Below are 139,658 nucleotides of genomic sequence, written 5' to 3'. Positions count from 1 at the left end.
GAGTTACTGGATGGCTGATTCCAGCAGAAAGTCCGATGGTGGCATTATGCCAATGAGAGCACGCTCTGCAAGCGAGATCTCACTTGAAGTTTGACAGGGAACCAGGGATAGGTCTTGGGCATGAGAGAAAGCTCCAGGGTTCATTCTGATCTCATTTCATGCCTTCATAGCTCCATAGCCCTGATTTACACTGATATCACTGAGACTCTGCTCAGGCCTTGGAAATTTAATTGTATATACAGCTTTTCCTAAAGCTGTGGAGCACTTCTGTGGACTGTGCCTGTTCCACCAATGAAGACGGATGAGATATCTAGGCACTGATAGCATCTTTTGGCTGTCTTGATTGCTTCTTTGTGTAAATTGTATTATGAGGTTTTTTTGAACCACGAGTCCTAAGTTTGATGTGTTATGCTGAGGTGTGGGGGCTTTTTGGGGGTGAAAAGGGGATGTCTAGTCCATGCTTCTGAGAGATGGGCTTGGATGCCTTATGTGGTTCTTTCTCTCCTACGTTGCAGGTGCCTTCCTACTGCTCCTACTTCCTACAGTGAGCACAAGGGTTTCTTGGCATGCAGGGTTCTCCCTGTCTGCAAACCCACTCATTTCTTTGTATTTCTGCATCTGCTGCTGGAGTGTCTTGAGGTACTTTAAAAATACGAATTTCTAATGTGAAATCCAAGCTGGTGGATCTCCCTTTTTGCACAGCAAGAGGTACCTCAGCTTGCTGAGATGAAATGTGTGGCTGAGGTTGCACACCAAAACCAAGAATGAGGGAATGACGCCGCTGGCTTTAGCTGCAGCTCCTGTACAGGAGGCCACAGAGAACCAGGGAGGAAACCAGCATCCTCAGTCCGGGATCTTGCCTGAATCAGCAAATGCAGACACACTCAGAGCCCCTTGTGCTCCTAGGCGTGGTTTCGTCCTTGTCACAACGAAAGATTTGCTGTTATCCACCAAATAAGGGAAAATAACAATTCTCTCCAGTGATATTATTAACTATGTTCTTTGAGTTTTGCCAAACACAGGGGTTAATAAGACAACTAAAGAAAATAAGCCTGATGAAGATCTTGAAATGTCATTTCATTCTTCTGTCAGAGGAGGGCTTATCTGTAACTACCTGTTTCTGAGAGATCTTTGTCTATGCTGCCCTCCAAAATCCTTGGTGATGGGGCTTCCACAGCCACCCCAGGCAATCCTCCATGCCCAGAAATCCTCAACATTAGATACTTTTCCTAAACTTTAACTTCCAGCCTCCTCTCTGCAGTTTACACCTATTACGTCTTGTCCTATCTGCCCTGCACACAGGGCGCATATTCCACCCTTTCTCTTTCTGGTAGCCCTTTGTGCATTGGAAATTGTTTCTGTGTCTTCCCTCAACCTTCTCATTTTTAGATATCTCAGCCCATGGTCCCTCTTGTTCTCTTCTGTGCTCTTTCCCATCAGCTCGTATCTTTGCTGAATTGCAGAACTACCTTTTTTTGCAGCAGTATAACATTACTGCCACATGTTCAGTTTGCAAACTATTACCATCTCATGTGTTTTGTAGAACCACCCAGATGTTCTTCTTCCTGTATCTGTATGATTATTCTTACCCTATGTGCCAAACTTTGCATTAATCTTTACCAGACAGCATTACATTTCTTTGGGATATTTTTCCAACTGGCCAAGGTCATTTTGACCTTAACCCTCAGCTCAACATGCTTGCAGCTTCTTCCAGGTGTCATTGCATGTGCAGCAGGCATACTGCCTTGCCTTCTCTTCTCTTCTCTTCTCTTCTCTTCTCTTCTCTTCTCTTCTCTTCTCTTCTCTTCTCTTCTCTTCTCTTCTCTTCTCTTCTCTTCTCTTCTCTTCTCTTCTCTTCTCTTCTCTTCTTCTCTTCTCTTCTCTTCTCTTCTCTTCTCTTCTCTTCTCTTCTCTTCTCTTCTCTTCTCTTCTCTTCTCTTCTCTTCTCTTCTCTTTTCCCTTCCCTTCCCTTCCCTTCCCTTCCCTTCCCTTCCCTTCCCTTCCCTTCCCTTCCCTTCCCTTCCCTTCCCTTCCCTTCCCTTCCCTTCCCTTCCCTTCCCTTCCCTTCCCTTCCCTTCCCTTCCCTTCCCTTCCCTTCCCTTCCTTTCTCTTCTATGCTCTGCTCTGCTCTGCTCTTTTCTCTTCCCCAGCTATTAAGAAAAACAGTGAACAGTGCTGAGCTGCTCCATGTGCAGTGCCAGTAATACCAGTCTGGCAGTGAGCCCTGAATCTCTCTCTCCAATATGGTTTTCCAACAAATTTTGTACTTTCCAGTATTTATCCTTAGACCTTATTTCCAGAGCTGACTTAGGAAAATGCCATATGAGGCAATACAAAAGCCTTCCTAAGTTCAAGATAAATGACTTTTTACTGCTCCTCCTTATCTCTTTACTCTCTCTTGCTCTGTCAAAGAGGAAATTAGATCAGTTTGGTATGATCTAAATGAATTTGTGGCAGCTGTGAGTCACAGTACATCTCAGGACTATCCTTCCTTATCAGACTAGTAGTTACACAACCACAAAGGTTGATATCTTCAAACTTAATTTCAGTAATACTAGACACTGTTTATTACCCAGAAAATTAGTAAATCTCACAGAATGCTAGAGATTCCTCCATGTTCAGAGTAGCCTTCTACAAGCCCTTGGACCCCAGACATCCTGAGCTGTGATATTGGTCTCTACAATCAAAGCTGTCTTTCAAATGTATTGTAGATTGGAAGTTAGTAGTTGATAATTTACCAGTCACACAATCAGTGCTAATTGCTATGCTTCCCTTGTGGAACAAAAAGACTGAAAAAAAAATGGACAAAAAGACTTCTTTAGGAGAACAGTAGCTAATTCACAGATTTCTGTTATTAGCATTTTCCTTATTTGGAAATGTAAATGTTCCAAAAACACGTTCTTATCAGCAGAGTATGAACAAGAAATTGTGAACTCCTTTAATTCCTTGTGTGTCCTTAACTGGGATATATGATAATATGGATATAAACAGCTCAAGAATTTTTCATCTGACTACGTAGGATGGACTTTTTTTTGTTTCATTCATGGAGAAGCTGTACTATCTCGTATTTTTTTATATCTCATGGGATCTATTTACTTTTATATCTCATGGGATCTATTTATTTATTTTTATCCAGGCAGGTAAAATATTTCCCAGAAACTTCCGGTGGCCATTTAAGACCAGTAAGCAGAAGATGTTCATTTGAGTCAGCAACCCTCTTAAAGGAAGCTCTGTAGAATTTTTGGAATACCGGCAAAGAATTTCTGCCAAGAGTTTACATAAAATGAACATGAAAGACCTTGGAAGTTGGGTGTTTCTTCACCTTTTCCTTCACACTTCAAAGGAGTTGTAAGGGCAGAAAGCTTGGTATTGGGAACAGAGGTGGTGATCCTTGGTTTCCATTTCCAGAGATTCAATGTCAAAATGCTGCCTGAAAACATTTGGGTTTGTTTTTTTTTTTTTCATCAAATGCAAAAGTTGTGGTTTAATGTAATGAAAAATGATGTCTTTGTTCACTCATTTTGAGTGCTCTTCCTGCATGATGGAAGCTTCACCGCAAGTATTGGTAAAGCTAAAACACCATCCACATCAAACCAGGTGTGGTTTTTGGCAGCTCTGGTTTCTTCTCGTAGGGTAGCCTCGCCCATGGACATGTTGAACTATTGTTCAGAACTGGATTTACATCCATCACAGGTTGTTTACAGACTGAACAGCAGTGATGACATCCTTGAAATTTCCATACGTTCCCATTATCATTAATCATCTCCCGATAATCTGAAACAATTGAGTTGACAAGTCATTGGGAAATGTCCTTTGCCAGCTAATCGTAGATAGGGCTAAGATGCTGCCCTGCTAGTTGCGAAGTTCTCTTTCCTTTCCTAGATGCTTGCAGGAAAATGCAGGTGTATTTAGCTTTGGGGGCTGAGGGAAGGCTTGGGAGCATCTTCACCCAGTGTATCAATAACACCCCACCCAGCTACCTGCCTGATAGTTTCAAGACACAAATCTCGTATTTAAGATCTCACAGTCTTTAAAGTACCTGAAAATATGAGAGTTCAGTCACCTTGGGAATCCAACCCTTATTTCACAGCATCCATGCCTGGCTGGGCACTTCAGGTAGGGACTTTCTGGCCCTGAGGACAGCGAGTTATGAGTCGAGCATCCGTGTGTGCGCAGCTTCTTCCTTGTAACTGGAAGAAAATCAAACCTTATTGTCTTTAAAAAATAACATAGGGATCAGCTTTCTGGACTGTCATTTTCCTAAGAATGAGAACAGCTGAATTTTGAAACTTTCTTGCATCCTCAGCATTGCCATATTAAATTCAGTTATCTTCACTCACGGTTTAAAAATACCTCTAAGGAACTGCAGGAAAACTGCAGAGGAGTTAGAGAGCCAAGTTCTCTTAGAGGTACTTTCTCCCAAGTGACAAGACCGCCTCGTGTCTGGCTCATTCCTGAGTCAATCCTTCCCATAACCACCACTCTGGATGGTTTTCAGAGCTAAATAGAAGATAACAATGTCAGCAGATAAATTAGGAGGTGCAGTGAGGGAGAAATTTTTAGGAGATTTAGAAAGGCAAAACGGTGAGTCAGATGGAAAGTCACAGAGAAGCTGACCCATGAAGCAAAGGTTGTGTATGAGAAAGATCCCAAAACAGCATCAACAGGAGAGCAAAGATGTTGAAGCAACAGAGACATGAGGAAAAGGAAGGGGAACAGGATGGGACAAAGTCCTGCGTCTTCGCAGCGACAAGCCCAGCAAGGTGGGCATTTCTGATGAAAAGGAAAGCAAAGAACACACCGTTAACGTATGCAACCTGTGAGTTACAGCCCAGGTTCAAATGGCAGGTGCTTCCAAGTGACCACCCAACTTAGGTGATCTGCTTTCTTTTTTTTCACTCTGTTGCCACCTGCTGATGATGGGCCTGGATCTGAGGAAAATTTCCCACATCATCCAAAATCCCAAAGAAAGGAAACAGAGTTGTGTTGGTTGGTTGCACTGACGGGACACACCACCAAGAGTAGTCCAAGAAGACCTGATGTTTGACTGGGGATCTGGACCTCCTGAGAAGCTTCACTGGCCCCAGACATAGGCTAAAGTAGGAAATGAAAGGCATGGAGCTGGCAAAATCAGAAAAGCAAACTTTACCTGTGTCATGCCATCTCTCTGATGAGTTGTACAGTGTTTATGGATTTATTGTTCTTCCCCTTCCCTGTCATTCACGCTCTGTGGGCTGGACAGCCACCTCATAAGACTACGCTGTTGCAAGCAACATAATAAATAAATAAATACAAAACAATAATTCACATTAACATAGACAGTTACTGTTCTAATTTTATCCCTGTGTCCCTAGGCCAGCAAGGGGACAGGAGATCTTGTTTTTCTATGTACTAACCAGGCCAGGTTGTAAAGTTTTGGTGTCCCAGAACAAAGAGAGGCAATGTAGCAACTGGGCGGAGTGATTGAAAAATTTGCTTAATTTGTTCATTTTACATGAGAGACTTATTTAGCAGCTTTGCAAAATTCAATCAAAACAGCTTCTAGCAAATACAGATCAGGAATAGACCTCAAGCAGTCACCAGTTCAGCTCTTTGTTTGGGGAAGGTAAACAGAAAAAATTACATCATTCTCTCTTTTAGAAGATACATCATTCATCCTGTTGGACGAAGCTCTGTTGTAAATCCAGGGACATAAAAAATCAGAGTTTCCCTTGCTGCAATCCCCATTATATTCACAAGTGAGTAAGTGCTAGTCCACCAGAGCTATTCTGCTTTATACAAGCACAAACTCTGGCTTCACATAAGGAAAGCCCTTCTTATCCTGCCAGCTAGTTGGTTTGGGTCCAGGTCTCGGGGAACAAGCCTGGCACCTTCACTTAGTCCCCATGTGAAAAAACAGTGCATTGCTCTGCTCCTACAACAGCCGCGCACACAGGTACGTGGAGCTTGCCTCCAAAAACACAGGGAACATGCTTGTGCAGAGCTCTGTTCCTGAAGTGTGTGTCCAAAGCCTTTCCAAGAGGACTGCCAAAGCACATTTTCTTTTCCCAAGTTAGAGGCTGAGCATGCAGCAATGCATCTCGGATAAATGTGTCAGCATCACCCCAGCCAGGGGACTGCCCTCCTGGGACTGAGCACAGCAGAGCAAGCAAATTACTTTTCATTAATTCTTGTATTAGGAAGTTGCGCCATGATGTGCATGAGGCCACAGAGGAGATCCAACATGCACAGAGCTCCTGACTGCTTTCTTCCCTGGAAATCGCAGCGGCTGAGGAAAAGCAAACAGGAAGCCCTTCCACCCCTCTACACCCGACGGAAGAGGAACTTGAGTCTTAAGGTAACAAGAAGGGTCTTCTGAAGTCACAGCAAGTTTCTATTTGCAATCTGGGAAATGGCATTCCCAAAAGATAAAGCAGTTCCCAAAAGGCAAAACAGGAAGACACTGAGTTCTGGAAGTGTCCTCCACTAACCCCTTTAGGCTCCTTCCTCTGCGCTCACCAGTGCCCGGGCCCAAGGACACATGCTTTCAATTTGATGTCTTTCACTGTTGTTCCCCTGCCCTTGTTCCTCTCCATTCCTTTTCTTTTGGATTGGTTTGCTTGCTTATTCTGCAAATGGGGTGTGCGGGGCATTATGCAGAAGTTTATTACTTCTTAAATTGGCCTGTCCTGCCTGGCTCACTCTGAACATATCACATGGGAGTTGAGTGGTGTTTGGCTTGTTGGTGACTCTCAGGTTTATCCCAGGATTGTCCCATGCCTATGTCATGTTCAGCCCATACATTCCTGGCACATACTAGTGTAGCAGAGCTTTACTTCATCTCCTATCACCTTATCAGCCACGGTGTTCTGCAAAGCATACAGATTAATAGTCTCATGGAAATGAGATGGTTCCTATTGTACAAAGAGACAAACACACACATACAACAGGGCATGGACTTAACACCCCTTGGGCAGCTCTGAGGACTCTGATGCTCCTCACGTGGCCAAAGGCACATCAGTCTCCCCAGCATCAGGACAGGGCTGAGGACTCTGCAACACTCTCAGATCCAGGTCTTCCAAGCAACTTCTAGGCAACTTCTCCAGAACAACTCATTTCCTTCCAGGAAAAGATTTCTGGGACAACCCAGCAGCTGCATTTGTCCAGGGAGGGGTAGAGTTCAATTACATACTTTGCTTTTTTTCTGATTGCTGCAAACTTTGTTTATGATTGAGATTACTTGGAATTAGTAGTCCTAGAAAAACAATGGCTCAGATTGACCACCTTCTTCCAGGGCCTCTAATCTTTTGCTTTCTGCCTAGTATCTTTTGGCTTGAGTTTCATTGCGAAGTTTCAATATAAGCAGCTTCCAAAGCATAGGAAACAAGTTGCCATCCAAAAAAGCGCAGCTATAACTACAGACAGGCATCCAGTAAATAACACTGCGAAGGCAGCAACTTGCATTCCTGGGGCCAAAAGCAACCCTGGAGTAAATGCCACTGAGTCAAATAAAGCCCTGCTGTTTCCACTGAGGGTGGCTTTGGCCCTGTATCGCAGCAGATGACAGAGATTATTCTGATGCACAGTGTCACGCGGGCACAACAGATTCACATTACAGGGGTCAAGCTAATACCAGTGCAGTTTTGGTTGGAGTCGACTCTCTGCTGCTCCCGACTTTATACTGAATGTCAAATTCAAATAGACTTTGTCGGTCTGCAGGCAGGGTCCCAGCAGCCCCTGGGAATGGGCTCTCCAATAATTTAGAGGTGTAGCCTCCTCCTGCCCACCAGTGAAGCTCTGGGCTTTCTGACCCCCTGCTTCTGATGGGGAATTTGTGGCAAGGTTTAGCAGCTTGCAGTGACCCTGGAAATAAGTTGTTTGGAGTTAAACCTGGAGCCACCCAGCCTCCCTGTGCCTCAAGTAAGACCTTCCTGTCCCAGAGAGGATCCAAATGAAAAGCTGTCACTCTGCTGAGCTTCAGCTGGGGGATCTCCCCAGTTTTCCCCCATGTTTTTCTCCTGCAGGGTTGGGATTTGTTCCTGCCGTGTGGAGAGCAGATTTCCATGCTTGAGCTCTTCTCATCCCCCCTCGCCACACCAGTACCAGTGTATGGACCCATGGGGCAGGGAAACCCCCAGATCCCACCATCTCTGCACTTCCCCCATCTAATACCCTGCCAAGGATGTTCCGTGCATGCAGAGAGCCATTGACACAGCCCCCTGCTCCCTGCCAAGGGATCCCCAGGCCTTTGACCATCAGATGGGCTGTATGATGGAGCTGATGGAGCTGAAAGGGCAGTTCACGCTGCTGAGACATGGGGGTACCCTCTCTGTAGCAGTGTCACGGAGAAAGCACAACTGCAAATATCCTCCGGATCAAATTGCACCAGTGGAGGCAGCCCCTTCCTCCCCTGTGGGACTTGGGGGATCTGGAGGCACCGTCATAGCAAGGACCGTGGTGTCACGTGTCACCCAAAACACTCCAAGAGCAGCCCCCAGTCTCACAGCAGGGAAGTGCCTGCGCTCGCCTCCATTCCCCCTGCCCAGGGTGATTCAGCCCTGCCCACCGCTGCGTCCCAGACACCTTTCCAGGAACTGCTCACCACCTCCATCCTCGGAGGGTTTTGTGGTCTCAGCTCAGAGAGAAACATGCAGCTACCCAGGCTACATAATACCATAGCATTAAGGCAAATAATAATGAGACACCCTAGCAAAACTGCCTTTTCCAAGGCTGCCGAAGGGCTCCTGCACCTCTAGTGCTGGGAGGCAGCATCAGAGACACAGGCGAGGAAAGCGTGAGCTTGTCTTATGCACCTTGATTCATATTTAATCCCTTCTCCTCCCTCCACAATGGGTGCGATGCTTCTGTGCATCTTAGAGAAGAAAAGCTCTCCATCACATTGAAATGCGAAGCTTCCTCATTAGAATTTAATTTTCACCGATATAGAGGAAATTATCATGTCAGTGCAGAGAAAAGAAACAGTGATTCATGAGAGAAGCTTTCTGATAAATTGTACCAAGTACTTTTATCACCATAGGCTTAAATGAAGATTTGGCTCACGGAGGTTGGTTCACGGCTTTATAACGACCCTCCACGGAAGGGACAGATGGCCCCAGTGACAGTGTGAGCCCTTCCTATTTTGTTCCAAGTAGCTGTAGCAGTTGTCATGGCAACCCCCATTGCAACAAAACCCACAAATGTCTTTTCAATTAATTCCTGAAAAATCTAAGAAGTGGGACACATTTCTCACAAGAGGCAGTGACACCTGCATTGGTATTTTCATGGTGGTTATTGTTCTCCTGCCAGACGCTCCACGTGCAGTGGGTGGAAGCTATCCCTAGTTCAAACGCCTCAGAAATGGGAAATTTGTCAGCTGGGAGTGATGTTAACCCTCTTCCAGCCCTCCCAGTAAAGCTATTGAGGAAGCTGTCAGAGATATCCATTATGCAGTGCACAAGCACCCCGAAGTGGAAAGTCTCCATCCCCATCACTTCTCCATAAGGGATGGAGGCAGCACTTTCTTAGCAGAGGTGCCGAGACTCAGTGAGACTAAACACCAAATCGAGAAGGTATTTCGGTGCCTCGTTCCCATCTGAAAGCACTGGAGTTGCACAGTAAAACACCCTTTGGCTATAAGTGGCGCAGAGCCAGAAGGAAGGCCACCCCCACAGGCAGCCTGAACTAGGGCTGGAGCCTTGATTCATTCCCCCAGGTGTGGGAAACCATCTCCCCTAAGCTGGCTTGGGCTGTTCTGTCTTTCCCGCCTTGCTTTCTGCAGTACCATGTCCAGACCTGATCTTTTTGCTCAATGCAACTGCATTTTTTTTTTACTTCTAGTCACTTCCTTCTCTTTTTCAAATCATCTGCCATCATTGAACATCTGAGTCCTCATTTGGAAAGACAGATGTTTAGTAATCGCTCCATGTCTCCCCAAAGTGTTCCTCCCCTCGCATTGCTCGTTGCCACATCTTTCTGGAGAAGGAATTTTTCTTGTTCTCTCTGAGCCTGCCTCGCAGAGAGATCACGAATTACAGAGTTCCCTCACTTTGATGTCTCTAGTGCTTTGGGCTAAGTTTCCCCATTCCCCCATTGCTTGTTGCACTGGGAAAAGATTGTCTTGTTCAAGGCATGGGGATATGGAGATCTGGGAAAGAAACATAGGACTCCTTGAAGAAAAAATGCAATTACCAGTGAAAGGCCTCTCCCCAGGGTGAATCAGAGCACTTTGATGCTCATTGCTGTCCACACCAGGCAGCTTCCCAGCTTCTGGCTCCGGATGCTTGGCTTCCCATATCCTGACTGCATGCCGGGATGGGACCGAGGCATGTCCCCCTCACTCCACACCCGCATCTCCATGGGCCAGGAGGAGCTGCAGCTCACCTTGACCTCCAGCAGGCCTCGGGCAGCCTGGGTTATCCGGGCCTGGGAAAGGGGTGGTGCAGGTAGCCCGGAGATGCTCCATCCTGCCACCAAGAAGCAGGCTTAGTGCCATCATTCCTGAAGAAGGACTCACAGCCCTGGGGCCATGGCAGCAGAAGGACAGCTAAAAGCCTGGCAGAAGTTCAGCATTGCTTATGCTAAACTACCCCAGCACCACGAGCAACCACCCGAAACACTGCTCAGGGAGGCTATGGACATGAGGGTGTTTTTGTGGGAAAGACTGATAGGCTTGAAGCTCAGCCTCAAATGAAACTAAGTGAATGGAGAAAGGCTGAAGGAGGCAGGAGAGCCTCGCTGGTGGTGGCACAGGGTGAGGGTGGCACAGCCTTTAACCAGTGCTTTGCAGCTGAAGGGCTTTTGCTTTCAGAGATAGTCCAGGCTCACTGGCTCAAAGCTCTACCTGCTGCCACCTTCCAGCCATCATTTCAAAGTGCTTTCCTCTATTATTCACTTTTCTTAATAACAATATATTAAAAAAATCCCGTACAGAAAAAATTGCTTGCCCTGTTCAGGCCTATTCGTTCCCAACGGTTTTGTCCCAGAATAAACACAGACATGTTTTGAAGCTTGTTGTGAAAGGAGATTAACTCTAAAATCTGCTTCCTGGCTTTGAAGGCTGCAGACCAGCATGGCTTTTATTATTAACTAGTCATTAGACTGAGTGACATATAGAAGGAATAATTGCTTGGCGTGTTTGAGGGTTGAAGGATGTTAATTAAGAAGTAAAATGTTTGTTTTTTCTTGCTCCGAACAAAGCAATCCGAAGGCTTGTGTTGTGCCGGCGTTTTCCTCCCAAGAGGCAGGTCTGAGCTCACACTCCCAGGGGTTTGGGAATGTGAGTGTCTGCAGCAGCTCCGCTCCCACCACTGCGGTCACGTCCCTGGGGTGAGCTGCTGTCCCCCATGAGGTGATATGAATCAGGGAGGAATGCCACGGGAGCAGCCAGCGCTTGTGGCTGGGTGAGCTCAGAGCCGCGCGGGCAATCATGCACGGGCAGTACTCGAGCATAGCTGGCGCTCCTCTCCCTGGAGAAGTCTGAGCAGCTCCAGACGGGTGTTGGGTGGGACCCACCTCGCCCAGCATCGATGGCCAAGGTTCTGCTGGAGTCAGAGAAAGAAAGGCAGCACTGAGGACTGGCTGCAAACACATGAAGTGGTTTCCATTTCTCTGCTGTCTGCCCTGCCGTGCTGGGCCCTTTCTTTAACACTTGCACCTGGTTCTTCCAGGCATATTCATCGCCTACAATCCACCTGGCTGATCTGGTTTCTAGAGCCACAAAGAGCATCGCTGCTTTCACAAGGCTGCTCTGGGAGGAAAGAGAGCAGATCCCTGACTTTAGGGCAAAATTCTCAGCTGCGCAAATCAACAGAATTATTTCAGGAATAAATTTAGTCCCTGTCCCCCAGTCCAGCTTTTGTTTGTGGGATGGGTAAAAGTGTCTGTTCTGGGAGCCTGGAGGAGAAAGACTCTGCCATGAAGTGGACAGGGAGAAGATCAGGCTGGGGAGCTCGGAAGACCAAGAAGAGACCCAAGGCAGGTGTGACATGACGATGAACACAAGTGGTGCAATGGCAGCATATGATGCAGAGCTGCATCCTGCAGTGTGACTCACTCCCACCTCTGTGCCCATCACCTTGGGGGACTTTGGGCACCGAGCTCAGCACATCAGTTCCCCTCCCTGGGCTATTCCCCTAGCTGTGTTGCTTGCTGAAGACTTTGCAGCTTCATGGCCAGACGTTGCTATATTGCCTATCATTAGTTATTTGCTTGCTCCCTGCTCTGCCATCGTGCTGCCTCTCCTGGCATGCCTGGCTTTTCTTTTTGCAGCTCTCCAGGTTCAAGGTTTGATGTCAACAGCTGTCAGAAAAGGAAAATACAGAAGAGAGGATTGGCCTTGTGGGAGCACGGCAGCAGCAGCCGAGCCATGGAGAAGATGGAGAGCAATCAAGCAGCAGCATCATCTCTGCGGCGGGCTCAGCTACATGCCAGCCCCGTGGCACGGAGGGTTTCCGAGGGCGCTGCAAAGCACTGAGGCTGTTTGTTTGCAGGAAATAATAATCGGAGGTATGGCTGCCCTGCCAAGTACAAAAAGATCCTGACAAGGCTAGGTTATATAATGCGGCCCGCTCCCTCGGGCGCCGCGCCAGCGGGGTAAGGAGAGATGCGGTGACCTTTCGGCAGTGACACATCGGGAGAGCTATGTGACTAAATTCAGCTCTGCCACGCTCCCGCCTGCCGATGTTACATATGAGAAAAGCCATGGTTGGCGCTTGCAGATTTCTTGGAAAATACATCCTACAAGAAGGGACAGGAACATCACATTACGGCCCGCTGGGTAGGCTGTCCCCGTGTGTCACCTGTGCGGGAAGATGTGCCACTCAGGGAGATAACCATGGTTTGGGAGACAGAGCGATTCAGCTTAGCATCTCACTGCTCCTTGCGGGCCCCCTCGTGGTCCGGGCACTGGAGAAAATCCCTGTGCAATGTAGTCAGTGTGGCCATGCTAGTGGAACTGGGGGGTTGTTTTGGTGTGGGGGGTCCTCTTCCATGCTTCACGATGCAGAAGGAGGTGAGGGTGATGCCTCAGATCTGTCCTTCTCAATGTGTCCTTCCTCTCCCATCCTTGCAGCCCTGCTGTCACTGGTCTCCATCCCTGTGACACCTACCGGTGCCTGGGCTGGGCAGTGGGGCAAGGAGGAAAAACCCAACAGGGCCAAACAGGGCAAAATGGAGCAGGCAGGACCAGCACAGCGGTTCAGGGTATGGAACAAGAGTAGCATCATGGATATCACTGCAGCACATGGATCATCATTTTGGTGGCACATACACAGAGGTGGTATCGGTATGGCACCAGCAGCATACTTCGATAGTACAGGTATGACCCGTGGCTCTGATATAGCACCCTTCTGCAATGCAATGACCTCGGAGCTCCTATGCTGCTTTATGAGCACAGTATGCTGACCTGATCGCTGGGGTGTTTATTGTATATCCAAGATGGGAAACAAAGAGGGAGGGAGGAAAAATGATAAGGTGTCCTGCAGCAAAGCTTGGTGGTTACTGCAGGACAACGGGAACTCCTTTGGCCTGCAGGCACCCCACTTGGAGCCTACCAGATGGGCTGCAGAGCCAAAAAGCTCACGGCCCAGGAGATCAAAGTGCTCTAGCTGGGTGAGAAGTGGCTGTTTCTCTCTTGAAGGGGAACATGAGGGGAAAAAAAGCACCAACTTCAGGGCAGTTGCTGCCGTGAAGCTGTTCCAGTTGGCACATCCAGAAACCCACTCATGTGCCTGAAGAAATTAGACCTTCATGAGGATGGTGAGCTCCCAGGTAAGATAGACTTCAATATCCATGGTTTGCTGCTTGCTTTTGTACTGAGCCTTAGTCTTACTATTAAGATTCAGCCATAGTTTGGGGTAAGAAGCTGTCAGTCTACTCTGTTCTCCACTAAGGAGACTCAAGGAAAGATCAAACCTTGCAGGACCCTTTAAGAAAGTGCTGTTGATTTCCAGGATCCTCTGGATCTAGCAGGGCTCTAGAAACCCCAGTGTCCCAAATACTGCACAAAAATATAGCAACCTGCCCTGGTAAAGCTCTGCCGAGTCAGACAAAGCAGACACACAGGATGGAGGTGAAATGTCTTCGCAACACCACTCAAGTTCATACCAGAGTCAGACCTGCACTATGTTCTCCCAAACCCCAGGTCCCACTTTTGTGCAGAGAAGTCATGGCTTAACATCTGGGGAAAAAGATATAGCATTTCCCCTACCTACTCCTCTTCTGAATCCACTGGGAGAAGTAAATGAAGAATACCTGCTTCCTGAGTCACGTCTGTCTCTGAATTTTGAACTTCTATTCAGCTCAGCTTGGGGCTGCATTAATATAGCACTTTTCTTCTACGGCACCCTAAACATGTGGGTGACGGGCCAGGCTCTGCCCTGGACAACGATCACCCATCCAGCAGGGCAGTGCAGGCACATGGTCTGGCTGCTCACAAGCCACATCGGGGACTTGCACTGGCAAAACGAAATGCCAGCAGTGATTTTCAAAACAAACTTCTTGGATGATACTTTCCAGCTTGTAAAACTCTTCTGATGATGTGACAGCTCAGACTCTACATCTACGCTGCTGCCCTACAGCTTGTGGATGATGATTAGTACTTATATAGGGTTTATAGGCCAAATATTTTGCTGTCTCCATTCACAACAAGTTTTTGGGTCCCGATATTTAAGGTATTTCACTTACACTACCTCGGCAACCCTCACAATGTCTGATAAGGAGGCAGGAGAGAAGGTTTTGGTATTTCTTGTGTGCGCTGACCACAGGGACCATCCCCAAAGCCACAATCAAGATGAGGTGCAAAGAAGTTAGTGGGAAAAGCAGTGCTTCGAGGAAGCTGGAAACAGCCCAAAAACTCAACACCCGAACAACCTGTGGGAGCCAAGTGCCTCCACGAGCACAGCATCTCCACGAGCCCAGCCTCTGCCACCCTGCTAGCCTGCTCTCTGCACGGGGAGGACAGAGCGGCCGTTGTCACTGTATTGTCACTGTCACACACTGGATTGCTGCTCACTGAGCCCACAATGTCTGAGCATCCAGGGCATGTCCTTCCCCAAAACTTCAGTGGAGCAAGGGAGTGGGAAAACCAGCTGGGAACACTGTGAGATAAGGAAAGAAAACTGTTCCCAATGCTGCTGGTGGATCTTTATAGATGCTATAAGTTTTCCCTTAAAAAATTAAGCTTCAAATTGAAGCCATTCTCAACACAAAGAGCAGAAATAGCCTTCACTTAAGACAAACAGGAGGAAATAAAAAATAAACTAGTATTAAGATGGACCTAGTCCTTTTCTGGAGGGAACTGTACACCACCTCTCCCCCTGAGAATACGGAACGGGACGTGACAATCAAAGAGGACCATTTTCAGGCCGGTGAGATACTTTCCCAGGCTGCAGCACATGCTTTCCCAGAGGTTTAACCCTGTGCACTCCTGCCTTTTTTCTTTTTAACTCATCTAAAAATCCCTTGGTGAACTGTAGGTTCATCAGAGTTATTACACTCCTTAATGAGAAAAAACTTATAAAATAAAACCAAGACATAATATTTACTGACCCAACAAAACAAATTGCTCACACCATGCTGGAAAATTTTTGCAAGCATGGTCAGGTCCTGACCCGTGGAATGCAGATTTTGCAGTGGACACCTGTTTTCCCTTTCAGCTGCGGTTACTGAGCAATTGATAGCAGTTTCTGCAGTCCTTACAACTGCATTCATGGTTACTGGTGTCACTCGCCAGGTATTGCATGACTCTAAATGTATTAAGGTGCTCAAATATGTAGGAATTTTAAATCATTTTAGTAAGTAAAAAAAAATGGCTAAGGGAGGAGAGGTAAAGGTCAGGGCGTGATCCTGGAGCTAATCTCAGAGAGGCAGCTGTACCCGGAGCAGGCTGGGCATGGATTAGCCGGCAGTGGAAACTCTGAGCCTACTGCCTGATTTATCCAGGAGGAATTTGCTGCAGTTGGGGTAGGACTGCGTTGCCTTTTCTAACTGCACCACGTACTAGTAGCTTTGATGCTCAAATCAGCTTGCAGAAATATAGAAAAAGATCAGCCAGGAAGAGACCTTGAGGAGTTTTCTGGTGTAGCTTTCTCCTGATACCTGTTTTTCCAGCCTGCTTGCTGTTCACGTTTGTCCTAAAGTGGGTCTGAATCTTCTTCTGGCTGCAGTTTGAGCTCATAACTGTGCTCTTCACTGTGGGCTGCAGGTTGCTCCTCCCTCCCTTCAGCAGATACTTGATGTGTTTGAAGACTGCTGGGCATCCCATCTGCGTTGGGGCATCAGCAGCTCCAGTCCCCCACTCCCTCCCTGTAGGTCATGTTCTCTACACTTCTGTTTTTCTCTCGTTGTTCACATCCTCTCTCTCTTTGGATTATTTTTCTCTTGAATCACATTGCTACTTGTGTTCAGCTTACAATCCACCAGCTCCCACTTTTCTTTTTTTCCTTTTCCTCTGCATTTGCTGCCCAAACAGTTCTTTCTATGCCTTATTGGTGCAACCGCACATCTATGGTGCCTGGCGCTTGTCCCTACTGAATTGAGGTCTATTTTTTCAGACCATTTCTCCAACTTGTCAAAATCATTTTGAATTCAAATCCTGTGCTTCAACATGTTTGTGGTTTCTCCCAGCGGGTGTCATCCCCAGATTCAGTGAACAAACTCCTCTGTCATGCCAGTCACGCTAATCTGTTCATGCAAGCATGGCCCATAGCTGTAATATAATCACGCGCTTGAAAAGGACCATGTCTTGAGCACAGTATGGCAGCGTTCCTGTTCCCAGGCTGCAAGTAGATGCTCAGAAAAACAGTACAGAATCGTAAATCTTTCGGTGATTTCTGAAGTCAATTCTCTTTGACCATACCACTGATGCTTGCAGCTCATTGTACATGTACATCTGTGGAAGCGGGGAGGGGGGTTATTCGTAGGAATATGACTGTCCTTTGCAGAAAGCAAATACCTGCATAAGGATGCCAAAATGTCATGCCAAAAATGCCTGTATAGCTAATTTTGGGATGCTCCCAAAAATCAGAAATAGTGTCATTGATTTCAGCAAACTGGTTACACATCTTGCCTGACACACACCTTGTGAATAATCATGGAAAAATTTTGTGGGTGACACAAGAGCCAAGTTTTGTTTGCACTTGCCAAATAAACAAAGAGTGAAGAAAGTCACATGAACTCCTCTGTGTTTACAGTACGGAAACAGGAAAAAAGGGTTTCGGTTTTGTAATAAGCCGCACGTAGCAAATTATTTGCCTGACTAAAATTCATAGGAGTAAAAATGCGTGTGGAACCGTGATGGTCTAGAAGAATGGCCAAGCCCTTCATTCAGCAGAGCAGTTATTGTAACTGCATTAAAGATCGCAGAAAGGAAATATACGGTGATAACCATATAACTCATCTGAAAATAAGTCAGTCCTTTTATTGCCTTTTAAAGTCACTTTTTGGTCCTCCATTAAGTTCCCATTCAAAAAACCTCTGCAAGTTTTTCTGACACATCTTTTTAGACTTTCTAAGACCCAGCCTAGATTTTCATTTGCCTAGATTCATCCCAAGAAGTTTTACCACTGCAAACCATCCAAATTGTTGTTCCCCCTTCAAGGTAGTTAACATTTCTACCTGACAGACAGCATGTTGTCATTTAACCGAGTCCTTTTGTAACTCCTAAGCACATTTAGTCCTTTTAGCCTCCTTTGCAAAGCTGTGTCTCAAAAACCCCTGGAGGAACTTGCTCCAACTTATCAGCATCACTTTGATAATGAAGCGTCTATAAACAGATACACAACCTTCTCTGCAGCCAGTGTGATCTGCAAAACAACACAAACATTGCAGCTCAGAGCTCTGGCTCAAATGCTGATATTACCTCTTGCCATTCAGACACTAATATAACTCCCCCTGGTCAAAGGTTCAGCATACCTACCCTCTTGGACTGACAGACGTTCCTGTATGCTTTCTACATGGACAAGGATGCAAATAGTCTCATACGTGGCCACCTTCGTTTGCTGGCCCCAGAGGTGAGTATCCATTCACTGCCACATCCAACAGGGACAGCCTGTCCCCTGGATCTGGATACAAGCTCCCATCAGGCTCCTCTGGCTCCATGAGGTGACACCTTGAGCCATATCTGTTTTGCAATGTATGTCCTGATACTGGAATGACACTGATACGGTTGCCATGACAGCTTGTTCTCCATCCAAGGACGGCACGTTGAATGGACCCTTTTGTTTCTCCCATAGCAGCCTCTAAATCACAGTAGCAGACTGCACTGTGGGGTCCCATCACCGCAACGCGTGTGTCTACCCAGGTTCCTAAATCTGATGGACATATCCTCCTTGAAGGACCGTGGCACAAGTGTTTAAGTGATGGGGCTGGTCAAAACCCCAACATTTTCCACCTGAAAGCCTCCCCTTTCCCACCAGGTGCTGTTGTGGTCTATTTTGGAGGGAGAAGCAAGAAGCCTGCCCTGGCCCTTGATTGCAGTATGCTGCATTGCTACCTGGTGCTGTTTCACTGCAATGATGTAATGCTGTAGAGAGCACATGTACTGACAGAGACATCTGCATCTGCATCACTCGAACACGTGCAGGGATAGCGGGGGGTGAACTGCCTTGTAAAGTGCTCATTGCTCAGACACCTTCACCTTGCCTATTTCTGCAGCCCCCACCCCGGGGGACTGCGGATCTCACAGTCTGTCTGTAATGCACTGAAATCAGTAGGACTTGGGAGCCTGGAAACCGTTAAAAATGGGCCTTTTTGCAAGTCCTCAAAGCTGAAGCAGTGTCTCATGTTGGGTAAGCTGGTTAAACTCTCAGACCATGGTTTGGCTCAACCCTGCTAACAGCATTCACCCCGTTTGGCAGGGCTTCCTCAAAGGCCCTGCCACCGCTGTCCTCCCTCCCTCCCCAGTCCCTGACTGACCGGGGAGGAGTGGTGGGGCCTGGGCTTGGGCTGCAGGAGGAACTGCTTCTCCCAACCTCAGGGTGTCACCCCTTCTCTCCTGTCCCACCCCACCAGTGGGCTGAGGGAGGTCTGTTCCTCCTTCACTGTGGCTTTGGTGTCCATTCTCTGCCATTCCCTCTTCTCCCCTCTCAAGGTCAGGTCCCCACCATTCCTTCCTCTCCTTCTCTACCTTCATCTTCCTCAGTGTTTTGGAGTCTCTCCCTGTCTCAGACCCTCTCCACCCCATTCAGATATCGGCCTGACCCTTTGCAGCACACCTTGTCTCTTCCCATCCTTTTCATCACCTTCCCTCCCCTGTATGGCTGCTCCTCCGGGACAGCCGCCCCCCCGGTTTCATCCCTTCCCCCCCATCCTGCCTCCCTCCTGCACAGCGTAGGGATGCTGCCATGGCAGGAGGGCTGGGAGGGAAGGACTCAAGGGTGGATCAACTTCAGCCACAGAGGCGGGGGACTAGCAGGCAGGCAGGCATTTCTGCAGCACCCTTCAAATCTCTCCTGCAAACGGGCAGTTGCTTTATGTCAAGAAAGACTGTGTGCCTGGTAGTGTCTGATCTGCATGAATACAGCCTACAAGAGAGATGTAGCTAGGAGTTTTGTTGCCACTCCAGTAAATAAAAAGCAGGCCCTTTTATCATTTTAAGTGGCTTGTTTTTCATCCAGAGGTATGTGGAATTCAAACAGGGCAATAAACTTCAGTCTCTCCTCTTTAACGGGCTTTGCCCTGTAAAAAGCAGCCAGACCTACCATGCCAAGACTCATGTGATGTGAGGGTCAGGCAGGGATCACTCTTCATTAGCAGCAGTAAAAAGCCAGCCCTGCCTCGCTCTTCCAGGCAGTTCCCAGCTCTGGTGTGGCCAAAGGGAGACCATTAACTGGGAAGGCACAGTCCTACCCCCGGGGCAGCAGCTTTCCGCAAGACACGGAGGGGAAATTCCTCTTCGTGCATCCCTGAACGCTGCTTTGCACTCATTCTCCCGACACTTTGGTCACCCAAGTGCAACCCAGCCTTCAGGGGTGGGTTTAAGCTCATGCACCAAAAATCCTGGAGCTGCTGGGACACAGACGCACGGCCCCGTGTCCCCACCAGTCACCTCTGCTAGACGCGGTGAAACCCAACGGCGGGCCAGAAGGCATCACGGGGGTTGTTAATGACTCGGCTGCCACTGCTTGATTTGCTGGGGCTTGCTTGCTTTTTTAGGCAAGCGTTAGAGAAACTGTGGGCCAGATCCAGCTTGCTCTGCAAGGGGCGAGACGCCTTTTGCAGACATCAGTAAGACAAGGAGCCGTCCCACTCAGAAACCACTACGTGTGCAAGTGGCACAGCAGGGTTTTATAGACTCAGCTGCGGGAGTGCAGACTTTAGCCTGTCCCATCTCCTTCCCTGCATGATTTATTTTCAACAAAGCTTTGAACCAAAAGTCTGCTGCGATTTCAAGAGAAGAATCCATGAAAATAATTTAAAGCCGGAGGAGGGCACTGTTAATTTGAGGTGTGCTTATTTATAGTTTGGTATCAACAATTATAAAACGTGGACAGTCGCAGAATACAGAACGGCTTTTGCAAGCGGGTATTGGAAGCGATATCCCTCTGCCTCAGCACCGCGACTGGTCCTGCTGCTTTCTCAGGCTGAGGAGGTTTGCATGCAGGTCCTCTGGGAATCGGTGCGGGATGGGAGCTCCAGCTCTCGGCTCCGAATCGCAGCGTGTCCATGCTGATGAAGCCACGGCTTTCAGCGGAAAACACAAAGATGACAACCTCCTTCCCTGTAACCCTCCAATGTTATCTGCTCTCTCTCTGTTTCCCTGCCCTCATCCCATGGCTTTTACTTCTTGGATCACATATTAACATTGCTGTAAAGCCAGGTTACTGCTTTAGCCTTTTGTAATTAACCAGCATGACTTTTTAATCTATTAATTTATAATTGAAAACTAATAATAGCATACACTGGGGTTTGTCTGGTATTTTGGATCAGACCTTTTAGCTAGCAGAGGGAAGACAGTAAAATAGGATCACCTCCTAATCCCATGCAGTTCACTCCCATCCCCGGCACCCCTGGGGATATCAGCAGTGCTGTGGATACTGTGTGAAAAGTTACCTTTAAATTGCAGGATTGATCCCTCCAAAATCTCTAGCAGTCACGACGGTGAAGGGCAGCTTTGTCCACCAGGCAGGACACAGGTTTGGGACCCTTAATTAGAAAAAGTCTATTTACCCAGCTCCAAGTATTTTAACAAACTGTTTCTTCATTTAGCTTCCTAATATCAGAGGACAATTATATGTTGGCTGAGAGGGGAAGGAGAGCTACTTGGTGTGGGGAGGAGGGGATGAGTGTGCTGGAGAAGCTCCGGGAGAAGGAAAAACCACATCAAGGCTGTCTGCCTTTCCTATCCTAAATTATAGCACCCAGAGAGGAATATGCCAGGGGTTGGGTAAGAGCAATGCAGGAGGCCGCCTCGTGTTGGAATATTTTTCTTTGCCTTGGGTGAGTAAATAATAATCTGTTTTGGAAAATGTGTTTAGAGACACTGTCTAGCGCAGAGGCTGCAGGAGGAAAGCTAAGCGCATTTGCCAAGACGGACGCACGGACAGAGTCATTGAGCTCAGCTTCAAGGAGGTCTGAGGTTGGGAGAGCTGCTGGGAATGGAGAGCTTGTGGGGATGGAGAGCCGGGGGCACCTCCAAGGGAGCCTCCAGCCATGTGGTTCAGAGTGTAGCCCCCAGGGACCTGCTGAGGGTCCTTCATCTGATGGGAACGGTGGCAGGCAGAGATTTGCTGGAGCATTTTCAGTCTGCAGAGCAAATCTCAGGTGGGCCTATCGCTCACCTCAGTCTCCATCCACCAATGCTGCCATGTCCTCTGCACTCGCAGGAGCAAACCTGTGGCTGATGAAGACATGCCTTCACCCACCAGAAGAGGTGGTGGCATTGCTAGAAGAGAGATCCCACATGGGCACAATCGCACAGGGGCAGCTCTGAGTGAAGGGGAGGTGAAAGAGTGAATTTAAGGGTAAAGGTTAGTGAGGCCAGCAAACGAGAAGAGGAACGACCTGAAACTGCATCTATGGCGGGTGTGGTTGTCAGTGTGTAGCAGAAACTGTGGTCAGGAAGATGAAATTAAGTAGGAAATGGAAGGGGGCACACATCAAGGAGCGCAGGGTAGGATTGCACTATTGATTTTAGACATCTCAAAGCTGGATGCCTACGTTGGAGCCAGCCCCTCTCAGCTCCCTCTATGTCAAGGCAAAAGCCCGAGTGGTCCATCGGGCGATTTGCTTGCCATGCTTTGGGTGGGAGGAAAGGCTCCCTGGGTGTCCCTGTTTCTCTCCCTTGGCTACAGGTACAGTCTAAGGATGAAGCATCTAAGGTGGGTGTTGCATTTTTGCTCTTTCCCTCACAGTGCAAAGCCTCATCCAACGAGACAGATAGTTTTGCAGCCACAGTCCAGCTGACACTTGAACGTGGACAAGCTGAGAGCACATCAGAGTCTGAGCATGTGTCTAGGGGCTCCTTGGACTTCAAAGGACAGGAGACACAGACCACCCTCCTTCCAGCAAAGCAAGCTCTCCAAACAGCTGTAGAGTGGAGAGAGGCCAAATCGGAAACCCTGCCAGCCCCTGACAATATGTGATGTATGTGCAGTTTAATGTTTGATGGCTGATGTCAAAGAGAATTCAGCTAAAGGCAGGAAGAGAAACACAAGGAAAACAAGGGTAGCCATGCAGGGAGCCAGCTTTATGACTAATGCTACCTTCTGAGTAATGCTTAAACTGAAACATAAATAACAATAAATCCAGTTCCACTCCATCTGGAGGACAGAGCAGAGCCCACTTTGCTTGGCCAAAACAGGCCTCAGTGTTTAACCACAAGAAAATCCTCCTGAAGTTTTATTACTTACTGTAAGGACTGTAAAAGCCCCTCAGTTAGGAAATACAGCTTCTAGTGGATTTACAGCATGAGCGCTTGGACGGACCGTTTCCGTTCGGTTGCATTTTGGGAGGTGGGACAAGATGAGATGCTGTTTAGTACTAGGGGATGTGTTTCCACCTCAGCTCGTGCCCAGTCCTGTCCCACTAGTCTTCCCTGAAGCTCTTTGGACAAGTGGCAAAGCTGAGACCCCCCAGTTCTTGTGTCATTTTAAGCTCCCAAACCAGGGGCCAAACAGCAGCTCATTCAGCTCATGCTACTTTGCTGCTGGACACAGGTCTGGACGGGCATGCTCTTCTCCCACCTTTGCAACTGCTCCTTCATGAAGCCTGGACCTCCCTGGGCATTTGGTTCTGAGATCGGCACATCCCTCTCTCCTCAAAAAGTTGTGACACCTGCTCAAAAAGTACTCAATGCATGTGGCTATCTGCTGCTGAGCGTTGCATCTTCTGCATTGGGTTTATTGACACCTTTGGGACACTCTGGGGTTTTTTGGATCACAGATTGCTTTGCCTGCTTAAAAAAGGATGACTTTTTGCTAAAGAAAGAGTGACATCTCTGATGGCTCAGGGTAGATGGAGACTCCTCCATGGTGGAACAGCATTGTCAGCTGAAGGCAGGCTGTGGGGTGTCCTGGGGGATGGGATTTGGCTCAAGAACGGAGAGCAAGGTCCAGAAAGATGCACGAGACATGGCAGAGCATTTCTGGAATAAAAAAAAAAAAAGGAAGGAAAAAACCCCTATTGGTTTTCAGCCCAGAATTCTCAGAATTTTTATTTTCTATGAGAAAAACGTTAAGTTTCTCCTGATCTTCTCCCAAGGGATGGGAGTTGTATTCTTTTCTGCCTAGCTCTATTATCTGTCCATTTGTAATCTCTCAGCACTGCGTGCTGGGGTAGGTCATGGGGCTTCCAGCCTTCCCAGGCACAGGGAACACCAGAACAGGTCAACCCAGCGGTTCCTGAGACACCAGAATTAGGAAGAAAATGCCTGAAATGCTATGTCTTGTGATTCTTGGATATTGGAGGCCTGATTTGTGAGGCAGTATCATAAATGGGTGATAAGTGGAACTGCTAAGGAGAGGTTGGCTTTCTCCCCTCTCCCCTCCCCTGAGAAGTATAAATCCAAATGCTGTCCAGAAGAAATGCAAAATAATCCTTCTGCTTCGCGTACATAGCCAGACAATTGCATCCAGCGGGCACCGCCTTTAAAGAGAGATGATGATCAGCAGGAGACAGTCCAGAGGCGATCAGCGAACGTGATCAGAGGTCTCAAAAACATGACCTGTGGGGAAAGGCTGCGAGATCTGGGCTTGTTTAGTCTAGAAGCGATGGAGGGGAGACGTGATAAAAGCCCTCAGCTATGCGAGAAGTTGCTGCAGAGAGAAGGGAATAAACTGTTCTCCATGTCCCTGGGTACCAGGGAAGGGCAATTTAGTTTAATTTAGGAAGAACACCCTGATGGGAGAGTAAGGAAGTCCCAGATTTAGCAGTGGAGGAGGTTTGGGGTCTTACCTGTGGTTGGGGAGCCCAGCCAGGCTGGTGCCCAACAGGGACATGGGGTGGCATGATCTGGCAGGGGATGGCTGATGCCACCTCCTGGGGTCTCTCCAGCCCTGTGCTCTCGGATGGAAATCTTTCAGCTCACAGTTCCTCTTCAGAAAGGTTGGTAGGTGAACCCCACTAGGTACCACTGTGATGTCCGTGAACACCAGACCACCGACATGGATCCCTGAGCTCCTCCTATGAACAGGTTTATAGGGACCGAGAGGAGGAGCAGGGACCGGGCACCTGCTGAGCCCCAGCCCCACCACATGTCCTGACAGAGGAAAGGCAGCAGGAGCTGCAGAGGAAGAGCATGTCACAATGCATGTCCTGGCAGGCACGGCTGAAGCCATGCTGGCTGTCTATGCAGACTGCCGTGCACTGCAGAATACTGGCAAGAAAAGACCTCAAAAATTGCTGGAAAGGGGAGAGGCTGGCATTTCTAATTCCTGCTTCGTCTCTCTTGGTGCCAGCCATGGCAGGGCACCTCCGGGGGTCGACACTTGCTCTCAGCCCTCACTGGGAGAAAGCATCAGTGTCTGGCGCCAGCATGGAGAACCCGTGTTCAGAGGCGTGGGGAGAGCATGGGGTTTTGACGTGGAGGCCAAGTGCTTTGGAAGCAAATACTTCAACTGGGTGGTCCTTAAAAAAAAAAATGAGGGAGAGCGAGAGATAACACATCCAGTTGGAGCACACGCCATGGTTATACAACTGAAGTTCTTATTGCTCGTCAGGAACACAGGCAGACCTGCACGGGGGTTATGTTGCTTGTCACGGCCACCCATGGATCTGTGGCTCTGGGTGACAAAGTGCGTTGGGTCACCAACAGCTTTGTGGCATCTCAATTTAAGAGCTGTAATCCCAGCGGGATCAGAGTAACCTTGCCAAGAGAGCAAAGTCCAGCAAGCCCGACTGCAGACAAGTCCTGGGTATTGCTCCTTCCTTGAGCTTTTGTTCTCAAACCCCTGACTCAAAGCAGCAAGTTTGAGTGCATTTCTTTCAGATCTGCGTCAGTGCTTTTCCCAACAGCTTGGCAAGCAGCATAAACATCCATCTGCAGTTGTCACTGGTAGCAGTGCGCATCATCTGGAGAGAAACTGGCTGCTCTCAGACACCCAATCACACAAGGAGCAAACAGTTGCTTTATTTCTGAGTGGGGCTACACAAACCATTAGGCACCTCATTAATCTTGTGTTTAATTCTCTGCATGAGGCTCACTGGAAGAAGGAATAAATTCTACATTTTAATTATTGGGGGAATAACTAGAGTAGCCTTCCTAACTCCTTTTCATCCCTTGCTGTTGTACTATAAAACGTGGAAGATGTTGTCAAAGTTGTCCCTGATGTCCCTCGGTGTTTCCCCCCACCTCTGAGCACTGCACAGCCCGTGGGTGGCAGGGAGCAAAGACTGACACTCGCTCCACCAAGTCCTCAAACCAGTCGCTCTTGCATCACTGGAGAGGCCCAGGCAAAGTAGCCGGACACGAGCTCCACTGCCTCCACCTCCTCACCACCACCATGCACCCTTGGGGCTGTAAATGCACCAAAACCCCGGCTCTCCCCTCTCCCCCTGCATGGGGCATTGGGAACGGGTTCGAGGAGCTCAGACTGGAGCAAATCGCTGTGCTCTGACAGATGTCTTCAGACTGTCACAGCTCTTAGCTCTGGAAAGGGCACTGGCAGGGTATGAGCAAAGGTCACAGCTCTGGCTTTCCTGGGCTCCACCCCAGCTTTTGTCCCTTCCTAGACCTACAGGCACATTTGAAGTCGGCTCTGGATAGAGTCAAACTGCCCCAAGACAGTTTTGGCACTTGCCACGTTCTGCCCAGCATCCCTGGCCCCAGGCAGGGCTGCAAGCATCCCAGACCTGCTGGGACAGCACACTACCAGTGCAGCATCAGGGGACTGCCTGGGCAGTGCCCACATCCCATCTCCATCAGCAGGGATTTTTTCCCTTCGAGGCCTTTCTTTCTCTTCCTCTCCTTGTCTCTTTTGCTGCTCTGGTTTAATAACCGATTTTTAACTGGCAAAAGCAAAATGCAGCCACCTGCTGAAATGGAACTGAGCCCGACGCAGTCTGTCCTGCCTGGGCATCCCTGCTCGGAGAAGGAGAACAGCCTGCAAACTGTACACCATGACCGTGCCTCCTCTCGCGGTTCACGGTCGCAGCTGCCTGTCACAGGATGACTGTATCGTGGTGGGGGACACTGGCACAGGCTGCCAAACCATGCTTCACGGGGCTAATTAGATCAATACAGCCGTGGCTGCTGGCGCTCACAAGCATGCAGCAGTTATTTCTTCTGCACAAACACAAAACGTCGGCTTTGCGAGTAAAGACGCACGACCCAACGGGCACGGAGAAGCCCCGTCCCCAGCACGGAGCTACTTCTCTGATTAGCATGTGGGACTGTTCATTAGCATAGAACTACATCCCCCGTGTCCTCACAGCACCCCCAGCAAACAGCTCAGCTCTGGGAGCCCTCGTGCCCCAGAGCTGGCTCAGGCGATTTTTGTTATCAAGGAAGTTTTTGTTAATAATGAAGTTTTTGTTAATTATCCTCAGCCTGCCTCCAGAAGAGACATCTTGGGGGGAGCTTTCTGCTGCCGATCAGGGCCATGGGAGCACCCAGAAATATTTTAATGTGGCTTTGTGGTTGTTTGGCTGGCAATGAGGACCAGCAGGGCTGGATGTTCAGGACTTCCACATGAGCCCAGCTCTGCTGATGACCGTGGACTTGTGCTGATTTACACCAGTGGCAGATGTGAGGCTTAGTAATTTCCTTGACACCTTTTCTTTCTTCCTCTTGCTTCTGCTTTTCAGAGGCTCCTAATAGACTTGGAGCTCTGCAGTAGGCAAGAATGGGATCGGTTCATCTGAAAAATGAAGAAATATTCTCCACCATCCCTGGCTCAAAGGCTGTCAGAAGCAACCTGAAGAGGTTTAGTTAGGGTTTAACGCTAAAACACTACTAACTTAACCCTCTGTGATTATTATCTGCATCTGCTGTGATGCCTCCCCTCCTCACACCCTCATCCACGGGCAGGACAATGCCCACCAGCATGGCCAGTAAAATGCTGCCTCAAGGTAGACTTGGCCACAGCCCTCTAGCTCAGCTTTGTACCAGCTCTGTATCCCAGGGCATCTCCACCCCCAAAGCCCTGGGGTCAGTTTGGGCATGGTGGGGAGTGCAGCCTTAGGCTGCCTTGGCCTGGGAAGGACACGGTGGAGCAGGGAGGATGGTGGCTGCTCATGACCAGGAGCTGCAGTGTAAATCATTCACCCTCCCTGTCTCCAGAAATAAGACGAGCTGCTTGGTCAGTCACCTGCTGCCAAGTCAGACATGTTACAGCCCCAATTCACCTGCATCTACCCCCGTGGCAGCATCAGCTTGAGTCTCTCTCCTCTGCCTCCCTGCTGATTCCTAAGGACCTCTCAGGACCTTCATTATTTGTGAGGCGCTGCTCAGCTGACCCACAGGTGCAGAAGGGAAAGGGGCTGATCAGCTATGCTACCCCCTTCCCTCAGAGCAGATTTACATTGTGGGGAAGATGACCCTGTTAAATACAGTTTACTAGACTCAAAATAGGGATAGCTGGGTGAAGGATTAGCCCAGTAACACTGAAGACCTTCCTGGGAAACTGAATATTCTGATGTGTGAATATAAGAAAAATCACTTTTCTGGGCATACATCGGCTCCCTGCCTTTCTGCAAGGTGTTTATAGGGGCAAGGATGTGTTAAAATCATCTTTGGGCAGAGAGCTTGAGGGATGCATGCAGCAAGCATCTCACATGCTATTGAGCAGGACAGGACCTGCCGAGACAGAGACATGGAATTAACGCCTCCCCAAGAGCCTCCTCCACAGCCACAGGAACAGGCTGCCGGAGAGAGGAACCGAGACGGCAATGGAGATGCTAAAAAGGAAAGAAACAAAAAAGCCAGTCTGTTCCTCCTGCTGCTGCTGCAGGACTTGGACAGTATGGCCTGAGCTCTCTACTCCCAGGGCAGCTGCCATCTGTCCTCCCACCACAATGCTGGTCTGGCTTAAGAGGTCCCACCTGGCTCGCTTACTGCCAAGCTCCCCTTCCTCTCCCTTCTCTGAGATAGCTGAGATCTACCCAGCAGCCCTGTGTCAAAAAGGCTCCCTCTGACCACCCTGTCCAGCCCCCTGTGGGAAAACCCTCCCCAACCTTATAACACCCAAAACTCAATTTCATGGGGAAAACTCTAAAAAGCTGCCCCTGGCTGCATGTGTCTTAATGCAACCTCTTTTTCCACTGTCCCGTTTGTCATGCATGCCCGCTCCGTGTGTGTGTGCAGAATGATCTGTTGGTCTTTAAATATGATTTACAGGAAAATGAAGCAGCAGAATCTCCCAGCAGCTGTGCCTGATAAAGGGGAGCCCCTCACCAGGCAGCAGCCGATGCTGCCTGCTGCTCCCAGCACCTCTGAGATGAAAGGAGAAAACACTCGCCTTGAAGACAATCAGCACCCAAAAATGCTGGCATCTCCCAGGAAGGAGAATTTACTACCAGTGAACAGCAAGGCTGAGTTTTCTCCCCTCTCTCTCACCATGTGGCCTTCAGGCACACATGATGCTTTCCAAGCCAGCATTATCTGTGTGGAGATTACTCCCGAAATGTGAACAGGAGCATGACCAAGGCATAGCAGTGAAATCACTGGAGTTTATTTCCCCTTCTGCAGCACATGGGAGATGCACAAGCCAGAGGTGTAATAAAAGGCATATGTTTTGGCATGCAAAGGGATAACATTTTTTTTTTTCAGGGGCTTTTTTTATTTCTCTGGATCCGCTACATTAATTACGAGGCTATATGGCAGGTCTCCGCAATTGCAAGTCTCGGGAGAGAGAGGAAAGGTTCATTGGTTCTCACACACATCTAGAAATGGGGAGGTCGGAGTTTTCCTTCTCTGTGTGTCCAGAGACACCTCATTTCTGAGCACCGCTGGGTTTTCTGGCTGTGCTGGGGATTGTGCCATTGCCTCCTAGCCTCACCTCTAGGAAGCAGGTGATTATGTGATAATCTCAAGCTTCATTGAAAAAGCCAATTATTTGTTTTGGAGAAAATGTGGAAAACTTGAGCCCTACAGACTCAAAACCCAATGGGCAAACAAAAGGAGAAAATAAAACAGATGGTTGTTTTTCCCATATTTTCTTGCATAATCACTGTTTGCTCCCAGATTGTGCTTACAAAACTTGGTTGCTGCCGTTGTACATGTCACTTCTAAACTTCCCGATGATCTGAGACTTGGCGGTGGCTGGCAGCGTGCTCACACAGGAGAGCCAGCCTCTGAGCAAATACTGTCACTTCATTAGCTATTTTTAACAGCAACAAAGATCTTGACTTTTAAGTTGATCCTACTATATTTAAGGAGGAGGGGGGTACCTCACTCATTAGATCTGAATTTTTGGCATTAAAAATTGAATTTTTGCTTCTTTCTGCCTCAAAAAGGCAAGAGGAGGATAATTTTCATAACTTCTATCCTGGTGTGAATTTATTGCAGGGTTAAATACTTCGATGTTTTGTAGAGAGTTTTAAGAAAGTCAGCAAGAGCACCAAGCATTGTATTTCACAAGAGTATTATGTGCTGTGATGAAAAGGAGGGGATGATGCCTGGCTCGCCATTGCCAGCCACACCGTGGACATTAGCAGAGCCTGGCACTGCTGACTCGAAGCCGTGCAGCAACGTTACGCATGCTAAACGCATGCAGAAATCCTGCAGTGGGGCATAGCCACGCTACCCTCCCCAGCTAAGTCCAGAGGATGTGGCCCCTTTCCAAACCAGGTCATTCTTCATCCTAAAAGATGTCTGCATGAGTTGAGATGTTCCCATTCTCACCTGGGGAAAGCAAACCCAGCAGGACTGGAAAACCTGAGATTGAATCTTTTCTCTGTCTGGTTTGAAGCTTGGACTGTTTTTACCTCTTTCTCTAAGCAGAAGGCAGCGAGGTTTGTTGTTGTCGTCCTTGCTCTGTCCCATTAAAGCCATCCCTCTCTGTAGACAAGCTCCACAGCCAGTCTCTGTGCTGGGGGGTTGTGTAACGCAGGTGAAAACCCTGTCTCAATTTATATTTAATCATTTATACAACAAGGAAATAAAAACCGAGGAGCCTGTCCCTCTCTTTGGCATTTCCTTCCAGCTGTGCATCGAATGAGGATCCGGGCAACCAGCTCACAGGCGTGAATTGTGCTGGCTGGAGGTGGCGGTCGGTGTCTGTGTGCTGCTGTAGATCTCTGCAACAGTGATCATGGGTGATCCATAATTTGGTCCCAGCGGGTCAAGCTGGATCCATCGACCGCAGGGCTCTGCTCCCAGCCTTGTGCTCACTGCATGGGCCCCAGCAGCAGTTTGCAGCTAGGACTGACCAGGCTGACCGTGCATGAGGAGGGGACAAGCACAGGACATGGATGATCCAAATCCGTGGCTTTGTGGGGCAACAGCAGCACCATCACCACAGGAGTCAGGAATAGTAAAGGATGGATTTGTAGGGATAGGTGTCTCTTGCTGCTATTCCCTTCTTGAGGATGTTCCAGGATTTCTTCCCTCCCCTGTTGATTTCTCAAGATGTTTTCAGGAGCTTAAAACCCTTGGCCTTCACCGCCCAGACTGTCTCCTGGGGTCCCGCGCTGCAGAAGGGCTAGCAAAAAGCAGATGGCCAGAGAGCAAGAGCCTCTTGTCCTTAGGTTACAAGCTAAAAAGGGGTTATTTTCATCCTCACTAGAACAGAGAGGAGGCAGAACCCTGGGCAAGAAGCAGCCTTTTACAGAGCAGGCCTGAAGTCCCTCTTGCTGACTAGCACCAGCGAATATCCCAGGTGATGGTGACACCAGAGCACACCTTTCCTGCTGCTCTGCGTCTGCTTTCCCCCAGCTCCATCCCTGTGAGCACCGCTGGCTCCTGCATCTCCCCACCCTGCCAGCCTGCGGAGTGGAGGCAGGGGTTTAACTTGGGCTGGGACATCAAGCCGGATTCATCCCACAAGGATACAGAGCTGCAGGTCCTCAACCTCTCCCCGACAGCTGATGTCCCCCTGCGAGTTTTGTAATTCAACAAAGCACATGAGCTCTCCCCTCACAGATGGGTCTACCAGGCTTTCCACAACTCATTATTCACTCACTGAACAAGAAAAATTAATGAATGTACACACGGAGGTCAGAGATTATTATTTGATAGTGCTGGAGGGGGCTCAAAGGGGTGCTACCCCAAGGTCAACACTCTGGAGGTGTTTGCAAGATGGGGATGCGATGAGCTTCGCTGCAGCAATTTGGTGGCTCACTAGCTCCAAGGCAGTGCATGTGTGCAAACCCCACCAGGCATTTCAGCATCAGCTCTACCCCCTCTGCCCAATTTCCTGGCCTCTGAGATAAAGCAAGGCAGTTCATGGCCCAAGTCTTCATGTGTTGGCCAAGATGGTGGTTTTCCTTGGGTGTCTGTAGGTAAATGGATCCAGGCATCTCCAAATCCAGATGTCGACTTCAAGATATGCATTTTAAATCTTTCCTCCTCCCCTTCATTTCCCACGTGCTTGTTTGTCATCTTCTTTAGAAGGTGCAAAAAAAGTCTCATTTTTATGTAATGCAATTTTGATGGAAAAAAATTTTCTTAAGGCACATTCAGCTTCCCAGTTGCCAAGACTGCCATATAAATTTGCCGATGACATGCCGTTGTTATCTAACACCTGCTAAGAAAGTGGCACAAAGTAAAAAAACCACCTTCATAAGAAATACCCAAATTGTTTGTCTTCTGGTAATGGATTAAATACAGATGTGGATTTTGGACCCAAAGGAAGCAAAAGGAGAAGAAAAACAGCCATACCTGCTTTTTTTGCTCTTCTTTCTGCTTGTATGTGCTCAGGGAAGGGTTTAGAGAGAAGCAGGTACCATCCCTAATACACAGTGAAATATTCATTTTTTGATGGGACACTTCCCATCTGCCTTAATCCCATCTCTCTGCATGTGAAACAAGTGAAGTCCTTTGCTTCCCAGAGCTAAACGGACCACAGCAAGGACATTATGCCTGTTCTTTAACTGAAACAAAAATCTCATTTTTAAACTGTCCAGTATTACCTTCTTTTTCTTCATCAAGGATACAAGGGAGAGAAAAGGTCCTGGAGGACGCATATAATTGTAACTCTTACAATTATTAAAAAAAACCCAACACGTTATTAAAAAAAACCCTTCCAAACTGGAAGAAATCAGCAATTATCCCAGGGCTGCCTTATTTTTCATTTTCAGTGGGGAAGAGGTTCCTTTGTCTCCATGGTTAGGGTTAAACTAATTGTGCCCTTGGCTCTTCAAAAAAAAAAAAAGATAAATGCAAGAGGAGGGTGGCAGGAAATCACTAATTCCTCAGAGCAGTCCTAAACTGGTGTAAATCTGCTTAGGTCTGTTGGTTTCTGTGTGCTGCACCAATTAGTGCTGGCTGAGGATCTGGCCCAGAGTTTATACCCTTTCTGATTTTTACTTTAATTGCTGTTTCTGGATATAATTGTGCAAAGAGGCCTATTAATATTATCCAGTAAAAAGGAGTGATTCACTAGCCCCATCTATAGCAGCATTGCCTATTAAGGCTGTCTGAAACTCCCCTTGTAGGACTCTGCTTGGAGTTATAATTTTAATTTAAATCATTTGTGCTGAAATTTTCTATAATGGAGCACCCACCTCAGGCTGATTTTCTTTTTAAGGGGCAAGAGGAGGGGAGGGAGTGAACTTCAGCCAAAACAATTCAGCAGTTTCTAAGAGCAACATTAGGGGAAAAAACATATTGTTTTCCCCAGCCTGCTAATTCTGGCCAACTTTTTGTTTGAAAAGTTGTGACCTCCCCATGCTTCGCAATGGGGGCCTGCAGGGTGATTTCTGGGTGAAGTCTATGCCATTTGTTACCACTTAGAAAAACAAGGTTGTAACTGTATGGAAAAAAAATTGCTCCAAGGGCTTGGTCCAGCAAAGCAGCTTGGTGCAGTTTTGTTTAATCAACTGAATTGGTAGGATGCTGCAGGCAGAGGGAGACCTTTTCTCTATGCCACGTCCTGGCCGCGTGTCCCTGCCACTTCCCTGGGCTCCCCATGCCCCCAGCTCCCACCCCCACCATGCTGGGCTCACCCATCGTGGGGCTGGGGTTAGTCCTCCACCGGATCAGTGGCCTGACCTGACTTGCTGCACGGTGATACATGACCAGAGCAATGCGAGGAAGGGGCACACGTGTGCTGCTGGGGTTTGGAGGGGGGAAGCAGGCTGCCAGCAGCCCACACTGATGTTGGCTTGTGTTTAACATTAAACCTCATCTGTATATTATAGGGATACAGCCCCTGTAGCTCCAACCGCACGGGCCACAGCTGGTCCACATGTACCATGGTACCTCAAGGGTACTGAAGGAGCTGGCGGAAGTGCTCACCAAGCCACTTTCCATCTTTTATCAGCAGTCCTGGCTAACCAGGGAGGTCCCAATTGACTGGAGGTTAGCAAATGTGATGCCCATCTACAAGAAGGGCCAGAAGGAGGATCCGGGGAACTACAGGCCTGTCAGCCTGACCTCAGTGCCGGGGAAGATTATGGAGCGGTTCATCCTGAGTGCCATCACGCAGCATGTACAGGACAACCAGGTGATCAGGCCCTGTCAGCATGGGTTTGTGAAAGGCAGGTCCTGCTTGACCAACCTGATCTCCTTCTATGACCAGGTGACCCGCCTAGTGGATGAGGGAAAGGCTGTGGATGTGGTCTACCTGGACTTCAGTAAGGCCTTTGACACCATTTCCCTCAGTATTCTCCTGGAGAAGCTGGCGGCTCATGGCTTAGACAGGTGGACTCTGCGCTGGGTCAAAAACTGGCTGGACGGCCGGGCCCAGAGAGTTGTGGTGAATGGAGTTACATCCAGTTGGCGGCCGGTCACGAGCGGTGTTCCCCAGGGCTCAGTTTTGGGGCCGGTCTTGTTCAATATCTTTATCGATGATCTGGATGAGGGGATTGAGTGCACCCTCAGTCAGTTTGCAGATGACACCAAGTTGGGTGGGAGTGTTGATCTGCTCGAGGGTAGGAAGGCTCTGCAGAGGGACCTGGACAGGCTGGATCGATGGGCCCAGGCCAACTGTATGAGGTTCAACAAGGCCAAGTGCCGGGTCCTGCACTTCAGCCACAACAACCCCATGCAGCGCTACAGGCTTGGGGAAGAGTGGCTGGAAAGCTGCCCAGCAGAAAAGGACCTGGGGGTGCTGGTCGACAGCCGGCTGAACATGAGCCAGCAGTGTGCCCAGGCGGCCAAGAAGGCCAATGGCATCCTGGCCTGTATCAGAAATGGTGTGGCCAGCAGGAGTAGGGAAGTGATCGTGCCCCTGTACTCGGCCCTGGTGAGGCCGCACCTCGAATACTGTGTTCAGTTTTGGGCCCCTCACTACAAGAAGGACGTTGAGGTGCTGGAGCGTGTCCAGAGAAGGGCAACGAGGCTGGTGAGGGGTCTGGAGAACAAGTCTGATGAGGAGCGGCTGAGGGAACTGGGGTTGTTTAGCCTGGAGAAGAGGAGGCTGAGGGGAGACCTCATTGCTCTCTACAACCACCTGAAAGGAGGTTGTAGCGAGGTGGGGGTCGGTCTCTTCTCCCAAGTAACAAGCGATAGGACGAGAGGAAATGGCCTCAAGTTGTGCCAGGGGAGGTTTAGATTGGATGTAAGGAAAAATGTCTTCACTGAAAGGCTTGTCAAGCATTGGACCAGGCTGCCCAGGGAAGTGGTTGAGTCACCATCCCTGGAGGTATTTAAAAGACGTGTAGATGCGGTGCTTAGGGACGTGGTTTAGTGGTGGACTTGGCAGTGCTAGGTTAAGGGTTGGACTTGGTGATCTTATAGGTCTTTTCCAACCTAAATGAGTCTATGATTCTATAATTCTATGAGCAGGACCCTCTGCATCTGCATCGCTCTGCTCCAGTGGCACTTGCTGAAGCTGCAGCCCACAGCAAAGCCGTGGCTTCCTCCGGCTCTCAAAGATTCACCAGTTTGAGGTCTTGCAGGTGAAAACTTCTTGAGTCCGATCCAGGGGAGACAAGAGCCAGGGGTAGGGGTAGGCTGGAGCATGGAAACTTGGAACAGAGCTAAAGATACAGGAAAAGCCAAAGGGATTTGAAATTGGGGTAGGAGCAGGGGATGGACAGGGAACTGGTGGGGAGGAACGGGCAACCCAGAGATTCACGGGATGCCCGGGATCAGCTGCGCAAAGGGATGGAGACAGATGAGGCGGTGCACCGGGAGAAGCTCTGGGAGTGGGAGCCACGGCACGGGGAGAGCATGCCTGAGGAAAGCGGACCACCTTGAAGGGTGCGAATGGTGCCAGGGATTGTAGCGGCTGCTCCAGCATCAAGGGGAGAGGACAGGGCAGGTATCACGCGGCAGAGGTGGGCAGGAGGGGCTGTAGCTTCACGGGATCATTTAGTGGGAAACTGGGTGGGCTTCCCCAAGTGATGCTACAGGGAACCAAGCCAGGACCAGGAAAGGTCCGAGCCCTATCCTTTTCTCGATCTGAGGGCAGTGGACGCTGTCAACATGCAGCATTTCCACTCTTGTTAGGGGCAGCACTACTCAAACACCATGTCGGGAGAGAGGCTGGATGCTGCTTCTGTGATTCTGTGACTGTGCACGCTATTAATCTGCATTTTACTTGGTTCGTTATCAGCGATGACATGTTGATAAACTACTTTGTTAACAGTTGGGGTTTGTTAGGAAAAACACTTAAAAGTAATAAAAATAACTATGGGAAAAAATCCTCATAAAATATGAAGCAATATTTGAAAATTCCAAACTCAAATATTAATGTTTTCCAACAACAAATATGCTCTAAAAGTATTTTTCCACTAGATGCTGCAATTCATATCTTGGCATTAAAAAAAGTGTTCCAGCAACAAAGTCCTTGTGAGCTCTAGCCGATATTATCCTCATATTATAAATGGGAAACTGAGGCCCAGAGATGGGGAGTTTCCCATAGTCCATTAGTAAGTTAGCAATGGAGCCCAGAAATCTCTTCTGTTAACCCAGTGTCCCTGGGTAAGACTATCCGGCAGAGATGAGCCTTTAATTTTCCATCATATGCTAAATGTCCTCTTTCGGTTTAGATCGGTACCTCACCCAATTCATTACATGCTCTTATTTCACTTGAGGAGATATGGGAATTCTCACTGGTCTTGGAGGAAATTGCTTTTCCTTTTGTTAGGAATAATTAGGAATGCAATTTATCTCCTCTTAATTATGAGTGCAGGAGGATAAATTTGCCTTGTTAAATATTTATTGTTCAAAACCAGAGAGTAAGAAGCAAAGCCCTGGAACTGCAGCCTAGGAAATATATCCCCTGATTTCCAGTGTAACAATTTAATCTGCTATTCTGCTCCTCAGATCAGTTTTCCAATTCAATGTGCAGCACAAATTCACCAGGGATGATATAAACTTTTACTGCTACTGGCTTTGGGGCTACGAAAACCTGGAGTTTCAGTGTCTTGGCTTGGACATCAATACTGAAACTTAAGTGGCTAACATCCCCATACAAGGCTACAATTTATTTTCTGTGGTTGTCTATAAATCAATGACAATATAATGTCCATTCTGCTCATGCCTGCCTGTAGTTTATGGTGAGTAGCCATCCAGAATTTGACTAATATGTGAAACTATTTCTGTCCATCTGGTCCAACAGGCCAGGCAGGCATGTCAGAAAAGAGTAACTCTTCCAAAAGCTGCCTTTGTTCATAATAAATCTCTGATTAAAACCAAACAGATGTGGAGGGTGGATGTTTCACGCAGACCTTCAGCCGCGTCCTGTATTGTTAGCCCGGGACCGAGACGTCGAACTCGACTCTGCGGAAGATTCCTGGCATTCTTGGATTGCTTCAAATCGAAGCCTACTGAGAAAACATCTCTGTACTTTCAGGCCATTTGACCCATTGGGTCATGAAAATAAACATTTGAAGGAAAGGCATATTTCTGTTAAATTTATATTTACAAAATCCAAGGGCTTGTTTCTTGCTCTTGTTCACAAGATGGCAAGTGCCCGTGGCATGGTTCATCCTATGGCAGAGGCAGGGACTTGGTGACAGGACCACTTACGACTTTTTGGGCAATTCCTGCTCCTCAGCAAGAGGAGCTCCAGGGGAGAGAGATGCCAGTGGGGTTACCCCGGGGAGGTTATTAGGAGTAAGGAGAAGGAGGGACTTGCAGAGGTAAAGCACTGATTTCTGCTGATGCAGGACCTGACCTGTATCTACCTCACAGCGATGGGACCCCACAAAAACAACTATTTCTGTAGGGTTGATTTCTGTTTACAGAGATAGATCCTGTTGGCAGAGTCTGGAGAGCAGAGGAGTTCTGCTTGGCCATCCCGAGGGCGTAGTGCTGCCCATCCAAGGGGTCTCTGCTTGCATGGTTAAACACAAAGTGCAAAGGGATCTTTTCTGAAGATCATTTCCAAATTCCCCTTATCCTCATCTCTGGCAGTGGCAGTTAATTGCCAATAAACTTAAAGTATCAGGAAATAATTCTGCACACAGCATGGATCCAGCATTTGAAATTCATTGTCAGCGGAAACCAGGGACAAACACCGTTGATAGGGAAGGGGCTGGCCAAGACGGTGACCAGTGTTGCTCTTTCTGGTTATACACTAAGGGAAAGGCAGCTTTTTCTCCGGATGCGTAACATGGGATGGTCATGTCCAAAGAGGCTCTCTCTGGACACAGCATTGCACAGCTGGCGTATGGATCTCTGTCCACTATGGTGTTCAAGGTTGGATGCTGTGCATGACACCACCCTGGAGGTGTGAACTTCAGGGCTGGAGAGGACCATTGGCTCATCTCGTCTGGTCTCAGGCAGAAAACAGAGGCTATAAAATTTCAGCCAGTTACCTCTGTTTGACTAAAGCATCTCGACCAGAAAAATATCCAGACTCGACCTGGAGATTGTGAGGAACAAGGACTCAGCTCCATATGGTCACTGGCTCCAGTGTTGATCAATCTCGGCGTCAGAAGCAGGAACTGTGTGCCCAAGGGACCGATGCCTGGCCCTGAGTCCACCTTCTGGCTGGGGAGGGCTGAGGAGCCATGGCAGAATGGCAATTTCTCTGCTCCCTCATCAGTCCCGAGGGAGCGTTATGACATGGCATGAACACACTCCACTCCGTGGCTTTCTTAAGAACTGCTTTAATTACAGGAGCAGCTGGAGGGCCCAGCAAGGATGGGAGCTTTGTCCTGATGGATACTGTGTGCACAGTGAGAAATGCTCCATTCTGATGGACTTACAGGCTCTGTGGACGAGAGACTCAAAGGGTGGGAGGAGGACAAGAGAAAACCTCTTCCCCGAGGATGACACGCTGGAGCAGAGCACAGGCTGAGGCCATCCGATCGGCTGGAACAGGCATGGGCGTAGCTGCACATGGGTGTGAAACTGGGAATGCTCAGAAACATGGGAGTCATTGGTTATCTGCTCTTTCCATGGACCACATGAGACAGGACAGGCAGGACCAGTTTACAAACCGTCCATCTCCCAGAGCTCAGGGCTACCTCTCAAAGCATCCATCCACAAGCATAGTGCACGCCTGAGCCTTCCTTCGGTCAGTGCTCCAACATGGCCAGAATTAAGGTGCAGCGTGCCACACATTTCACACATCTGGAAAGTAAAAGTCCTCTCATTGCTTTGTTTCCTCTGGCAGCGAGTGGAGAACCCTTACAAACCTGAAACTCTTTTTTCCGTCAGTGAATGGGGGATGTTCTCCTGGGGTTGCCGTTAGTGTTTGGCAGGTGTGATGGATAGAAAAAGGGAAAGGAAACCACTTCTCTCTTGACAGTCTTGGGTTTAGCTTTTCCAAGATTTCCTTTCCAAATCTGCTCTCTGCAAACAACACTCACATTTATTACATCAATCTCACAACACTCGAGCAAGCTGGGACTAGACATCCCAAGCTGGGACATCATGGGCCTCCGCTTCTTCAGCTATCGCAGAATCTGCGATTCCAGCTAAGGCTAGCATCATGTTGCTTGCGAGACTCTGGTTACGGGCAGGATCACACGCTGCTCACTCACCCGCACAAAGCCAGCGTATTGTTTATGTTGGTGCAGCACAGAGCTGGTGTGCCACACTTACAGGTGTCAAGTTTGTTCTGTGCTGTCTACCCAAGTAACGTTTCCTGTTGAGTTGAGGGTTTAACACAGAAGTTAAAAACTGCTATTAGCTTTGCTGTCTACCAGCGATTTGTGCATGTGGAAGCTTCCTTGCCAGCTCCCTTAACCTCTGTGGATATAGGCTGCTGTGTGGCCCTTTGGCCAAGACTGTGAGGCTGAGAATCACTTGGGAGGATGGTTGTCTTGAAATTGCTATAACAGCCTGATTTGGGCTGCCTGGAAAAAGTTAGAGAACAAGATTGTCTTTCTGCTTCCATTTGAGAAAAAAGGTAAATGACCCTGTTTGGGTCTGTTGTGCCAGTTCCCTTTGGATAGGCAGGAATTCAGCATCGCAGGGGTGAGTATCTGGAGATGTCTTCAGCAGTGTGGGCAGATCTGCAGTGTGACTGCAAAAAGCACTCCAAATCCCAGATTCCTGAAGGAGCTCCAGCCACTCAGACTCTCCATTGTCCCTCCAGTCATTGTCACAGCCCCGGTGTAGGGCACGTGTTTGCTTTATGGCCTGGGTCATCCTCACAAGCCCTGCAACCTCACACAGCCTTCACCCCCAAAGATGTGGCCTTGTGTCTGCAGCACATGTTGGGGTTCCAGATGGACCCAGTATGTCCTGCATGGCAGTACATGCCAGCCGCAGCATCCCATGCCATCCATTCCCAAATTGCACCTCCGTCATCTGGGCAACGGGGAGCTTGAACGTGGAAGCAGAATTACCTGCCGGTTCTCCAGCCACTGCAGAGAAACCATATGCATTTTTCTGGCATGTGTTTACTTGTGTGTGGAGGACAGTTTCCTCCTGTACCCACCTGGCTTGACCAGGATGGGGGCACCCAGCGGTGCTGGTCCAAGCGTCGAAGCTTCCCCAATGCCCAGTTCCTTCTGCCTGAGCTGACAGATATGATCCAAGCACCTGAGTCAAAACAAAAGGGTTAAATGAAGGCATAACTGGCCCTGGGAATGTAACTGCTAGCACATGCATTGAAAACACAGATAAAAGGACTGGCAAGACCATATGTGTCTCTTGAAACCTGCCTGCGTGCTTTTTTATGCCTCCAAGGGCTGCTTCCTTCTCCCTGGCTGGGTGACAATTTCCTTTAGGACCTGTTGCTGGGTGAAAAAGCAAGATATTATCACCCTCCTGCATTCCCCAAGTTCACACTCCACTTCCCAGGTGTTGCAGTTACAGCTGTTTTGTTTCTGCACCTCAGCTAACACTTTCTAAGGACACTTAATTTAATTTTTCAACAGTTGTTATCTCTCATCTACAAACACCTCCAGTTTGACACATTATATCCTCTGGGTGCTGGTGAGCAGTAGAGAAATCAACATTACTAAAGTGAAAGTGCCCTGGTAGACCTGCAAATAAAGCTGCATCCATAATCCTTGCTGTTGTCCTGATGTGACTCACAGATACTGAATACTTTTGCTAACTTGCAAAACTGTTGAAAGCACAAAACTCCAAGAGATGTTCCTCCTTCAGGTGACCACTTCCAGCTGTAGCATCCAAGTCCCCACTGTCTCCAGGTCTTGCTGCTTTTCCTTGTGACAGATAGCAGCTGACTGAGGTCTTTCACATCTTCATGGGGGCTGTTTTCAGCTCACGCTACTGGAATATGCTCATTTGCTGAAATTTTTTAGATGAGTTTTGCTCTGATGACCGTGTCCAACACTAGTTCACCTTCCCTTTATTATCCATGCTGCCTCCTGTTGCACAGACTGTTTATTTGTCTGAATACAAAGTCTTCCACTGGTTTGACTCATGGAAAACATCCTCACCAAACAGGTTCAGCCTGGCTTCACTGAGCACCAGGCTTTTATTCCAGGCACTTGTTCTCTTGACTCTCCAGGAGTATCTTCCAGGCTGGTCCCAGTGAGCTTTATACTCCCTGCGTCTCTCCCAAGGAAATGTCCTCCAAGAAACCGCTGCTCCATGTTCTCCCAGCTCTCCTGCATCTGCCCACATTTGGTACATCACGTGGTGGATGCACTGGCACTAGATTTTCTGTAATCATGAAAAGAGCCAACAGTTAGCTCATCAGCTCCAGTATCTTCTTTAGAGCCATTTTTTGCTCTCTGATATGGATGTTTTTCAGGACACTCTGGCAAGGACGTGGGAGTAACTGCCAGATCTCTGCTCCTCCTTCCCTCTCCTTTGGGTCACTGAGACAACAGAGGCTGGAAAACACAGGATTCTTGTGCTAAATCCTGTAACTGAGAAACCCTGAAAGTGAGAGTCCTCTGACCTAGCTTTAAGCTTTAAATGTCACCTTAAACTCCCCAAATAGCCTGTAGAGACCAGCAGGCACCTCCAGATGGGGAGTCATCTACCCTGCCTTAGAAGGCCACCATGAGGAGATGAATTGCTCTTTAGAGGAGCTCCACTGCCTTCAGAGGAAGCCAAGGGGACTGAGTAACATTTGATAGTCTAATTTTTAAGCACTAAATTAGGGCAAATGACTGTCCCTGCAGATGTCACGGGATATGGGAATCCCTGTTCTTCCTTTAAAGATGTGGGATCATTTCAACCCAATGCCATCACAGCGACCAGCCAGCTGTGGTCGGGGAAGGCTGGGGTCATCTGGAGGAGCACGTGCTGGTGTGCTGAGTTTGGGGTTGCCTGGTTTTGCTGATGGTCTCTTTCTCAGCAAAAAAAAGAATGTGAAAAGTACCTATTTCCAGCAGCTGTCTCAGGAAAAGCTGTGAGACATGCGCTCACACTGCTGGGTTTTGCTACCTTACATGGAACACACTGTGCAAGACAGATCCTGATGGGACTGAGGTTCACACATTTCCAAATCCGTCTAAAAAAGTTTTGATAGAAAATTCAAGTGAGATGACACTTTAACTGGAAATAACAGCAGCAGAGAAATCAACAAACTTCAGGCCTTGGAGTCTGTTCCTTCATTTTCGTCAAATCCAGCATATTCGTCTCAAACCGTCTGGAGCAGACGTTCTGCGCAATTTTTTTTATCCCAGAAGATACCACAAACAGTTTCTGTTTCAAATTATGAAGTAATAAAAGAAACCTCACCACATCGATGTTTGTTACTAATTATGTTACTTATGTTTTTATATCAGCAACTCCAAGCTTAAATCCACTTGCAGTAATAATCAAAAAGCAATTCAGGTCAGATTTTACAACCCTTTAAACATATTATCTCTGTGCTTCCAATCAAATAATCAGTCCCATATTATATTCCTATAAGACATGGTCAGCATGTTCTGCAGATGTTTCTGAGCATGAGCATAGCTGTCTTCTCTGCTAATGTATGGACTGCTGTGATCATATGATTACTGTAATCCCATGTCTAGGGGTGTAATTCAAGCTTGGCATGCCAGGATGGCAGCAGAAGATGGACCCAGCAGCCTATTTAGACAAGATGCAAGAAGTGGTTCATCTTACAGGTGGGGAGCTGAGGCAATGGATGTTTTTGAGGATAAAATGCAATAGAGCCCTTAGGCACCTGACGTGGCATTAGGAGGGGTTTACAGGGCCCACAGCCCTGCTGGACCACCGAACATGGGTCCGAGGGAGCAGGCTCTGATGTGTTTAAGTGAATCATTGCTGTCCCTGGTATCTGCAAGCGCTCAGAGAGGACAGGGCAGCTGAGACCCCCCTCAAGGACCCTTATATCTCAGGAGAGAAAAATTATTTTGAAAAACTTATTCTTACTTGTGCTCCACAGTCTTGTTGCTTCTGTGGTTTGTGTATGCAAAGGGAAACCACCAAAGCTTCATGCTCTGGGGAAGCCTCCTGCATCCACGTGGGTATCGTTCAAATCCCTGTGACCCCGAGCCCGCTCTCTCCCCACTGATGGTTGGGCATCCCTCTCACCTCCCACAAATGCATCCCTCTGCAGCACTTTGCCCTGCTGTAGGACTTCTGGGCTTGCCAAAGTGGAGCTGCCTGACCTGCCTGCCACAGCCCGGTAATTTCCAATCCTCCTCGGATCATTCAGGAGTAAAGATGTGATCTCCCTGCGTTTCACCAAGCCCGAGCTGTTCTGCACTCTCTATCACTTACAGCCTTGGTTTTCTCCCCTCCCAAGTGGTACCTGGGGAAAAGGGATAACTCAGGAATTTAAATGCTGTGATACCATGGAAATTAAGCACAATTCCTACAGAAATGGGGCAAGTAAGAGAAACCATTTTTCCAAATACTCTCAGATATGGATGCCTGTCTTGGAAAGTCCTCTGCCAGGTCCTCATCCAGCACAGACCAGCGCTAAGGTGCAAGGAGCAGCTGTTTCACGCCAGCTCAGAGGCTGGCTGGTAGCACCACGATCTGCATGCCCTGCTCCACTACAGCTCCCAGCTGCGGTCAGGGCCATCTCTGCTTTTTGCTTAAGCTGCTTTCAAAGTAAAAAACCTAACTGGAAAAAGCCCCAGTCCCTCCCCAGAGTCCCAGCGGTATGAGTACATCTCCTTGTCTCTGAGCTCACCTCAGTGTGGCTGAAGCAGGTGTCTGACACTGCCGGAGGGAACACGTCCACCACGTCCTACTCTTAGCTCAACGTGCTGCCACACATCTGAGAGACACGCTTTTCCCCATTTGTGGGGAGCACTCATCTACCCCATTCCTGTAGTCAGGTTCTTCTTCGCAAATTCATCCCTGAAGCTCACTTATAGCTTTTCCCCTTCAAACACTGCCAGTAAATGCATCTATCAAGTGCATCACAGTCGGTGTGTTAGGAAAAAAAGGTTACCTGGCTCCAGTTAAGAGAAAAATGAGTGGGCACTTTTACACTCTGGACAACCACAGATGCAAAGGTTTGTGCAGATGGATTTAGGGTTGAGGGCTTGGTTTGCCTTTGAAGAGCCCATCAGGGAGTGCAGAAACCCCTATGTTGTCCCTGGTGTTTGTGGCAGGTCACAGACCTCCTGCCGAGAGGATTTGGGTCTGCAGGATAAGGCATCTGAAATGGCAGCCTTAGCACTGCTGTGCTCATGCTGGGATTTACCAGCCAAGCTAAGGGAGTCTGGGGACAGTCGGGCTGGGGAAAGTATTGGGCAAAATGTGTTAGAAATGGTCCTTGCCGTCATGCCACACTGGGAAGTTTTAGCAATATGAACTTCCCTGATGCATCCACAGAAAACAACCTATGAATGCTGCCAGGGCTTGTGCTGTGAAAGCGGTGGCCAGCTTTCACACCTCAGCCATCCCTCCTTGGACGGCCCCAGTTGCTTCGTAAGCCCCATGGCAGCTCCTCAGGGGATTTTTCAAGGCATTTGTTGGGACAGGAACAGTCTTCCTGGAAATCTTCCAGTCCTTGTGACTGTAGGCAAAAATGAGGCAATGCAGGCAGGCACTGAAGGAGCAGATATCCATCTGCAAGGGAAACCCCTCCAGCTGCTCCCGGCCCCAGGAGACCCCCGGCTCAAAGGCCAGGGGCACAAGAAGCGTCTGAAGGTGGGTATAGCAGGGGAGCAAATGCAAAGGGAAGGCTCTCGAGGTTTCATCTTCCAGGTTTATCTTCTACATTGATGGTAGCCCTCAGCACCGCAACAAGACACTGACCCTCCCTTCATTTGGCCTGGAAGAGGCTCCTTTGCCGCCAGCTTAGCACTGAAGCCAGGCTAGGATTTGTTGCCAAGCCCTGTGCAAGGGCAGTTGGTCCTGCCTGCCGGGACGAGCTGCTCTAGCAGAGGAGAGAGATGAAGCATCACTGCCCTCTACCTCTGCTCTGCACCCCAGTGCTGGAAGGGGAAGGGGCCGAGATGCCCACATGTTTGCTATTAAGCAGCAACAGCGTTTCCAAGGATGGGTCCGCAAAGCCCAGGGAAGCAGAGCTGCCAACAGCATCATCAGAAGTGCGTTCAGCATTCAACCATCTCTGGCAGCCAAGTCTTGCTGGCTGGGTCTGATGGGTTCGTTGGCTTTCCTTCTTAGTGTTGGTGGTTTTAAGAAGTTGAGCAGCTCTGCAGGAAGCTGATGTGCTGCTGGCTCCCAGCCTTCATCTGGGGGGTTTGGAAACTCGGGGGATGGGCCCCTCAGGACAGATAATGGGGAAGCTTATTTGCAAAAAAAAAGGCTTTTGATTAAAAATATTCATTGGTGCTCAGTGAGCAGGATAAAGTCCCTCTTTTCTGGAAGCTGAGGACTCAAGGTTTTTATTTGTTGAGTGAGCAGTCATTTTCTATGGAAATAGTGTTTTCTGCTGGAAAGATAAGAAGTGATTTTAGGTCAGGAAAGTGTTTAGGTGGAAAATTCCTCACTGACTGGAAAGGTTCCCCCAGTCTCCCTGGAGGATGTGGGGAGTCGGGAAGGGAAAAGGAGCAGCAAAGATTTTAACCCAGCTATCGAAGAGGCTCTCGGCATGCTCATAAACTAGAACAGCTCCCTCACCATCGCCCCAGGGACTTCATGGAAACCTAGATAGCATGCAGAGTGGCAGATTGCATGTGGGTAGATCAGTATGGGGAGAGAAAGATATATATGGAGATCGACAGTATAGAGAGACGTCAAGCTTTTGGTTCATCTTTTGGCAAAATAGCTGTGTACTGTCTTCCTTGTCCCTTCCACAGGGAAAATTTGGCCCAGAGTGACTGAAACGAGGGTGCCTGTGGCACGTGCCAGAGCAAAATCACATTTATAGGAACTCCTTGCATATCCCAGGTTGTTTTCTGCCATGTGGAAACCTGCTAATCTAGGGCTGCTAGCAGGGAATGGGGAGGTCAAGCAAGTCACTCAAATGCATGATTTCTCCCCATTTACTGGGCAGGAACAGTGTCTGCTGCAGAGCTCTTAGCTCTGAGCCATGGCAGGGAGGAATCATTTCCACCCACCCACTCTTTCCTACTGACCTGGGGAGAAAGAAACTTATTTAGAAAGATTTACCCTGCTTTTAGGCATGAAGACAAAGTGTTTGCAAAGGTGCCGGGTGGCCCTGTGACCTCCGACTCACCGCACTGTGACAGCTCAGTTCAAGGCAGGGAACCAGGGACTCCACGATTTTCCTTGCACCACGAGTGGTTAGGAGAAGATCCTCTGCAGGTCTCTTGGAGAGGGTTTGCAGGAGGGCAGAGAAATACCCCTTTTTTCTCCCAGAACAACCTGAGTTAGATAAGATTGAAAAGTATATTGCTGGGGGAGATGTTTTTTTCCAGGTCTGGCCAGGGAATTAGGGGACTTGGGCTGTCCCCCGCTCTGCAGCTGCCTTCCCCAAGTCGGTAGTTACCCTACAGCAGGGCAAAAGAGTCTCTCAAGGGGCAGAAAAAGCGGGAAGAAGAGTATCATGGGGCAAAGTAACTGCTTTTCAAATAACTTGTTAAAAACAGTGGGTTCTGCTTAATTTCCTCTCTGGCGATGGTGTGGTGTTGGCACGACTGCCTCTGAGGTCTGGTCGCTCACTGAAAGCCCAGCTCCCGCCAGAAAAGCCAAGAATAACCCCAAATGGGAGTCATTAATAGCTTAAAAACATGCCAGTGACAAAAAAACAGAGTAAACTGGAGGGAAATTAGGATGCCATTTGTAAGGACTAATTAGGCATTGCATGGGGTATGGCAGCCTCCCGGGGGGATACGAGGGGGACATCTGCGTCACGCTGCGATGGAGGTCATGGGCAGCAGGACCGAGGAGGAGGAAGGATGAGGAGGGACGAGGAGGTGGTTGTTAACCCTGCGAAGCAGAGTGGTTTGTGTGCCTTGGGCAGAGCTGAGGCAGGGGCGAGGGCAGGGTTCAGGGCAGGGCTTGCCCTGGCTGAGCTGCCTGCCGGCAGGAAAACAAGCAGCAAGGAAGGATGCTTCCTCGCAGGCCACCTCCTTCCTCCAGCTACCTCTCCACATGTCACCGCTTCGATGGGGCTGGCTGCCCTTTGCATGGCGGCAGGAGCAAAGACACTGGCCTGGACACGCTGGGCTGAGCAGAGTGCTTACAAAGGGTGCTGGGAGCTTTGGATGGTCCCAAATCCAACCTATTTCCCAAGCCATGCGCAGAGTGATGCCAGGCAAGGAGGAGAAAATCCCTCTGCCTGGGTGCAGACAACCTCCAGTCAAGAGCCTCCCACCTTCTCCGAGACTCCAAAGCCTTTTCGCACCTCTGAACAGCAGTGGAGACTCCAGAACCACTTCCCAAAATTGTCTGAGAAACAATGGATTGATTTTTTCTGTTTTATAGACAAGTATTGGGCTTGTTCGTCTTATCCTTACATCCAGCTGTGCTACAGCTGGGACAACCCGGGCGTCACCCTCACCAGAAAGCTGGCAAGCTGCTGAGGGAAGCGTGAGAGCCTGGGAGAAGAGATGTCTGGAGAACTTGGGAAGCCATGAAGATGGGGGGTGAAAAGGAGATTTCCTGGAGCAACCCCATAGCTTGGAAGGTAGGAGGAGGCCTGGAAAGGACACACATGGCCCTGAAAGGAACCATGGCACTGACAACACAAACATCTGTGTCTCAACACGTTTTGTTCTGAGGTCATGCACAACATCACGTCCCTGAGTCCTGACAGCTCCCAAAAATGCACCGAACTAGGACCTTGGTTGTGCCCCCCCTCACCATCTGCAGGCCCTCCCCATATCCATCACCCTTCCTGGATGGGGGAGCACAGGGGTGGGTCACTGAGCCCTCGCCAATGTCCAGGTTTGAGGCTGCTGGAAGAAAGTTCCTGGTGAAGTGTGTGCTCACTGAGCAGGTTATTTGCTTTATATGCATATACAACTATATACATATCCGTATATATGTGTGTGTGTATATATATATTTATGGGTGTGTGTTTGTACCAGTGACTGCACGGTCCCCTGTGGTACAGCTCCTCCTTCCCTTCTGCCCAACACTCTTCAGCAGTGAAAAGATCTGCTCAAATTTTAAAGCTCCAAGTGAAAGTTGCCCACCCAGAAGACAACCCATAAGCCCAAGTACGCAGGGCTGTGCAGTACCCCGTGCTCTACCAGGTCGGGAGGACAAGTGCGACAAACATCATCCCAGGGTGCGATGCCTGCCTGGTACCAGAGAGGTCCTGCCCACCTCCCCGGCCATGTCCACCACTCCCAGTATTGTCCAAGACCTGCTGCTGGACAGGTTGGTCTCCCTTCAAGTACAGGCGATTTCTAGGGACTCTGTGGCCTCAGCCTGGCTCCGGTGCTGGGTAGGAAGGTGTGGTCCTGCTCTAGGCTATGGCTTTTGGTGGATTTCGGTGGCCATGGGCCAAACAGTCACTCTTCAGCGCTTCCCCTCCTTGCATGTCCATCACTGCTCTGCACACACACAACCACATTGGATTTCGGTTCTTCCAGAGGAAAACCAAAAATCCTGCAGGAGCCTGGCTGAGGACTTGGAGCCACCAGGAGACACTCCTATGTGGGAGCCATTTCCTTCCCTCTCCTTACTACTCCTTCCACCGTGTCCTGCGGTGGTGGGAAGGGGGAGTCTTTGCAAGGGCTCTGTCTAGATCATTTCCTATCAAGAGCTCCCCAAAGTGAGTGAAAGGCTTTTAAATTAGCTGAAAGGAAAAATGAAAAAAAAAAAAAAAATCTTTTTACATGCAAAACAAATATCTTTGCTTTGAAATACAGAAAGCACAGAGCAGCTTAGTCCGATGAAGCAGAGACAAAGGTTCATGCACAACTTTGTCCCCAGGATGTTGCACATCACAGCAAGCTCTGGCCAGCCCCACCAGCCCCAGCACATCCCTCCTCAACCCTTGCAGCCCCACTGGTGGCTCCTGCTGTGCCAGCCTTCAGCCTCCTCCCCTACTCAAGGGGTCCAGGGGACCTCTATTTTTCAGATGGGCATGGCTCAGACTGGAGAACTCAAGCAACTTCTGCCATGGTTTCTGTCCTCACCTCACAGCAAGACACACCAGGGTGTTGTCCCTTCAGCATTGCCACTGGGTGAGGTTCAGGTCCCTGGGTTTCCTCCTGGTAGAATCGCAGAGGGCTTGGTTGGGAGGGACGTTGGAGATCTCCAGTCCCTCCTCCCCCTTGGAGCAGAACTATCACCATCCTTAGAGCAGGTTGGCCATGGCTTTGTCTGGCAAGCCTTGAAAACCTCCAAGGATGGAGATGCCCCCACCAGTCTACCCCAGGGCTGCAGCACCCTCCCAGTGAAGGACCTCATGTACCTCCCAAGTCACGACTATGTCCACTGCTCCTTGTTTTACCATCTGCCGGTACCAAGAAGAATTTGGCTCTGTCATCCATCATTTCTATCTGCCCTTCAAAGAGTTGTAGGCTGCTGTTAGGTCCCATCTTGGCCTCCTCTTCACTCGACTAAATAAGCTCCAGAGCCTTCCCTCAGCAGTTGGAGTGGGGAGCTGCCAAAGACCTCAGCAGGCTCCCAAATGTTTGCTGTCACTCTCTTTCCTTGGGGGGGATCTCTGCTCTCTCCAGAGGGTCCCCATGACCTCTTCTTCCAAGGAACATAACACAGGCTTGCATAGATTTTGTCTGCCACCCCCCTGCCCCCAGGGGACGCAGACATTGTTCGCTCCTCCAGATGTTTCCAATACAAATGTTGTGTTCCCTCAATTTGCAAGCACAGCTTTCTTTGGGTTTGTTTTTAACTTGTCCCAAGCGACAGTCATGCAAATGGGGTCTGGCCCATGCAGCTGGCCCCAGTGTGCCAGCAGAGCATCTCCCATCTGTCCGTACGAGATATCAGGAGATCTCCAGGCTGCTCTTTCCCTGCTCCCTAACAGGTGTCCACGGTAAATCCCTGCTCTGTCAAGCCTGCTGGCCACCAGGCTTACACCTAATACATTGCTGTAGTTTCAGTTCATATTCCAGTCAGTTTTCAAAGACACTTCAGTCATTTTCTTGGCTCTGCTAAACATTCATGGCTGTGTGTCCTCTACGCTTCACATGAGCTTCAAAACAGCGGGGGCAAATTACAGATGTATTCAGGGATGTGAGGGCAGGGATACTGGGTAGTTATTAAATTACTGCACGTCTTAGAGTCCCATAAGCTGTGGTAGGACACAATATTTGCCCTATCAGCCACCTGGCTGATGCCAAGGTCTGCAGAGTGCAGTCTGGGTCCCTGTGGACGTAGCAGGTAACCATGGGCTTGCCTCAGTTTCCCAAAGTAAAGCACCGTGCATGTGATTCAGCTCTGCGTGAGCAAGTGCACTCAGGCACATCTCCATGCAGCCAAGCCTGGGCTAGTCCTGCAAGAGCATGTCACACCTTGGCCATGTAGCACTCGTGTCCTGGCACATCTGTGCATTGTTTGCAGCACCCGGTGCGGAACGCAGGATAGAATCATAGAATCATAGAATAGTTTGGGTTGGAAGGGACCTCTAAAGGTCATCTAGTCCAACTCCCCTGCCATGGGCAGGAACATCTTCAACTAGACCAGGATGTGTCCACTTTCCTTGGCGGGCTCACATCAGCCAGCAGCTAGTGCTAGGAAGAGAACCAGGCGCTATGTGGAGAGAGCCAGCATGTCCCCAGCTCGCTGCAGCAGTCACGGATGTCCGTGCTACTAACAACTGGTGGAAGAAATAAGTCAGGGAGAGAAATCTGGTTTTAAGTCAGAGCATCCCTGCAGAAATGACAAGGCACCTTTAGCCATTTCTCCCTATTTTCTTTCTTTTCTGCTTTTCTCCATCCCTGCGTAGAGCCTGAAGTAGTTGTGGATCCAGTGCCCATGACTCCAGGGATTTAGGGGAAGCTACAGAGTGTTTTAGTCTCTTCCTGGCTCAGGCTTCATTCAGGACTGTGACCCTCTCCTATGATCTAGGAGGGGGTCCTGAAACTGTGAGCTGTGTCACCAATATCCTCCTTCCCCGCCTGACTTCTTCCTCCTCCACAGGCCCACGGAGGAGAGAGGGGCCAGGCATGACCCCTGGGCACAACTCATCTGGGTCAAAAAAAGGAGTATTCAGTATAAAATGGGAAAATGAATGAAAAACCAGGTTCTGCCCATCAGAGCATCGTGCAGAAGGGTCTCCCACAGACATGATCCCCAGCGCCCGGCTCCCAGGGGCTGGCTCTCACAGCCTGGACTTAGCAATGCTGAGCCCTGCATCCGACAGACAAGCACTGCAGAAAGTTTTCTGACTTATAAGGCCAGCTCTCCAAACTGCTTTTTATTGCCTAAAAAGGATTGTGACATTTAGTGGAGAAAAGCCCACCAAAGCGCACGTCGTGCGAGATACCAGCAGAGCCCCAGCTGCTGGCTGCAGGGACCACCCGACTCTTTCCTGGTCTCCTGGAACTGAGGAGTTAGCAGAAAAATGACCAGATGAAGGTGGGATATGCAGCAAGGAAACATAACATTTTTTTTCCCTGTGTCTAGACCTGTTCCAAAAATCATTTAACAAATTCATCCACCTGGCAGATGAGAACATGACTTTTATTGTCCTGGTGTAACAGTGCTGTGACAGCTCTGCCTGCGTGAGGATGGAAGGGAAGCAAGTCTGCAGGGGTGAGTCACAACCGTCATTAGATTAAATAACATATAGAGAAAAAAATGGACATTCTGTTGTCCATGCACATACTCTGATTTGTGGTTAAAAGCTGGTCCTTATTTTTCAGCTATATCATTTGATTTAATAAAAAACCTTATTTCTTCCCACAAACATTGCCTCTTTCATTATGTTTTCCTCAATAAAGCACTCCTTGGTGGAGTTTAAGGGTAATTATTGGCTGCTTTATTTCTTCTAACCACTGCTCAATCACAGAAGTCACACAATCGATGACAAACACATTCTTAAGTATGGAAGGAGTTTTATTTAAAGCAAAAATATGATTCACCCTCAAATTTTACATTCAAAGTGCTTTAGAACATGAAAATACATGGTGAACAAAGGAGATCTTGCAGCCATATTTCCTAGGAAGCAAAAAAAACCATAATACTGAAATTATTTTGATTGCAACCCGAGACAGACCTATGAGCTGCCCATAAGAAAGCCTGGCAGGTTCAATTGCACCCCAGCTTTCATAAAGTCACCCCACCACGAGGTGTGCGCTCATGTTAGAGGAGAGCGTTGCTGGGTTGACCCATCACGCTGGATCCAGCCTGCTGCTTCTCTCAGCAGTCCCTGTACACAGAAAACCCCTTTATTATTCTAAGAAGGGGCGATTTCTATATTGCTTCAGCTCATTTAACAACACTTGGACTTTATGAAGCTTTTCTAAGCAGCGTCTTTATGGTCTTTTCCACTGTCTTTTTTAACGAAGCCCTTTCTTTGATGAGCCCAACTATCGACTATGCAAATCCTCAAGGATTTCTTCCCACGTACCTCCCAGTCCCTCCTGCATCTCATTTTCCACTCAGCTTCCTTTGCTCTCAAGACCTTGCTTGTCTTTCTCCCCTCAGGCTGGACAGCCCAGCCAAGGGACTTCTGCTGAGGGATGCACGGTGTCCCTGGAAAGGAGAACAGCTTTGCTACGGCCACACTCATGCTCCTTTCACAACGTCCCAGGGGCACAGCGCCGTTGCAAATAAGATCCGGCAATCCTGCCTGCCAGCTTGCATCATTTTTCAAAACCATATTAAGGCCTATCTCACCCCTCTTAAAAATAACGCATATCAGGAATATTGCAGACTGGGAACTGGCAGTCTGTGGCTGTTGCTCTCAGCCCCAAGAGTTTGTTTCTGGGGCCAAACCTCTGCGATTTAGTTCACTGAGACCATGGCTCACACCTGCTTAGGAAAATGGAAAGCTGCAATTCAGCACAGATCAAGCTGCTCGATTCATAAAAATCAGGGAAAAATTAACAAGCACATGTCCACCCTGAATGTGCCTGGTTACCAAAGCACGGGGCAGAGCGTAGAGCAAATTCTGGAAAACAAACAGTCATTAAACCATCTTCACCTGGAACCTTTTCTGCGTCAGGCAGCAATGCTGGTGAGCGTTTCTCTTCGGTGAACTCTGTTAGTCTGGTTTCATAAAGAAAATGGGTTTACGCAGCTATTTGGTGGGGGGATGCCAGAAGAAGACCCCCAGGCTCAGACAATGGCTGCGTTTTGTTTGGCTTCTGGTCCCGCCTGTGGCCAAGAAGTGCAACGTGGGAAGGAGAAGAGGCAGCAGAGCGCTGAGAGGGCAGCGTGCAAGAGAGGGCAGAGCATCGGTCTGGGACCAAAACAGCCTGTTTCCTGCTCTACACGGGCTTCCTTGATGTCCTTGAGAAAGTCATCATGCCTCAGTGTCTCCAAGTGTAAATCATGACAAAGGAAAGATAAAGGCCAATATCTTCATTAAATAATGCTCATTAGTGCTCTTCATTTAATAGTGCCGCTCAGCGCTCCCGTTCACGACTATAGGCTCTGAACAGAGAAGGGATATATTCATTTTCCAGGTTGCACCAAAGCAGTCCCACCAACACAATGGAGGACAGGGCTGGCGTTCACAGCGCTCTTGCAAATTCGGAGAGGTTGATGTGAAAAACCGGGCAGCCCCACACGAGGAACAAGCACAAGCCCCCATGCCCAGGCTGAGCTGCTCAGCGGGACAAACACGGGATGGCACAAGGGGCTGGTGGGAGCTCAGCGAGAAGAAAAGATGGGGGTTAGAGCCGATCACAAGCTGAGCATGAGTCAGCCGTGTCAAGCTGTCACAACCGTTAAACAGCGCTTTGGGACATGTAAACAGGAAAAAAACTGCAAGACACATGAAGGTGCCAGGCTGCTCGATGATAGGTGTAAGGGGGGCACAGGCACGCAGTGCTGCCTGCCTGCAGAGGTGCACGGGGAGCACGGGAACAGCCGCTGCAGCGAGGGACCTGCGGGGCACAGCTCAACCACGGCCAGCGCCGGAGGTGTTTGCCTGGGGAGGATGCAGCATCCCCAGGGCTGGAGGGATTTAGCTTTCCTCCAAGGGATTTGAGGCCCAGAGAGAGAAACATCTGTCAGGAATGATGTATTTAGGGTTGATCACGGGTTCACACGGGTTTACAGATGCACCCCTGACCTCCTGGAGTAAACACTAGGTAATGTCCCAGGACAGCTGAGCACGAGCAGGATGGGACCCTGCATGCCCATGGTGCTCCCATGCCTGCTGCAGCCACGGGCAGCCCTGACGTGACACAGGGCATGATCCAGGACCAGCTCTGGGTGCAGAACCTTCTGCCCCAGGGGTGTGGGTGTGCTCAGGGTGCTCCATCAAGAGCAGTCGGATGCTCCCACGCTGGCTGTGCTGGACCAGCCTCACAGCTAGCTGGAGAGATGGAGCGCGACCATGGCCACATCCAGCCATGGAGGCTGCAACTCCCCAGGCGAGAGCCTGAGCTGCTCATTTATTTTTGATATCCTCATGACAACCACAGCGCAAGACTGTGAGAAAGGGAGAGGCTGCCTGAGCAGCTGCCGTCCCCGAGGAGATGTGGGGACAGGCAGCCGGGCGCTCTGTGCAGGGAAGAGGCTCTTCCAGCGGATTTCTTTCCCTGTTCAGGTTCCTCTCTGGAGAAACCAGTTCAATAAAGCACCTTCCCTTACCTCCTCCTTAGCCCTTATCTCCTGGAAAAAACACGCCTGCTCATTTCCTAGCCCCAGCTACCCCCAGCAGCATCACTGGAAGCGGGGGCCGCAGAGACGAGCCGTCCTCGCCCCGGTCCCTGCGCCCACAGTCGCTGGAAGCGTTACTCGCTATCAGCTGAGCCTCACTCATTGCAGCCCCAGATGGTTTGCCGTGGGTGTGGAGGCACCCCCCCCCACTACCCCAGCCTCCCACTGCTGCCCGCACCGTGCCCAGGGCTGGCAGCAGGGGAGAGAGGGGGGTGGCAGAGGCTGAGGTGCTGCTGCTGCCCCTGGGGCACTGTGTGTGTCACTCCCCTGGGACCTCAGCTCCCACAGCAACTGTTTTCCTTGGGCGACAGCTTGCTCATGCATCCATTCGACTGGGTCCCAGCGGCAGAGATTTGGGGGTTTTCGTGGTCTCTAGCACACAAATATGTGTTTGCAGGTTTTTAAGCAATTTGGCAAAAAGTCCTCCTCCCCCAAAATCCAGGAGGCAAAGCGATCTGGCACAGAGGAAGAGCAATGCAAAGGCAACGCCACCCAGCAGCCAGGTCTGGGCTCCTTTCGCAGCACTCAGAAAGGACCGTGGACATCGCTGCAGCTGCAGCACACAGCCAGAGAGCAGGAGCTCAGGGTATTGCTGCGAGGGGAGGCCTCACCCCTCCTCACTTCCCAGCTGTTTCCACTAGAAGCAACAAAATGACAGTGGCAAATTGCATGTAAATCCTCCAGCCCAGACCTTCAAAGGCACTTTGGTGCCTGAGCAGTGGAAGCTAAGCCCTTAAATCCTTCTGCAAATCCAGGCTGCAATCTTGTAGGAGCGGGCACTGCAGTCGCACCAAGATTCATCCTCCCTGCACACCGGAGAGCGCAGCCTGGAGCTTCGCCCTCTCCAGAGCACCAGTAAAGACTTCAGTGCAGAAAAAGACATTTACTGGCACAGATGCACAGGGATCTAACTATGCTCTTGTAACACCCTACTGCATTTGCCCCCAAAACCTTTTGCACATTTAGTGTCACTGCATTGCACTGGGATACATCCATGCTTTTATGTGAACCTCCAACCTGACCTGTTTCAACTCCCACCTTTGTACCCCCTGCCCATTCCCCTGCCTGACCTCCTGCAAACCATATAAATCACAGAAAAGGCACAGAGCTGAGCAGAAATTGGTCCCTGCCTCTGGGCACGTGTGTTCTCCCTTCCTGCCCCTAGCAAACCTCCAGTACTAATACACCTCTCTCATACAGCAGCCACCCCAGCTCCATCATGCATCAATATCCCCATGACAGAGTAGTTCTCCACCAGCTGCCAACCTCCCTCTGTTTGAACAGCCCTGCTGCCTGCACTGGGTTTTGCCCTGCAGGTGATACCACCAGCCTTTGGGAGAAGGTGGATGCGAGGCTGTGTGTGCTCAGCTGCTCCTTTGCATGGATTAGTGGCATTGCCTTACTCAGCCCAAGCAACAAATTGTGCTAATTAAGTGCAAGCTCAGGTTGTGTCTGATTGCAAGTGTGAGCAGCACCAAGCAGCCTGGGGGATTCCCACTCCTGGAGGTCCACGTGGTGATGGAGAGCAGTGGGATGGCGAGATGCCACCAGCCCATGCTCGGTCCCTTCCCTCCCTTGCATGGGGGAGCTGGGAGGCCTCGCTGGCAGGAGCTCTGCATATGGAGTGATTCCTTTCAGCTGAAAGGCCATTTTGTTTATTTAATCAAATTTCCTCCAACTTAGTGGAACTGCAACAATTCCCTTTGAATCTGATTTTTCAGCACGAAAAGCTGTTTGCAGCAGCGTGAAGAAATGGTGCTGCAGATGTTCCCCTGAGCACGACATGAGCTGTTTGCTGGCCACGAGTGTTCCTGCAACAGTCCCGCTAGTTGTGTTATTACCTTATTTATTACTGACCCAAATCATGCTGATTATTAACATCCCACTGGCATTTGGAGGCCGGGATGGGACTGAAGCACCGTGGAGCAATGGACCCATGTGTATTCAATGCAGAATTCAGCGTGTTCCCGCTGCCACGGCTCCAGGGTGAGCAACGTCACAGCAAGGGATGTCCCGTGCGGTCTTGGGTGTCACAAATACCAGTTTATAACCCCAGCACTGGCCTGGCTTCCTCTGCAACGCTGGCCACTTCTCCAGGCCGTTTAACCCCCTTTAATGGGGTATGAACTCCCCTTAATTGGGCTAGTGGGTCTGGGCTGGTGTGGGGTGCTGGGATTAGATGTGTGGTTGGGGTGTGATGCTCGAAGAGGAGTCAGTAACTGGGTTTGGGGATCGCTGCATCCTTTATAGCCAAGGGGAGGTGGACGGAAGGGGCTGGGGGCAGGAGGGGTTTTGTTCCCTGCCGTTTTGCTCAACAGCAGCTGGAGGGCCCTGGGGATGGAAAAAGGACCTGCAGCCTTCAGGTGTTTTTATTTTGTCACTAGCACCGGTGTGGGGAAAGGATGAAGCACGTGGCTGCTATGTGACAGCACTTGCCAGTGAGGTCAGGCTGCCATTTTGGGGACAAACACCAGGGCTGATGGAGCCATCTCCAGCACTCCAAGTATCAGCAGCCAACACCCCCCCCACCCCCAGCCCAGCAGGGACAGTGGGACCCCAGGTAACCCACCCCACACCCTCCCCAGCCATCAGCGGGACTCTAACGGGGATGGCACAGGACAGTACCACAGCCTGGAGCAGCAGGCTGGCTTGGCGGCCAGACTCTCGCCAGCCTGTCCTCACGCTGCCGCATCTCCCAGCTGCATTAATGCTCCATGAAAGGCGCCTCTGCTGCCGGGGCGGGGGGATTTCTGCTTATGAACATCTTTGAGATGAGCAAGTTGTTTATTTCTTGCATTGAAATTCACTGCTAGAATTAGTACAAAAGGGAAGAAAATGTTCACTTTGTTGCATTAAGAAGTCCCTCGTTGTCCCTCGCCCCGGGATTGCCCCTCCTGGGCTGCATTGTCAGTGTTGCTGCTGCGGACCACCCGGCCGGAGGGAGAGTACTGCTGCGGGACGTGGGGAGCTGCACATCCCCGGCTGCAAGGGCAGAAGGGAATGAGTCAGAGAGGAAAAGAGGGGGAGGGAGGTGGCTTGTGAAAAGTCCTAGTTGTTACAGGGAGATGGGGGAAAAAAAAGAAGGGGAAAAAAAAATGAAAGGGAAAAAAAAAGAAAAGGAAAAAACAAAACAAAACCGCCCCGGTGCTCCTGAGAAGACCCCGTGGAGGAGGGTGACGTAAGGGCAGCCTGTGCTTCCCACACCGCTGCCTTCATCGCTGACACATGCACCAGCTCCGAGGGTCCCCAGCGCCTCCCGCACGGGGCGGCGCGGACATCTGCGGCAGCCCTACGTGACGGGCAGCAGCGGGCCGGGTAGGAGGATGCTCTCCGGGACGGGGTTTCTCCAGGACCTGGAGCAAGCTGAGTCCTTGCAAAGCCGGGACATGACGTGTCGCCTCGCCGGCATTTTGGGAGGAGGGAAGCCAGAAAAAAAGTGGAAATGGGACCCAGCTAAAAGAGCCAAAGGTGCAAGAGTCTGTCAGAGCAAATGTTTCTACTCCTTGCTCAGCCCCCTGGGATCTTCTGAGGTTGGGGGTTCAGCCCCCCACCCCTCCCCGAGCCAAATGACGCTGCGCTTGAGGGGATGCTTGGGGGCTTATGGCCCCAATCCTAGCACAGATAACATAGATGATGCTAGGAAAAAAGCACAACAGCGGTGCTGCGTGGCTTGGAGAAACGGCCTCCTGAGAGCGGCCTGGTGGGGCCACCCCATGGAGTGTCACAGGGAGCTGGGCAGCCCCAGAACAGGCAGTGCGACCACGGGGTTTAGCTGGAAGAGGGTAGTTTTGCTGGAGGTGGGAAAGGAGGCACCCTATAACCTCTTGAAGTGCATGTGTTTGCAGGCTCCTACTATCAAGGAGGGATGAAGGATGGGATTTACTTTATGGGGGACTGAGCAATGTGGGATGACCCTGTGGCTGTTGCCTGGAGGAGCTCTGGGGTGCCCCGTGGGTACCCCGCTCTCCCAACCAGCTGCATGGGCAATGGGGAGGACTGCAGAGTCCAAGCAAAGTCATCTTCCCCTTTGCTGACTCCATGTGATCTGAACAAGGATTTGGGGGTGTTCAGAGCTGGCTCCATGTCTCTGGGCCCAGTGTTAATTCTAGTTTGGGATATGGAAAACCTCAACATGGTATGTTCCTCACCAGTGGAAACCCACCACCTGCCACAGCACCAGCAAGAGCTTGCAGGGACCTCTTTGCAGCTGAGGCTTCAGCAATTCCCACACCAGGGAAAGGTGCCTGTCTCGTTCCCTTTCCTGCAGCAGCAGACATGGCTCTTGGGCAGCAGGAGGTCACGTACACGTCTGGAAAGGTCTCAGACCTCTGGGAGCTGCTGAACGTTGTACGGTGTGAGCTGTACGGGGGGTGGGAAACACCTGTCTTAAGAGCACTTCTGATGGGAAATCCCACCCAATGCAGGTGGCAGCGGTGGTGGCCTCCAACAACCCCCTCCTGTTCCTTGCTGGACATTGAAGGACATGGCCCCGGTGGGAGCAACCTGGAGCAGTGATGGTCAGCACTTGCAGAGCAAAACTCTGCTGAGAAAGTTCTTCGTCACTGGCATGTCCGTGGGCCAGCTCGAGCCCACGGGGGGCTGTGTCCTCCCAGCCACCGTCCCATCCTGCCTGCCCCAGGGCTGGGTTCCTGCAGAGAGTCAGGGCAGGGATGGATCCATCCAGGAGCTCAGCAGTTTCCCATCTGGGTAAGCGTGCCCCTGCCCCAGGGCCGCCGTGGCTGCAGGAGGGTTTGTGCGTGGTGAAGAAGCAAGTCTGCACTTGATACGGGTTTCTCTGAGCATACGTGAGCCAGGCTGGTGGGATGGAGAAGGTCACTGAAAGGGGTGAAGTAGGGTGGGGACCAGCAGCAGGACATCGTGTCCCAGCGAGAAGCAGTGGGACAGCCCTGCTGCAGCCCAGAGAGCCGGTCACATCCCCCAGGGCCACAGCTCACCCTCCCTGAGACCAAGCTGCAAACAAAAAGACAACACTCATTTATTTCTCTTTTTTAAAGACCAGTTTTGGGTATTTTTATCCCCCAAAAAACGCCTGCAAAGCTGCAGCGACTTGTGTGTGTTACAGGAGCATGTGTTGGAATGAGGTTAGCCGGGGCGAGGCTGCTCCGCTGCCTGAGGGAACTGCTGGAGATACAGTCTGTTCCCACTCACATCGGCGGATATTTATAGATACAGATGTTTCTCTAGCAGCAGGGTTCAAGCTTGATTTTTTTTATTTTATTTTTTTTTACTCCCTGTCTTCCTTTGCATCCCTCCTTTGCTCTTCAAAGCAATGCTGAAGGTAGAGAAAGCAGCTCCAGAAAGCAGTGGAGGGGCAGCGGAGTCGCTTCCCACTCCGGGGTTTTAGAAATAAAGTGTTTGAGTGGGTTGAGGTGCCCCTGTGTCCCCGTGCAAGGCCGGGGGCACCTTCTCAGAAACCCACACACCGTCCCCCCGGACCACAGCTGGCAGCCAGCCCGGGTCAGAGCGGGCTCTGCCTCTGGGCGCTGCAGCTGGAGAGCGCCCAAGGGATCGGTATCAGCCCTGTTTCACGGGGTGGAAACCACGGGGGGTGATTCTCCGAGGGCAGGGAGGGGGCTGAGCGTGGGGGACCTGGCCGGGAGCACCCCCCGTGCCTCCCCCAGCAGCAAACCTCCCCATGCATCGGACCAGGGGAAGCTTGGTCCATGCCTCTGCAAAACAAAATGGGGATATTTGGGGCTAATTGGTGCTGGGCCGTTTGCTCGCTGCTGTAGTGGGATTTTTCCCTCCGTAGGGTCCCTCTTGCCCCCTCCTTGGGGCAGGGCTCAGCCCTGACGCCTGCCCATCGCCGTGGGGCTCTGCTGGGCTCAAACACACACCGAGGAGTCCTTGCAGATGGTGCTTGCCCACAAGCCCAGCCAAGCAGCCGTGATTTCGCAGCCCAGCTCGGCTTATTCCTCCTGCTGCTTTAACCCCACCAATTCCCCAGCATCTTCCTACCCCAAGAAAGGTTGGTTGAACTTCTTGGGGAAGAGAAAAGACCTACTGAAATAAATCCATGCCTCAGGGGGGGACAGCACTGGGAGATGCTGCCTCTGCCTCTGAGCGTTATCTTCAGAGGCTAGGCAATGGCTTTGCTCCACAATTAATTATACATGCTCTGTGGTCCGTCTGGGAGGCATTAATGGCTCCAGATGCGGATCATGGGACTCTGCGTGGCACTGTAAATATGCTGGAAGTCCAATTTGGATTTCCCCGGGTGCCTCATTTAAATGAATTATGTAAACGCTTTCCCCTCCTCTTTTGAGCAAAAGCCAGTCCGGCTGCTGCCCAATGTGTTAATCCCATGAATAAAATAAAAAACAAGAGAGACTGTGCATTAAAGAGAATAAAATGATGCTGCAGAGCCCCTGGCAGTGCTGGCATCGCCTGCAGACCAGGGCGGGCAGGGGAGCGGTTTGGGACTGCAGCTGCCCCCCATCACCCTGGACCTGGGTGTTGCTGGGGGTCCCTCCTCTGCACGGTCCTAAACCCCTTGAGCAGCTCCAGGAGGGTACCGTCCCCATCCCTGGGTTTAAATTCAGTTTAATTTGGCAACGCAGTGATCACAGTTACCTTTTGCAAATCAAACTGCCGAGTGACTTCGCCCGGGTTCCCCCATTTCCCACGTTACCCTTATTTCCCCTGTATCCATCATTCTGAGGTGCCTCCCCAGGGAGAGCAAATTAGAGCAATTAAAGCCACATCGGTAGATAGCGACGGTGCCGGCATGTGGAATTCCTGGCACGTGCATGGTCTGGTCCTGCTCTCCAGGCTGGGGCTGCGACTCGGGTGCACGATGGGGAGGAGGGGACCCAGCCCAGGGCTGTGTTTTCTGCTGAGCGAAAGATGGCAGATGTTTGCTGATGAATTATTCACCCAGAAAATTAGAATGAAAAGGGCCACTCCACTTCTGAGACAAGGTGGCTGCGAGTGCCACGGGCTGTCCCATGCCCTCAAATGGACTGTTTACTGAAGCCACCAGGGTCTGGAGGCCAAAGATGCTGTCTAAACCGGGCACGCTTTGGAGAAAGCCTGTAGCTCATCATCACTAGCAGAGCTGGAGCAACCAGACCCTGCCATATATTTCTTAAATACCCAACTATCTTTCCAAAAGTATAGCTGATGCTGCAGGGCATATGCACAGCATGGGGACATTTCCCTTCAGAAGCGACAATCGCCATAAAAAGGAAGTTTTTAGACCCTCACTGACTCTATGCCAGTTGTGCACCCCCCGTATATGCGAGTTCTCCTTGGTGCGTCCCTTTTCCATCAGACCTGTGAAGCAAAGCCATGGCTGGGGAATCCCAGGCGTAATTCGGGGCTGTCCGGCAGCGTGTGCCTCTTAGGTTGTCACTCTGTCCTGAGCTGGAGGGTGACAGCCTCCACGGGATCCTCCCTGCAGCCTCTCCCACGGACGCAGGTGAGCTCAGCGGTGATGCCCAGCTGGCAGGGGGCTGCTTCCCATCCTCCCTGCCTGCAGATGACAGCACATTTGGACTCAAAACTGGACCTCACTTGCTAACAAGCAAATGCAGAACAGCCACAGCTCTCCGTTCCCATGACAAGCACCGGGAGGGGATTGAACTTGGCATCTCTGCCCGCGAGCCTCACTTGCATCACGCTCAGGCCTTGGGGTTTTTTTGCCATCAATACATCTTTTTTTTTTTTTTAAATTGCATTAAAATATACAGCCAGGGCTTGCAATAGCAGCCAGGCTTCCCCGTGGCTTGAACTGCTTGGGATGCTCCACAGCTGGACGAACGTGGATCGATAAATACAGTCAGATGGGACAGTCACATCATACAGGCAATAACCCGCCATGGGGAGGTTTTTCTCCACTGAAACCCAAAATCAAAGGATGCCGGAGGCGGCGTGGCTTGGCAGCCATAGCAGCACAGCCAGAGTCACCCCGACTCACCCTGCCTCAGTTTCCCTAGTCGTTTTGGGGGTGCGATGATCATTACATTGAGGTGTATTTGCTAGTGGCTTGAAACATCTCCTAAAGAAAACAGTGAGCAAAGATTATTCTTCTTTAAATAAATAATGAATGGGAGGCATGACGTGAAAAAAAATCTTGTAGCGGACCCTTGTGCAATCCAGACCTTCCCAAGTCAAGGCAGGGGAAGGAGCACATCGGTGCTTGCCCTTGGGTTAGTCCAGCAGCGTCACGCTGGAGCTGTTTGGGTACAGCTGGAGAGCCAAAAGAAAGAACAGGGTTTTCTTGTTTCAGAGAAAGTCCCAGGGACGAGGCATTTTGGTGGTAGCCAGAGACTTGCTGCTGGCTCAGCTGGAGACTTGTCCTGAGTGGGACACCTTGTCACTGTGTCACCTCCAGCTGCTGCTATGTCATTGCTGGAAACAGAATGGGTGCTGCCAGCTCTGTGGAGCCATCCTCATCCTCGCAGAGGCTCCCCGGCTGGGGATGGCATTCGGGAGCCAAGGGCACATTTCATGCAGCCAGTGCCTGGGGTTTATCTCCCATTGACTTGCTCTGGTTGGGCATTTCATGAGGAGCTGCCCGCAGATGAGGCCAGCAGTTACAGCACAGGGAGGGACCGGCCGGCTGCAGCAGGCGCAGTGTTTTTCTGCTCTCCTGAAAGGTGGGAAATGCAAAAGGCAAAGCTTATCATGGGAAAGGTTTGAGCAAGTCCCTGCAGGCTGTGGGGACCATGTTGCATTGGCAAGTGTCACTTGCCCAAGGTGCAGACGGGGACATACAAGTTACCCAGGTGCCAGTCAGCTCCCCAGTGCGTTGCTGCTCTGCACAGCTGGTCTGCAGTGGGGGCTCCTGCAGCCCCCCACCTACATGGCCTGGACTGGAGCGGCAAAGGGGGACGGACATCTACAAGCATGCTGCTGGGAGTGCATCTGCCCCCCAGTTTCTGCCCAGGCCACACACCCCAGCAGTGCTCACGCACCCCAGCACTGCTCACGCACCCCAGCCAAGGTTGCCCACCCCAGCACTGCCTGTACAACCTAGCACAGGTTACCTGCAGGATGCACGGTGCAGGGTGCAGAATGAAGGGTGAAGGGTGCAGGGTGCAGAATGAAGGGTGAAGGGTGCAGGGTGTAGGGTACAGAATGCAGGGTGAAGAGTGCAAGGTACACAATGCAGGGCACAGGACACAATGCAGGGTACAGGGTGCACAATGAAGAGTGCAGGATACAGGACAGAGAGGTGCAGGACGCAGAGTGTAGGATGCATGATGCAGAGCACAGGATGCAGGGCACAGGCAGCAGGGTGCAGGGCGCAGGCTGAGGGATGCAGGAGGCAGGGTGCAGGGTGAAGGGTGCAGGATGCAGAGTGCAGGCTGAGGGGTGCAGGGTGCAGGCTGAGGGGTGCAGGGTACAGGGTGCAGGCTGAGGGGTGCTGGGTGCAGGCTGAGGGGTGCAGGGTGCTGGGTGCAGGCTGAGGGGTGCAGGGTGCAGGCTGAGGGATGCAGAGTGCAGGCTGAGGGGTGCAGGGTGCAGGGTGCAGGCTGAGGGGTGCAGGGTGCAGGCTGAGGGTTGCACAGTGCAGGCTGAGGGGTGCAGGGTGCAGGCTGAGGGGTGCAGGGTACAGGGTGCAGGCTGAGGGGTGCAGGGTGCAGGCTGAGGGTTGCACAGTGCAGGCTGAGGGGTGCAGGGTGCAGGCTGAGGGGTGCAGGGTACAGGGTGCAGGCTGAGGGGTGTAGGGTGCAGGCTGAGGGGTGCAGGGTGCAGGCTGAGGGGTGCAGGGTGCAGGGTCGGTGCCGCAGCGCGGGCTGCCAGCACCACCTCGTGGCTGAGAGCCGGCCCCGGCTGAGCCGCCCAGCACCTCCCGGCCCGGCCCTGCCGGCTCCTGCCCGCTCCCCGCTGCCTGCGGGCGGGCCCCCCGCGGGTCCAGTGCCCGCTCCCAGTCCCCCTCCTGCCGCACAAAGCGAGCCTGGCCACGGTGATGGGCTGAATCGCTGCTCCAGCACAGGGCTGAGCCGGGAGGCCCTTTCCCGGGGAGCCCTGACTGGGGTGGGCGACGGGCACCTCTCGCCTCCCACGGCCGCTGCAGGACAGGGAGCCCCTGCCACAGTGTGCACCCACCTGGGGGCACCACACACCCCCCCCCCCAGGGTGCACCCCTGCATGGGATACACCCCAGCATGCGCTGCACCCCATCCCAGCACGGTGTGTACCCCACTGTGGTGCTCACCCCATCCCCGTGTGCCCCTGGGCACGGTGTGCACCCCTATACTGTGTGCACCCCCCCATGTTGTGCATCCCATGTTGCACACCCCACGTGCTTACCACCACTGCCCAGCCTGCAGGCAACGTGCCCCCCCTTCCAGCAGCGACTCTCGGGGTGCCACAGGCTGGCAGCAGGGTCCAGGGTTCCAAGCCGCCATGCCCCAAAGCGATGCCACCCCTGCCTGCACCCACGGAGGAGCCAGCTGTGCCCTCACCCCGGCGTTAGGGCTGTTTAATACATCTCCCTTCCTCCACCTCCCGCGCACCCAGCACACACATCAGGAAAGACCCCAGAAGGATAAATCTGCCAGGTTTAGTCCAAACGAGACTTTATTAACGAGGCAAGGTGCTGGGGCCAGGCCAGCACAGCCAGGAGCAAACCCAACCCGTGCTCCAGCAAGAACCAGGGACCTGTCCTCCCTCAGGGACGGCTGGGCAGGAGAGCCCTCAAGGAGCTGGGGCCACCGTTGAGGCTGGGGGGATGCAGTGAGATGTCTGCCTCCAGCCACAAATCCCCAAGATTCATTTTCCTCCAGGCTGTTTGGGGAGGCAACACCAGCCAGTGCCCAGCTCCCAGTACACGGCCAGTCCCCAGAGCCCCTCCAAAAGGCACCACGGTCCTGGGGCACGAAGCGAGAAGACGGCAGCTGATGAAAAACAAACCCTCCCAAGGCAAGACGGTGGACTCCGCTAGAAGAAGAGGGTATGGAGGCACTGCCAAAGGCACTAGACAAACACAGAGATGATGAGAGCTTTAAAAACATCCTCAAGTCTTTCTCAGCCCTTGCTGATTTTCCCTGCTTGGCACTTCATCCCTTTCAGATTAAAACAGAAGACCTGCAAGAAGGCACAACCCAGCATAGCTGCTCCTGTGGCAAAACCCGAGGCTAAGGCAGAGCTGAGGCTGTCCCCGGCCTCGAGGGACAAGGCCGTGGTGGCTCTGACCCGGCAGCGGGATGCCCGGGGCCACCTCAGCTGAAGTCCCGGTCCGGCAGCACCAGTGGAGCCACCAATGTCCAGAGGTAGAGCAGGAGCCCAGCCCAGCTGGAGCAGATCTTCACCCACACGGCCGTCCAGGGGCTCGTCAGCACCCGCAAGCTCTCATCCGGCCTGAAACAGCAAACAAGCGGGTGGCACCCATCACTGTCCTGTGCCGGCAGGGTGGCATCCCCCTGCCCGTCCCGAGCATGGCGAGCAGCAACTGCGCTGGGGAGGGATGGAGGCTGCAAGCACCGAGCCATGGATGCAATGCAAAGAGCATGGAGGAGAGCGGAGGAGCCCCGTGCCTGCAGCCATGCAGCTCCCCACAGCTCGCCCAGGGGATGCAACGCAGTGCTGCAGCCTACAGCACCCCAGGGCTGGGTCCCTGCTCCCCCCACGTCCCAAGGGATCCCGAGCTGCAGCAGAGGATGCTGCAGCAGGGAGCTGGCAGCCTTATGCTACCTAAAAATAACTAACGCTGATTAGGGTGCATGTTAAGTGGGCTTGCACATGGATGCATCACGGCAAACATCTGTGCCCAGGGCAAGAGCAGCGAGGACACCAGGAGAAGGGGATGCAGAGGAAGGGGGACAGTCCCCAGTCCCCGCAGGAGCTCTGCCCACCTGTACCAGTTGGTGAGGGTCATCATGATGTAGAGGGCAGCAAGGAGAAGGCAGAGGTGGAAAAAGGTGTAGTTGTAGGACACGCCGTCTTGCTCGTTGTCGTAGGCGTGGTGCAGCCCACTCTCCACGGCCGCCGCCTCGCTGCCCACTCCGGCCGCGCTTTCCTCCGTCAGCATCAGCTTGTTGACCTGTGGGTGGTCCGAGGAGCGGACGCTGCGGGCAGAGGGACAGCAGGCTCAGGGCTGCCTGCCTGCTGCCTCCTCGGCTGCCCCCCAGCCCAAGCTCACCCCCCCCGGGATGGGCAGGGCAGTTTGGGGGATGCAGCTTGTGTGGAAACCCTAAAAGCTGTGACCACGACCCCACAGAGCATCCTGCCTGTGTCCCTGGGGACAGCTTTGCAAGAGGCACTTAGTGACAAAAACCCTGGACCAAGCTGCGACGTCCCCTCCAGCATCGCCTTTCCCTAAAAGCCACCCGATGCCTCTCTGCTCCGGGCAGGCAGAGGGACGGTGCAGTCCCCGGGGGCACAAGCCAAGTCCTCACCTGATGAAGAGAGTGCAGAGGATGAAGATTATCAGCCCCACGATGCTCGGAGCGTCCCACCAGGTTGTCAGCGGCTGGGTGGCCGTCGCTGAGCCGGTGCTGTTCCTGACCAGCAGTGTGGGGTTACAGGTCTGGGCTGGGGGGGGACACGCAGGGCGTTCAGCACCTTTCCCCAGCCCCCAGAGACCCTGGGGGGCAAAGCACCCACCCCAGTGTGTGGTTCTGCCCCATGCAACCCCCTCCTGAGCCTGAGGCCGCAGCCTGCTTACTTGGTACATTGGCCAGGGCAGACCAGGTGACGTAGATGGTGTAGAGGGTGATGAGGGACGCCTGCAGCAGCCCCGAGTGCGGCTGAGCATCCTGCAAACACAACGGTGGGTGCTCAGGGCTTGCCCCGTACCCCCCGGGTGGCCCCGCAGTGACTCGTCACCGGCCTCCCAGGTGCCCCCCGCCACCTCACCTGGATCTTGGGCAGGATGGACACGGCAGAGACGATGAGGCAGAGGATGAGGTTGATGCTGATGAGGACCTTGCCCTCCGTGCAACCCTCGGGCTTGGTGTAGTAGACGTAGAGCAGCACTATGGCCGCAATGGAGGTGGCGTAGAAGATGAAGGTGATGACGCAAAGGGCTGGGGGAGAAAGCAAAAAGGGAAGACGCTGGAGCAGAGCCCGGAGTCCCCTCCAGCTCAGTGTCACCCGGCCCCAGGATGAGTGTCCCCATCCCTAAACCCTCTGCGGTGCCAGCCGTACCAACCTGCGTACCAGCCCTTGGCATTGCTCTCGCCCGCGTTGCGCAGCCACAGCTGGCTCCAGGAGTGGGCGAAGTCAATGAGGAGGACGAGCTGGATGAGGATGAAGAGGAAGGAGCCGACCACACCAAAGTAAAACCAGACTTGAGGGGAAGAGAAAAAACAGTTAAAAGTGGGGATAATGGGAATTTGGCAATGGCAGGGGCACACAGCAGCAGGGATGCTGACTCCGGCCCTGGGTTTAATCCTGTGCTGAGGGTTAACCCAGAGATGCAGAGGAGAGCAGGGGCAATGCCTCACCTGAGGTGAAGGCACCGTCGGGGATGTAGAAGGCCCCCACCGTGATCCCCACCAACACCAGGAACTTGAAGAACCAGAAGCTGCGGGAGGAGAGAGGAGGCACAGTCTGCAAGGGGGAACCCAGCGGGGAAGGGGGGTCTGGCCCTTCCTCACACCAGCATCCCCCCCTCCCAGGGACGAACGCTCACCCATTCTGCACGGCGGCTCGCGGGTCCTTGCTGCTGCGCACGCACACCATGATCATGGCGAAGAGGAAGAAGAAGGCAGCCATGGCGAAGCCCATGCGGTACACAGCTTTGTGGCCCAGGAAGCTGCCACAGTCAACGTGGGTCTGGACCCCCAGGACCGACCCACTGCCTTCACAGAAGCCGGGGAGCTGCAAAGGCGACGGGAGGGTGAGCCTCACCCCAGCATCCTGCACCCGCCACAAGCCCTGCTGCCACCAAAGACGGGCCAGCCCATGACTGCTCCAATGCCACCCATAAAGCAAGCAGTAGGCCTGCTCGGGGACAGCGGTGGGGTGACACAGTTAAAGCCACCCTGCAGGTCAGTGGAAAGCTGGGATGAAACCAGCATTTCCCAAAAAGCCTGGCCCAGCCTTCACATCAGCTCAGCTGGCAGACCTCAGCTCCCTGCATCTGCAGTCCCACCTCCATGACTTGCAAGTCACTTGGCCAGTTGAACCCCCAAAAATGGGATATAGGAAACTTTCCTGGGAGACAACCGGGAAAACTAGATAATGCATGAAATTATCCCACTGCATTGTCCCCTCCATTGGAAACTGGGGTTAATAACACCCTCTCCCAGCGAGGTGCTCAGAAAAAAAGGAACAGAAGCAACATCATGCCCCCAAAATTCACCTTCTGATTCAGCCTCCCGTACCCACCACGAGCTAAACCTCTTCCCCATGGCAATCAAGCCCAACGACCCCCGTGAGTTTTTTACCTTGTGTAGCTCCTTCTCCACGCCAGGGATTATCATAATGATGGACACAAGGGTGCCGAGGAAGAGGAAGAAGGTGAAGAGGAGGCGGGAGATGGTGGAGTTCTTGGCCGAGGGACAGCAGCCGCAGAGCAGGCATGGTGCAGAGCCACAGAGACAGGACACCTGCAACAAGAGCATCCCCATGTCAGAAGGGTTGAAACTGGCCCCAAAACATGTGCCCAGGTCGAACCGTAAGGAGATCTGCCCGGGAATCCACACCGCTGTGCTGCGGGCTTTGCTTAGAGCTTCTCGCCAGCCAGCATCGCAACCTGCACCCCACGGGACTTCATGGAAATGGCCCCAAACCCCCCAAGAAGATGCTGAAAACCAAAAGAGCTGTGGGAACGGGTTCACTGCAATAACCAACCAACTTGAAAAATGACACTGAGAGCCCTGCAGACACCCTCATCTTCTTTTTTGCTCCCCAGCAATTGCACGCAAAAAAAGGCTCCTGTCAAAACAAAGCACTGCCCTGCAGGAGCCTCCTTTCTTTACCAAATAAAATGAGTTTGCTAAATAATTTAAGGCTGCCTTTTCAATCTAATACAGGATGGGGAAACACCTATATCAACGTCATGGTTCTGCCATCATTCCCCCTCCCCAAAGGCCATTTTACAGGTGGGGAAACTGAGGCACAGCATCCCTGGGAGTCCACGGTGGGTCCTGGCTTCCTAAATCCAGCATCAGCAGCGCTGCCGGGTGCACCCTCGCTCCAGGGGCTCCCATTGCCGTGCCAGAGCCGGGTGTAGAGCGGGGAACCGGGGAAACCCCGGCTTAATGAAACACAACCATACTACCTAGCAAAACATTGGCGGGAGCTTCCTGCACAAGGATTGCACAGAATAAGGCTTGCAGGGAGAAAAAGGAATTTTTTATTAAACCGTGTTCTTAGACTTCCCTGGCTGCTGCAAGCCACCACTAGAGGAGTGTTAGGGAGATGCTGTTTGCATCCCACCAGTGGGGCTGGGCTGGGCTGGTGTGCTGGTTTTGGCTGGGGTAGAGTTAATTTCCTTCATAGTAGCTAGTATGGGGCGATGTTTTGGGTTTGTGCTGGAAACAGTGCTGATAACACAGGGATGTTTTCGTTACTGCTGAGCAGTGCTGATACACAGTCAAGGCTTTTTCTGCCTCTCACCCCACCCCACCAGCGAGCAGGCTGGGGGGGCACAAGAAGCTGGGAGGGGACACGGCCAGGACAGCTGACCCCAACTGACCAAAGGGATATCCCACACCATATGGCGTCATGCTCAGCATATAATGCTGGGGGAAAAAGGAGGAAGGGGGGGACGTTCGGAGTGATGGCATTTGTCTTCCCAAGTCACCGTTAGGCGTGATGGAGCCCTGCTGTCCTGGAGGTGACTGAACACCTGCCTGCCCATGGGAAGGAGTGAATGAATTCCTTGTTTTGCTTTGCTGGCGTGCACGGCTTTTGCTTTACCTATTAAACTGTTTTTATCTCAACCCACGAGTTTTCTCACTTTTACCCTTCCGATTCTCTCCCCCATCCCACCGGGGGGGAGTGAGCGAGCGGCTGGGTGGGGCTTAGTTGCCGGCTGGGGTTAAACCATGACGGCTGGGCTGGGCTGGGCTGAGTTGAGTTGAGTTGAGTTGAGTTTTGCTGCTCTAGTATACACTGTTTGCACCAGCTTGCCTGACAATTTGGATATTTACCCGCCTATTTAATACCTACAAGGTTTGGGAGTGCCTCAGTCATTTGCCTTAGAGGAAGAACAGCTGCAGGGGTTTTGCATAACAGGTTTTAAAGCCCATGAGGGTGTAGGAATGCAGGATACCTCCATAGCCAGCCCTGGCTGTGGCATCCCTGATCTGGATGGGGAAGATTTTCAGCCTCTTAATCACCCGTGCCAGCCCTGGGATATCCCAGCTCACTGCCACATCCTGAAACCCCTATTTTCCCAAAAGAGAGTGAAGTTGGAGAATAAATAGGGCATTTTCAGGCAAGAGAATGGAAGAAGCTGGGTCACTGGGTCACTGCTGGGTCACTAATCCACTATGTCATATGAGCAGAAGGTCCCACGTTAAATATTTGGGGAAAAAACAGGGGAATAAGGTGTCTCTTGGGTTTGCATTGAAGCTGCTGCACCCTCGGGAACTATCGGGGTTGGTTGGGGAAGTAAAACCAACATCTCACATCAAGGCAAAGCAGGTGGCGACACCCTCCTAGCCGCTGAACCAGGAGCCAGCACCGACCCCATGTAAACGAACAGATGGGCTGAACTGCTAAATAAAATCTCAAAGGACCCAAAAACTAAATTAAAACTAAATTTCCAACTCTGCCCCACTCCCCATGGCGTGAGCGGGAACAGCGGGGCTCTCGGGACAGACAGCCCAAGCAATGCAACACCAAAATACACCCCAAGTCCTCTAAAACAGGGAAACTTTAGGCTATTTCCTTTTTTTTTTTAATGCCTCACTGAAGCCATCACAAGCCCACAGCCTCCCCCATCCCTCGCACCAGCCCAGGGAGCAATGAGAAATCCCCAAGCAGGTGCTGGCAAGCTTCCAGCTACAGGTATTGCCTAGAGACCAACGGGAATTAAATATTTGGAGTTTGTTTAAAATACTACTGCTTCGCTTTCCAAATGTTTTTCTCTAGCTAAAATGCATTCCCAAATCCACTTATTTCAAAATTTACAGCATTGGGCGTTTTTAACTCCTGTATCGGAGCCAGCTTCTTCCTAGGAAATCCTGTGACCATCTCCGGTCCTCAGCAAACGACTTTCCCTTTATTTACAAGCTAACTTCTTTGATTTATTTTGCTTTTGATACTTCATTTCTTCCCTTTGAACAGCTCTTCCTCTCCTGCACTTGAGACACATCAGCCAGCCAGATGCTCTTGTAAGCACAAGAAGAGTCCAGCTCTCTCCTGGTATTAAGGGATGGCATGTGTTGTGTGTTTATTATGGCTATGTACTTCCTAATTATGCCAGCAATCAATATTAATTAAATATCACTCAGTATCAACTCAAATATACATTTCTCATTGCTAAAATTAGTGTAAAAAACCAAATGTGGCAGAAAAGAAATCCAGATGTGAGCTGCTGGGTGAGGAGGACATCAAACCCGCAGCTCCCTCATCAGGGATGCTCACGGATGCCCATGAGTGATCGCTTTGATGCCCCCAATCGCTAGAGGTGGCACTGAATTTCTTTTTTAAACATAAGCACATCATTATTTGAAAAAAATCACCTCTGCCCTGAATTATACCTCTTTACCCACATCCCAGCCCCACGTACCAGCCCCACCAGAGGCTGTGTTGAGCTGAGGGTGCCCACGGGAGCTGGGGTGGGCAAGAGAAGCCCCCACATCCCACTGGGACCCTCATCCCTCCTCTCCAGGAGCTACTCAAGGGACAACACTTTATGTTTTCAACTTGAAAGCATGAAAAGACGGCCTTCAATTAGAGATTGCTTCCTTTCAGGCTCGTTAAATGCACCACTTGCACAAGAATGCATTTAAAATGTGCCAGCATTACTGTATTTCCCCTTCAAATTAAAAAAATAGAGAACAACAACAAAAATCCCTTTTAATGCAGAATTACTGCATTATTTGACCTGACCTAGCACAGCACCTTAGCGCAAGCTTAACTTTAAGCACTCCAATACCTCCAGCTCCTCTCCCTTCAGTGCCAATTGAAATTAAAAGCACCAGTCCCAAAATCACTGAAACTGGCCTGGAAAATCGTGAGGTTTGTTGCTGTTTAGGAGGTTGTTGGATTTGGGGGTTCAGCCCCACGTCCAAGCATCACCGAAAACTTGCAGGAGGCACAGCCTTGGGTATCACGTTTTCCCCGGGGTCGGTGCAGGTGGAGGGGGGTGAAGGGGTGTCCACAGGGCCGTGATGGAGCTGGGCTGAAGGGAAACCCTTGCTCCACGTGCAGCCTCCAAACCCTGTGGTTGACCCCTGGGAAAGCTGCAGGTGGATGAGCTGGTTTCTAGTATGAGGTTTTCGGGAGCCCGCAGCATCCCTGGAGCCTGCCGCCGGTTTATTTTCACGGCCAGGCTCCATGGCTGTATTTCAGGTTTTACAGCCTCTTGCAACCACGGGAAGGCAACCGCCGAGGTAACGAGGTACGGCAGCCCCGTCCCGCTGACCTGCTTTGTGCAGCAGTAACGCGAGAGTCCCATGTCCTCAGGAGCCTTTTTTCACGGCTCCTGGTGCCCTTCTTGGGTATCCCGCTCTAAGCACCTTTGCAAAGGAAGCAGATCCCTTGTGCCATGTGCTAACCCGACCTGCTGCCCGGGCACCTCTTGAATTGTCTTTTTCTTTAAAAAGCAAACAGGTTAAGAGCAAGGAAAATCCTCCCATGCTAAGGCAGTGCTGGACACGCTCCGATACACCTCTTTTCAAAGACTTTCAAAGACGCCCATAAGTATGAACGTGGCCAACGGCCAAACAGCAGGATGGAAAAAGCCAACCGAGGGAAGTGGCTGCAGCATGAGAGCGGCGATTAATGAGGAAGCATCGGTTTTCGGCTGCTGCAGATGAAAGATTAATCTCTCCAGCTTCGCTATCGACTTCCTCATTAAATCCAGCTCACCTCCAGCGCGACTCGCACGTAAGGGCTGCTGCGCTCCCTCCTCTGCCTTGGAGGCTGGGAGAGCGTGGCCGGAGCCAGACAAGCACTGTCCACCCAGCCCAACACGGGGAAATGCAACACCACCAAATCAACACCACCAAATCAACAACACCAAATCAACACCACCAAATCAACAACACCAGCCCAACTACACCAACCCAACAACACACCTTCTGCAAGCTGCCTTCACCCTGGCAAACCCAGGGATGCAGAGACTGAGTCAACCAAAAGCAATGCCGAGCAACAGGTCTTTATCTCCTGTTAAATTAATGACCTGGCTGGTTAATCAGTACCAAACCCACAGGGTCAGGCACAGGCTTGGGAGGCTGGTGGCTCTCACATCTGGCAGGTGGCTTTGCATTGGTAGAACGAGGCTGATAGTCCCCACGAGGTGCCCAAACCATGCCGGAGGGCTGCACGCGGCCCCGGGGTTTGCTTTGTCTTGGGCAGGCTTCTGCCGGCAAACACCAACCCTGTCCCCCAAGGAAGGCAGCGCGAGACGACCGCACTGCTCATGGCAGTGGTGGGCAGAGTCTGGCAAATGGCTGGAGGCAGAGAAAGGGAAATCTTTTCTTGCGTGGTGCAAAGTTTCACTCAGGAACGGCTTGTAGAGTTTTAATGGGACAGTGCTGAAGAGATGGCTTGGCAATCTGATGCTGCTTTGAGGCTGACCAGAAGGAGTTAGTTCAGATTTTCTTATTAAAAACTAAAAAAAATACAAAGATGGGCGTTTTTGTTTGGTTTTGGGGCTGGGTTTTTTTCCCCTGTTGTGGTTTTTCAGTTCAGAATTGAGTTAAAACACCCCTTTAGTCAACCAGCTCCACTGGAAGGAATAGGCGAACTAAACCCATACAGCAACTCTACCCCGTTACCACAGCCTGGGCCAGAATAGTTTTTTGGGGGAAAAAATCCAGAATTAGGCCAGAAACCTCCCCAGCCCTTCTCTGGAGTAACTCCGGGCTTTTCCAATGCCTGCCCATAAGGAAAAATATCGGCCGTGTGTTACAGACGGAGGTCTTGCAGACCGCCCTCCATCCAATCTTATGTTTCAAAAGCTCCGGTTCGTTAAACCTCGAAAACTTTGAGGTCGAGTTGCAAAACCAGCCCCGTTTCCAGGCCGGCAGCTCCTGGGCAGGTTTCGTAGCCCTGCCTTGGCCTCGCGCCTGCAGGTGAGGCAATGCCAGGAAAGCCAGCGCCGGCCGTGGGCAGCTGCCTGCGTCACTGGGCACGGCACCCTGAAGCACGCACCCTGCGTCACCGGGCATGGCACCACGAATCACACACCCTGCACCCACCCTGGGCCATGGCACTCCACACGGAGCCACCCCACCCGCGGAGCTGCACCCCTGACCCCAGCTCCTTCTCTTACTCCATAACCAGCACCCCGCTTTGCGGCTCGGCGGTAAGAACCAGGCAGGACCCCCGGCCCCTCAGCATTGCATGGGTGCTGCGAGGCATCAGCCCCTGCTTCCCCCAAGCGCAGCGGTACTGGGCCCCCCCCACCCCGCCGCAGCTACCCGCACCCCCCAGGTGCAATGGGGTGCACAACCCCAGGTGCCCTCAAACTCCAGGCTCCCTCCAACCATGACGTTCATGAGCCCCAGAGTTCCCTGGGGTGAACCTTTCGGGTCTCCCCTGGACACCCCCGGGTGCAGTGGGATGCCCTGCTCCGGGTATCCCCTGCATCCCCCCCAGGCACAGAGGGGCGCATCTCCTCCGCTCCCCCCCCCAGCTGCAGCGGGCCCGGGTCTCCCCTGGGCCCCCCTGGGTGTACCGGGGCGCATCCCCGGGGTGTCCCCCAGACCTCCCCGAGACCCTCCCGCGTGTATCGGGACGCACCCCCTGGGTGCCCCCCAAACCTCCCCGGGCCTCCCCCGGGCCCTCCTCCGGACCCCCAGCAGCAGCAGCAGCGACGCCGCCCTCCCCCCCGCCCCCGGGCCGCGCCCGCCGCCGCGGCGCTCGGAGCGGGCTCAGCCCCGCTCCCCTCCCGCTCCCCTCCCGGAGCCCCGGCCGGGCGGGCACTCACGCAGCTGAGCAGGGAGCAGACGCCGAGACAGGCCCCCATGGTGCGGCCGCGGCTGCCGCCGGCTCCCCGCTCCCCTCCAGCGCCGCCGCCGCGCTGGCTCCGCCCGGGCCGGCCCCGGGGCGCCGAGCTCGGGGCGCGTCGCTCCCGCCGCGCCTCCCCCGGGGCGGCCCCTGCGGCTGCGGGGCGGGCGGAGCAGCGCCGGGGCGGATCCCTCCCGACCGCAGGGGAGCCCCTCCATCCCCGCCCGCCGAGCCCCTCGGGCCGGGGAGGTGTCGGCCCCGGACCCTCCTTCGCCGTTTACCGCCGAGGGGACCCTACCGACACCCCGAGCCCCGTCCGGAGCGGGGGCTCCGGGATGCCCCCGGGGCTGGGGAGGATGCCCAGGCCCGCGCTGCCGGGGCTCTCCCTCCCCTCGAAGCAGCCCGCGGGAAGGGGTCGGCTCCTCTGAAGGCAGCTCAGGGTCCCGAGGGGTATTTGGAGTGTGGTTGCTCTGAACCGGGCCCCCTCGGAAAGGCCGGGTCGGGTCCACACCGACGCCTGTCCCCAGAGCAGCTGACGATGCTGCGGGGAGCCTGGGGTCACCCGGCACCCAGCTCCAGGAGAGAAATTAATGAAGCCCTGTGATTTTTCACGGTTGAATGCTGCTTGTGCAGCCAGATGAGGCCTTGCTGAGAGCTGCCGAGGGGAGACGTGAGGTCAGTGACCACGCTTGAGGCCCGGGAAGAGCAGCGTGTTGGGCTACTCCTGGCCATCAATTCCTAGAAGTCCAGCACATCCAACACGCATACTGGCTCCAGTACACCATCCAGCTCCAGCACATCCACCAGCTCCAGCACACCCACCATCTCAGAATCACAGAATCACAGAATGGTTGAGGCTGGCAGGGACCTATGGAGGTCATCTGGTCCAACCCTCCTGCTCAAGCAGGGCCACCCAGAGCCAGTTGCCCAGGACCATGTCCAGATGACATTTGAGTATCTCCAAGGATGGAGACTCCACAACCTCCCTGGGCAACCTGTGCCAGTGCTTGGTCACCCTCACAGTAAAAAAAGTGTTTCCTGATGTTCGGAAGGACCCTCCTGTGTTTCAGTTTGTGCCCATGGCCCCTGGTCCTGTCACTGGGCACCACTGAAAAGAGCCTGGATCCGTCCTCTTTGAACCCTCCCTTCAGGTATTTAGATACATTGATGAGATCCCCCTGAGCCTTCTCCTCTCCAGGCTGAACAGTCCCACCTCTCAGCCTTTCCTCATATGTGAGATGCTCCAGTCCCTTAATCACCTTCGCAGCCCCTCATTGGACTCTCTCCAGTACATCCGTGTCTCTCTAATACTGGGGAGCCCAGAACCGGACGCAGCACTCCAGGTGTGGCCTCACCAGTGCTGATCACTGGATCATCTCCATCAACCTGCTGGCAATGCTTTGCCTAATGCAGCCGAGGACACCATTCGCCGCCTTTGCAGCAAGGGCACGTTGCTGCCTCATGTTCAACCTGGTGTCCACCAGCACCCCCAGGTCCTTTTCTACAGAGCTGCTTTTCAGCTGGGTGGCCCCCAGCATGTGCTGGTGCCGGGGATTGTTCTTCCCCAGGGGCAAGACTTTGCCCTTCCCCTTGTTGAATTTCATGAGGTTCCTGTCAGCCCCTTTCTCCAGCCTGGCAAGGTCCCTCTGGATGGCAGCATGACCCTCTGCTATATCAGCCAACCGTCCCAGTTTGGTGTCATCTGCAAACTTGCTGAGCTTACACTCTGCCCCATCATCCAGACTGTTCATGAAGATGTTAAACAGGACTGGACTCAGTACAGACCCCTGGGGTACACCACTAGTGACTGGCCTCCAACTAGACTTTGTGCCATTGATCACCACCCCTGGGCCCGGCCATTCAGCCGGTTTTCAACCCACCTCACTGTCTGCTCATCCATCTGCATCAACAGCTTCTCTGTGAGGATCTTATGGGAGGCAGTGTCAAAGGCCTTCCTGAAGTCCAGGTAGACAACACCCACTGCTCTCCCCTCGTTTACCAAGCCAGTCTTTTCATTGTAGAAGTTTATCAAGTTTATCAAGCTGCCCTCTCGTCCTTAATGTGCCTGGAAATGGTTTCCAGGATTAGCTGCTCCATCACCTTCCCAGGGGTCGAGGTGAGGCTGATGGGCCCATAGTTCCCTGGGTCCTCCTTGACCTTCTTGAAGATAGGAGTGACATTTGCTTTCCTCCAGCCTTCGGGCTCTTCTCCCAGTCACCATGATCAATCAAAGGTTGTCAAGAGTGGCCTCGCAGTGACATCAGCCACCTCCCTTAGCACTCGTGGGTGCATCCCAGCAGGGCCCATGGACTTAGTATGTCCAGTTTGCTTAAGTATCCCCTGACCCGATCCTCTTCCACCAAGGGTATGTCTTCCTTGCTCCAGCCTTTCCCCCCGGTCTCTGGGACCTGGGATTCCTGAAGATCAGTCTTGCAAGTAAAGAGGCAAAGAAGGCACCCAGTTCCTCAGTCTTTCCCATGTCCTGTGGCACCAGGTCTCCCATCTCGTGGAGCAATGGACCCATATTTTCCCTAGTCTTCCTTTTGTCGCCTATAGCAGCCCTTCTTGCTGGCTTTGACAACACACCTTCCAGCTCCAGCACACCCACCAGCTCCAGCACACCTACCAGCCTGAACCCACTCCCCCTGCGGGGCCAGACCCCAGGCGGGGGGGCCGAGGGGCATATGCCCACACGGAGCTGAGGGTGGGAGCCGGGGCTGGGCAAGCAGCGGGTTTCCCTGCTCTGCCTGCCCGGCCGGAGCCTGGCACGTCCGCCCGGAGCAGCAAGTGCTGCTTTGCTGCTGGCATGCATAATTCAGAGGCTGAGATAAACTGGGATGTGCTAGCCCACTTCCAGACTCTAAATTTAGACAGCGGGGAAAGTATGTGAGTGTGCAGCAGCAGGCAGGCTTTGGGGGGCACAGGGCTGGGGCAGATGGGGAGCCAACATGCCCCCTGTGTCCTTGAAGAAGAGGAGGGTGTCACGCTTCTTGCTCCAGAGGTAAAGCTCCAGGATTTGGCCTCTGATCAGCAGTTGGCACAAATAAAAAAAAAGCTTTTCTAAGCCTCTGTGGGCTCCCAAAAGCTGCCGGCTGGTTGCAGTCCTGCAACAGGAGAGGTCAGTGCCCATAAATCGCTCGCTGATCTCAGCTGATCTCAGGTTGCTTTTCCTTCCAGGAGGCGGCTGGGGTGTGCGCTGGGGACCTGCCCGGCCTGGCTGCGTGCAGGCACGGGTCTGGCAGCGCCTGCGGGGCAGGCAGAGGCCTCAGGGACGCCATGGGCTGGCTCCAGACACAGCCCCCCGGGTGGGAGGTGGGGGCTCTGGCAGCTCTCATCTCTTCCCGGCTGGATATCAGAGCCCGGTGACACCCACAGCAGGAGTGTCCTTCAATCCCTGTCCTCCCAGGAAGGGCACGTCAGCCAGTGGGGTATTTGTCCCCTTGGTCCTGCTGTCCCCCTGTGCCTTGCAGGGACGTGAGCCCGCTGGCATGCTGGGAGCAGAAATCCCACCAGCTGCAGGGACCCTGGAGGGAGCAGTCCTCCCCACACTGTCCCCTCATCACCTTTGATGATGCCGCCAGATGGCAGTGCCGGTATGAGACCGGTGCACACAACTGCCGGACAGTGGGGACGGCTCCTGGACGGCCAAGCAGGGCGCCGGCTGCCAGGAGGGAGAGGGCTCCCCACCCGTCTCGCAGGGGTGTCCCCACGCCTGGCTTTTGCTGGTGAGCAGAGGCCACATCACCGCCACCACCCACAGCATCAGCCCCTCGCCATCCCCTTCTCGGGAGGTGGCTTGTCGGCAGCGAGAGCTGCCCTGGGCCGGACCGGGACCCAGTGAGGCAGGCAGCAATGTCACAAGTGACAGAGCTGTGACGGTCCCCCGTGCACCAAAGGACACACTGGTTTTGCATCACCCTGCACACGGGGAAGATGAGGAATGGGAGGTGAGGGATGCTGCCAGAGCCCAGGGACGTGTGGCTGCCTCCAGCCCCCCCTGCAACAGAAGCCCCCAGCCTGTGTCCCACTGCTCAGCAGGGCTGGGAGCACCCTTGCCCATGTACCCCTAATAAAACACCTTTTTTCTGCTCTGCCTCCCTCTCCGCTCCTTCTCCTGCATCACTCAGCATCCCTGAGGCACGAAGGGACATCTTCTTTCCCCCCCTCTGGTGCCGGGGTCGTTAGTGGTCAGAGTATAATTTTCTGCCCGCCGCAGGGAGATTACAGGGTTAGGGGTGGCACCAGACCAGTGGTGAGCAGGGCCAAGCGCAGCTTGCCAGGGATGCCCTCCCGCCCGGGGACCTGGGGGGAAAACAAATGATCTCATGTGACTGTATCTGGGACAATACCAGCTTAGCCATGGGCGCAGCCAGAAGGGTTCCTGCTGAGCCCAAGCGATGCTATTCATGGATAAACCTACATTACAGTAATTAATAATAATTAATAATCGAGTCTGTATTTGGAAAACCAGCTAAATCCATCAAGGACCTTTCCTCCAGAGCATCGTCTAGTGCAGACAGATGCAGGCATGGTGTAAGATGCATTTTTGGGATGATGATTTTGGGTTTGAAAAAAACCTGGTCCATGGGGTTGTCCTACCTCCAGCGCCCTGCGGGCTGGCCCCGCTCCTGGATGGAGCTTTTAGGGCACCCAGGACCCTTCCCCTCGGCCACCAGCTGCCAGCAAGCACATCACAGCCTTGTGTTTTGGGTGCTTTGGGGAACTGCTCCAAGATCTCAGGGTGCTGCTCATCCATGCTGGGAGGTTGGGGGGGTCCCCTTGCCCTTCCTGGCCAGGCAAGGAGGCCAGGAATGAAGTTACCCCCGTTTACTGCCAGCAGTATATTTTCTCAGCTGTGCTGCCTCTCCTGGGGTTTCTAGCCCCTAGACGGGAAGGGGGACAGGCACAAAGCCAGTCTGGGGTGGGAAGGACAAATGAAAAAGTCCTGATATTGAAGCATCTCCCTCCCGCCTTGCTAAGGATGCCTTTGAGTTGGGGAATTAGTTTTCCGCTAAGCTCTTCTGTAATAAACAGAGACGCGGAAGGACTAGCAATGGGCGATTGCTTGGCCTTTAATTACGGACAGAGGCAGGGTGATCAGGGTCACGGGAGCCGGGATTCAAACCCAGTGGAAATGAAGGGGATGATTTTCAGGAGGACCATTGCAGGCACCTGCAGAACCTTCTGTGCTTGAGCTCCTACTTTGTCCCTTTTTGTTTACCAGGACTCTCCCGTCCTGCAACACCGCAGGCTTAGCAGCCAAATACATCTCAAATGCATCAGCCCTTGAGACCAGCCCAACAGAGGAGCCTGATGGAGACCAAGAAAACCCTCTGAATCTAGTGATGGGCATCCCACCTGCTGGCATTGCTTCTGGGAAACCCACTGAGCATCAGGTTTTGCATTTGGGACCCTCTTCGAGGACCTTTTGCCAGTTTGAGATGTCTTAAAGGCCAGTGGGGCGATGCGGAGCTGACATGGCTGGTGGTTTCCGTAATGGGCCATCACCAAACCTATTGCTTGTCATCCAACAGGCTGGGGTCTTCTCCCCAAAGCCTCTCCCAGCCAGAAGAGCAAAGGGCTGTGAGGCCAAGAAGCGCTGGCCACCCTCCATCCTTGAAGCTTGATTTAGCCTGAGCTCTCAGACACAGCGACTGGCTGGAAAAGCTTCGGCATTTCCCTGCTGAGTTTGGACAGACACTGTTTGTCTTTCTCGTGGCGGTGGCCAGATGCCTGGCCGGTGATGGATGGGAGTGTCGTGCAGGAGTTTCTGCACTGTCACAACTGCTGGGTCTCCCATGGGGTGGAAAATTTGGGGAGGAGGTGACCCCACTGTGAGCTGAATGTCCTCCCCAAGGTACCAGGATCTGAGTCAACAGAGATGGTGGGGTAGGGAGGTTGGGGCAAGAAGAAGCAGGGTGAGACCTTGATCTGAAGGTGTCCTTGGTCCACCTGGCAGGAGGACCTGGTTCTTCTTTCATTCCCAGCCTGCAGCCTCCACGCCGCTGGGTGCTTCTGCTTTGCCGCTTGCCCCAGCTCTGGGTTTGAGCCCCCCAGTTTGCTTTCCCGGCACTCAAAGGCTCCAGCCTTCCTCCAAACTCCAGCACAAGCCTCCCCAAGCCCCTCGCCTGTGTTTCCCAACATCCCCTGGGTGACAGGGTGTCCCCAGTGCCACCCGGGCATCCCAGCCAGGGCAATGCCGGAGGGATTGCAAATTCGGGATGCCCGTGGAAAGCTGAGTATGGCACAGGCGGTTTTCGAGCCTGTTCATTTTCAGCCTTAACGATTCTTCCTTTCGGAGAAATGGCTAATGAGCCGTGGGGATCCAATTAGATTTCTCCAGTCAGCCTTTCGCCTCGTTCCTCGCCGTCTAAAACAAAAAAAGAAAAAAACCCACAAGTACTGGTGTGGAGACAATTAGATCAGTGTCTCCTTAATGAGTTCACGGCTCCGGCGGAAATATCTGTCTTTGCCAGGAGAGGCAGAAACCAAGCTGCACCCATGGATGAGTGTGCCATGGGGCGGGAGGCATGTTCCCCCCTTTGCAGACCCTTTGCAGGGTGCAGGTGAGCCCACAGGGTGCCTCATCAGGTTTCGGGTTTGCTCCCTGCACCCAGTGCTTCGCACAACACCCACATGGATCCCTGGAGCCGCCCGGCTTTTTTTATTAAGCACAGCAGCGAGCTGGGGTTTTACACCATGTTTTTGTAGGATCAGGGATGATAACAAAGTCCAGATGTTCTCCAGCATAAAATATCCTGACTTGGGTGGAAGGACCCCAGGAAACCCCAGGGTGGGAGAGGAACGGGGCCACCAAGGCGGGGAGAAGCAATGAGATGCCGTTGGGAGCATCACAGCAGCAGCGGTGCTCACCTGGATGGGGATGAGACACCACAGGGTGAAAGATGCCACCAGCGAGGACCTTGTTGTCCTCCCCGGCGCTGGCAGACCCCACACCCCGGCCGAGACTGCAGCAGTGCTGCCGAGCTCCACGTAGCCCTGCCGAGCAGATTTTGCTTAGCTGCCTGAGCTATATTTAGCTGCCTGTAAAAGGGGTTAGCGAGCAGCGCTGGAGCCAGTGGCACAGCTAAGAATGTCAACGTAAGAGCAGCCTGGGATAAAAAAAGCCCAACCCGGGTGCTGGGAGCTTTGCACAAATCCCTCTTGCTGCTGGAGGTGGAGGCAGCAAGCAGGCAGGGCTGCAGGCAGCACCCGCATCCCCCCTGGGTGGTAGCACCGGGTGATGGCTACTCGCTGTCCCCCCACCGATTTGCCTGCGGTGATTTGGGCTGATTTGGCTGGTTTGCAGCATCCCGGCGTTCAGCCAGACGGCAAGGGTCTGCTGGGGGAGAAGGGCGCCTGAAACCTGGTGGTTTCGGTTAAATCCCAGGGCTTTTGGGGCAGGCACCCCCCTCCGCAGGCAGGGGACAGTGGCAGGCAGGAGGGACAGCAGCAGGCAGGAGAGACAGCCTGCTCCCCCAAGCCAGGAGGTGTTTGTGAGGCTCCCTGCAATCCCCATCCAGGCATCTGGAAGTTACCGGAGCATGAACAACAGATTTGAGCTTTTTTTTTTTTTGCCCGTGAAGACATCTTTTTGGGATGCTTTCTTTATGCTCAGTTAACTCGAACACACCTTTCTTCCAAAGGCTCCCCTCGCCACCCCGATCTGGTCTCTTAAAGCAAAAACTGGGCAAATCCTACCACGTCCCACCTCCTCCCAAACCCTCCTGTGCTGCTCTGAGCTCTTCCGTGCTGCCCCGACCTTGCCTGGGCTCATCTCCTGCCCGTGCAAACCGGCTGTTGCCCAGAAACATCGGATTTAAGCCAATATAGGAGTCAATACATAGGAACAGTGGTTTCCCAAACTGTAGCTGTTTTGTCCCAGAAATAATCTGCATGTTCCACTTGTCCATTGGGGCAGGTGATGAATATTTCGGTGGCTGGGCCCTGAGAGCGGCACTTAGAGTCGTTCGATGGGGATCTCGTTTCCCTGGCGGGACCGCAGCTCCTGTGATGAATTGGCAGCAGGATGAGCCCCAAGCTGTGGCTGCATCTGGCTGCGTGATCCACCACGCCTTTGGGTCAGGAAAGAGCTTCTGCTAAAAAAAGAAGAAAAAAGACATTATTTTGGTTGAATTTTCCCGTTCTGCTGGGAACAGCAAAGTTGCAGCTGAGTTGCAAAGACCTGTGCAACTCATTGCAGGAATTCAAGCCACCTTGACCTACAGAAATACAAAAAGCAGCTCATGTGCTGTCCCCCATTGCGGAAGGGATGCACTGGGCTGTGCATGCACCCAAGGGCTGCTCGATTGCATGGCACAGGGCGGGGAAGATCTCCACCACCTCCATCACGTCGTGCCCCGGGGGAAGATGGTGCTGCATAATCAATGCGCCCTGCGAAGGACGGTGCAGCAAGCTCAGATCCAGATGGCTGAGTACCCGGAGCAAAGAGGACGCCCGGGAAGGGCATTGCTATCTGCCGTGACCTTAATGTCTCCTGTCGAGGCGGCACGAAGATATCCAGACTTTAGTCTCAGCGTGACGCTCCACCCTGTCTGGTGACAAATTGCCTCCCTGGGAAGTGTTTGCTGGCATTTTCCCTCTTGTTTTAAATCCTCCAGGCAATGAGATGCTCTCGCTGCCTTTGGCCTCCGAGATCTCCCAGGCAGGATGGTTTTTCTCAAGGGCTGAGCAAGTTTTCTGCAGATCCATCCCACAGGAGCCACCTCCATCGCTCCGGGGCTGGCACCCCCCATGCAGGGATGGCCCTGAGGCCGTGTCCTGCCCAGGCTCATGGAAAGTCCCTGTCCCCAGCCAGGGAACAACCTGCAGGTCCCCAAACCCTGTGACCCGTGTCCCGAAATAGCACCTTAATGGAGGGACTGACGCAGCCCAGGGGCGAGCTCAGCTCAGGAATAACCTTTCCTCCACGTCACCTACGTACCCAGCAAGAAATCAGGGTCTTAACCGGGCTGGAAATTAGGAAATTTCCAGCACCTCTGAGTGCTGCTCTCCCTTGGAGGTGACTTTTAGTCTAGATCAGAGCCCGCAGTGCTGGGCAGGTGAGTGGAAAACAGCCCTGCTCTTCCCCTGCCTGCACCCCTAGGCAGGGGGACGCTGCCTCCATCCCTGGGGGGCTGCCCCAGCCCTATGGCAGCTCGAGGGTCGGTGGTTTTTAATGACCTTTGTGCGCAAGTGGGATAAAGCAGCTTGGCAGCAGCAGAGGAAGGAGAACAGACCCTCCCGAGCCCTTTTCCTCCCTATTCTGCACCCTTTTTTTTTAGGATAAAATAGGATTTAAAGCAGGTGGCAGAGCACAGAGAGGTCTGACCCCAACCTCACTGGCTTCACCTCCCTGATGGATAAAGCAAGGGCTCTCCCGATGCTTGGGAGAGCACGGGCAGTATATTTTAGGTCCCCCATCAGCAGGGATGCTCACCCTGCCAGGAGCACTCTGGGAAGAGGATCACGTCTGCAAAGCCTGAGAGCAGGCGCTGAAAGAGCAGAGGAAGAGCAGAGCAACCTTTGCTCCCGTGTTGATACAGCACCGAGCACAGCGGCACAGCCCGGTACCGACACCAAATGGGTGCTGCCTGATAAGGGAATAAGTTTTCCTTTCCCAGCTGCTGTGCTGACGTGCATTTGCATTGCTGGGGCTTGTACCCAAGAGTTTTGTGAGCTTCAGCTGGGAGTTTGGGCTCTTGATGCTCACCATGTCCTGGATGCTTGTCCTGGCAGGTTCGGTGAGGTTATTCGGTGAGGTTACTCGGTGCCACCAACGTACTGGCCGAACATGGAGGGACTGACACCCTGCTTGTGTGCCTCAGTTTGCCCAGCTCCCCCAGCCCAGCCATCCCCAAAGGATCACACTGGCAGAGGGAAGTGTTCCGCCTAGGTGGAAACGGGGACCGCGCCGTAGCTCTCCCCCAGCTCTTCCAGGGCAGAGCATCCCTTGGGGGCACCCGGGAGCTGGAGGAAGGGAGACCCACCCCAGGGTGCTCCAGCAGGACCCTCCCCAACCAGCCTGGGCTTGCCTCCTCTTCCTCCCTGTCCCCCTGACATCTCCCTTGCTCCCACGTGTCTCCCAGAGCAGAGGGATGGCAGCCATCCCCCTCACCCGCAACAGCCAGTGTCACATCCGATCAGGTGCCAGGCAGGATAAACATCGCCGATGCTCGGCCCGAGACTGCTCTGGAGAGGGGAGACAGTCAAGGAGAAAACGGAGCGTGAGGAGCTAAAAATAGCGGCTGGCGAAGGCTCCCCTCCCCGCCGGCCGCGCGGGAGCTGCCAGTCACCCGTCACCACGCATGAGTGAGCAGGCAGGATAAATGTCCCTCCCGCTGGCTGGCGGGGCCGGGTGGCTCCAGCCCCCCACGAGCTGTTGGGGGTACGGGGCTACCGGAGACAAGCATCGGGCTGAGACCAGCCAAGTCCTGGCTGCTTCGGTGGCTCTCGCCCCTCTACAACCCTGGCATGGTGAGGCACGTCCGAATTTGCCTTGCTGGCTGCTGCAGAGGTGAGGAAAGCGTTGCCCTTCCCAGGTCAGCAACCTCTGCTGGGCTGGGCTGAGCTGCTGGCTTCTCCCCATGGCCCACGAGCCCCGGGCAATGCTGAGCACCCCCGGGGAAGGGACAGGATGGGCACCGTGCTCTGGGTGCTGAGCATCACCCCTGGCCATCAGCAGGGAGAGGAGGTCAGCCAGAGCCAGGAATTTGGGAACATGCCCCCAGCCCCGCTCCTGCCAGGAACAGCATCCCGGTGCAGGGCCAGAGGAGCAGGGACTCCATCACCTGGGTGCACCCCACTTCCCCAGCCCCGGGGACATCATCTGTGCACCTTGAGAGCCAGGAGGGGACATTTCAGAGCCTCTCACCAAAATTGTGCTGTTTCCCTGTTGCACACGCAGGCAAAAGCGCCAGCGGCAGCCCGGGAAGGTGTGATATTGTTCCTGCGTGCAAATTTGAGTCGCTTTTAATGCACGCTCGGGGCGGCTCTGTTCATCACTGCCTCTCCTCTCTCCTCCCTCCCTCTTCTGATCCAGCTCAGGGGTGCAGGTGGGGAACCCCCATTGCACGCACTTGGTGTTGGCCGCGTCCCCGCCTCGAGGTGATGCTGGTGCCGGGCCAGGAGCAGCCCGGGCTGCCAAGATGGCGGCATCTGCTCTGCGCCCAGGCTCTGCCCAGCGTCCTTCTGCGGCAAGGACAGTCCTCGTGTTGGGCAAAACGTGGGGCTGTGACATGACCAGGTGGATTTACCAGCCGGATCCAGGGTCTCCCAGCCCCCCCCCCCCCCCACACACACACACACCCAGGCACCACATGCCACAGAGGTGCAGCCACATATTTTTTAATTGGTGTTTTGTTCCGAAGGTTTTGAGCCTGGCAATTGGTTTTGGCTGAAACAAATTGCGCAGGGAGGTGTGTGGGCCGGGGCCAAGCTGTCACGGTGGGCGAGCGGAGCCCTCCTGGGGCCACGGAGCTCCTTCCCCCAGGGCTGCAGCCAGGGACCCTAATTAAGCAGAAATCTGGGGGGGTTGCACTTTCTTCTGAGTAGGCTGGCCGGGTTCCTGGCCCGAGTGGGGCTACTCACCACGCTGGGCTACGAGCCCCCTGCCCGGGCACATCGCAGGGCAATGTCATACGGAGCCTTATGGGGGGAGATGGGCCTCCAGGGTGGGGATGTCACAGCCCCCCCCCCAAATGTCTCAGCGCGGGGGGGACGGAGGGGACACAGTCCCCGGGCACGCTGGCATCCCCGCGGCGGGCAGCCACCGAGCGCGGGGCCAGCCCGGGGGGGGCTGCGGGGCGGCCCGGGCAGCGGGGAGGGGAGGGGGGCGGCCCGGGCAGCCCCCGGCGGAGCCCGGCGGCGGGGGGAGGCGGCGGGCGGGGCGGGGCGGAGGCGGCGGGGAGGGGGGGGGGGCCGGGCTGGTGGGTCCCCCCCGCGCGGAGCGTGGGCCGGGCGGGGGGAGCGGCGGGGAGCGGCGGCGCTGGGCGGGCGGCTGCGGGCGGCTCGGCCCCGGGTGCCCCAAGGGCCGCCTGCGAGCCGGTGGCTTCCCCGGGGCTCCTGCCGAGCGCCGAGCATCCTTCCTCCGGCCCGCCCGGCTGGCAGCGGCAGCGGCACCGGTAGCAACATCAGCACCGACACCGGCATCAGCACCGACACCGGCACCAGCATCGACACCGGTAGCAACAGCAGCATCGGCATCGACACCGACATCGGCATCGACACCGACATCGGCATCAACACCACCATCGGTATCAACATCAACACCGGCGTCGACACCAGCAGCAGCACCAACACTGGCATCGACACCGGCACTGGTATCAGCATCGGTGACGGCGTTGGCACCAGCTCCAGCAGAGTCCAGGTGAGCAGCTGATGGGTGGCGGGTGCAGGTGACGTGGTTGCACCGGGGCCCTGGGCCATGGCGGTGGATGCCCTGTGCTCGCAGGCGCTGGGGACTGGGTGCCCACCGTGGGGACCAGGTGCTCGCCCTGGGAAGCGGGTGCCCACCCTGGACACCTCCATGGCAGTGCATTGGAGCAAAGGGAGGGTGGAGAGGCAGGAGGCTCGGGAGATGGCGGTGTCCTCAGAGGGAAGATGGGTTTTGGGGGGATGAAACTTTGCGGCAGGCTGCGCTGCTGAGCAGGGCATCGGGTGTCTCTCGAGGGCTTGGGGGGGGTCCGTGCCCATCCCACCGGGGGCAGGTGGCTCCGGGGAGGATCGGGGCGAGCAGCAGTCAGGTGCTGAGCAAGGCTCGTCCATCTCAGGGTGGGCACTTCAGATCAACCCCCAAGGTGCCACTTCTGTCCTATCCTGGCACCCTCCCTTGACCCCCTCACTCCCTGCCCCCTCCTCCCTGGCAGGTCCTGGGGTCACCACTGCCCCCTCCACCCTCCACCCTGCCCCATCCTCATCTCAGCTACCCCGACCCCCCCCAATCCTCCCAGCTCCAGCCCTCAGCTTCCCAGATGATATCGGGCTTGGGGAGCTGGGGAGGGCCCAGGCAGCGCCAGCATGGGGCCGAGCACTGCTCCGTGCAGGAACCCCGCTCATTCTGTGCCTCCTCCCGGGCGGGTGGCATCCCCTCCGGAGGAAAGGGCTTCCCCAGGCACAACCCCTCCTCACTGCCTTCAGGGCATTATTTTGGCAGGTTGCCCCTGCAGATGCTTGGATCAGGTCCCTTTGGTCCCCAGAGCTGGCTCCTGTCCCCCGTCTGGGTGGCAGTGCCACCGAGGGGGTGGCAGAGGCAGGATGTCCTGTGCTCACCCCGAATACTCACAGCCCATGACCTTGGGGCTGTCCACCAAGGGACACCTCAACCCTTGCTGTCACGGGGGGCTGCCTGAACTCCCAGGATGTCCCCCCTCGTCACCACCGGGCAGGAGAGGTGGGAGATATAACCGGGAGGGGGGAACAGCTGTGCCACTGTCTCCATCCTTTATCATCTCAGCATCTACCCCGAGAAAGCAGGAGGTTTTGGAGGGGGAAGGGTGGTGGCAGAGCCAGGTTCTCACTTTTTTAAATTGGGGGAGCCGCAGCATTTCTTCCCAAGCTGGGCTGCCAGGAGGCTGTGCCCAAGCTGCCCCCCCCACCCAGGGGGACTGTGCCAGGCTGGAGCAAGAGACCTCAGAAGGGGCTAAACTGGACGTCAGGATTTTTGCAGCTCTAAAAGCGCTGCTGTTCCCTGCCCTGCCCCTGCCAGCCATGCCTGGGGCTGCTGGGGTCTTTGGTGGCTCATGGAGGGCTGTGCCAACCCCAGCCTGGGGACTGTGCCGGGTGTCCCCGAAGGGAGATGGCGAGCGGTGGGCTGGAGGGCAGAGGGGGAGGCGGAGGAGGTGGCTGGGAGCCGGGGGATGCTCGGTGGGAAGCTGTCGGTGGCTGGGGTTGCAGCCACCCTCGGGGGAAGCCTTGGGGTTCAGGCCCAGTTCAGCCGGCAAAGCTCTGGGACCCGTTCCTGACCTGGACCCACAGTCCCTTGCAGGACGGGGTGCTCCGGTCCCCTGCAGGGACATGGCACCACGAAGGATGGGGACGGGGGCCACAGCCCTGCTCCGACCTCGGCTCCTCGGGCAGGCTGTTTTAGCACCTGGCTCAGCCAAGGGGCGATGGATCCGGCTCTGCTCCATCAGGTCTGGGGATTTCAAACCATGCCTCTGATCCTAGGGTGCCTGCACAGATTTCTTCCCTCCTCGGCTTTCGGTCCCTTCCCCACCAGCTCCCCAGGGGCCGGGTGGGTGTCACTGGGCAGCAGGGAAGGTGCTGCGACAGCCACTGCGTCGGGGAACCCTGATGATGCTCCCGGCATCCATGCAGGGATGGGGGAAAACATCTGGATTGCCTCCATGCAAGGCCTCGCCACGGGGGAGGCCCATCGGTCCCTCCCGAGGGGATGCTGCCTGGGGAGCACGACACCCTGGAAGATTTCCACCTCCCTTCTTGGATGAGTTGCAGTGGGAAGGAGAAAATCCACCAGCTGCCAGGGACCTGGGGGGGAAGCACATGCCGGGGGCTCCCCAGGGAGCCGGAGGTACCAGCTGCAGCACGTGGCCTGGGAAGCTGTCAGCTGGCTCCGCTCCCCAAAATTAATTATCCGGGTGCCTGCACATGTCCTGCTGCTTTGGCAGAGCCGGGGAGCCTCCTCTGAATTCAGTGCCGCTTCCCTGGGGCACCCTGCTGCCCTCTCTGCCGTACCCAGCTGGATGCAGGAGCACCCACGGGCTCTCCTTGGTGCGACCGGTCCAGCCTTTGCGGTGGGACTAGTATCCCCCAGCATCGGTCTGTGGATTCATCAGGCAGGTGGGGACCTGGAGGAAGGGGATCTGGAGGAAAGGGACCCTGGAGGTGGCGAGCGGGGGGGTCCCTGCATGGCCCCTGGATGTGGTGCAAGCGCTAACACGGTGCCCCGGGATGGGCAACACGGAGCATCGCTCACCCCAACCTGACTGCAGCAGGACAGGGCTGTGGGGAGCAGATAAACACCCCCCAACACCAGGAGCTGGACCACGGTCCTCTCCTGGTGCTGACCAGTGGCAGATGGAGAAAAGGGACCTTGCGCTGGGAGAAGAGGCTCCCACGGTGCACAGCCGAGCCCAGGGCATTTCAGAAATGCCTGGTGCCTCATGTCACCCAGCCCACGGCACTCCTGGCACGGCACAGCCCAGCATGCGCTTGGTGGCACCCAGCTGGCACCCTGTGCCCCCGCAGATCTCCCAGCCCCTGCCCCAAGCAGCCCACGGCCCGTGTCGCAGCATCCTCACAACTCCTCGGGTTTCCCCTGGCACAAATCCCCATGCTACCCACGCGCTCCGCACCCGCAGCCAGGAGAATCGAGGATGTCCCCGTTCCCCGTCCCCAGCGTCTCGGATCGGGTCCGTCGGCCTCCACCCAGGATGCTCAGGCTGGAACAGCTGACGAAAAGCCATTTGGGGAGGAGGGAGCCTGAAACTGCTAAAGAATGAAACCGATTTAGATGTGGGTGACACGTTTATTATGCAAAATTATAGTTTGTGCCATCGTTGGAGCAGCTAACTAAAGGTTACAGTGGGAGCTGTATTACCCAGGGCTCAATCATCATAATTACCTCCTCTTAGATCACCTGCTTTGCAACTGAGATGCGTGGCAGGGGAAGCTCCTGTTTACCTCCCTTGGCTACGGGAGCAAGCGCTGATTTGCCCGCAGTGCCAGGTCCGTCTCCGTGGGGGCTGTGCGTGGGTTTCCATCATCCCCATGCGAAAGAGGCTGTTGCATTTTCCCCCTTGGACTCGACAAGCACCTGAACGCAGACGATGGGACTGAGGGCAGACCCACGGGGCGAGGAGCGTGGGGGAGATGGGCTCAGCCCTCCCACACAGCACCCAGCACCCTTGCGGGATCCCCGATGGGCACCCAAACCCCCCAGGGGCAATCCCTGTTCTCCTCCCACCACACCAGCGATCAAAGATAATTAACTGATGGGGGTGTAGGCAGGGATACTCACAAGCCCTGGAAGAGGTCACAGCCCGTAGGCTGGCCGACACCTGGCTCGCCTGGGAGTGGCTGGAGCAGCCTCCATCCCTCCCTGGGATGCGGTGGGATCCCTCCCTGCATCCCTCCCTGGGATGCCTCCATCCCTCCCTGGGATGCGGGACAGCATCTCCCGTCTGGGAGGTTTGGGCAGGGGAACACAAGCCCGTGGTCCAGGCTGCTCGTGCGTGGGCAGGGGGACGGATGCGAGCCGGGGGAGCTGCTGTTTAATGGGTGATCCCAATCTGCACCCAAACCAACATGCGGGTGAGGGTCTCGCTCACTGCTGTGCTCATGCTGGATGCGTCCTCCTGCATGGTGGTGCCGAGCTGGGTCACGTAGCGGTCCCCTCCCCACCGTCACTGGGAAGCCAGGAGCTGCCAGCGCTGCCGGCCCCAAGGATTTGCCATGTTCCCACAGTAAATAGCCACGACCGGAATATTGCTGGTGATTTTTTGGATGCTTTTCATTTTCCTAATGCCAATGAGCGGGTGGGCTGGCAGGGCCGGCAGTGGCTGCAGCGCAGGGAGGGGACCTTTCTGCTGTCCTAGAGCTGCTTCCACTCCGGTGCTTTGCCCAGCCCGTGTGTCAGACCCCGGCGAGGGAGCTGCTGGCTCCTTCCTCCGGGATGCCATATTGCAAAGCAGCTCCATCGCTGCCAGCAGCAGCTTTCCCCGAGTCCTGCCTGCATCTTTGCACAGGGACCTCGCACCTCCCAGCTGCCGGGGAACAGGAGCCCTGCCCTATAGAACGGTAAAAGCCGGAGGTGTTTGTTATTAGCACAAAGCGAAGGAAAAATTTTCCTCTTTAAATTTCCCAGGGGAGAACTGGGAAGCCAGGGGAGATCGGGGGGGGGGATGGGAAGCAGTGATGTGCGCTGGGCTGGGAGCCCCGGGCTCCAGGAGGATGGAGAAGAGGACCCGGGATATGGTTATTCCCTCTCTGGGTGAGCGGGGCCCGATGCACGCCCCACGGCCAGCGCAGCTGAGGTTATCCATCCCCCTCCTTCCTGCGCCGGGGTTTTGGGAGCTTTTGCGTGCAGGGTAAGTCCACGGCAAAGCCTGGCGGCAAACCTGCGCTGTCAGCCCACGTCCTCGTGCCTCTGCCCGCTGAGCTTTTAGCACTTTGCTCTTTAATAAGAGCAACTCAGGCTTGTCCAGGAATGAAATTAGGATGGTCCAGAAGACATCGTGCATTCAGGTTTCTCCGGTGTTTTTGGCATCTGCCCGGGATGCCCCATGTGCTGCTCCCACGGGAAAAGATGCCTCAATTTTTTCGCTGTATGGACTTGTAGGAGATGCTGTGCTCAGCGGGGCTGTGTTGGGATTAAACTGACGAGTCCCCCGGAGCACTTTTTCCCGGCCCAATCCAGGTCTGTGGGATCAAAAGGGGATTTTTCTCTGCAGTCACTGCCCTTCGGGGAAGCCAAGCCGTGATGTGGGGCACGGTGGTGAGCACCTCGAGGTCTGGAGGCACCCAGATTCGGGTTGGCAGCATCTGGGTTTGCCCTGCAGATGCTCGGGGCCACTTTGGGTTGGGATGTCAGCGAGCACATGAGCTAGTTTCGCTCTTACCCTCGAGCAGGACTTGCTCTGATTTGTGTTTGCAGCATTATAAGCCAAAGTGACAGTTTATACAAATAGCCTGAAATCCTATCTGGAGAGACTCAGGTTGGACTTTATTTTTTTTCCTGGCTTTCGTGAGGGTATTAAACAGAGCTGAACTCTGCCGTCATCCCCGAGCATGACGAGACCAGGATTGATGGAGCAATAACGCACCCTTCCTTTCTCCTAGCAACTCCATCCTATGGATTTCAGCAGCAAAACCCACCTCTTGTGCTCGTCTCCCTGTTGGCATCCAGGAGTTATGAGGAATGAAGATTGTCAGTCTCCCGTTTCGGAGTCCTTCATTCTCACCCTTTGCCTTGAACGGGAATTTAGGTACCAATATCCAACAAGCCTGGATGAGCCCCGCGCAGAGCCAGTGCAGGGAAGCCTTTGTGTTCAGCCCAAGCTGGTATTAGCTAGGACACGTCTCAGGTTTTAGCGTGAGAAAGAAATTTCTAAGTCCTACAGCTGGAGAAAAAATCCTAAAAAAATGTCAGCCCTAAAGCATGCAAAAAGGAAACCGAGGGTGAAAAAAGGCAAGTGAAGGATGATCTTTAAAAGCATCCTTGTGACCCAGGGAGAGGTTTGGGTGGAATAATTCAGGATTGGGGTATGAGCAGGGATGGGACTGAGCCTAGACCTGGTCCTGCCCCCCTGCAGGGCAGTGATGGGGACCAGGGAGGGAGCAGGGGAAAGGGAGAAGAGGGATGTCAGGATGATGAGAGGGACGTCAGGATGATGGAGGGGAGGAAGAGACACTTCACCATGCCCCAAACCGATGGAGGAGGCAATCCAAGCACAAGCAGGAACTGTGGAAAAGAGGGAAAGCAGGTCAGGCTGCGAGGATGGCTGTCCAAGAGCAAGAGCAGGGAGGAAGGTCAAAGCGCAAAGCAGGACACAACGGGAAGGGGCTTAGAGAGTAACGAGAATTACCGCTGTAAGTCCATTAGTCTAACAAGGAAGATCCACTGCTCAGCAGCAAGGGGAGGTGGTGGGAGCCCACGTGTTGGATGCCTTTCGAGCAATGGTGTTTGCTGGAAAGTGCATCGCATGGAGAGGCCAACCCCACGGGTACCGGGATGCGCTCGACCACCTCAGACTGGGCCAGAGATTTGGGGAGCTGCCAGTGTAACCTCCTCTCTGAAAACCTGCTGGAACGATTCCTCAAAGCTTTGGGAAGGAGCTGAGGCCATGCGGCGAGGAGGAGCCAGGGAAAAATGGGGGAGAAAATAGTGTGAGACCTTGATGATGATCCGAGCATCCAGGCGCAGGTTCACTTGGGTCCCTGCACTGCTTTGCTCCGTGCTGTGCCACCGTCACTCGAAAGGTGCCAGGCAGGTTCTGAGCTGGCCCAGGCACCTTCCCAGCCGGCCTGGAAACCTGGCGATTTATGGACAAAGGTGCCGGTCCATGGTCGGAGAGGTTTCGCTGCCGAGGGCAGGCAGCGGGGGGCCAGCATCCCCCCACGGGCAGGCGCTGGCAGCTGCTTCCCTCCCAGCACCGCTTCCAGGAGGGATCATCATCTCGAGGCACTTAGGCTGGGAATTCCCTGTGCTCTGGGCTCGAAGCAAAACCTGTTCTCCATGTCACTCCGCATCTCCACGTTAAATATTCCTGCACCAGCCAACATCCCTGGGGCCTTTTCCCTTCTCATTTTCTCCCCCTGCCCTGGAGACGATGAGTTTGGGACAGTATTTATTCCCATCCTTCCCTCTCGCCTGGATCCTGGGAGCTGTTTATGGGCTGCTGACAGCTGACAAAGCCCATTTCTACATGGCAGTGGGAGCCTGCTCAGCATCTCCCGGGCTCCGGCACCGGCAGGGCTGCCGCTACATCGGGCAGGAACGCTGCTGCCTGCAGCCACATCCCTCAAGATGAAACTGCCGGGACCAAACCTGCTGCCTCCGTGGGAGATCTCTCAGCTCTCCAGATTTTATCCTGTGTTTAATTTTTGCCATCTGCTGTTCCAGGCTCCAGGGGCTGCTTGGTCTGTCTGGTGGCTGTTGGTCTCTGGTTAAACCAGCCCCGTTGGATTTTCCTCCCGTGTGGACTCATCGTTGATTTTCCTGGATGATGGTCTCATCCCTTTCTGATCCAGGGCAGCTCTTTCCTTCCCAGCTTGCAACACTCATTTAATTCAACGTTACGGTTACGCTTTGGTAAATCCTTCCCATTTTTCATTGCGTTCATCATCTCTTAATAACATCAAGATTGTGGGGTTGCCAGTGGATTTTCAGAGGGCTTGCGCTGGGCTGCACCGTTTCCCAGCCTGTCATCGACAGAGCATGGCACAGACCCCATAACACATTGAATTAAACGAGCATGAAGAATCCCCTTTATAAAGAAAGCCAAGAACATTAAATGGTCCAAACCCACACTTCCAAATTAGCTAACAACCCATCAACCACTTTGAAGCTGAAAAAGCAAATCCTTATGCCTGTGGTTAAATGAATCCTTAACAAAAGTTTACAGCCATCGCTGTAACACCTCCCTGGTCCTAAACGCCCCGGAGCATTTCTGGTTCATGTGTCCTGGGAGGGGGAATGCATTTGGCAAAGCTGGCCAGTGTTGTGTGACCACGGTGGGGACCACGAGATGTCCCGTGGTCGCCATGCTCCGGGTGCCGGCTCCGGCAGCAGCCACAGATGCTCTTTCAGGTGAGCCCGTGAGCATGGTCTGCTCCTTCCCGCCCCCCCCGGCACCCCAAGTCGTTGTGTTAGAGGGGACATCCCTGCCTCGATCGCTGCGGAGGATTCGTGGACATGCTGCCCATGGAGGTGTCTGACCCGATCTGAACCCTTGGTCTCTTCGGCTGCTCCGTCCCCGGGGTGGTTCACACCTTTCTCTGCCCGTTCAGCATCTTCCTGCTTTCCTCCAGGGCTTTTACATCCAGGGCAATGTGAGATTAAGTCAAACCTTCGAGCAGGAATGATGCCACATCAGAGGGAAGACCTCCACCACCAAACCCTGCTGCCCATCCTACCCAAACCCCCGCGGGAAGGGACCGAGCTCCTCCTAACGCCCTCGGCCGGTTTCCTCCCGTTGACGGCAAAGCCCAGGTCTGGCACGGGGTGGCCGTAGCGTGTCCCTGCCCGTCACTGCCTGCGCCTGGTGTCACTGCCTGCTGGCGGTGGGAAAGGGGTGGCTGTTTCCAACCCAGGTCGGTCCCTTGGCTGGGTCCATCCTGCAGCTTCCCTGGCCCAAGGCTGGTAGAGGAAGAGGGAGAGGGGGAAGAGGAAGGGGGGGGGTGAGTGCTTCTCGCCCCAAACCACTCTCCCTCCCAGGGCTGATGCTCTGGGTCTCAGTAGGGGTGTCCAGCTGTAGCACCTGCTTCACAAGCCATGGATTTTGGCTTTTTTGGGCTTGGATGAGGAGGTTAGGAGCAAAGAGCAGGCAAGCAGGGGGCAGGGGCTGGGGCAGGAGCCCTTCCTCCTGCTGCCCACAGGTACAGGAGCTCCCCAGGCTGCTCCAGGCTCCAAACACTAAAGATGAGCAGTGGGGCAGCACCCAAAACAGGGCTCAGGAGGTGTTTCCTGCAGCAGATCATCCTGCAAGGAGCTTGGATGCCGAAGGCAAGGTCTAATCCTGCACAGACTGCCCAGGCAGTCCGGACACTGGGCATGGGGTGGGGATCTGCAGCAGCAAGCGATGGGAGCGGCACATCCCGGCCGCGGTGGGATGGCAAAATCTCGCTTCTCTGCACTATCATCTCATGATCACTTTGCATCTCACCCGCCAGCCTTCAGCCAGACCATCACCTTCCCCTCTTGTGCTTTAATTGGTCATCGCCACAGCCAAATTATGTTACTGAGCATCCCCAGCCCAAACCAAGCAGCTCAGCGCGTGTCCATGGTTCTCGCCTGTGTGGCACAAGAGCGTCAGGGCTCAGCAGCACCACGGAGACGGAGCTCTTGTGTTGGGAGGGTGTTGCGTTGCATGAAGATGCCCGAGGTTTGGGGGCGTCCCAGCCTGGATATGGCCTTGTAGGACATTTTCTGGTCTCCCGGTGGCCTCTGTGCAAGAGGCAGCTTTTGCTACGATGGGGCTGGCTCGATTCCCAAGGGACTTGACCAAGGGGACACGACACGTCCCAGCGCCATGTCCTCCCTCCACCCCTTCCCAGTATCTTCCGCCGCAGCCCGTCTCCTAGGGGGATTAAGGCTTCTGCCCTACCCTCCTATATCCCATTAGGGGCATTAAAGCAGGAGCCAGCAGCCCCGAGGACCTTCCATGTGGCTCCAGGAGCTTTCTTAAGTTGAGACCACGTTAAGCCTCCCAGAAATGGTCCCTGCTTAGAGGGGGAAATCCCCGCTTGCTGGGCAGAGGCCCGGGGTTTACGCAACGTTATATGCCCAGCACTGGGTTGGATTTGCTGCCTGTGGGACCAGGAGGACGCGGCAGCACTCGGCACGGGGCAGGCGTTGGCACCTTGGACCTTGCTCCCAAGGGAGCCCAGGGATGCAGGGGGACAGGGGACAGCCCAATGGGCTCCCCGTGACAGCAGTGCTGCATCCCAGGAGTACTCAGGATTCCCCCCTGCCGTGGCAACCCCCCAGGGGTTTCGGTCCCCTGCGGGGTCCTAGCAGCTTTTCTGTCCGTGCCAGCATGAAAGTCCTGATCTCTCTGCACAGCTGGGTGAGCATACGGGGTGTAACCCCTGGCCGCGTCCTGGGCACCCCGTCCCCAGCGTCCCTGGAGATGTTTAGCTGCAGGAGGGAGACGGGCAGGATCCAGCCTGGTCTTGAAGGCTCTTTATTGCCTGGTTCTCCAGCGCTTGAGCCAGCAGGAGCTGCTGGGGCTGCCAGGAAGGCAGCTTTGATCCAGCCCTGCAGGGCTCCTGTCTTGCTGGGATGTGGAAAGAGTCAGTCTGCCCGTCTGTCTGTTTGTGTGTGCAGCATGTGTGTGCACGTGTACATTCGTGTGTATATGCATGTGTGCATGCATGCCTGCGCGTGTGCATGCATGCATATACATGCGTGCATGCACATACATGCATATACATGCGTGTGCGTGCATGGGTGCATCTGCGTGTATGCATGGTTGCATGTGTGCATGCATGACTTTATGCATATGTGTGTGTGTGAACGTGACTGTGCACACGCGTGTGCGTGTGTATGCTTGTGCACGCTCACGTGCTCACACCGTCACGCAGGCCTGGCCTGTGAGCCCCGGCTCACCCCAGCCCCTGTTCCCAGACAGCTGCCAGGGTGACACGGTGGGTGCTCCGGAGCCGTCACGTATGTTACATGCCGCCTGCCCGTGTCCCGGTGCCCGGAGCAGGGGCTGCAAGGCCAAGGGCTCCCGCTGGGTGCGCAGGCGTTGCTGCAGGGTGCTCGGTGAAAGAGGAAGGACGTGAACTTGAACATGTGGTGTGTTGTGAGAAACTCTGTGACCAGGAGGTGACACAGCTCTGGCCCTAACAGGAGCTGGCAGCAGCCCTCGCACTGACATAGGGATGCATGCACGTGCTTGCATGCATACAGGGCACACGGCATGCACACGTGTGTGCCGGGGGTGCCATGCATGCACATGCATGTGCCACAATGCACCATGCACGCACACACGTGTGCCAGGGGATGCCATGAATGCACATAAATGTGCCATGGGACACCACACATGCACACACGTGTGCCAGGGGATGCCATGCATTCACACACATGTGCTACAATGCAGCATGCATGCACATATATGTGCTAAGGGATGCCAAGCATGCACATACGTGTGCCGTGGGACACCATGCATGCACATGTGTACCAGAGGGCACCGCGCATGCACACCCTGGGGCTCAGCTCCAGCTGCACGTACATTCAGACACAACAGCCCAGCCAGAGGGGATGCACGCAAACATGCACATACATGTGCCAATGCACACGCAAATGCATGCAGTTCCAGAGTGCCATAGATGGTGCATGTGTGCACGCACACCCGCGCTGGCAGCATCGCGCCTCCACTGTGTCTTTGCCACGGCACAGCCACCGCTCACAGGGCCACCGACCCTGCCCTCGTCACACACCTGAGCCTCACTCCATGCCTCAGTTTCCCCACCTGAAAAGGGCCTGGGTCCTGCCCCGCGCAGGGCAGACGCCCCGTGACTAATCACCTCCCGGGTTAATCATTCATTTCTCCTCCTCGCACGCAGCCGGGGTCACTCGTCCCGCTCAGCACGGCGCCTGCGCCCAAGGACTCGGGGACCTTGGCTCGTCCTCCGCCAGAGAGTGATTCCCAGGGGGACGCTGGTGAGTTCATGCCCCCCACAGCAGGACAAGCTCCCACCTCTACCAGCTTGGGGACACCAGTCCCAGCATTGCCACCAGCATCCGGCCTGGAGGGGACGGGGCTGCTTGAGTGATGGCTTGGGGGTCCCTGCGCCCCGTGAGCAGGTAGAGGGGGTTTGGGGAGGGTGGAGGCCACCCCTGTCCCTGCAAGGTCCTGTGCCACCCTTGTGCCACCTCCCCGCCTGCAGCTGCAAAACCCTTCTGCAAAAGTCAAAAATATTTACCGGTGCTGAGCAAACATCCCGGTAAGTGGGGGGTCGGATCCATGCTGGTGGGATCTGCACGGTGCCCAGTGCCAGGGGCTTCCCAGGAGAGCCCCCCGCCCGCTCGAGGGTACCCCAGCATCACCACTGCCCGCCCTGGCTCAGCAAGAGCCGCCAAGGGACACGGTGGGGTCCCCAGGTTGAGGACGATGTGCCCTTGTCGTCCGGCACCGCAGCTGGTCCCGCTGTGCCCTCTCAGCCGCCTTTGCTGCCCCACCTCCCAGCTGGGTGCCACCTCCATGTCCCCATCCCTGCTCTGCATCCACCCCTTGCTGCCATCACCTCCTCCTGCCTGCCCACCAGGGACGAGGGGGTCCCTTGCCCTTCACAGTCCGGCTTGGTGTAGCCACCCAGGGTGCTGGGTGCTATGGGTGCCCTGCATGGGGACACAGCCTCTCCCACCCTGAGGAGGGCTCCCCACTCCCTCCTTCCCACCTCATTGGCACCAGCCCCAGGAGCCATCACTGACCCCCTGCTCTGCCTCCCCCCAGGTCAGAGCTGGAGGAGGCCCAGCCGGGAGCCCCCGTCTCCCGTGGGGTCCCTCGCTGGCTGGGAGACGTCTGGAGGGGGAACCGCCAGGCCGGGGCGTGGAGCGGGACCCTGGGCACCGGGGAGACGCAGCGCCAGGCCAGGCTGGAGGGTGCCCGGTAAGGCTGCTCGGGGAGGGGGGGTGGGGTGGGGGGGTGCTAGTGGGACCCCTGAGGACCCCCATTCCTCCATGATGTGGTGACCAGTGGGGGTCACAGCACCTAAAGGTGCCAACCCTGGAGATGGGGGAGTGCCGCGGGCAGGGTGGCCCCTGCCTTCGCTCCTGGAGTGCCTGCAGTCAGGGTGGGCAGAGGGGGTTGTGGAGGGCTTAGCCCTGCTCCCCGGGCAGCTGCAGGCAGGGGATGCTGCCTGCCCTGAACTAGAGCATCCTGCCCGGACCAGAGCCACCCTCCGCGCTCAGGGGCTGGGTGCCACCTTGCCCAGCAGTGCTGACGGGGAAGGGGACCGTGTTTCTCCAGCGTTAGCATGACCGAGGTGGAACCCGTGCTGGACTTCGCATCCTCCGGGAGAACGGGCCGGCGCAATGCCCTGCCTGACATCCTGGGCTCGCCGGCCGGTGTCAGCCCCTCTGACCTGCCCCTCAAGCTGGCCGAGATGTCCCTGAACGCAGGTAGGTGATGGGGAAGATGGAGGACAGTGCGGGGCGGGCAGGAACCGGGGTTGCTCATATCCTCGTCTCTCCTCACAGGCAGCGCCCAGGAGATGCAGTCGCCCTCGGCGGAGGTGCCCCCTCCGCAGCCCCCCAGCCCCGAGCTGAAGGACACGTCCTAAGCCCGCTCTCAGGGGGGACATTGCTGACCAGCGGAGGAAAGAGGAGGCTGCGAAGCATCAGCCCAGCTTTCCTGGCACAGCCAGAGTCCGCTGGGTTTTCCTCGGTGCTACGGTGGCGAGACCGTCGGGCGTCATCCCCCTCCGCCATGGGGGGAGCATCGCATGGCGGGGACCTGCTGTGACGAAGGGGCGATTCCCACCCACGCCCTGGGCGAGGACCCGGGGGGGTGGAATTTATTTGCTTCCCTGGTGGGGAGGAATATTTTTCTTCTGGGGCATTTTGCAGAGTCGAGAGCAGGGGGTTCGCCGGGGGGGGGCTTTCTCCTCACCGCAGGAGCAGCCTGCGGGTGTTTCTAGCTGAGTGTGGTGTTCACTGTGATGTTTTGGGTACCACCGCCGTCTCCTGGCCTTTCTTCCTGGGTGATCCAGGAGCCTTTTTCAAGAAGAGGGAGGGGAAGAACTGCACAACCCCAACAGCCCCCCCAGCCCTTAAGCAAACCCCACCCCCCAGCAGCCAGCACCTTGCTGAGGGGTCCCACCGTGGATTGGAGCACCCCAGGGTGGTCCCTGCCCCGGGGGTCTCGGCTCCTTGTCCTGAGTCACCCCCTCCGCTGGCCCCGGGTCCCCGCGGGAGGGAGGCAGCTCTGCCTCTGGGGGAGGATGCCGGTGATTTCAGAGGGGGTGAGCAGGGTGATGCTGTTTTGGCCATACCCAGCCCTGCGCATCACCCCGGCCCCCGTGCTGGGGACACCTGTGAGTGCCCATGCCTGCTCCCCTCCCACAGCCCTGGGATCCCCGCCGCCCCCCCCCCCCCCCGGGGAAAACCGAGGGAGGGGGAAGCAGCAGTGAAAGGGGCCAGCCAGGTCCTGCAGCGCTTTGGGGATGTGCACGAAATGGAGTCGGGCTTTCCCAGGCTCTGACCGTGCTCCCTAAAATCTCCGTTTCTGCTGGCGGGTGGGACGGGGACCCTCTTGCCCGGGCACAGAGGGCTGGGGGAGGCGAGAGGCCAGGAAGGACTTGCGTTGCCTGGATCTTGCCCGGGCCAGGGGCTGGTTTCCCAGGCCGGGGTTTGCCGGCTGGAGGCTGGAGCCGGGCAGAGTGGTTGCACGTTGTGCTGGACTCAGCTCCATCACGGATGGTCACCTATAGCTGTCGCTGTGGGACCAGCAAATAAATCCCAAAGCCCAGGTCCACTCTGGCCACCGCCAGGGTGGTGACCGGGTCCGCGAGAGCTGTACGGGGCCGCACGCAGGGCTACTGTGTCCAGCAGCACCCGTCCCCAGCGCCTCAGGGTGGCCCTGGCCACCCCCGGGCTCTTGGGCAAGGTCACTGGCTGCCCGACCCTTGGTGTGGAGGCCAGTCCCGGCCAGGACGCAGCATCGTGTGTGCGTGGGGGTCCGTGTGCATGGGCATCCATGCATGTGCGTGCGCGTGGGCACCCGCGTGCACGGGTGTCTGCGTGCACGGGTGCCTCTGTGCGTGGAGCACCCACATGTGTGGGCACCTTTGTGCATCCGTGTGCGTGGGTGTTGTGCGCATGGGTGTCGGTGTGCATGTGTGTGCGTGTGCAGGCTGTCCACGTTCATGGGCGATCCCGTGGGTGGGTGTGTGTGTGTGTGTGTGTGTGCTCCCGTGGGTGGGTGTCCGTGTGCATGTGTGTTCATGTGCCTGGGTGTCTGTGTGCACGAGTGCTTACGTGCATGGGCACCCATGTGCGTGGTGGGTCCCTGTCGGCATGACTGTCCGTGTGGGTGGGTGCTCCTGTGGGTGGGTGTCCATGTGGGTGGGTGTCTATGTGCACGGGCAGCCATGTGCATGTGTGTTCACATGCATGTGTGTCCGTGTGCATGGGTGCTCATGCGCATGGGCACCCATGTGCACGTTGAGTCTCTGTCAGCATGGGTGGCTGTGTGCATGGGTGCTCCTGTGGGTGGGTGTCCACGTGCGTGGGCAGCCGTGTACATGCGTGCTTATACGCGTGGGTGTCTGTGAGCATGGGTGTCCATGTGCATGGGTGCTCCTGTGGGTGGGTTTTGGGGGGGGGGTCCGTGTGCGTGGGTGCCTGTGTGCATGGGTGCTCCTGTGCATGGGTGTCCGTGTGCATGGGAAGCCGCGTGCATACATTTTCATGTGCGTAGGTGTCTGCGTGCATGGGTGCTCATGTGCATGGGCACCCACGTGCGTGGTGGGTCTCTGTAAGCACGGGTGTCTACATGCATGGCAGCTTCTGTGGGTGGGTGTCCGTGTGGGTGGGTGTCCTTGTGCATGGGCAGGCGTGTGCATGCGTGTTCATGTGCATGGGTGCTTGTGTGCATTGGCACCCACGTGCGTGGCGAGTTTCTGTCAGCATGGGTGTCCGTGTGTGTGGGTGTCCGTGTGGGTGGGTGCTCCTGTGGGTGGGTGTCCATGTGCGTGGGTGACCATGTGTACGGGCAGCCGTGTGCATGGGTGTTCATGTGCATGGGCACCCGTGTGCGTGGTGGGTGTCTGTCAGCATGGGTGTCCACATGCACGGGAGCTTCTGTGGGTGGGTGGGCATCCGTGTGAGTGGGTGTCCATGCGTGTGGGTGCTCCTGCGCATGGGTGCTCCTGTGGGTGGGTGTCCATGTGCATGGGCAGGCGTGTGCATGCGTTTTCATGTGCATGGGTGCTTGTGTGCATTGGCACCCATGTGCGTGGTGGGTGTCTGTCAGCATGGGTGTCCATGTGCGTGGGTGCTCCTGTGGATGGGTGTCCATGTGCCGGCATGGGTGTCCATGTGCGTGGGTGCTCCTGTGGATGGGTGTCCATGTGCCGGCATGGGTGTCCATGTGCGTGGGTGCTCCTGTGGATGGGTGTCCATGTGCCGGCATGGGTGTCCATGTGTGTGGGTGCTCCTGTGGATGGGTGTCCATGTGCGTGGGCAGTCACACGTGTGAACATCCACATCTCATGGTTCCGCAGTCTCGGGGGAAGCCTGGGAGCACATGTGGGGACCAGAGCCGTGCAGATTTGGGACACCGACACCAGGGAGGGTGAGGGGACAGGGGACAGCCCCTGCCCTCTTCGTTCCCTCCAGGGCCATGCAGGTGGGTGTGAGTGGGGGCTCTGGCTCCCTGGGGACTTGTCCGGGGAATAAATCACCTGTCTTTCCCTGGAGAGCCGTCCCCTGCGGGGTCTCCCAGCCAGGGTGGGGGGACACCCATCCCACAGGGTCTGGTGCCTGTCCCCCCTGGGACGCGAGAGGAGGGGGTCCCGCTCGGAGGCAGTGCCGGTGGGAGGAGGCTGAACATGAGCTCCCGGCTATTTTTGGGCGTCTGCGATGACACCTTGGGGCCAGGGAGAGGGAGAAAGTGTCCCCGCGTCCCTCCCGGACCTGGTCGCTTTGACCCTGATGTCCCCAAAATAGGGGGACACGCTGTGGCCACGGGGCTCAGGGACAACTGATCCCCCCAGCTGGGACCCTCCGCTGCCCAGGGACGGGAGCAGGAAGAGGCGCAACCCCAGGGAGCTGGCGGGCAGGGGACACCGAATCCCACGGCCACAGGTGACCCCCGGCGCGCTGGGAAGGGACCGGGGGACGCGCTGGCCCTGACCCCGCTGCCACCGAAGCCCGAAGCGAGGGGAGGCATGGGGGGGGATGTGCTGTGGGTCCCACGGCCCCATGGCTGTCCTTGTCCCCAGTGTCCCACACACACAGCATCACTGGGGGCACGCTCGTGTGTGTCCCCCCACACACACACAGCAGGGACAGGGTCACACGTGTCCCCACACACACAGACGGGGCCAGGACAGGGTCACACGTGTCCCCACACTCCCCTGGATGCCTCACACACACACACACACAGTTCTTGCTGCTTCCCGTGCCTCAGTTTCCCCAGCTCAGCTTCCCTGTCCCCAGGACACGTTGCCCTGAAGGACACTGCCATTGCTGGTGTCCCCGTGTCCTGGCTGTGCCCCACTGCCCACAGACCACGGGCAGCACCCGACCCCCCCCTCCTTGGGGCTGCCATGAGGTGGGCACACACCTGCCGTGCCCAGGTCTGCCCTGCCTCAGTTTCCCCATATCCCACGCCCTTTGGCCACCCCGCACGGCCAGCGCAGAGACTGTACACAACTCACGACAAAATTGACCCACTCTGCTCTCCCCATCTTTGACCCGACCCGACCTGACCCTCCGCAACCGGGGGGGGTCCGGGCAGAGGTTGGTGGCCAGTGGCGGGTGACGGGTGGCCGGGCCAAGGTGGCCGCTGGCAGCGCTGCCGAGGAGTATTTCTGGAGCGCGGTTGTGCTCTTTCCAATCATGTGATGAGGACATTATTTAAGGCGGCTGCGAGGCCGGCAGGCAGCTGTGAACTGGGCGGCGCAGTGCCACGCTCGCAGCCGGCCGGACCCCCGGGCCCCCCCATACACGCGTGTGGCTCTGTGTGTGTGTGTGTGTCCCCCGCACCCCCTCGCCATGGTCGACGCCTTCGTGGGGACCTGGAAGCTGGTGGATACGGCCAATTTCGATGAGTACATGAAGGCGTTGGGTGAGTGGGGGGGTGTGCGGGGGGGGGGGGCTGCAGTCAGGACATCACCCCCTTTTTTTCTACACCACCACCACCCCCCCCCCCAATTTGTCTGGCCGAGCCCCCCCGCACATGGGGCTCTGGCGGCGGGGGGGAGCTGCGGGCAGTGGAGTGGGTCGCTGCTGCCTGGGCGGGGTGGTTTATGGGGGCACTCCGGGGCTTTCTGCCCTGGGGCTTGGGCTGGGTAAGGTGGTGTCGTCCTTCCCCTGTCCCCCCCCCCCCCCCCCGGGGACAGCCCTTGGCGGAGGGAGGGAGCGAATGCCCCCCCAGGGTGCAGGGAGCCACCAGGGACCCCTCCAGCCTTCATTCCCCCCTTCCCCCCCCCCCCCCCGAGCCCCCCATCACCCAGCCCCTGGGCAGCTCCTGGGCAGGGTGGGTCCCCCATCCAAGAGCAGTCCGGGAGGGGGGGGTGACACTGGTGCCCCCCCCACCCCGCCCAGCCCTGGAGCTGGTGGGTGCTCGTGCAGGATCTGCCCCCGAGCAATGGCAGTGTTCCCAGCCCCCCCCCCCCAGCTCCTGCCCCAGAGCCCCCCCGGCGTGGTGGGCACACATGAGGCCCCCTGGGACCGCAGGTGGGGAGCAGCTTTGGGGTTCACCCCCCCCAACATCACAGGGAGGAAGGGCTCCGGGGTGATGCCGGCAGGGACCGGAGGCTGACGGCCGCATCCTGCCCCTCCGTGTGCCCTCAGCCCCCCCCCCACTTTGCACCCCGCAGGCGTGGGCTTCGCCACCCGGCAGATGGCCAGCCTCACCAAACCCACCACCATCATCGAGGTGGAGGGCGACAAGATCACGGTGAAGACCCAAAGCACCTTCAAGAACATGGAGATCAGCTTCAAGCTGGGTGAGGAGTTTGACGAGACCACGGCAGACGACAGGCACGTCAAGGTGAGCCCCCAGCGCCTGCCCCCCTGTGTCGGACCCCCCAGAAAGGGTTTGTGGGCTCTACCGGATCCGGCCGTCAGCTCTGGGCTCTGGGGCTCTATCCTTTATGCCTTTGGAAGAGTTAAACCGCTTTGCCCGCTGGGGCTGGTGCTTAAGCCCAGTCTCACCCAGCCACCCCCCACCCCCCCCTCACCCCGTTTTGCAGTAGTTTTCCCCCGGGGAGCAGCACGGGCCCAGAGCTGCCAGGAAGGTTGTGCAAGAAGCCGGCTTGCGAATGCCAGCTGCCCGCCTGGGGGCTTGCTCAAGAGGAGGCGAGGGGACATGGTGGGGTGGCAGCAAGTGTTGTCCCCACTCGGGGGGGGGGGGGGGGCGTGGAGGGACACGAGACCCACTTTTGAGCCCCCTCTTTGCTTGCCCTACAAAGCAGGCAGCTCTGCAGGCAGGGACAGAGCAGCTGGGCAATCCTGCCTGGCCGATGCCTCCCCAGGGCTGATGCCTCCCTGGGGGTCCCTGGGGAGGCCAATACCTCCCCGGTTGGGCTGTTCCTCCCCGTAAAAGCAAGGAAAAAACCACCTTGAGAGGGGTCAGAGCTGCTTTCGTGGCCTCTCCCACCCTGCAGAGGCACTTCCCCTCGCAGGACTGATCCAGCCCCTGCTCTTTCCTAGTTTCCCAGCTGCTTTAATACGCCGTGCATGGAGCAGCCGGCAGCCCCGTGCCCCCTGCCCGGCCCAGGGGGGACCTTGGGATCTTGTTGGACACAAAACCCCTTCCCGGCCCTGAAACAGCAAGCGCAAGGGCTGGGCGCAAAGCGAGGATGGGCTGCAACGGGACGAGCGTGAGCAAGGCGGTAGTGCCGGGCAGACACAGGGCAGCATGTCCCTGCCTGCAGCGCTGCCACCGCTTGGACCCGCCGGAGCTGGTGGAAACTATGTTCGAAGCTCCTGCCCGCAGCCCGGGGACGTGCCCTTCAGGCACTCCTCGGATGGTGGCCAGAGGGCACACGACAGGGCAGCGGGGGCCGGGACGGCTGCCCGAGCCGTGAGCTGCATGGGATGGGGCGGGTGAGGTCCGCCACGCCATGGGGTACGCTGAGCCGTGGGGCACCCAACCCATGGGGCACCCAGGATGTGTGGGGTCCAGGGCTGTGGGGCACCCGAGTTGCACAGGGAGCCGAGTCGTGGGGAGACCCTGGCTGCGGGGCACCCAAGCCATGCGGGGACCCAAGCTATTGGGGCACCTGAGCGGTGGCGACACCCCAGCTGTGGGGAGACCTGAGCTCTGGGGGACCCCGAGCCATGGGGGCAGCCAAGCCTTGTGGGGACCTGGGCTGTGGGGGCACCTGAGCTATGGGGAGAGCCGAGCCACGGGGGCACCCAAGCCCTGGGCTTCAGGGTCACAACCCATGGGACCTCTGAGCCATGGGGAGACCCGAGCTGCAGAGGCACCCGAAGGGCAGCACCGAGCTCTCGAGGAGCTGGGTGGGGGGCACAGGGCAGGATGGGGCCGGGCAGCCAGTGCCGCTGCCTGTCCCAGCGCAACCCCGCACCGTGGCTGCGCCCAGGCGGCTGTCACACTAACCTTGGCACCGGCCGGGCTTTCGGGGCTGAGTCAACAGCGGCAGCTGTGCAAATTGCAGCCCTGGCAAGCGGAGGCGTGTTTGCCGGATCAGCCCCTCCAAAAACCCTTGCCGGGCCCTCTGGTTCAAAGCACCAATACTTGCCCCACCTCTTTGATTCCCTCCAGCACCGGAGCCAGCGAGCCACGCTTGGAAGCAGACGGGATCAGGTGCTGGCGGTCCCGGAGCAGGATGCGGCCCTGGGCAGGGCTCCCTGTGCTGGCCCTGGGTCAGAGAGGGCAGGGTCACCGTGATGGTGCCCACGGCAGGGTTACCGGGGGACAGCCGAGGCCGTGACCCAGCCAGTGGCCGGAGCAGGATCCGGCCTGTGCTGAGCTAGCCTGACAAAGTCGGGCGGGATGCTGCCATATGGGCATCCCGACGGTGGCACCCGCAGCCTGTCCCTGAGCCCCGCGGGGCTCTGGGGCGAGCACGAGGACGCCCAGCATCGTCCCCTCTGAGGGACAAAGGCCCCCGGAGCCGAGAAACCCCAGGGAAGGAGGGTAATGGCAGGTCTTGCTCTCTCCCCGCAGTCTGTGGTCACGCTGGATGGAGGCAAACTCGTCCACGTGCAGAAGTGGGAGGGGAAGGAGACATCGCTGGTCCGGGAGCTGAAGGATGGGAAATTAATTCTGGTAAGGAAATAGAAATGGTTTTAAATCGGGAGGGTTCAGCCCGGGACAGGACAAGCCGGGAGCTGCACCAGCTCAGCACGACTAACCTCCCCGCCGCCATTTCTGCCACCAGACTCTCACCATGGGCAACGTCGTCTCCACCCGCACCTACGAGAAGGCGACATAGACGACGTCCCCAGCTCCCCCGCCCGTCACCCGGTGCCGCATTCGCCCCCCGCATCGCCTCCATCCTCGCCCCGTGCCGGGCACGGCTCGCCGTGGCCTCAGAGTCCGCTGCACCTGCTGGGGCTGCCTGCTGCCCCCGTCCCCATCGCCTTGTGGGGCTGCTTGGGGCTTGGGTGGTGGTTTCGTGGTTTGTTTGTTTTTTTTTTTATTAATAATGGGAAAACCCACGTGGAAAAATAATAAAGGCCATGTTGTTACAGCTCTGTGATCAGTTTACTTGGAAAAAGGCTTTTTTGGCACGTGCTCACCCGTAACGCTGGGTCTCGGCCAGGCTGTGGGAGGAGCGCGGGGGGGTGAACCCAGCCCTGGCACCCTGGCAGCGAGGGCGTTAAACCACCAGCGATCCCAGTAGCCCATCTCAGCTGGTTCTCTGAGCTGTGGAAATAAGAGAGGTCGTTACGGTTAGAAATGTGCTTTTCCGGGGGGGAGTATTAGTTTACTCCCACTGCAGCTCCGCCGTCAATCGTCTGGGACCCAGGCACGCTCCATCCCAGCTGGAGCGATTTTTCCGCCACCAGTGCAGGCGGGCGCTCTCTGCCAAGGCATCAGCTGACGGTGCACGCCCAGCAGCAGCCGAGCCAGGAATCAAGGTCACAAGCACTTGGTCTGGGTTTGGGAAGGGAACCGGCCCAAAAGGGGGCACTCGGCTGTGGGGAACTGGGGCGAGAAGCACTGGAAAGGGCAAAGCACAGGGAGAAGGGGCAGGCTGCCTTCAGCAACCCAGAGTCCTCCTCCTGCTACGCCAACGGGCAATCGCCAGCCCCACTCTCGCTTCCCCAGAGAGCCAGAGGCACCAGGAGTGACTCAGCTCCCCCCGTTCGGTACATCTGCCCCGGCAGGGACAAGCCGCCCCCAGCAGACTTCCTCCATGGTCACCGCAGCCTGGAGCAACCCCGGACCCGGCGCGGGACAGCCCGGCCCTCTGCCATCCCTTCCCCCCCGACATTCAGCTCCGGTTACAAGATTCATGCTCCAGTTGCTTGTTACCAGAAGGTACCAGGCTTCTCATAGGGGTCACCTCATCACACACCCCCTTCCCACCCCAGGGAACCTCTGAAAGCAGCCAGGACTTTCAAAAAACCCTTTAACGCAGGTCACGGCCCCTCCCACAACAGCTAGCCCTATTTTTTCACTGCCCAAGATGAAGCGTGGAGCATATAAAAGAAAAGACCCGGTACAAAATACAAAGGGAGATTGGAGAGATTTATTTTCCGTCACCTACCAAGGCGGCAAACACACCACAGTTAATGTTTATTTTAAATATCTCCACTCCCCCATTTGCTTCTTCCTCTTCCACTCCCAATGTTTGCAGACAAAATGAGCGAGGCTGGGGGAGGGTTTGCGGACCAAAGCCAAGCGGCTCTGCACCGTTGCCGGCTGGGAGGACATAGCCCCATCGCAGGGCCCAGCAACAACCAGCCCCGTCCCCGAGCGCGGCGCAGGGACGAGCAGGGCAAGCGCAGCTGCGTGGCTCCACCTTTTTACAGGCAACTGGATGGGGGCTGATGTCATGCAGGCTGGGTGCAGCTGGCCGCACTGTCCAGGGGAGCCACCGAGCACTGGCAGCTTACCCAGCGAAACATGAGGCTACAGGACGGGAGAGGTGCCAACGAAGGGGTGTAATTAGCCAGTTTTGGCAGGAGTGCCTACTGGTGGGAGAACATGGTAGCCCACGCCTAAGAGGACAAGTTGTATCAAAGTCAACACCTTTAACACCACATGCCGAGCGTTACTTTTAGGAGAAGGAAACTCCTCGTCCCTGGAGCAAGGGGTGCACCGATTCAGTTCTGCTCACTCCTCGTGGTGTGCACCAGGGACTCACAATGCCGGTACCCCTGCCTGCCTGCTCGCTCAATCCCGGGGCTTCTTCTTATGCTTCTTTTTCTTCTTCTTCTTCTGAGCCTTGCTGGGCTTCCCCGAATGCCTGGTCCTCTTGCTGGCCAGCTGAGCCCCATCGCTGTCCGAGTCCGAGCTGTCCGAGTCCGACGTGGAGGACTGCTTATTCTTGTGCTTCTTCTTCTTCTTCTTCTCCTAGCAAATGAAGGAAAATAAATAAAAAGCCTTGCACGTGGGAAAATTGTCACGTGGGCTCACCAGGGCAGCGAGACACTTTCTGTAATGAGTGCCTTACAAGCTGTGACAGGGGCGAGCCTGCTCCGACACGGAAGGCACACACAGCTTCTGCCCCAGCGAGTCAGGATTTAACCACCGCTGTCGGTCCAGAGCTGCACCGGGCAGGGTTCGGCAGCCATCAGAGCAGAGGGGCATGAAAATGTAAATCCAAGCCTGAAAACTGTTAGTCAAATCATGAGAGTCCTTGCCATGCCTCCGTGGTCAGAGCTTACTCCGTTATTTAAGGCTATTCTTTACTAATAGAGGTTGGCAGGATGAAGCCTTTCTGCCAACGAAAGGGGTTTCTAAAATAGCCAGCTGGACGCGAGCGCCATCCCTGCCTCCCCACGCCATCATCAGCCCACAGACTGCCAGGAAATGAGCGCCGATGCGCTGGAGCACTAATGACGGCACACCCTTCTCCTTGCAGGAAAGCCCAAGCCCAAGAAATGCCCGCCAGAGTTTCTTGCAGCTGCCCCTCGAGGGCAGCCGGGATGAGGAAAGCGCCCCTTTTGCAAGCAGCAACTCTTTGCACAATCTCAGAACAGATTGCACACCCTCCTGCTCTCGCAGCTTCCCTCCCTCTCCCCCCGCACACAGGCAGAGTCCAGGGGCAGCACTGAGCCCCCCGGGCTGTGTTTCTGCGAAGCCCTGAAGCAACAGCTACACAGAGCTCAAGAGCCATCATTGAGATGCAGAGTAAGAACAGCTGGTGCTGGCATAAAGCTCATAAGGAACTTTGAAAGGATCTAAACCCTCAATTCTGAGGCATCTGACAGTAACTACCAAGCAGAAATTACTCCCAGATCAGTGCCGCGGTACACTTTTCCCTAGAATCACATTGGGCAGAGCGTCCCAAAGCAGATAAAGACTATTCAACGCTGCAGTACAGCAATTTGTGTATATTTAATGAGAAAGCAGTACTGGGGGAGAGATCTGATCTGCCTGTGCTGGCAGCACGCGCAGCCCAGCTGCTAGCCCCGCTCTGCCCGTTGCTTCACCCCCTTCCAGCAAGGAGCGGGAAGAGAAATGCTGACCACAGCTCTCGGGAGCCGGCCGTGCCCCCCGAGCACCAGGGCAGCCTAACGGCTCGGTAAATCACCGCCCTCCGACCGGAGCGGGCCAGCGCTGGAGGCAGGCTGGGCAGCCAGCACCAACCCGAGCGGTCCCGGTGCCAGGAACGCAAGTGGCTCAGAAGGCGTCAGCCGGCGCGGTCGGCTTTTGTGCACAAATAAACAAACATCCAAAGCTGATCCCAGCACAACCCACCTTTCTAATCCTCTGAATACCCGCAAAACCATCGCGTAGACCAACTCTTGGAACAAGACAGAAGATATTTTTTCAGGTATATTTTAGGAAGATGCTTTGAAAAAGAAACGACTGTCCTGCAAAAATCAGGTATTTTCACTTATGCCCCTTGGTTCTGGGAAGTAAAGGAAAGCAGCATGCAGGTGAGAGGGCCCATAAAAAAGTAATTTTAATATTTTTCACATGATTAATATAAAGCACTTCAAGATTGCTAAGATCAGTAAGGGTTCCAGCTTTCCGTCCAAGCCCAGCAACACCGGCCTCCAAGGAGGATCCACTGATCTCATCCATGGTCACATCAACATCAAAGAGGGACCTTCCTGTGAAAACGGCGATTGTGAATTTTCATTCTATTCAAGGACATAAAGAGGACATCAGGAAAGAAGCAAAAGAGGGTTCCATGAAGCGGAGATGGGCCAGCAAGGCAACCCAAGCCCATGGGATCGCCTGCCATAGGCTTAGACAACACCGGTGAGGAATGCAACCCAGCAAGCAAAGCTTGCTGCTTTGACTAAGCCATATACCAGCATTTTTGCTTAAAGCGAGCTGCACCTTCCCAAGTGATCCATGTGCGCTCACTGCTCTGGAACTGGTGCACCCGTAAGACCGGGCACAATCTTCCCCAAACTTGCTGCAATCCAGCATCCTCTTCTCTTCCACAATTTAACTACGCAGCCAGGTGCCAGCGATACACGTACTGCTGCTAGCCGCACTAGATGAGGTTTTATCCCCTAGTCAGAGCCCAGCTCCTTTCCCCCTGCACATACTTTACCTTTACTGGATGCCTCTCCTGTAGACTGGTGTCACCCTGGGTTTGTACAAACATGCCCCGCAGTTGAGATAGCACAGCGGCATTGCAGCTGGGATCAAAGTGAGCTCTTGAAGCAGAGCGTGAGCAAGGAACCATGGCCGTGGCGCTGCCTCCCATGCTGACCACCACCTCTGGAGGGCCGAGCTCTCCGTCAGCAGCGGTAATGAGTCTCCTGAGCCTGCTCCAACGGGTGGAAGAAGCCCAGGGCATTCACTTCAAGGCATCACTAGACCAGGAAAAGGAGTCTTGGTAAGCCAGACAAAAAGCCATGTTTTCCCCCCATCCTCTAATTTAAAGAGGTTGAATGACGGCTTGTTCAGAGCGTGGCTGTGCGCAGGCCTTGGGGAGCAGCACAATGGGAGATGGACAGCGGTCAAATGACAGTCCCAAACATAACACACAAACGTGTTTTACATTCCACTACGGAAGGGAGCGTAATGGGAGAAGCCTGGAGCCCCCAAGCCAACAGCTCCACTTATTTTCTTTGCCAAGAGTGTCCCCAACGACCTCAAGGCCACCCTTGGGCTTGCAGAGAGTTTTACTGGGAGAGGTTTGCTCTAAGTCACCCCTGCCTTGGCAGGGCCGTTAGTGCTTCACGAGGAAGCAGAAGGCAGCAGCAAGCCCAAGGGCACGGTTACGCCAGTCGCGGGACTACAGGCAGGACGAGTCCTCGGGGAGGCCGCCCTCCTTGGCCAGCTGCTGCAGACATCCACAGCCACCCTAGAAGCTAAGCCAAGGGAGAGAAAATGAACGGATGATTAGATGAAGGGAACAGCGGCAATCAGCCGCAGATACACAAGATACCTGTACAAAATGAGAATGACTGGTGTGGGCAAGTATTTCCACCTGCTCCAACACAACCAGGCGCAGCACAGGGCTGGCCGTGGCGACTGAAGGTCTGAACCCAGCGCTGACACCGGTTTTGTGGGTCCGGCGTGAGATACTCGGGTGCCTGCAGGTGCTGCCTTAGGCCTGCTTACACACCCACAACCACCCAGGGGAAAAGAACAACCCTGGCTGGAAATGGATTGGAAAGCAGCCCCATAAAGAAAACTTGCTTCACAGAAGGAAGCCCGAGACACGACAGAATGTGCATATTCACCCAGAGAACTCCAAGCTAAGAAACCAGCACTCAACCGTTCGAAACAAGAGCCAGAAGCAGCTGATAAGCACAGCATGAAAAATGAGGCAAAGAGGGGGGAAAAAAAAAAATCCCCTGCAGTAACCAACTTTGACATCCCGACTGCATCGTCTGCTGTAGGCTTGGAGGTGCTCAGGTAGCTCACCAAGGCAGGCGAGCACGTTAAAGCCAAGCCCGTGCTGTATTTAGGTATGCATTAATAGCGAGGGCACAGCGTTGCTGGTAGCCCTCCAGTGCCACCCACAATCTTCCCTTGAAGGGCAAATTGTCTTAAAATTGCTTGGGGATAAAGAAGCGTCCCAGTGCAGAGAGCACAGAGAAAGCTGGGTTCCCCGCTCCTCCCCACAAGACACTTCTTCCATTAGCTTCAGCCACTTCCAGACAAGTGCAGTTTCCATATGAAAATTAATATACTGGCTTACAGGAAGACAAGCCGAGTCTGTCTACATTTCATTTAAAACCAACATATTCTCCCGTAAGAGTGGGGACACAAAAGGCCCAGCTAAAGACATCAATTTATCATGGACTGTGTGTCATAGCACCAGATACAGGCTATCAATTAGGGACAACAAAGGAAGGGAGCTAGCAGCTCATTTAATGTGAAACAGAACAACTCTCTCAGGGAGGCTGAAGTGCAAAGACCGCATGGCTTGGAGCTGAACATCAAGCAAAGAGTCCTCTGGGACTCCAGGGAAGAAGGCAGAGGATTGAGTTCACTCCACACCTAGCAGACCCTTGGCAGGTATCAGTTTTTTGTAGCTCCACAATAGCACTATGATCACCGATCTCACCCAAAATTTGACAGTCTACATTTTATTGTGGGATAATACCAGACTCACTACAAAGTCCCCTACCCACAGATGAAGGGCAGAAGCAAATTGTAACAGTCTTTAGAAGAGGATGGTAAAGAGTTAAATCTTCTACAGAAAGGGATACAGCACGGAGAATTTTCTCAAGCTTTTCCAGCCTGTGCAGATGGTGAGAAAGTTTGACAAGACCTTAACAACTAACAGAGATTCATTCCAGAGCTTGGGAAACTTTCTCACCATGTGAAGGCTGAAGACAGGACAGGATGTCACACCAGTCCCTTCAGGATTCAGGGGAAATAAAAGTACACACGTGGACATTGTGCTGGCTAAAAAAAAAAAAAACACACACCAAACCTCAGACTCCCCTTTTTGGGGGCTTCTAACAGCCAAACTGCTCACACCAACACACAAAAAGTACTTCCAGTGCAGTACTGCAAGCACCACAGCGTAAGCACATGCTGGACTGCAAATACTGCAGGAAGCAAGCCAGCGACAGAAGAGCTTAACGTTTTCTGTAGCAGGAGGCAGCGCTGCGGTGAAATCACTCTGCACAAGCAGCATCCTTCTATTAGACCACAGATTTCTTTGAACTCCAGCACCCCGGTACTGGGAGACAAGCACTCCGCTGGTTACCAGTCGACTCACCGTTGTGCGAGCGGTGCACAACGGTGCAGTAAACTAGTTTCTCTAGTTTAGTTACCCAGAGGGCAGTGCCAAAGCAAAGGCCAGATTTCTGCCTCCAGCAACAGCAGCAAAGCCCTGCCGCACCCCGAGCTTCAAACTGGTTTCCAGAACCGAAGGCTGCTGATGGATGAAGCTCAGCTCAGCTCTCGGGCACACCCAGGCACTCCCCCAGAACTGAGAACACTGCATTTGTGTCAACATTTTGAGTGGATTTTGCCCAAGCAGACTCTCAGTGTAAAGATGCAGAGGGCCACCAAGTATGAAGACCTGCACGTTACAACTCCTTGCACATCCTGTCCAATTTATGTAATGTTTACAATTCTACCAAAACAGAACAAACTTACTTCAAAACCTCTCATCTACAAAGCCCGTGTTGGGAGCTGGCACGCAGAAGAGCAATAGGCTGGGCTACGGCCTGATAGTGCTGGTTCTCCTACTGCTCTCGTTATTTTCAAAAAGCTGGCACTAAGAGGGGACCACATTAGCACACCAGGCTCTCTCCTGTCCTTTGTAAGGAAAGCTGCTTGGGGCTATGCTTTAAGAACGTTACAACAGTTCATTCCTTCTAAAGGTATTTGGTTTTGAGATAAGAGGGGAGTGTCCAGAACTCTCCAAGAAGTTTAAATATTTTTCAACAGAGCCTTTTGTGGAGTTATGGTCTCATTCAGAGACTATGTCTGTCCTTGTGAAAAATTAGAATGGATTTCCAGATATGTTTTCTGCATCTCCAGAGAGGTGCCAGTATTCCTTCTGGGGTTTCTAAATTCTTAAAAAGAAAAAAGTTAAATTCCACCACCCAATTTAATTCCAAACAAGATAAATTACGTAAATCTGAAGGTATTACTGCATCCCTTGTCTGAGGGCCAGTCAGAATTAGTACGATGAGAAGAATCCAGTCTATGGTCATTAAATAAATACAGCAAAGTTCAGAAAAGCACAGATCAGGACAGTAAGAGAATAGCATAGTGTGTGAAGAGCTGTGCCCTAAGCTAATGCCATTTAAGAACTAGTAAAACAAGTACCAGCTACAAGTGAGGATGGACTAAGGCTTGATGAACTACAGGTCACTGAACAAATAACAATTAAGAAGGTGTGGTTTTTACACGAAGAGACAACATCTGCAAGCAGATTGCCTGGAAATCTTTTACAGGGTGGGAGAAAGAGCAGCAAACTCTGCCAAAAGGCCATCACAGGTCACATTTACTATGCAATTCCAATGACCTTTGCAAAACTACCCCAGGGATAAGTTAATCAATGTATCTGAGCAGAAGATAGGACGCTTTTGTAGAATTCAAATTAAAGGGGTTACTCCTAGTGTGGAAACAGCAGCTCTTTTCTTGAAAGACAGACAGGAGAGAAGAATCAGAAGGGTTCATTTCTTCTCAGCACGCCTCCCTCCCACGCAAGCTCAGCACAGACATGCTGCCGTGTTCCCATAGGAGCTCCTTCACCCTGTGACCCAAAGAGTAAAAGCGAAAGGGACGCAGCCACATGCCTGTGCAGCTGTCAGCGACTCCTCGGATGATCTCCGGTACTTCCGCACAGCGCTGCGACAGCACCATCTCCGCTTCTCCCTCAAATCGCTTATTTTCTCAGGGATTACGGGAGGCAGGACACTGCTCTCATGTGCAGAATACTAACAGGGTGATCTGTCACTAGAAAGACTTGTGCCCTCAGTCACACCAGAAGCCTCCAGCTGTCTCTTGCTCCTGTAAATGCTGTGGGCTCAGGCAGGAGGAAAGTGAGGAACTGAGGAACCATTGGGAAGGCAAGTCGAGAAAGAAAGGGAGTGAGGACCCCGGCATATCTCTGTAAGGAGAGGAGTCTCTGGGGAGAGTTGAAGAGCACCCAGGGACTGCAAGGAAACATCAGAGCAAGGAAACAGAAAATGTTAATACCATTGCTATGACACTAAACGGATGCTTGGTAGATAGCAGTGCCTTATCTACTCCTTTAAAAATATAAGCTCTAAATTTACGTTACAAACATCAGATGGTATGGGGTCAGCAAGGCAACTGTTACTAGGTAGATTGAGCTATTTCTACTTTGTGTAAATCCCCCTGGGGCTCCAGGCAAGCAGGGAAGCACATGGTGGCTCCCAGACAAGATCACAGCAGGCACTCGAGACAACAAGGGAGCTATTCATTTTGAGGATCCCACATCCTGCCTCCAAAAAGCTCAAAGTTTTATTTTCCAGCACTGGAAAACATCTGAAAACTTTTGATCTCCTCCTTGAGAAGGGAGGAGGATCAAAGGAACAAGCTAGATTTAAAGTAAGGCGGTTAATCCACAGACCCCCAAAAAATTAGTAACAAATTCAGGACAGTGACCCACGTATCCTGCAGTCTCAGCAGGGCAAGACTCCACGGGGAATCCCCACCCCGGTGGACGGGCACTGATATGATAACGAGCTATTTGCACACCTCAGTGTAATTCTTCCCCACAGCACTTAAATTTACACGAGCCTGCACCAGACAAACCATCATCACTGCTAGAGGGAAGAGAACCCAAGGCAGGAGAAGCCGGCCCCGCTGAGGTGTTACCAATGGCCTGCTCTCACACCGCTCCATGGCAAGAGAAGCCCAACGCCTGGAGTCCAGAAAGGTCAGAGTCGCAGTTAGCCTGGGATCCGAGAGACGACTCGGTTCAATCGCGTGCTTCTGAGATCAGAATAGAAAGAAGACTGTGTATTTTCTATCGCAGCATAATGACACTCCACAGACAAGTCCAAGACATTCTTGCATAAGAGCCTACGTAGTGGGAAAGCAAAACACATCTTGGGATGGAACCAGGCAACAGGATCTACAGTCAATAGAGATCCTGTTCCTGCTACTGCATCAGCTATCCAGAGCACTACTGAGCAAACAAGAACTGCAAATTCGGCATCGAATTGACTCTAACTTCATTTTGTACTGACTGTAGGGCAGAAACAGGTATGCCACAGGGCAGGGACTGACACAAGCAACGTCACGACACACCTGGCTCTTCCATGCTGGTGCAGTCACCACCTACAATCCCACAATCAGCCCCAGCTACTCCTCTCTCTAATAAGCATGTACCAAAGTGCCAGAAACCACAATACCAGTGAAAAACGTGACTGGAAGCGAGACTTCAGCTACCAGCGTCAGTCACTCTGGACTGCTCTGAGTGTTGCCATCAAAACAGACTCCTCCGTCCCTGTTGCCAACATCTGCAGTCTCTCCTACTAGCACCAGTACTGGTTTAACTCCACAGCGAGCCCGGGAGAACTAAGCCCTCAGAAGTTAGTTCTCCCTACGCAGTTGCTAACACCGTCCTTGTCCCTCTCCTGTGAAAACAAAATTCACCACCTTTTCTGCCTGTTGCCCCTCTCCAGGGATGCAGACAGGCCACAGAGCCGGAAAGAGAAAAAAAAGAAAGAAAAAAAGGGCTTTGGAAGCATAATTAAAAGTGGGACTCCAGTTGTGAAGGGGCTGATTAAACAGTTTATTTACTGAAGTCTAGAATTGGAATACTCATTGCCGTATAACCAGACTGACCACCAAAAGCTCCTGTTTTGGATTCAGGTCTCCTCTGCGTTTTATACCAGCATGCTCTGCAGCTGGAGTTCAAACACTGGACATAAAAGGTCTCTTACCTCTTGACATTTTCACATAGACAAAAAAATGGCTTTAGAGCCTGGAAATGGAGTACGCTCCCTGTGCAAATACAACCAGCGATTTTCCCCTGGCATGTGCAGATAAGCCTAGTTCACATCGCACTGGCTGGGTCAGGATACCCGCTGTAGCAAGGCAGCGGGACATTTAGTTCAGATGAAAGAAAGGTGTTGGGGAAAGAGCAGTGAGAAGGGAGGGGAAACAGGGTTACTGGCAAGAATCACAGAAATTCAGGAAACTGAAGCAATTTCTATAAAGCCTCACAAAGACCAGGAAAAAAAATAATAATCCTTTTCTCACTGTAAGAAATACCTTTTGAGGACCGTGTGTTAAAGCACAAAACCATCTTAAAGACAGTTTAACAAGAAGAAAGGGAGAAAGTAGGAATTACTAAAAATGTCTGCAGAGGAGATTCCTGTTTTGCTACAGAATCTGCACAAAACCGAGCCACCTTCTCAGCCCAGAACTGGCTACTCATAACCACGCTGCTGTAGTAAATCACAGATGTAACTACACAGAACAAATTATCTGGCTCACTTTTCCAAGCCAGAAGTAGGGCACCTCGTACCTTTTTCCTTTTTTTTGAAGAATCGTCAGCCACGCTGGTCTTTTTATCTCTTTCATATCCTGCTGCTGCCGCCTCCTCTTCCTCCTCTTCTGGAATGAGGCTATATTTGGTACCTCCAGGCTGCACGAAACACTCCTTGGCAAAATGACCTGCAAAATAGCGTTTGAAGGAACAACCCACCCACCCCCTTTTTTCTCTTTTTTAAACTGCATTTCAGACACCTGAAATGCCACCAATGATCTTTTTATTATTCGTCACAATAAGAGAATCTACACTGTACATTTTTTGTCCTAGCATTTCAGCTAGTTTAACGTGCCCTGATTAAACAAGCCAGGGGAGCAAACGCAACCCAGGTCAGTCTGGAAAGATTAGTCAGGCAACAACTAAGACACTCATGTCTGAACAGGGAAATCGGTGGAAACACGTCTGCGCGAGGGCTTAAGCAGCATGGAAGAGTGGAGTAAATTGGTGTGTTAGGCACCTGGTAAGCGAGACCAAAGCCACCAGAGTAAATCAGCTCATTCTGGTTCTACCCCTTCTACTCTGGAGACAGAGTAGAAGTTGACCTACTAACAGCTGCAGTGGAAACTGCAGACAGATAGCATCTGCCTGCCTGTTACGAGTAGACACCATCATTAAAAAGCAGACTGGAAATACGCAGAATCCAGTTTAAAGTTTTGGGGATTCTTTAAAATGGTATTTTAAAGATAGTTATCTACCACTACAGAGAACCATATTCATTATTAACCTTCTCCAGAAGAGCATTAACTCCTGCTTAACTATTTACTCTATGGCTAAATAACAGAAGACAATTAAGGTGCAGCAAAAGCTCCATGTACAAAAAACTACCTTATGCCTCAGCAACTTGCAAAAAGCTACCGAAAAGGCATCACGTAAGCCAACGTCCTATTGCTGAACTAGGCAAAACACAAAAAATTCACCAGGTTAAAAAAAAAACCCAACAAACGCTTGTTTTCAGCTCTAAGACACTGCTCACAAGCTAACACTGTGTTCCCAACAACTGATCAGTAATTTCCACTGACCGTTCTTCATAATGAAATGATCTGGTGAAGGCACATGTTTATTTCTTAAAATGCAAAACTGGAACGAGACCTCAGCTGTAAGACACGCTAACACAAACACTGCAGGAAGGGAACTGTACCGAACCTGTACTCGGTAGGAAGGTTCTTTACAGGCAGCTCAAAGGGATGCGATTTTAAGAAACAAACCTTTATAAAAGGACTTCAGCTAAGTCTTTCCTTTTCGTAACAAGTGACAGAAAACGTAGTTCTCTAGAAGAGACACGCGGAAGCAAAACTCAGTCCTTACACACAACCATGAGACAGATGTCAATACAGTCCTATCCACAGGTCACTACCTGCTTAGAACAAGGCTACATCAAAAGAACAAGACGACACTGCATGAACATACCTTTGCAACCGCATTTCTTGCACACAGTGTTCAAGACAGCTTCAAGCGTGATCTTCTGACTCGTGTAGTCTCTGAACATGCGTTTTTTCCTCTCATCCTGACTGGAAAGAGGACAGTTCCATTTTCAATCCACTCTCATCTTTAACCCTGTATATTTATATGGACACGACCTAAACACAAGTTTTTTCAAATATTGCTCTAAAAGCACCACTGAGCTAAACCAAAGAACAGAGCTCATTAGAATAAACCACGTTGTCAACAGCGTATTACCTGTCATCTTCTACTTTTGTGATGAACTGAGCGCTCTCTACAGAAAGCAGACAGGCGCGGGGAGCTGCAGTTACGTCCTTTATACTAACATCTGTATTTTGTATGTGAACACACACATACAAAAAACCACCTTATGCCTCAGCAACTTGCAAAAAGCTACTGAAAAGGCATCACGTAAGCCAACTTCCTATGGCTGAACTAGGCAAAAAACTTGCCCAGTATGAAAATAAAGCAATTCTATTTGACTAACAAGAGATATCGCAAAAAAAAAAAAAAAAAAAAAAGGGTAGACAAAGCAGCTCTGAAACATGCGAGCGGTTAAGATTTGATTTTGTAGTATGTGAAAGTGAGCCGAATCCCCAGCTGGAATGAACAGTCCCTCCAGTACAAGCGCACGGCCATCACAAAGCAGGAACGAAAGTCTCCAGCTCCCGCCTGCCTCTAGGCAGCACAACCAAGGGAGCGCCTTCAGCCAACCCTCCAGCCAGCCAGCGCATCGCTGGGGGGCTCTTCCTGAGCCCCCCTCACCCTCCGAAGGAGGGGGGAGCTAGAGAATAAGTATGGCAGGAAAGCCAGGAGTGAAAGGCAGGGAAACGCAGGCAGTAGCAACCTGTCTGATCTGTTATATTCTACTCAGTAGATTTACCTACTCAAGGGAAACATTGTTTGGATCGAGGTCTTTTCCCGTGCCTTGGTTAACAACCTTCATGGAGAGGGAGAGTTTCAGTTTGTCGTCTTTCATCTGGAAGAGGAAGATATGGAATGAGAAGAGTAAAGAGTAAATGACAACGATGTTAATTAACACACTGTGTCTGGAGGCCTATAGAGAAGGCAGGAAACCGCTGGTTAGCAAAGAGCAGCACCACAAAGGATGCTATACAGAAGTGCTTTTGTTCTATTATTTTGTAGCTGCATTTAGAGTATTTTAGCTAATAAAACAGCTTCTGTTAAGCAGCTATCTCAGTACTAAGACAAGATCAAACTATATGTCCGTTCAGATTAACATTCTGCTTTCAATATGACCAAACCCAAGAGCTGCAGAAGAAAGCGCGTGTTTGGAAGCTTTGCTATAATTCTCAAACCATCCACCCCCAGGGCAGTTCCCCCTGGACCAGTACTTGGGCTGACTTGCATCCTCAAAAATAAAACTTGTTATCCTTTCTCCCATTTTGATCCTCTTAGAGATACTTCAAATGTTTTTAGTCTCCTATTAGGGGCTTACTCTCTTCTGAATCCTAGTAAGTCCTTGATTGCCACGTTATCACTTTAAAAGCAAGAGCAAAAGTTTTATGTTTGGGGTTTTTTCAAGCCTTTGTTACAGCTTCCTGCATTTTCACCAACGCTGCTATTGAAGGTATTTCTGGTTTGTTTTGTTTATGACATCCGTGCAGTCATTTGCAGGCAATCTAACAATGAACTCTTCCGCTGCCCACCTCTCCAACGCGCTTCTGCCCCTTGCCTCTACAGCAAAGCAGCCAGGAACCCAACAGCTGTGTTCCAGGTGAAGAAAACAGTGGCTTAATAAACATTTATACAAACAACGTTTAAAAAAAGCACACCACAGATGGCTGAAAAGAAGCTGTAAAGTTTTTCTATGCTGTGTAAATAAGACCAAGTTTCTCAACCCATTTCCCTTATCTCACACAAAATTAAGTCCTTGTTTTGTACATCAACCCGACTATCTTCTTTCAAAAAAAAAAAAAACAAAAAAACCAAAGCATTTATGGCCAAATCCTGTGCAACTCTGAACTGAATGCTTCTGCCTTGATCCCACCAAAATACAGTCAGCTCGCGTTGTTTCCATGGCTCACCAAGCAAGAGTCTTTAGCTTTTGTTCCAAGTCATCTTTAAATGCAGACGATATGCCTATTGTCACACCTTCTGCAGAAGAAAAAGCCACGTAGATTGTAAAGGGGCAGGGGGGGAAATGTATCATGCTCTTACTTCGAAACAAACAAACAAAAAGCCTCTGTATTTTCTCCTGAGCATAATTCGCTGCCACCAATATTTTCTTGAAAACAAACAAAAATCTCAGCTTCTTCTCAGAACGCACCTGTCTCAAAACAGTTAATGAACTGTCTTTATGTCAGCCCTTATCTTGGGATCCTCTCAAATTGCTCGTTTAGCCACCACATCACACAGTTAGGGTGATACAAGCTGTGAAGGGGTGCGCAGGGGAAGAAAGGGAAGCATTTTGTTGCTTTTAAGCCAAAAGCTTTTAAGAATTCCCTTTTTCCGAACTGCGTTGTTGCAAGTCACAGAAGCGACGTGCCCCAAGTCACGTCTGGAGGTAAAGAGAAATCACCTGCCTGTAAAACAGAGCCCATCAAACCCCGACAAAGCGACAGGAGCACACAGCCTCCGCGCGCAGAAGTTCTCGGTGTTTTTGCAGTGTATTTTATCTACACAGCGCTAAAGAAACAAGAATTAACGTTACCTCTTTTCTGATAAGCTTTACCCATACTTTGTCTCCAACGTCTACTATCTCTGAGGGTTTATCCACGCGGCAGGAGGACATGTGAGTCTTATGGACAAGGCCTGGTCGTGGTTTTGGAAGAGAAGAAAGGGAAAGAATAAAGACAAGTCTCCACTGAATCTCAATTTTGCCCTCTAGGACAGCAGTCTCCAGAGTGGGGTGGATGCGAGACAATCCTTTGGGGTGGGGGAAGAAAATATTTTTGTACCATTAATAGATAAAATAGTAATAATAAGAATAGTGCTTATTTCATCTTTAGCTCATCCCTTTTTGATTTCTATTTTTGAGTATGTTTTATAATGCACATTAGTACATGTATATAATTTATAAATAAATATACGTATATTGGGGGGGGTGCTCAAAATTTTTTAACTGATAGGGTTAACTGATTTTAACTGATCGTGCACTGGGGGTGCACAATCAAAAACGTTTGGAGATCGCTGCTCTGGGAGAGAGGGAACATACTCAGCGGTTGCCCTAAGCAAAACTACCCATTTCTTTCCCCCAGTACATTCTGCAGGTGAGAATCAACTAGTTGCATCAACCAAACATATAAAAGCTCATCAAGATCCGCTCCAAACTAACTCAGAGAAGCAGGCCCCCGAAGCAATGTCTCTGCACTCAAAATACCAGGCGCCCGTATGGAAAACTGCAGCAGGCACTAACACCTCTCCCTTCCTGCCTCTCCTCTGAGGCCACCCCAAGCACCGGAGAATAAAGAGCCCGTTTCACGCATCAGCAACACAATACTTTGCTGGCAAAGTCAAAAGCATGAAACACCAAGGCTGCCCTGATCTCCTGCGCTTGCAAGGTCACACAGCCCCGAAATTGTACTTTTAATTTGCACGAGTGACATGTGGGCTACAGGGTTACGCAAGGGAGGATAAACACGGAAACACACCTTGCTGTGCAAGCTCGTATTTCAGGGCCCGTTTGCGTCTCAAAGCGACTTCTTCCAGCAGCCACACTTCTGTCCAAAACCTTTTATTAGAACTGGCACCAGAGTGCCCGGGCACTTCAAGAGGGGAGTGGAGAAGGGGTTCTTTGTGGGCCTACCAGCATCTGACAGAAGATCCGCCGTAAGCTGCTGCTTTTGTAAAATGCGTTTGTTTGACTCTGCAGGTTTCCCACCCGCAAACGCAGACGGAGCGTTAACTCAGCTTTTCCAGTTCGTTTTTTACTTGAGCTTCACTTCAGTCTTTTTTACTTAACTCATTTGTATTGGCCATAAAAGAAATAAGTTGGGCAAACTATCTAATTGTAGAAAGTTTCTATAGTTTGTCCAGTACCTTAAAATGATTCTCTAAAATATCCTGAAGTTGCCAAAAAGCCCTCCGAGTCTTTTTGCTATTCACGCAAACATACCATCATATTCTAAATACTTTCCGAGACTCTCACTTTCTTCTTAATTTAGAAGAAAAACCCCAAACAAACACTTTTCTAAGTTTTTCTTAAAAGCTAGCAAGCCTTTAATTCTGAGGACGACTGCCTGGCTCGAACACGCCAACATGAAGCTACGTCTGAACAAAGTAAGAGAAACAAACCTTGTTTCCTGCAGCCTGGAATTTTTATAAATGCCCCATATTCTGTCACCGTAGCAACCTGTGAAGAAAATCAACACAACACCTAAAGGAAAACCCTTCACAAAGCACCCGTTTTCAAACCACAGATTAGAACATGCACAAAAAGCCTACACGGTTCTCCTGCTTTCTTTCAGTTTTAGATTTTCAGGCAGGTTAGACACGGCAGCGCTCGGTAGCTCTGCAGCAGGTGTGGTCAGCCAACCACCCCCACGTTACTCAGGTCAGCGTCTCACAGGTACGTGCACATACACCTGTACGTATGCACATAAACACACGGACACATATAGACAGGTGCGTATATACGTGTCACAGAACTGGCGGTTACCCAAACTAAGCGGTGCTTTACACACAATAAAGAGGCAAGGAAGCACACCGCAGGCCCTAAGGCCTCCCGGGGTCAGGGCCGCGGGCGGCAGCGCCGCGCACCTCTCCCTGGAAGATGGCGTAGAGCTCGGGCAGCGCCTCCATCGCCGCAGGCCTCGCTCCGACGGTCCCGCCGCCGCCAGCTGAATTCACCCCGGGCTACTGCACATTCACCACCCGAGCTGGGAGAGAGGCCTTGAAAAAGAAACATTTAATTAACGCGTGAGACCGCCGGCGGACAGCGCTATTAGCAGGCAACAGTGGTTATTCCATCTTGACTTAGGCCGCAACCCGCCGCCGACCCCCGAGCGCCCCGACGGCCCCTGCCCTCACACGGCGGGGGTTTACCGGCTCACACCGGCTCACACCGGCTCACACCGGCGCGGAGGGACCGAGGCTGCGGGGGGGGGGGGGGGGGGGGGGCGGGCGCGGCTGGGCAGGACCCGAGCCGCAGGCCGCGGTGCCGGCCGGGTGCAGGCCCGACCTGGATAGGCGCGGTGGGACGGGACGGGACGGAACGGAACGGCCCCCGCCCGGCGGCCGCGGGGAAGCCGGGGCCCGTCAGCGCCCGGCGCGGCACCACCCAACCGCCGCCATCACTCGCCCCCTCCGGCCGCCGCCATGTCGCTCCCCCCACACCGCCCCTCCTCACCTTGAGGCACCTCTTCACCCCGCCAATCGCCGCGCGCAATGATGGCGGGTGGCAGGCTCCAACCAATCAGCGTTACTCGCGTTAGGCGGCGCCCTCCCTCCGGCGCCAGCGGCCAATCCGCGCGGGGACCGCCCGCCGGCACCCGGAGCCTCCCTTCCGTCACCCGCGCGCCGGAAGTGAGGCGGCGGAGGGCGGGCCATCCGGCCGCTCTTCGCCAATCGGCGCGGCAGGAAGCGGCGCGGCTGACCAATGGGGGAGCGGCGGGGCGGGCGGGCGGGCGCGCGCGGCCGGCGGCGATGATCGAGCAGCACAAGCGGAAGGTCCCGGGCGGCGGCCCCGGCCCCGGCCCCGCTCCCGGCCCCGCTCCCGCCCCCGGAGCCGCCCCCGGCCCCGATCTCCCGCTCGTGCCAGCGGCGGCCAAGCGGCCCCGCCATGAGCTGCCGGGGGCGCCGGGCGGCGGCGGTGGGGGGGGGCAGCAGCAGCCCCCCCCCGGGGCCCTGCTGCAGGCGGTACGGCGCGGGGCGGCGGGGGGGGGGGGGGGAAGGCCCCTGAGGGGACGGCGGGGTTTGGGGAGGGGGGGAGGCCCGTGAGGGGATCAGTGGGGGGAAGAAGGCCCGCGGGGGGCTGGCGGGAGGAGAAGGCCCGGGGGGGGGTGGAGGAGTGAGGGGAGAAGGCCCGTGAGGGGGGGGCGGGGCCGGGGTCTCCTGGCGCGCCGGCCGTGCCCCGGGGGTGCCCCTTGCTCCCCGCCGTGGCATCCTCTCACCCGGCTGCCCCGTTGCCTCTCGCAGGGCCCGCCACGCTGCTCCTCCCTGCAGGCCCCCATCATGCTGCTCTCGGGGCACGAAGGAGAGGTGTACTGCTGCAAGTTCCACCCCAACGGCAACACCCTCGCCTCCGCCGGCTTCGACAGGCTCATCCGTGAGTACCGGGCACCACGGTCCCAGCCAGTGCTGCGCGGGGCTGGGGCTCGTGCGATTTCAGGCCATCGTGCCGTGGTGGGGTTTTATCTCAGCCCTGAGCGTGAAGTGCTTCGCCAGGAGGGGGTGCAAGAAACTTCTTCCAGCTCCTCCGGCAGGTCACCGTCCAGTTGGCGTAGGCCCCTCCGCAGATGGGGCTGGTGACGCGCCCGGCCGGTCACAGCCCTGTGTGCCCAGGTCCCTCGCACAGGATACCGTCGGCCTGCGTTTGACTGCAGCACTCTGCAGAAATGCAATCTTTAATGCTTTGGGTGGCTGAGGTGAAGGTTATAGCTCTCCTTAAGAAATTCAGCTTGATCCAAAGCCATAGACCAGCTCAAATCAGCTGCCTGTCCTTCCAGGGCTCACACGGTGCTTCTTTATTGCTACGCGTCATCCCGGATTGGAGACGATAGCGGCGATGGTACATAGATCGTTTTGCTGAATTCCCGGAGGACGGCTCCAGCCGCAGCAGGGAGGTGTTTCCGTGTTTCCTGTACTTAACCTCTCCCTTCCTTTCCCCCCAGTGCTGTGGAACGTCTACGGGGACTGCGATAACTACGCCACCCTGAAGGGGCACAGCGGGGCGGTTATGGAGCTGCACTATAACACAGACGGCAGGTAAGCGGCGTGCGGGTGGCTTTTGGCCTCGGGCCCGGCTCTGTCTGAAGGAAGATGCTTTCTGCTGGCCGGAGTCCCTCAGAGCGCCCCGTTGTTGCCCCTGCTCGGTCCACGTGCGGCGGATGCTTGCAGTGTGGCTTTCCCAGATAAGGAGCGGTGCCTGCTCGAGCAAAGGATCTGGAGTCACCTGTGACCCGCCAGTGCCCTTGATTTCAGTCTTGAGGAACAGGAAAGTTGGTGTCGGTCATCTGGGAGACGCTGGGGAGGGAAAGAAACCAAGTGAGATACTTGTTAATTTAAAAGGCCGTTCCGCTGTTGCACCTGAGCGATTGCCACTGAGCTTTCCTTGCTGTGTTCATCCCGGATAGTGTTTGAGGAGGCGGAAAACCAATTTATGTGTATCTAGAAATGGGGGTTAATGGGAGTGCCTCCCAGTGTAGCTGCCCCGCTGTCAGTCAGCCTCCTCTGAAACGCCACCTTTGTCTTGGCATATGGGGGAGATTCTTCTCCATGGCATATTTCCAGCTTTGATCACAGAACTTGAGAGTAAAAAAGGGTGGGAGGGGAGAAATGTTTCCGAAATGGAGAACCTCACGGCGATTCTTCTCCGCAGCATGCTCTTCTCAGCATCCACAGACAAAACGGTGGCTGTGTGGGACAGTGAGACTGGAGAGAGAGTGAAGAGACTGAAGGGCCATACCTCGTTCGTTAACTCCTGTTACCCAGCCAGGCGAGGACCCCAGCTCGTCTGTACAGGCAGTGACGATGGGACAGTGAAGGTCAGTATATTGTGCAAGGAGGTAGTCTGGAATGAAAGTAAGATAGGATCTCTGAAAGAATTTTTGGGGTCTTCCCATTTAAGTGGGCTGAATTCAGCCTTTCGTTACTCTTATCATCTCGTTATGTAATAACTTTGATTTCAGAAATAAAAAATTTGAGGTAAAATTTAACTGCTCCTCTTTTTCTGTAATTCTGGGGGGGGGATTAAGAAGATTCATCTGCTCAGTTGTACTTTTTCCGCTGAGCTGCATTACCAAAGCACGAGAACGGCAAGCTGTTAATGAAATCTCGCACGCTAGCCCCTTCTTCCCTCCCCCGCACTCCTGTGCCCCAACCACACCAGACTTTTATCGTGGTTTTTATAGAGATCGCCTGAGATCTAAAAGAGGGGGTTTCAGGAGAGTGTTCTGAGTCTCTGCCAAGTATCCGTGCAACCTCCTGTAATTTTATCATAAACATTTCTGTGCAACTTTTACAACTGCCGTGTCTTTTCAGCTGTGGGATATCAGGAAAAAAGCTGCTGTCCAGACGTTTCAGAACACGTACCAGGTCTTGGCTGTAACTTTCAATGACACCAGTGATCAGATCATATCCGGAGGCATCGACAACGATATTAAGGTAGGACGCCCGTGTCCTCGTGTGCCTTTCTGACCGTGCACACCTTTTCCATCCCCTCGCATCTTGCTTGTGGCAGTGTGCGAGGGCACCGCCTCGGTCAAGGACAAATGTGGAAGCCTGTTGGTTAATTTTACTGCCACAAGAACGGCGCAGCCCTGCTGTGTCTGACCTCGCTGTTGATATAGGGCCAATAAACTCTGAGGGAGTTGCGCCAGGGCTGTTTGCCATGTGACGGCCTGGGCAGCCCTGGCATTCCTGGTCAGGCGTCCCGGCATTGCTGTCACCCGCTGGAGCCGATACGGTCTGCTGGCTCTTCTGGCGGCCCGTACCCGTCCCGGAGGCTCTAGGGCCATATATGAGGTAAACTAAAGAAAATGTGGTGACACGTCCGCGCTCTCTGCCCTCTGCTCCAGTTTGCAACTTACTTTATCACCTGCTAGTGTGGAAAGTTCTTATTTAAGAGCAAGCTCAATGTTTCATTCAGCTGGTAACTGAGATTATCCCGATAGCTGTACGGTTCAGTCTGTCTTACTGTCCTTTTAGCCTCGGGCTCCAGCCTTACCTCGGCGCGGGGGATGTGCTTGTCAGAGGGCCGTTGCTAAGTGTAGCGCTGACATAAGATCTGTTCCGACTGCCCCCTGAAAGGCAGTAACTCTTTGGGAAAGAACAGTGTGAAATCCTGGGGACTGGACAACCGCTGCTCTGTGCCAGCAGTCAGTGGGCTTTGGGAGCTGGGGGAGCTACAGGCAGGCAGAGAGGGATTCCTGCACGCGTGGGGCTGCTGACGTTTAACGCCTTGGTTGTTGGACGCATTCGGTAAGAAGTCTTCTAAGGGGCAAATTCCATTTTCCCTACAAGACATATAAAATTCTAGCCTTATATTTTAGCCAGTCAGACCCCACCAACCAAAACTGAAGTCTGATGTCATCAGCTGACTGATCACTACCAGTGTGAAACGCTTTGGAAACAGCAGTTCCGACAGTCTTGGCTGTCTTTTCGTTAAACCGCAATGTTGTGTCTGAAAGGTGTGGGACCTTCGCCAGAACAAGCTCACTTACACGATGAGAGGACACGCGGACTCGGTGACAGGCCTCAGTCTGAGTTCGGAAGGCTCCTACCTGCTCTCCAACGCAATGGACAACACAGGTACGTCCCGCCTGATGTGAGAGCGCAGCTGTGCAGACAGCTGTCGGACGCTGCTCTCTTACGCTAGCTTCGCGTGGCGTTTAGGAAGGAACAGCTCAAATTGTTTGACGTAGAAAAACAAGAGCCGGACGTGGGGATGGGCTGAAGGGAGTTCGGCTCCAGAGATAAAGCTTGAATTCTTGTTGTTACGCCGGTGGCAGTCGCGTCCTTTGCAGGGAGGGAGCAGCTGCGTCAGAAGGGTTTGTCACGTCTCCCGAAGGGCAGTGCGGGCACAAGCTACGGCACACGTTATTTGTGCAGACAGCTGAACGCAGTCTCGGTCTGGCTCTTGTCGGGGCGGTTTGCCTGTTTCCCTGCAGCAGGGAGCGACAGCACGGTTTCCAAACAGCCTGTCTCCCGTGTGGGGGTGCTCGGCGAAGCTGATCTGATTAGAAGCGTGATCATGGAGTGCGTTAGAACAAAGCAAATGCTCATGTAAGGAGGTGGTGGCTCGGTTGTGTAATAGTTGTTTTGGATTTTTCCCCTCCTGATGGCAGTGGTCTTGGCGTAATTACAAATTTCTGCATTTGACCTTTCATATCAAAGCTTTCTGCAGGGGAAAGCTTCTGGTTTCCTTTTGCTTCTGGGGAAACCCGGGCATGAAGAGAAAAGGAGCGTGGCCAGGTCTTTGCTCGTTAGCAGCATGTCTTAGGAAAAGGAACGCTTCCAGAAGCTGACCTTGCCCCCATGCCTCTGCCATCTTCAGCTAATTACTGTGAGCTCTCTGTTGCAGTTCGCATCTGGGATGTGCGACCGTTTGCCCCTAAAGAGAGATGTGTAAAGATTTTCCAGGGGAACGTACATAATTTTGAAAAGGTGAGTCTACTGCAGACCGAAACGTGATTGATTGTAAAATGCTGCTGCTTTTAACTTTTCTGTAAATTGTTTTTTAAGTTCAAGTTTAAACCAGAAAGGCTGTAATAAGAACTCAAAGAAAGATTAATGCACAAAGTGGGATTCCAATTAAAGCCACAATAACAAGATTTCTTTGCTCGGTTCAGCTATAATTAGCTGTAAATTAAGTATTTTCTACATTTACTATCTACTTCGTGTAAAATAACAAGGCACTGGATGTTTCCAGCAATAAAATAAAATCAGTAATTACCATCACATCTTCCGAAGGGAGATCATTAAAGTGGTGCTCATGATATTTAAAGTCTCGTGGTGATTTTAATTCAAGTAGAAGGGAAAAACGAAGTCTTCCTTTGCAAATAGATCTGTGCGTGTTCTTTTATTTTAGAATCTTCTGAGGTGCTCTTGGTCCCCAGATGGGAGTAAAATAGCAGGGGGATCGGCCGACAGGTGAGTTGCCACTGCGTTCCTCTGTTACCAGCGATCCCAAATCGTTTTGCAGGCCCTCCTGGAATGAGTCGGCTCATGATCTGAAGACTCAGAGTTGTGCGTAGAGGTGTGAGGACCCAGACAACCCTCTGTGGTGTTCTGTGAGCGTAGTCTGCCCTCATTACAATAGCGATGTCTTTAATATTGCCTTTGTGTCAGTGGAGGAGCACCGTACAGTTGTAAAATCTTCTTATTATTGTCAAAAGCTGACTAGAGATCTGCATTACTGCTTATGTTCAACCACGGGATCCAACACTAGGACCAGCAGATGATGGGAGCGTGGTTGTCGGTGAACTAGGTCCCTTGCAGTTGTACCGGCAGATGCCTGTGAGAGTCTTCTAGAAGCAGGGAATCTGGGGAAGTGGTGTGTAGTGTGGGAGTTAGACTGGTAAGGACCACAAATACCAGTTAAATTGCTGCGTGGTGGCGTGCAGGAAGCACCAGTGGTGTTCCAGGGATTATTCTTGATCCTTCCTTTAATTAATGAGTAAGGAGAAATAAAGATCTGACTAAATTAGCACATATTGGACTTTTAAATGAGATATTCTGTAAACTAAGGCAACGGAGGAATAAAACGGGTAGAGGGAGGAAGCCAGCAGAGGGTCCATGCCAGACACTGAAGGTCACCGTGAAGGATACCAACCTCTGCTGGAGCAAATCCAGACGCACTCTCAGTGACATCGAGACAGGAATTCCTGCAGGCTGGAGTCCAGGGCATAGAGCAGTAGTAATCAGCAAATTAATGAGTTTCTGACAGAGGATAGGGAGAACTTTAGCTCTCGCTGTCCAGATATAGTGGGGCCAGCTGTCACAGCAAGTGGCTGAGACGTGACTCTCCTTTCCAGTCCTGCTGGGCAGTAACGGCGGTGCACGTGGTGGAGGAACGCCTGCGTGTTAGCCTGCCGAGACTGCGGCTGCTCCGTTCAGCGGCGAAGTGTGGCTGGGAGTCTTGGGCCATTAGGTTAGTTCTGCAGATGCTGATGTAGCTCTGTGGTCTGACAGCAACTTTGTTGTGACATTTGTGGGGAAGAGCACGCAGCCAGGTCCCGGGGCAGGTTAGACAAGGCCGCTCAAACATTTCTCCTATCTCCGAGCTTTTAAATTTTCTTTGAGAAGGAGTATCTGCCGGGAAAGCAAAGTGAGATTAAACAAATGTTTCATTTGTCTGAGTACAAAATAGTTCCCCAAGGATTAATCTCTTCCTCCGCATTGTGTGGAGCGTGTGTGTATGTTGGAGGGACGGTTACCTGAATTTTTTTTTTTTGCTGTTGGGCCCTTCAGAAGGGTTATAGTAAAATCAACTACTTAAAGTGCTTGCCTGCTTTGCAATACCAAATTAAAAATACAGCAGCGGAGTGCTTTGAGAAAGCATTTGATACAATTCTTGCCTGCTAGATAAAATAGTTGTGCTTGAAGAAATGCCGCTTGAAGTAACATTCATGACTTAAGTTGCAGGCTTGAATTTTTCCCTTTTATGTGTTTAAAGAAAATAAGTCAAATAGCACCAGCCTGAAAATGAATGCTCCTAACAAAGCAGATCTGCCCTGTGTTGGTATCCAGTGTCCTCTCTACTTAGCCAGCAAGTGTTATAAATGATTCAGTGCTTTTCTGGGGGGAAAAGAAGCTCACTGCTATTTCAACTAACAGACAGGCTGATTGTAAAAGCAAATCTTCTTCGTCTGGTCTGCAAAGCCCTGACAAATGGAAAGGAACAGGTGAAACCAAGGAGCCCGTTGTTGGTGGCATTGCATAAGCTTGAAACGGTCCAGCCTTGGCATTCAGAGCTTGGGCTGCGTGCGGGGCTGACGAAAGGGCTGTTGATCCCCAGCACGCTTGAATTCATGCGGGCGAGACATGGGGATGCGCAGTGGCATTTGCAGCGACCTTCCTTTGGAGGAGTGTAACGCAGTGGATTGCTTTTACACATGTTTTACGGGCTGTCCCCCATGCCCTCAACCTCTGCAGTCCCCTGTAAATAGCCATAGTGATGCCTCTGGGGCGTGCGGGCAGCAGAGCTGCCCCTCACGCCAAACCTGGCCAATTACTGCCTCACCGCTTCCCTTTTCTGCCCCGGCAGATTTCGTTTTAGCTGCCAGTCACCTCCCTAAAGAGGAAAATGAGAAGGCAGAGTGAGCGTAATCCAGAACTGGCAGCTTTCCCAAGCCACCGATTTTTTTCAGCGCTGTGAACCTTGTAACAAATGCCATTTCACATGGCGAGGCCGTTGTGTTTGGGAGGGAGGGAGGGACGCGGCGTTCCCGCGCAGGTGGGGTGCAGTGTCACTTTACTTGGGTTGTAAGATGGTGCTCAGGGCTCTTCTTGTTTTGATGTATTAAAAAACCCCGCTCACTCCTACGGATGCTTACCATAACCAGGGTCAAAGCACCGCTCTGCTTCCCGGTGGAGCTTGTATGCGGCCGCCACACTGTGCAGGCAGCGATCAACACCCATGGGGGACAAGCGGTCATCTTGGGTACAGTGTGATTTGCAGCAAGGCACCGTTTCCCCCACTCTCTGAGACCATTTATAAGAGTAATCTGAAAGCTGATCAGCGCCTGGTGCCCGCAGCTTCTTTCTGACCTCCTGCCCGAAGGATGCCGGTGGCTTCTGCGCTGCCCTTCAGCCAAGGTGCCGTGCTCGGGCAGCGGTGGGAGCCCACGGCGAGGCCTGCAGGAGGTTAATCAAATGGCTCGGCGCAATCTGATCGGCTCCCTAATAAATGCTGGGAAGGGAACCATGACTTTAATGGCACAGCAGGGACGGGATGCCATCCAGAGGGACCCGGACAAGCTCGAGGAGTGGGCCTGTGTGAACCTCATGAGGTTTAACAAGGCCAAGTGCAAGGTCCTGCACCTGGGTTGGGGCAACCCCCGGTATCAATCCAGGCTGGGGGATGAAGGGATTGAGAGCAGCCCTGCCGAGAAGGACTTGGGGGTACTGGTGAATGAAAAGCTGGACATGAGCCGGCAATGTGCGCTCGCAGCCCAGAAGGCCAATCGTGTCCTGGGCTGCATCCAAAGCAGCGTGGCCAGCAGGTCGAGGGAGGGGATTCTGCCCCTCTACTCTGGTGAGACCCCCCTGGAGCACTGCGTCCAGCTCTGGAGCCCTCAGCATAAGAAAGACACGGACCTGTTGGAGCGGGTCCAGAGGAGGGTCACAAAAATGATCAGGGGATGGAACACCTCTGCTATGAAGAAAGGCTGAGAGAGTTGGGGTTGTTCAGCCTGGAGAAGAGAAGACTTCAGGGAAACCTTATTGCAGCCTGTCAGTACTTAAAGGGGGCTTATAAAAAAGATGGGGGCAGACTTTTGAGCAGGGCCTGTTGCGACAGGACAAGGGGGAATGGCTTTAAACTAAAGGGGGGTAGATTTAGACTAGATGTAAGGGAGAAATGTTTTACGCTGAGGGTGGTGAAGCACTGGCCCAGGTTGCCCAGAGAGGTGGTGGATGCCCCATCCCTGGAAACATTCCAGGTCAGGCTGGACGGGGCTCTGAGCGACCTGATCTAGTTGAAGATGTCCCTGCCCACGCCAGGGGGGTTGGACTAGATGACCTTTAGAGGTCCTTTCCAGCCCAAACTATTCTATGATTCCATGATTCTATGAAATCCCTATATAAAGCTGTGGCTGTGAGGGATTACACTGTAGCAGGGGCTGGGGGAGCACCGAAGCTCCTCCTCACTGCTTGGCTGCCATCTTGAACCGAGCATGACTGCCAGGCTTGCAGGCAGGTATTTGCGAGGGTGAGAACCCTCCTCCCAACACTAATTTTCTCCCTTAGCCCACTGTGTTCCTGCTATATTGAGGGCTTATGCTTTCAGATCCTTTCTCTGAAGGATCTCACCCGAGGGGTGAGATGGGGCTGCCGTGCCATGACGGTGGTGAGGCTTTCAACACCAAGTTGACACGTTAGCTCCTAGCTGCTCAGACCTCTGCTCTTCTGGATTTGGCAGTGCAGCGTTTTGCTCCTGAGAAGCTCCTTGTTCATCCACACTAAGAGCTGCATCTATTTCAGCCCGGTGGTGAACCGCTGCAGGAAGAAGCCGTTGGTGTGGGGGGCAGCTGCTTTCTCTCAAATGCCTGCATTCATAATGACTCTCTTGTAGGTTTGTCTACGTGTGGGACACCACATCCAGGAGGATTTTGTACAAGCTGCCAGGCCACGCCGGGTCGGTGAACGAACTGGCTTTCCATCCGGAGGAACCCATTAGTAAGTCCTCCCCACTTCAAGTCATCTGGGGAAATAGCTTCAGGGCTGGCTGAACTGCTGATCCTCTGGACAACAGCCCCAAAATTGCCTGTGGCCCAGAGCCCCAAGTATCAGAGACAAATTTAGGGCTAGCAGACTCCTGCCTGCTCCTCTCCTGCAGACAGGAGTTGGGCTGGGTGTGCCCTGGGGTCCTGGGCTGAGCGCGGGGGCTCTGCTTCTGTGTCCTGCTCAGGGAGAGACCTGGGTGGGGGCACCTGTACAGCAGCAGTGCGGCTGCGGTCCTGCGGTGGTCTGGGCTGTTGGTGGCACCTGTGGGTGGCCTGTGAGTGGCTTGGCTGCCGCTGCCTAGGCCTTGTCCAGACTTCCCAAGGGCCGTGGAAAAAGGTTTTGGGGTACCTGGTGTTTGGACACCAGGGATACAGCCATACATTTGGTGATGACGTAAGGAGTTGTAGTAACCTGGGATCATGTCTCCAGCCTGCGGTCTCTAACTTACCCAAAAGCTGTAGGAAGCAAACAAGGCTCTTTGTGCAGCGGGTTTTGTCCCCGTTCTAGAGATGTCCTGCACATGCTGCCACGTATCAGAGCTGGTGGCTTTTTCAGAACCATTTTAACCACCGTGCATTAGCTGAGACCAGGTTTCGCATCAGTTTCTCGGCGTGGTGTGCGGCCCAGGCAGGACCGTAGGGTGCTGTTTGTTTCTGTGGAAGCACTTGCACCATCGGCCAGGTCACCACATTGCTCCAGCCAAAAATTGACGAGGGTCAACCCCGAAGTGAAGCCAAGAGCTTGGTTGTGCCAAGGATGATAGTCTCTGCAGCAGGGCAGTGAGTTACGGGTTTGTTCCTTGGTTATTCATTGCCCTGTCTTCAGATGGGAGACTGTGCTGGAAGAGCGGAGCGATCTCTCCTCTTTGGTTTGGAGCGGATTGTTTGCAGTTGTATTCTGCTGAGCTCCTCTTTGTGAATCAGTCACTCAGCTTAAAATAAAAATTAAAAACCTGTCCAGGCGTCGCATGCGAGTTATGCAATTGATTTCTATTAACGTCTGGGAACGTTAATCTTGTAAATCGCTGCACCCGCTCCAAGATACTCGTCTGCATGGGAGGGTGCACGGGGAGCCAAAATGCGGCAAGATGACAGACACCAGTCTGTGAGTTCATGTAGAAATCCCCAAAATCTCTCCTGGACTCAAATGAAGCCGTTGTCAGTGTCAGGAGCAGCGCTTCTGGGTCATTCTTTCGATGCTTGTGTCTTGAATCCCCTGAAGAGCCTTTTCTGAGTTAAGGCGGTTCAGTGGCGTGTTGTAGTTGGGTGCCAGCTGCATTTTGCCTGTTCTGATAAAATAACGTCCCGGCGAGGTTTTCCTGGCCAGCCTGTGCCCTCTAGCGGCATGCAGTCCTGACGGCAGTGCCCGGTTTGCAATCTGAACGCTCTTTGCAATGAAAATAATGCTTCAGGGTGCTTGAGAGTGATAACAGCGTGTTTATACGCCTCTCTTTACCATTTTAATGCTCAGACATTACAGGCAGTACGCCGTTATGCCTGCCTTGGGACAGGGGAATGGCAGCCACGACGCACAGCGTGTGATTAGGTGTCAGAGTAGTAGTTCCATAAAGTGTTTTTGGGGAGCAAATGAAATTTGGCTTTCTAGATCACTTACAGCAAGCGAAATGAATAGTTCAATTCAAACGGTGTGTTGTTAGTGGAGGTCTCAAACCGTTGTGTTTAATTTTCGTGTTCCTCCCTTCCCCTCTCTCTCTCCCTCAGTACTCTCCGCATCCAGCGACAAAAGATTGTATATGGGGGAGATCCAGTGAAGCCGACGAGGAGATGGTGGGATTCGTGCCCTCGCGCTCCTTGGTTTACAGAGTCGGATTGACTTTCTTCTCACCGGTGCCAACCCCCCTCACGCTTGTGGCGCTGGGAAAATGTTGAAGCAGCTTGATGAGACGAGCCGGCCTCTCGCGGGCTGCAGTGTCTGCGTGGTCTCGCTGTACAGCTTTTTTTCCATCCTGCCTTCTTTGGGGAGGAAGGAAAATTTGGAATTGAAAAGATTTTCATTTTGGCTGTACCACCGACTATTAAACCCTTTCCCAGATCACTTGAAATTGGTAAAATTTGTTTAAATTCCATATGTGGCTTGTATATTCCCTGTCCAGTTTCTTCTGGTTTTTTTTTGTACGGTCAAAACTGAAATAGATAGCTTTTTACAAGAACTGTGTGGATGGGATTTATTGTTCTGTTTTACTTTTCTATTGTACAATACTAAATCAAGGCCCTCACTCATATATAACCCGGGGAAACCATAGACGTTAACTTCAGAAGAGCAGCTTTATTTTTTATTCATGGCAATAAAAATGACCACACTCGAAATAATTATTGGGCTACAGCTGAATCCTATTTTCATGTTTTGAGTAAAATCCAGCCTCCTGCTATAAATAAATGTAAAGGGAGTGAGTTTTCTGTGACAGGCACAGTGTATTCGGTGCTCAGCAGTGGGGGAACCGGACTGGCTGCATGTCCCCTCTCCCTAAGCAGGCTGGCAGGAGGGTGGTAGGAGATGGTGGCAGGTCCTCGAGCAGGTTAGATCCGTACCCCACGTACCCGTGGCTGACTGCTGGGAGAACGCAAGGGTGCCTGCACCCTGCCTCAGTTTCGGCGGGGGGACCTCAGCTTCT

At 53.5% G+C, this 139,658-nt stretch overlaps 5 protein-coding genes across 6 annotated transcripts; 3 read left to right on the top strand and 2 right to left on the bottom strand.

The window, feature by feature from the left end:
• Positions 1-65,530: 65,530 nt before the first annotated feature.
• SERINC2 (serine incorporator 2) lies at positions 65,531-76,110 on the bottom strand. The gene is made up of 10 exons (XM_076357291.1): positions 76,026-76,110; positions 69,361-69,522; positions 68,604-68,791; positions 68,416-68,495; positions 68,121-68,258; positions 67,826-67,995; positions 67,635-67,725; positions 67,366-67,501; positions 66,823-67,035; positions 65,531-66,328 (listed from the first exon to the last, which is right to left on the bottom strand). The coding sequence occupies exons 1-10, from the start codon at positions 76,062-76,064 to the stop codon at positions 66,190-66,192; spliced, it is 1,356 nt and encodes a 451-aa protein (XP_076213406.1). The 5' UTR covers positions 76,065-76,110; the 3' UTR covers positions 65,531-66,189.
• Positions 76,111-88,091: 11,981 nt separating this feature from the next.
• On the top strand, positions 88,092-101,871 carry LOC143169680 (cAMP-dependent protein kinase inhibitor alpha-like). The gene is made up of 5 exons (XM_076357216.1): positions 88,092-88,412; positions 99,797-99,893; positions 100,687-100,842; positions 101,203-101,354; positions 101,433-101,871. The coding sequence occupies exons 4-5, from the start codon at positions 101,210-101,212 to the stop codon at positions 101,513-101,515; spliced, it is 228 nt and encodes a 75-aa protein (XP_076213331.1). The 5' UTR covers positions 88,092-88,412; positions 99,797-99,893; positions 100,687-100,842; positions 101,203-101,209; the 3' UTR covers positions 101,516-101,871.
• Positions 101,872-105,787: 3,916 nt separating this feature from the next.
• FABP3 (fatty acid binding protein 3) lies at positions 105,788-109,624 on the top strand. 2 transcript variants are annotated; one of them, XM_076357218.1, is made up of 5 exons: positions 105,788-105,897; positions 105,929-106,026; positions 106,781-106,953; positions 109,099-109,200; positions 109,313-109,624. In XM_076357218.1, the coding sequence occupies exons 1-5, from the start codon at positions 105,803-105,805 to the stop codon at positions 109,364-109,366; spliced, it is 522 nt and encodes a 173-aa protein (XP_076213333.1). In that variant the 5' UTR covers positions 105,788-105,802; the 3' UTR covers positions 109,367-109,624. The 2 variants fall into 2 exon arrangements, with proteins under 2 accessions (XP_076213333.1, XP_076213332.1); XM_076357217.1 differs by having other exon boundaries at positions 105,822-106,026.
• Positions 109,625-110,609: 985 nt separating this feature from the next.
• On the bottom strand, positions 110,610-127,224 carry ZCCHC17 (zinc finger CCHC-type containing 17). The gene is made up of 8 exons (XM_076357103.1): positions 127,101-127,224; positions 126,680-126,811; positions 126,215-126,272; positions 124,632-124,732; positions 122,845-122,936; positions 121,925-122,025; positions 120,494-120,642; positions 110,610-111,456 (listed from the first exon to the last, which is right to left on the bottom strand). Exons 2-8 carry the CDS (start codon positions 126,719-126,721, stop codon positions 111,277-111,279), a joined length of 723 nt encoding a protein of 240 aa, XP_076213218.1. The 5' UTR covers positions 126,722-126,811; positions 127,101-127,224; the 3' UTR covers positions 110,610-111,276.
• A 293-nt stretch (positions 127,225-127,517) lies between these two features.
• On the top strand, positions 127,518-139,356 carry SNRNP40 (small nuclear ribonucleoprotein U5 subunit 40). Its single transcript, XM_076357352.1, is given in 11 exon segments — positions 127,518-127,554; positions 127,557-127,777; positions 128,057-128,186; positions 128,752-128,845; positions 129,459-129,624; positions 130,121-130,243; positions 131,269-131,389; positions 132,162-132,244; positions 132,669-132,730; positions 136,875-136,978; positions 138,748-139,356. Coding segments are annotated over 11 exon segments (1,191 nt in total). The 3' UTR covers positions 138,798-139,356.
• Positions 139,357-139,658: the final 302 nt, after the last annotated feature.

The sequence above is a fragment of the Aptenodytes patagonicus genome, chromosome 21 (assembly GCF_965638725.1).
Source record: "Aptenodytes patagonicus chromosome 21, bAptPat1.pri.cur, whole genome shotgun sequence".
Classification (NCBI taxonomy): domain Eukaryota; kingdom Metazoa; phylum Chordata; class Aves; order Sphenisciformes; family Spheniscidae; genus Aptenodytes; species Aptenodytes patagonicus.
The sequence above is the reverse complement of the archived record's forward strand: the minus strand, read 5'-3'. Positions and strand labels throughout refer to the sequence as shown.

What these genes read in the sequence shown, in the direction of transcription:
- SERINC2 (XM_076357291.1), bottom strand. Translation starts at nt 76,064, where the DNA reads ATGGGGGCCTGTCTCGGCGTCTGCTCCCTGCTCAGCTGC. An exon ending in TGGAGAAGGAGCTACACAAG is followed by an intron (nt 68,792 to 69,360) that starts GTAAAAAACTCA and finishes TCGCCTTTGCAG; the next exon opens with CTCCCCGGCTTCTGTGAAGG. An exon ending in CCATCCTGCCCAAGATCCAG is followed by an intron (nt 67,726 to 67,825) that starts GTGAGGTGGCGG and finishes TTGTGTTTGCAG; the next exon opens with GATGCTCAGCCGCACTCGGG.
- FABP3 (XM_076357218.1), top strand. Translation starts at nt 105,803, where the DNA reads ATGAGGACATTATTTAAGGCGGCTGCGAGGCCGGCAGGCAGCTGTGAA. An exon ending in CCGGCCGGACCCCCGGGCCC is followed by an intron (nt 105,898 to 105,928) that starts CCCCATACACGC and finishes TCTGTGTGTGTG; the next exon opens with TGTGTGTCCCCCGCACCCCC. An exon ending in TGAGTACATGAAGGCGTTGG is followed by an intron (nt 106,027 to 106,780) that starts GTGAGTGGGGGG and finishes TGCACCCCGCAG; the next exon opens with GCGTGGGCTTCGCCACCCGG.
- LOC143169680 (XM_076357216.1), top strand. Translation starts at nt 101,210, where the DNA reads ATGACCGAGGTGGAACCCGTGCTGGACTTCGCATCCTCCGGGAGAACG. An exon ending in CGAGATGTCCCTGAACGCAG is followed by an intron (nt 101,355 to 101,432) that starts GTAGGTGATGGG and finishes CTCTCCTCACAG; the next exon opens with GCAGCGCCCAGGAGATGCAG.
- ZCCHC17 (XM_076357103.1), bottom strand. Translation starts at nt 126,721, where the DNA reads ATGGAGGCGCTGCCCGAGCTCTACGCCATCTTCCAGGGAGAG. An exon ending in TAAAGCTTATCAGAAAAGAG is followed by an intron (nt 122,937 to 124,631) that starts GTAACGTTAATT and finishes TTCCTCTTCCAG; the next exon opens with ATGAAAGACGACAAACTGAA. An exon ending in CCAAACAATGTTTCCCTTGA is followed by an intron (nt 122,026 to 122,844) that starts GTAGGTAAATCT and finishes TCCTCTTTCCAG; the next exon opens with TCAGGATGAGAGGAAAAAAC.